Here is a 130225-nt window from a genome sequence, read left to right as displayed (position 1 = left end):
GAAGAGAGAAGAGAGAGAGAGAGAGAGAGAGAGAGAGAGAGAGAGAGACAGAGACAGAAAGTGTGTGTGAGAGAGAGAAAGTACAGAGTAAGGAGGGGACAAAAACAATTTTCTCTTCCTTTCTAAAAAAAAAAGAAAAAAAAAAATGAAATAAAACTTTTAAAATTTCAAAAGTTCTGGGAGATCAGAGGAGGATTTGGGGGGGGGAGGAGAAGGGAGGGATGTAAAAGAATTGTTGTATGTTCGGGACTTGGGGAAGAGAGACATCAGGGAAGTACGAAGTACAAGGGTGCTGTGCTCTTCGAACCCGGGTTTGTAGAACCACAACCCAATGATTTGAAGAAGTCTATTCAAAGGTGCAACTGCAATAATTGCTGGTTCGATTCTTGAACGGACAGACAATTTTCTTTCTCTGAACGGCTGACGTCCTCCTATCCTGTGTTCTCTCCTTGCTTTTAGGGCAATAAGACTTTACAGTTCCATCTATCGAACCTCTTTTCTTCTTCTTATGGGCCTTGTCCTGTCCATTACTGTGCCCTAAATCACCAAAGTATGGGAAAGTATTTACAATTCCATATTTCGATATGATTCGTCCAAATTCAAAATTCTGCTTTTCCAGGAGCCACAACTCAATGATTACTCTGAAGAAGTCTATTCAAAGGTGCACTGCAATAATTGCTGGTTTGATTCTTGAACGGACAGACAATTTTCTTTCTCTGAACGGCTGACGTCCTCCTATCCTGTGTTCTCTCCTTGCTTTTGAGGCAATAAGACTTTATAGTTCCATCTATCGAACCTCTTTTCTTCTTCTTATGGGCCTTGTCCATTACTGGACGTTGACGATCTAATTGGCCAAATCACCATTATCCACTTCTCTCTCCCTCCCTCTCTCTCTCTCTCCTCCAAGTTCAACTCATTTATTTACTCATCAAAATATTCGAAATGTCCAAAAGAAATCCGCGAAAGTATTCTCACACACGGGTCTCCAGAGCACGGAACCCGCACAGCTCAGACGGTATAGGTTAAGTGTGTATCATTGAGATGTGTCAAGAGCTTAATGGAGTTGTGAGTGTTTGTAATTACAGGGAGAGAGAATAAAAAAGTGAACTCCAAGGGGGAAGGAAGAAGGGGATGTCATACACGGTGAGCTTTCAGGCGAGGGTTCAGAAAGTCGTCGAAAGCGACCTTTGTAGTCCGGAGTGAATTTGAGCTTATTAGACTCATGTGGTCTGTGTCGTAGCATGCCCATCCCGTAGTATGCCTCACATCAGATGGACGAGAAGAGACCTTCGTTGTCCGGAGTGAATTTGAGCTTGGACGCCGGAGATTCCGGGTTCAATTTTCCTCAAAGTCCAAGTTTTTCAGATTATGGTTTAAGATTTTTGGATGCAATTATACTTACCTAGGCGGTTGGAGGTAGGCAGTCTGGTCGGCACGGGATTCACGTATCCCTAATACGCCATCGGAGTGACTGAATGTGTGAATTATTGACCTATCTTACACTTTCTTTTGGGTGAAGGGTTTTCTTTGAAAATTTTGATTTTCGAAAGTTCAAGTAAGATTTCAATAGAAAGTCGATGTAGCCAATTTTCCCCTTTCCTTTGGTTGAACGTACGTAACTACCTATGGTAGTGTCAAACGTCATCGGTTTCATGGAATTCAGTTTGAAAAACGGGTTCGAATTCAGTAGAAATAAAATCATCAAATTAATGTGTCAGAAAGTATGATCCTCTGCCATCATGTGAGATTTTGAGGACCATAAAACAGAAAGCTTAAAGCCACTCCTGGCTGTTCTTATATTAAAAACGTTTAAACGATTGTATATTTCTTACTTTATGATATGAGAGAGGGAGATGCTGTCCCGAGACTTGCCATCCCTCCCTGTGTCTTAACAACACTCGTAATTCTCCTGATGTGATTATTGATTCCAAACATTATGTCTTGCTATAATAAATATGAAGTTATTTCATAACATTGCTTCGAATTATGTGGATATATTGAGTTAGAATGCCCAGGAGAAAATGCGAATTGATAAAAAAACAGTAAGAATAAAAACCCAAATCTGTCTGTCTTCTAAAAGTTTTTGAAAGGTAAATTTGACGGGAAAGCAGGAATATTAAGACTGTGGATATATTGAGTTAGAATGCCCAGGAGAAAATGCGAATTGATAAAAAACAGTAAGAATAAAAACCCAAATCTGTCTGTCTTCTAAAAGTTTTTGAAAGGTAAATTTGACGGGAAAGCAGGAATATTAAGATATTATTGTTATGAATGTCATTAGTCTGATTGCATGATATCACCTACATAAATATTTGTTCTTTACCTTACATATCTTAAGAAGTCTATGACAACAAAGAAAATTCCAAATCGAAGAACATCAAACGCAATTTGAATTTGATTAATCCGTTCTCATTTAGTCAAGAGGTAATTCTAAATTGCGCAATTAAGGGTCAAAATTCACACGGCTTGTCCAAGCAAGAAATGCCTACACACCTCTGAATAACTCGGGAAAAAATTTCAGTTTCACATGAAATGAAAAAGTTTATTGTACCTATAGTAAAACTATGTAAATTTTTCTAGAAAATAAAAGTGGGCGGTTTCCTTCCATGTACTTATCATTGGCAGTAAACAATAGTTTTTCAGAAGTCTATGACAACAAAGAAAATTCCAAATCGAAGAACATCAATTTGAATTTGATTAGTCCGTTCTCATTTAGTCAAGAGGTAATTCTAAATTGCGCAATCAAGGGTCAAAATTCACACGGCTTGTCCAAGCAAGAAATGCCTACACACCTCTGAATAACTCGTGAAAAAATTTCAGTTTCACATGAAATGAAAAAGTTTATTGTATAGTAAAACTATGTAAATTTTTCTAGAAAATAAAAGTGGGCGGTTTCCTTCCATGTACTTATCATTGGCAGTAAACAATAGTTTTTTCAGGAAATAAACAATACCAGTCATCTATTGAAATCCTATGGTAAATAAATAGAGAAGTAATGCTGTAAGTAGAGAGAAAGCCGGCGCAAAATCATTGAAAAAATCGTTACAACCGGATATGGACCTGAAATCTGAGAGAAGGGGAGAACTTTTGAACAAAAAGTAGACGCGAAAAGATAAGAAGGAAAAATACAGAAGTTCTATACGAAACCAAGAGGGGACTTTTTGACGTTCAGAAAATCAGAAGAGCCGGAAGTAATTTTCCAGTGTTTGAAATGCCTCTAATAATACGGTTGCCGGTGACACGTCAAACAATTGCTATCTACGAGTCACTTTCAGCTACCGTGGTCTTGGTGAACATTGGGTTAGGTGACTTTCTCACAGTCACTCTTTCAAATGTCTGGATTAATATAAGGACTTTTAAACTTTTCACTCGCTTGTGATTTGATAGTGTATAATTATGTACTTATCAGGATTTCCCTTCATGATCAACATTTTCGAGATTTCTCACACATCCAGATAATTTCGAGTTTTGTAATCAAAGCTCTGGATAGGAAGGGGGAACAGCCTTACGTAGAGTGGGTTGGCCCAGGAATTGACATACAAACTAATATTTACAAGTAGGTACCCAAACCTATCAAATTTGTGTTTGCAACACATCAAATGATATAAGATAGATATAAGTAATAGCAAATCTTATCTCTAGCTAATCGGCGAAGGAAACATAATAGAATTTGATCATTGTATTTATCTCCTCAGAAGTTTGATTAAACAAAACATGGAGGTTGGAAAAGCCTACGAAGAGAAAAGAGCTCCAAAATTTTTCAATTATTTTCAAATTCAATATTTCAACACAAAAGTTAAATAATTAATTGCGAAGCACGTGAATTTGTTTGCTTTGCGGAAAACCAATGCATTGATGTTCAAAAAATACACGAAATTAGTAACCCCACGGCTATTCAAAGTTTTCACAACAATTTTCAGTGGTGTTTTCTCCTGATCTCATTAAGTATGCAGAAACAATATTGGCAGCGCAAACTTTTCATATTTTTGTGATAAACGTGTTTCAGTCCTTGGTTTTTTCGTGATTCAAAAATGGATTATATTGGAGACCTATACTCTACGTGGTTTGATGCAGTATATCATGCTTTAGTTTAAGTTTCTTCTGGTGTCAGCAAAATAAAATATAGTTGTGCTCTATGTCCGGTGTGATCCATAAATGGATCACATTGGAAATTACCCAAATTGGGCCTCCGTACCTAGCGCTAATTCGCGTTTTTATGCTTCGTACACAATGTGTTAAACATAGCCACCTCCTCAACTGCAGTCAACTAGAACTGGATGAGCCTTGCACACAGGAGGACCTCATGAAGGCAAACCCAAAAGCGTTGGAATAGGATTGATGACATTCCAAGTGATGTTGAAGATGTGGACTATGATGGAGTTGAAGATGAAGGTTATCAATGTAGAGCATCAAGTGCCATCAGTCCATCTCCTGAGTTGGAATAGGATTGATGACATTCTGAGTGATGTTGAAGCTATGGACTTTGCAATGTCCATTTGGGAGCTTTCAGTTGATTAAATTTAATTGATTGAGACAAGGCTCTCGTTCTTTGCTATCCTTTCAAATTCATATCCATGACCCATACCTAGTAGGTACCTCTTGAGTTATTTGCCCGGACATTTTTTTTGCTTTCGTTATTTTTTCTAGCCTGATGTCAAAATCCTGAAAAACCTCCTAGCTGGCTTATAAGCTTTCCTTCTCTCTCTCTCTCTCTCTCTCTCTCTCTCTCTCTCTCTCTCTCATTGTGGCTCTTGTATTTTCCAACCGAAGAAGAATTAAAATTATTGCGTGCATAAGCAAACTTTACTTTTTTTTTCCTTTTTACAAGACTTCTCTTTTTCTCTTTCGCATCAAATCTTTTACCATATAGGTACTTACAGACTTCTGAGAATTTCCCTCTCTCTCTTTTCTGTATGAACTCTTCGCTTTCATCTGCTATACTTGCTTGCTTATATTTTTTTTTTCCATCTCTCCCTCCTTCTCCCGTTCCCTTCTCTCTCATTTTGATAGAAATAACAAGTTCAAAGAATTCCGTATTTCAATTTACGACATCAAAAAAGTACACTCAGTAAAAAAAAAGTCATGTCAGTCTTTTTTACTTTCTACTTTTTTATTTATTCCGTTTTCGATCTTCTGTTTTTTTTTTTTTTTTTCCGATCTTTTTCATTGGTATTCTCAAGTCTGATTTTTTGCTCTCTATTCCCCATTTTTCTCCTTTCAGAGGAAGCTTTCTTTTCTCTCTCTCTAATCGTTCATCTCGTCTCTCTTCATGATGATTTAATGGAATTCTGTATCCAGCATTTCAGTCTTCAAAGTAGACATCTTCAGATACAAATCCACTCAACTCTGAAATTCCGCTTTAATCCCCTATTTAGGCTAAAGCCAATTCGATATTTAAAAACAAGTACAGTTAGGTAGATGGATTTTCTTATTGAAATTTCAATCAAATCTCTTAACAGATGTAGGTATTTACTGGGCTAAGAAAGCTCCATCAGCCAAAACGATGACATATGATGACGCTTTGACGTTTAAAGACGGTCACTCATCCAGATACGCACCACGCTATACGTTGCTTAACCTCAGTGTTAAAACCCTCTTGCTCCCTCAAAAGTGTTGACTATCGATCGAGCAATCCTTCAGAGATTCCTGTAATGCTTGAGTTGGAGTAGCTATCTGCAGGCAACAAAAGACTTTGCCCTCAAAGATGTGTAACAAATGAAATATAGGTTGATGGAAAGAGAGCGAGAGAGAGAGAGAGAGAGAGAGAGAGAGAGAGAGAGAGAGAGAGAGAGAGAGAGAGAGAGAGAGAGATGGACACAGCTTTAGATGCTCAATAACGTGGTAACATTTTTTTGTTATCTCACGTTTTAGATGTCTAGAAAAAACATCATTAAAATTAAATCGTATTTAATTCAAACAAGATAGATAACAAGATTAATAATAATAGACTCTTGAGTGGAAGGCAACCACTAGGCGAGGTTAGCGCCTTAGGCGTTCTCTACCACCAAGATTGGATATCTGCATCTGCAATGCTATAGGATGAAAATCACACAAGAACCAAGTAATTACACAAGTTTAAGTGCATAAGTGCTACTTAAGAATATACAAATGTACAATAATACTTAAATGTAAGTAGATAGATAGGTTTTAATACTAAGATTACTAGCCCAAGTATGTAATCATTGCGATGTAACCTACATAATATGTAGGTATTAATATTATTAACATCCATTGTATATCTGCGTAACCCAAAAACAGCAGGAGTTTTTTAACCCCGATTTTTTTTTTTTTTTTTTTTTTAATCACTCCTCGTCACTGTTTTGTGAACATCCGAATAAAATAATTCAAAGCCTCGTTCTTCCCCTCTCTGAATTAATCTCTTCTTTGAAAAAATTAGGTCTTCACAACTTGAATAATTCTTAACTCTTTTACCTTATTTCTCAATTTAGGAAAAAGAGAAAAAAAAAAATATTTTACACATAATTCGCCAACCCTTTTCCTTGCAAAAATTGAGATTTTTATTCTTTTTCTCCTGAGGAACTATTGTTGGAATTCAGATTCCTGTAAACCCTTTCTTGATTGAATCGATTCGATACACAGGTACACAACCCTTTCCGCAGTGACAAATCAATTGTAATTGAATTAAGATTTATCTTTTTACGATTCTCCAAGTGTGTTTGAGATCTTTACTCTCGAGTTGATTAACATCTTTATAATTTTCCTTCCCTATTGAAAACAGCTTAACTCTTTACAAGCACGTTATCATTTTAATGAACTGCTGGGGACTGGGGATATAACCTCGTGAAACCCTTTATTTTTCGAGAGAAAAATTTCACCGTTTTTCGGAAAAAGTAAGAAGTTCTCACGAAACCGCAAATCTAATCAAAGTGATCGCAATGTCTGCATTGATTGTTGTAAGAACAAATAGACAGTTGATTCGATTTTAACTGAAATTCACAAACGGTAAATTAAAATCACTTCCAGGGCGTTGGCCTACTTTACCAACTGCTCTAATAAATCTCTTCAGCCTGAGTGGGGCCGGGAAAGGCCAACATCACGTCGTGAGAGTAGGTCCCAGACGGTCACCCGTCCAATTGCTAACCACACTCGACGTTGCTTAACTTTCATGGACCAAAATAAGTACTAAGATTTTTTGAATTTCGCGGTCCGCGGTCGTTTTGAGTGATTTAGTATAATTTTTTAAATTTTAGTATAATTTTAGCACGAATCTAGTATAATTTCACTGAAGCCATCTGACAACACTGCACACGGGTCTCGAGAGCACGGAACCCGCACAGCTCAGACGGTATAGGTTAAGTGTGTATCATTGAGATGTGTCAAGAGCTTAATGGAGTTGTGAGTGTTTGTAATTACAGGGAGAGAGAATAAAAAAGTGAACTCCAAGGGGGAAGGAAGAAGGGGATGTCATACACGGTGAGCTTTCAGGCGAGGGTTCAGAAAGTCGTCGAAAGCGACCTTTGAAGTCCGGAGCGAATTTGAGCTTGGACGCAGGAAATAATAAAAAAAAAGATGAGGGTTTCACCGCCGTTTTAATTTCGTAGGGATGAAACAACGGTTACATTAGACTCATGTGGTCTGTGTCGTAGCATGCCCATCCCGTAGTATGCCTCACATCAGATGGGCGAGAAGAGACCTTCGTTGTGCGGAGTGAATTTGAGCTTGGACGTCGGAGATTCCGGGTTCAATTTTCCTCAAAGTCCAAGTTTTTCGGATTATGGTTTAAGATTTATGCAATTATACTTACCTAGGCGGTTGGAGGCAGGCAGTCTGGTCGGCACGGGATTCACGTATCCCTAGTACGCCATCGGAGTGACTGAATGTGTGAATTATTGACCCTTACACTTTCTTTTGGGTGAAGGGTTTTCTTTGAAAATTTTGATTTTCGAAAGTCCAAATAAGATTTCAATAGAAAGTTGATGTAACCAATTTTCCCCTTTCCTTTGGTTGAACATACGTACCTAAATATGGTAGTGTCGAACGTCATCGGTTTCATGGAATTCAGTTTGAAAAAAGGGTTCGAATCCAGTAGATCTTAAAATCATTACATCCATTGTGCCAGAAAGTATGATCCTCTGCCATCATGTGAGATTTTGAGGACCATAAAACAGAAAGCTTAAAGCCACTCCTGGCTGTTCTTATATTAACTCAATATTGTTTCCATTAAATTCCATTTTTATACAAAATCAATTTCAATATTTCATGTTAAAGTTTCTTCTAATCTCCCCTGAGATTCGTTCTGTCACACTGGTAACTTCTTAACTCTCAGTAATTTCTTTACTGTCTTGCTTTTGGTTGTTCACTGAAGACAAAAATCCAAACATGTTATTATTGATGTAATTATGATTCCTATAGAAGCAAGGGCTGGAAATAATATTGTTTTAACTTCCGAACAAGGGAAGATTTCAAAGTGTGGGCTTGACAATTGACATTGTTTTCAATTTACATAATAATATTCTGTATGTGTGTAACATTTTACTGTAATAGTGATTGTTGTTTAGAATTTTCGTTTAACTACCTTTATTCTCGTATTTCCGAGACAGAGGCTGAAGAAGAAAATAATAATTAGTAGTTAACACGCATTTGAGGTTGCTATCTTCTACAACCCTTTCACATTAATTAATGAACAAAAATCTGGTGTGAACATCACACGACTTTCCTTATCCTATTGAATGATGCTTATTTTTATGTTCTATTGTAACTTTTACAATATCTATTGGTTTTTTTTTCATCAATCCTGTCATACACAGATAAGGAGGTTTAGGAGGTGCTATTATTGGTATGTCGTTTATGGTACTCCACACACCTTGCGGTTTTCTTCGGAGAGGGGTGGGTCCTATGCCACGAAAGACTCTGCACCTTGGTTTTTTCATCAATGCTGTCATACACAGATAAGGAGGTTTAGGAGGTGGTATTATTGGTATGTCGTTTATGGTACTCCACACACCTTGCGGTTTTCTTCGGAGAGGGGTGGGTCCTATGCCACGAAAGACTCTGCACTCCCAACTCCTCACCTATTATTTCAAGCACAGGAAAAACGTGGAAAAGTTTATCGATATTTTTGCACGTGAATTGAAAAGTGAGGATCCGTGTAGTTTCAAGCTGTGTCCACACATAGTCGACGGCCGACGGCCATCGCGTCGATTGATGTCAACTGAAACCATCCTCACTGCCTCGACTATGTGTGGACACAGCTTTAGATGCTCTTCAAGCACAGGAAAAACGTGGAAAAGTTTATCGATATTTTTGCACGTGAATTAAAAAGTGAGGATCCGTGTAGTTTCAAGCTGTGTCCACACATTGTCGACGGCCGACGGCCATCGCGTCGATTGATGTCAACTGAAACCATCCTCACTGCCTCGACTATGTGTGGACACAGCTTTAGATGCTACATAGCCACCTCCTCAACTGCAGTCAACTAGAACTGGATGAGCCTTGCACACAGGAGGACCTCATGAAGGCAAACCCAAAAGCATTAGGTCTTCACAACTTGAATAATTCTTAACTCTTTTACCTTATTTCTCAATTTAGGAAAAAGAGAAAAAAAAAAATATTTTACACATAATTCGCCAACCCTTTTCCTTGCAAAAATTGAGATTTTTATTCTTTTTCTCCTGAGGAACTATTGTTGGAATTCAGATTCCTGTAAACCCTTTCTTGATTGAATCGTTAGGTCTTCACAACTTGAATAATTCTTAACTCTTTTACCTTATTTCTCAATTTAGGAAAAAGAGAAAAAAATTATTTTACACATAATTCGCCAACCCTTTTTCTTGCAAAAATTGAGATTTTTATTCTTTTTCTCCTGAGGAACTATTGTTGGAATTCAGATTCCTGTAAACCCTTTCTTGATTGAATCGATTCGATACACAGGTACACAACCCTTTCCGCAGTGACAAATCAATTGTAATTGAATTAAGATTTATCTTTTTACGATTCTCCAAGTGTGTTTGAGATCTTTACTCTCGAGTTGATTAACATCTTTATAATTTTCCTTCCCTATTGAAAACAGCTTAACTCTTTACAAGCACGTTATCATTTTAATGAACTGCTGGGGACTGGGGATATAACCTCGTGAAACCCTTTATTTTTCGAGAGAAAAATTTCACCGTTTTTCGGAAAAAGTAAGAAGTTCTCACGAAACCGCAAATCTAATCAAAGTGATGTTATCATTTTAATGAACTGTATGGGGATAGCCCCGTGAAACCCTTTATTTTTCGAGAGAAAAATTTCACCGTTTTTCGGAAAAAGTAAGAAGTTCTCACGAAACCGCAAATCTAATCAAAGTGATCGCAATGTCTGCATTGATTGTTGTAAGAACAAATAGACAGTTGATTCGATTTTAACTGAAATTCACAAACGGAGATGATACATAAATCCAAGTTTCCTTCAAACGGGTTATGCCTACTATTCAAACTAAGGCCAAGGGTTCTACGTTGCTTAACTTTCATGGACCAAAATAAGTACTAAGATTTTTTGAATTTCGCGGTCCGCGGTCGTTTTGAGTGATTTAGTATAATTTTTCAAATTTTAGTAAGGGTTCTTTTGATTTGAAAAGTAATAATGGGCCAGAAGCCAAAAGAGATAGGTGTTGGATGTATGGAAGAAAATTACAATTATAATTGATGACACAATAAGAAGATACGAATGTCTTGAGATTCTTGAGAAGTAGTTGTATGGCTGTAGTTCCGTTGGGAACTATTGTTATAAAATAGACATCGTTAGATTAAGAAAAGACACTTCTCACTTCATCATATTTTTCGCTGATGGGATTTTATGATGTTGAGTAAACTCCAAAACAGTCAGCAGTACTAAACGTGACAGGATCACATCCAAATACCAAGCATTCACAACGTTGTCTAACTTTAGTGATTCGTTCTGAACCGGTGCAGTATATTCAACGCCTCGCAATCCTCGCAGCTATTGAAAGTTCAAACCTACAGATAAGAAGCTAAGTGCCCGACAAATCCCAAAATATAAATTACATAAAATCTCTTCTTTGAATCGTTTATGGAAAACTTGAAGGCCATTACCAGAAAGAAGTCATTGGTCATTATGTCACGGGCCCGGAGGAATCATTTATTTTTGAGAAAAGAACAAGGGTTCTTCTGGTTTGAAAAGTAATGATGGGCCAGAAGCCAAAAGAGATAGTTGTTGGATGTATGGAAGAAAATTACAATAATAATTGATGACACAATAAGAAGATACGAATCTCTTGAGATTCTTGAGAAGTAGTTGTATGGCTCTAGTTCCGTTGGGAACTATTGTTATAAATAGACATCGTTAGATTAAAAGAAAAGACACTTCTCACTTCATCATATTTTTGGCTGATGGGATTTTATGATGTTGAGTAAACTTCAAAACAGTCAGCAGTACTAAATGTGACAGGATCACATCCAAATACCAAGCATTCACAACGTTGTCTAACTTTAGTGATTCGTTCTGAACCGGTGCAGTATATTCAACGCCTCGCAGCTATTGAAAGTTCAAACCTATACAGATAAGAAGCTAAGTGCCCGACAAATCCCAAAATATAAATTACATAAAATCTCTTTTTTGAATCGTATATGGAAAACTTGAAGGCCATTACCAGAAAGAAGTCATTGGTCATTATGTCACGGGCCCGGAGGAATCATTTATTTTTGAGAAAAGAAAATTCAATTTATGCGAAGTCGACACAAAAGAAATGGAATCCTTTTTGAATAGTAAACCCATTTTCTTGGCAATCGCACACATCAGGATAACACCATTGGTAAGTTGAATCGAAACATTACGAGCAGGACTTACAGGGTCAAAGGAGAAAAAAAAAAAAAAACAGACCGGGGAGCTTTTGCTTTTTGAATAAAAATTGTTTTATTTCGTTTATTTCAAGAGAAGCCTGTTTGTTAAACTTAAATTGCTAAAGCTTTTGTTACCTGTTAAAGTTCAACCTCAAAGCGACTTTGAATATTAGTGGAGATGCCAAAACTACCATTCCTCTAAAACACCTCTAAGGGACCAAAAATTACGCATATTTTTAACATACAGTGATGTTCGTAATTAAAGGTATCGGTAGTTTCGTCATTTCTAGTGTGAAATATTAGTGGAGATGTCAAAACTACTGGACACTGGTTACATGCGTCTCAGCTAGCAAAAGAATCTGAGTGAGGTCTCCAATTCATAGAACTATCAACTAGTATACGTATTGGGTAGTGAACCCTTTTTATCGGTAGTTCTGTCATCTCCACTAACATCAACAGTAGTTTTGGCATCTCCATACATATTAAGCTTATTAAATTTGTGTTGACTGTTAGACTAACACTGTTAGTGTTAGTCTAACAACCCTACTGTTAGTGGAGATGCCAAAACTACCAGTCTCTTCAAATCTTAATGAGCGCATTGAAAGTGGTTACAGGGCAAGTAGGTGTCAGGTTTAGGCAATTTGGTCAACTAGAAAACTCCTGACCCTGTAACTTTCCTCATGGATTTTCTCTGTTAGCTCTCTCTTTCTGTGTAACAATAGAAAAAGAAAAACTGTTAAGATAAGATTTTCTTCTCTCTCCTCTCTTTCCAAATGTTCTTTTCTTCTTTAGTATTAACCTCTCTTTTTGAATTTCAATTCTCCATCTTCCTCTTTCTTTCAGTTAGCCTTTGTAGAGGGAGTGAGAGGTAAATATATTTTATGTAGGTAGTTGAGAACAGACCAAAGTAGGACGTGAGGTGGGGAGGGAGAGTATCTCCTACATCTCCTGTTGTGTTATAAAGTTTACATTACTTTTACTCTATGGCTTAGAGCTTAGGTTCTGATAGTTCTCTGTTTTCATGTTCTGGATTTCTCATGTATTTTATTTGTCCGCCTTTTGTTTGCTCTTGAAATGGAGATAAGAATTCCATTTTTTTCTTTTTCCAAAGTGTTTTCTTCTCCTTTTCTCGAGTTTCAATTGACACTTTTGAGTAATATCACAGTTGGGGTTTTGTCTTTGTCCAAACTGACTTCTGTGAAGATGAAAAACGTGGTTGAACCCTGGGATTGAGTGTCCTGAGCCAGAAAATCCTCACTTGTTCGAATCCTCGGTAGACAAGAATCAGGGTGTGGGGAGAAATCTGAAAAGTCCAAATCATGAAACTCAAAAAGCTGGAAAACATCTACTCTGCCGGGCATTGAACCCGGAATCCACAGCGTGGCGCGACGTACAGACCTCAATGTACAGAGTGATACATATTAAACAGTGGAATATTAACACATTGTGTACGATGTGATCCATTTTTGTATCACAGTCACTATGCTGGTGGTACGGTGTGATCCACTTTTGTATCACGAGAGCAACTGCGTCGGTTGATGAAAGCACAATGTTTCCTCTAGATTTTTTCAGTTTTCCTTTAGATTTTCCAGTGAAGTTTTGGACTTTCGTTTTCAGTGGCCTTCTAAAAAGTGTTTTCAAAGCACCAGTAAAATTGAACAAAAAATACTTTGATATACAAATCAGTTCCACAATACTAAAAGTCCTACAAGAGAATATTGGCTTGCAAAATCGGCCGCCAAACACAACAACTTTCTAACGTTAAAAAATCACATCTGATTCACAAACACAATTGATATTGTAGAAGGTACAGCAAGTCTTGTTCAATTAAAAGGGAAGATCAAGATTATGAAAAAGAAAACAGCTAACAAAGAGAACTATTGAGAATGAATTGTAAATGATGAAAGTATAGTCAAAATAATCAAAAAACTCACGAAGAAAATGAAAAAATCTCAAAGAAAGAAGTAAAATTTTGATTAAAATTGACACACTGAACAAAAGCTATTTAGAATTAATCAGAGAAATTAGTAACTTCAGAAGTCTGACAAAAAGTAACTTTAGTTTCACAAAGACTAGTTGAGCGTATTTAGCTACCGAAAACCGTCTCACCCCTAAATTCGTTAGGTAAACAAACAAAATTCACTTTCCTTTTCCTTATAAATAAATTAGAAACAGTTAGTTACAAAGTTAGTTAAAACAGAAAATTGTACAATGGATTTGTACTTTTTTAGCGAAAAAAATTAGGTAATTTTGAGTTAAATGTCAATGATAAGTACACAATTATGCCGGGACTCCCGGAACGTCAAAAGAACGCGAAAATGCAATAGAAAGTGAAATTTTGTAAACAAAAAATCGTAACACACGTAAACAATTCGTAAACAAGGATCTACAAAAAAAAAAAAAAAGTTCGGGAATAAGAATATTTCTTATTGGATTTTAAAAAATAATAATTTGTAGGATCATTGGATAGATAATAGAGATGACGGACGACTAAGGCGAAAAAAAGGAAAAGAAATTCACATTTGCTGATCCACGGAGCGCCATTGTCGAATGCTGATCGTGATGTTCTCAGTGATAAAGATGCTGCTGATATCACAGATGTCAAGATAACAGAGAACTGTTGCGCGCTGGTTTCATCTCTAGCAGAGCAGAGGGGACCCCCCTGAGTGCGATGTCTAAGCACCACCCATTTCTCTTATCCTCAGCGCTCCGCCTCACAAGGTTCTCTGCTCCCTATAGGAAAGTGTTATATCTTCTCTGACCTCGCTAAGGTTTTGCAGTATCTTCAGTGTTGAACGATATTTTTCTGTCAAAAGGTCATCCTTTATTAATTACTTGGTTCTTTTTTTATTGGATTTGTGTGCGTGACCGCATTTCAGGTGAACGGTGTGACTTTTCGTGTCGTGTGAATTACAGCTTCAATTTTCTTTGAAATAAAGATTTTTTCTCACATATTTATTATTTTATGTAGTTTTCATTTGATTAATTTGTTCCAATTAACATTATTTTTTCTGTAATTATTATTTTTCTCTATTAGTAAATTATTTATTGATAGATAAAATTATCCAAGTTAGTAGGTAAGATGACAACCTGAGTGACCGCGAAAGAGAGTGTGTTTTTAGCTTTTTTCTTCATAATTTCGAATTTTCAAGTTTTTAATAGATCTTGTGTTATCTGTGATTTTAATTTTAATACAAATAGTTTTGAAGTGATAGCGCGATCGAAATGATGGTGTTCAAATTTTGTTAATGTCCCCGATTGAGTGATCTTAATCACATCATCCAAATTTTTTATGGACTTAATAACTCGTCAAGACTTTTGAATGACTGGAGCATTTTATTCTGGCAATATGCAAGGTAAGCCTTTGATGAACTTTACATAATTTTATTAATACAGTAAACAAAGGGAAAACCATTCCGAACCAAAGTTGTGACTTTGTTGAATAATGACCAATACAATTTTTACTGAATGATAAAAGCAAAACATGTTCACCTAAAAAAAGCCTAGAACACAAGTCCATGTTTTAAAAACAAACAAATTAAGATTAGTGGAGATGTCAGATCCACACAATGAATAATTTGGTCACTATTAGTGGAGATGCCAAAATACAACTTGCATCAAAAGTCACAACTTACATTAAAAAAAAAAAAAAAAAAAAAAAAAAAAAAAAAATTTCTCTACCACCAAGATTGGATATCTGCATCTGCAATGCTATAGGATGAAAATCACACAAGAACCAAGTAATCACACAAGTTAAAGTGCATAAGTGCTACTTAAAAATATACAAATGTACAATAATACTTAAATGTAAGTAGATAGATAGGTTTTAATACTAAGATTACTAGCCCAAGTACGTAATCATTGCGATGTAACCTATACATAATATGTAGGTATTAATATTATTAACATCCATTGTATATCTGCGTAACCCAAAAACAGCGGGAGTTTTTTAACCCCGATTTTTTTTTTTTTTTTTTTTTCCATCACTCCTCGACTCGATATTGAGAGTTGATTTTTAGCAGTCTTTCCAACCCTGAAAATCCTGAAATATAAGTTAGAAAAAAAACTCTCTTGAAAGTGTGAGAGTCACATCAAAAACTTCTTCCTTCACTGTTTTATCAGCTTTTGGTATAGCGTGAACCGATAAGCTTATCCAAAATGACCTACTCTCTGTAAGCTACTAAAAATCGCCCAGATCTTCGAGCTCAGTTTGGAATCAGCTTTAGTTGTAGGGACCAACAGGCCTAAAAGTTGGGTTAAGCTTATACGAATCTACCAACTCTTGGAGAAATATTTCCCAACTCTTTTAAAGGGTGGAAAACTTTGCCCATATTCTCTTAGCAACAGAGTACGTACGAGCACATATACCCTGAGAGGGGTGAATGAACTCTGGTATTGAAAAGGAGGTCATGAAACTGCTATGCTATCTGGGGGTGGCGATGTGGAAATGTGGGTGAGGGGATTTGGAGGTGTGAGTATCTGGAGAATCTGAAGTTTCCGGAGATCATTTTGCAGTTTCTAGTGTCAATAAACCCTTGGGGATGCTAGAACTGCACGTAGGAAAAGTGAGACAGGCGGTGCCTAGATTGCCTAGTTTTATTTTGGCAACACACATATTATTTGCAGATTGTGGCGTTTAAAAACAGGACGGAAACGTCTGGCTACTAGAGTTTGGCAAATCTTATCCACCAGAAATTCAACTCAGCAACAAATCACAAACAAGTGAGCACAATTTACAAAAAGCGACCTAAAATGGTCCCTTTTGCACCATCCACCCAAAAAAAAAAACCAAAAAAAAAACCCACTTGCTCCCATAGAAAGCCCAAAATTTTCATGCCGTCAGAGAGATGAAACTGTTAAAACACAGAAAAGTAAGGTGGCTGAATACACAGAGGGGTGAATGAACTCCCTGGAAAATGGAGGTCACAAATGCGTGGGTGGAATTGGAAAAATGTGGTTGGGGGAATTTGGGGAAACAAGAGGAAAGAGTATAGAGTTTGAAAAAGGGAAAGAACTGCCGAAATTGAGGGAAAAAGGGAAATTTTCAGCAAGTGGGATGGAAAACAGGTGAGAGAATGATAAAATGTGATCATTAATTTACTAGCGGTTCATTAAAATGTAGAAAGTAGGAACCGCTCTGAAAAGGGTCCAAATGGGAAAGGCCAAATTGAGCCTAAAATCCAAAGAAAATGATTTTGTATACCTTGGATATTTTCGCCAATTTTGATCAAAATTGGACAAACCGAAATCTTCAAGGAGAAATCTACCAAAGGCCAAACTTCACGTTATCACATTGTAGTACAAAAATTGCAAAGAATCGTCTAAAGCTCTTCAAATTCCTCAGCATCCATCGGGGGAAAATCCCTCTTGCTAAAAGTCTCAGCAAAGTTCTAAGTCCCTCTACAGAGGGGTGAATGAACTCTGGTATTGAAATCGAGGTCACGATTGCGAGGGTGGAATTGGAAAAAATGCGGTTGGGGGAGATCTGGTACGAAAAAGGGGAAGATTTGGGACGAGGGCGAAAGAGGAGATTGGTGGTTAGGGGAGAAGGAGCTGAAAAAGTCCCCGGTGGTTAGGTATTGTCTTTCCAAAAAAGAGGAGGTGATGGGAGTTTCCCCTGTTGAGAAGTTTCTGGAAGAATCTTCCAGAAATTCTCTCTCTCTCTCTCTCTCTCTCTCTCTCTCTCTCTCTCTCTCTCTCTCTCTCTCTCCCATGTTTTCATGTACCTACTTAATGTATTAGTGGAGATGCCAAAACTACAATTAGGTTAGTCTGCGGAGCTCATTGTGTTAGGGGATCTCCAGAATATGTCTATAAATCAAATTATAAACAATACATGTAGGTACCTATCATATTCAAATAAGACGATTTTGTCAAAATAATCCAACATTTACAATATAAATTGGAAAGGACATTATTCTTAATTAGCTATAGCTATCAGTGGTTATCACTAAGAACAAGGAAAGGAAAACAAAGAAATGAAATATTGGATGAGGAAACCAAAGGAAGGAAATGGGGTTTCAATAAGGGTAACACTCTCCGATCATTCAGATAACTAAGATAACCAAATAAGTATCTTGTTGACAAATGAGGATCAACGGGATCTAAAAGAAAACTGGACATTTCAAATCCTCCCAAAGTCCCATAATATGTCATCACTTGTGGGAGCTCCAATTCATCACCTATCAAATCCCGATAAGAAGTATTTTCATCACTTTTTCATCACCCAGAGGCACGTAACATTAATTTCACTTTTTCATCACCTATTCGAGAACTATATTTCATCATTTGACATCATTAGAGATAAACTCATCAACTAAACACAGCATTTCATCAAGCTGAATTTCCTTTCTGTGTCGCAATGAACCTTATAGAAAACTTTATCTCCACCCCATTGGACATCCCAGCAATCTTTTGAATGGTATACTGGGTGACTAAAGAAATATTCCATGGACTTATAATTGAACACTTTGAGGTAAAGAAATATCAGTTGGGTTCAAAGCATTTTGCCAGAAATGGTATATCTCTAAACCCTGAAGAAATGCACTGTAGTACCGGGGTGGGCTTTTCAGACGAATTTTCTGTAAAAATAAATAAATAAATAAAGGTATATCTCTAAAGGAAACTGGACATTTCAGATCCTTCCAAGTATTATGCCTAATCTTGTATCAAAAATCAACTCATTTCCAAAATAAATCAACTGATTTGCTGCTGAACTTTTTAATTTTATTCCAAGTAGTAAAAACATTGGTAATTGAGAAGCCTAATTCCTAGGTTGCTATATTATTTCACTTTTAAAAGCATTAAAGAACTGTCTCATATACTCATATTTATTGTTCGTTTGTCAACATATATATTATCTGGTGTTCCACTCACTCCTCCGATACCCATCACTTCTCCTGCAGTTTCGGAGAAGAAATGATAACTTCCTTCTTTTCATCCACCCCATATCTTCGACATGTAGAGCAATCCAGTATAGAATGACTTTCCAAAGTGACTTCCCATGGCGTAGACCCCTGGCTGTGGGTTTTTACTGACAGCAAAATCTATTATAATGTCCTCCAGGGTATTCATGATCTGGTATTGTATTGAGCAAGTCTATCGCAAGAAAAACATGGTTCATATTGTTCTTTTTCTGTCAGTTATAATTGCTCATTGAAATCCGCGTTGTTTCGTGTATGGGCATTTTTCTAATCTTTGCAATGATTCTGATTCTTATGATTACGATTTGAAGTCTTTTAAGATTATTGATTTTTACCGATAGGACTCTCTTTTAATACCCTTTTCTCTTTCTTCTTCTTTTTTTCTCTTCTTTATCATCTTCTAATACAGGGTTGTCCAACCTTAGGGCACCCGAGGGCCGCAAGAGACCAAGGTAGAGAGTTGGCGAGCCGCAAAAACTCAACTCACGGGGGGGGGGATGGCCTGGTGTAATGTAATTATAATATAATTTTATTTTATTATGAAAACTAACTATGAAATTTGTAAGGTAAACTGGGATACATAACGTACCTTGGAACATTAAATTTATCTAGTATATGGTGCCCTCTAGAACGAAAAATATAAAAGTAGTATGCGTATAGAAGACCAGAGAGCGCCCATATGAAATCATAGGCTTCGATCAGTTATGTTTACAAAATAAACTCGTTTTGAATTTTTTTTATCTAAAAAGTAACTTTTTTCGTGATTTGAAAATTGCTCACAATTTTTTTCTCTTTCTTCTATAAATTTAAAACCTAAAACAGAAGAATACTGTGATGTTTGGTAAGTGTATTTCACTCATTAGCTTTTAAATTACACTTGGTTTTCATACATTTTTCTGTGAAAGTTTCAAAATAGACCACCTAACGTACCTTGGAACACATAACCTTATGTACCTTGGTACTGATTTGAAGTGTATAGTGATAAGGAAACAAAAAGAGAAAAAAACTTGTAGATGGTGAGGATGACAGTGGTGATTTTGTTTGTCCGGACTGCAAATCAATAATCAAAATTCAATGGCTACAGTGATCTTGGTGAGGACAATGTGATTGCATGCATAGAATGCAAGAAGAAATGTCACAGACAGTGCATTCCTAAGGAATACGAGTTTCTAGATGGTGAGGATGACAGTGGTGATTTTGTTTGTCCGGACTGCAAATCAATAATCAAAATTCAATGGCTACAGTGATCTTGGTGAGGTGAAGATGATGACATGTATGGCCTAAATGAGTTAATAGTAGGATTGGCCAACAACTGAGCATAAAAAGCCTTAGTGATATTAGCCTCAAGATGGACTTTTTTTTTCGAAAACCTTACTACCTACCTACAGACCTACTATACATATTATAATCAGGATTACCTATTTGAAAAAATGTTTCATTCAGTTTAAAACTATCTTTTTCATATATTTTATCAAAATTTTCCAGAGTGTTCCAAGGTACATTAGGTCATGTTCCAAGGTACGTTATGATCATGTACCTTGGAACAAAAAAATAGTTTAAGGAAAATTATTTTCCTAGAAAAACTATATAAATATTTCACATGAAAGTACAATAAACGGTTTGTAATTATAATATAATTTTATTTTATTATGAAAACTAACTATGAAATTTGTAAGGTAAACTGGGATAATTGTTATAAATTTGAAAATTTTCATGCATTAATTATTTTATTTAGTATATTTACTGTTATTTCTCATTTTCGTTCATTTTTTTAGGCGGGCCTTCGCGGGCCGCAAAAATGAGCTCGCGGGCGCATGCGGCCCGCGTTCTAATACAATGTTGAAAAGGAAAATGATGCAACTTTCATTGTCAGCCTTTATTGATGAACACTTTTCACTGTTCATGTTCATAATTATGTCATGTCTTTAGCAGATTTTTTAGTCAAATTTATTTTATTCATTTTCACTCTCTTTTACCTTACGAATTTTTAAAGAAGAGAGAGAGAGAGAGAGAGAGAGAGAGAGAGAGAGAGAGAGAGAGAGAGAGAGAGAGAGAGAGAGAGAGAGCCTCAAGTACCATTAGATAGTGCACGAACAGAAAACATATACCTATGTGTCTAATCTTTGTGAATTGTGACAATGTTCGATGGAAATTGGTGGAGATTTCCCATTGCTGTTGGCTTTTTCCACTTGAAATAAAGAGGTATAGGGATCTTAGAGCATTAAATGTAAGTGCAAACCTTTTGGAGGTCATTATCCCTAAACAATTCTTTTTGAAAACCAAGTATTGCTCACATAAAAAGCAAATTTGTGCTATCAAAATTATTAGATAGTGCACGAACAGAAAACATGTAGCTAGTAGGTGTCTAATCTTTGTGAATTGTGACAATGTTCGATGGAAATTGGTGGAGATTTCCCATTGCTGTTGGCTTTTTCGACTTGAAATAAAGAGGTATAGGGATCTTAGAGCATTAAACGTAAGTTCAAACCTTTTGGAGGTCATTATCCCTAAACAATTCTTTTTGAAAACCAAGTATTGCTCACATAAAAAGCAAATTTGTGCTATCAAAATTCGAAATTTCCCCCTTTTAGAGGAGGAGAAAAGAAAGGATACAATTTGTGTGTGAGAAAAAAACGAGACATCATTAGAATATACTCTGTGAGCGATAAATAAAAAATAATAAAGAGAGGAAGAAGTTAAAAAAAAAAAACAGAGAGGAAAATCTCAAAGGTTTCGAGAGAAACGTGATAAAACCGAAACGGAGTTAATAAAAACCACTCGAGGTGTGACCATCTCTCCTAAAAACCAAAAGCCACACATGGTCTTTTAAAGGAGGAGAAAAGAAAGGATACAATTTGTGTGTGAGAAAAAAAAACGAGACATCATTAGAATATACTCTGTGAGCAATAAAAAAAAAAAAATAAAAAAAAAAACAAAGAGGAAAATCTCAAAGGTTTTGAGAGAAACGTGATAAAACCGAAACGGAGTTAATAAAAACCACTCGAGGTGTGACCATCTCTCCTAAAAACCAAAAGCCACACATGGTATCTCAGACACAGAAGTACCAGGCGGTCTCTGTGAGTAATTTGAAGCTCAAACCTAATCAAACTATCAAAGGAAAGTCCTGAGCACCCTCGCAAACACACACTCAGAATGGAGATGTCATTAAATTTACGATTATAACCAACGTTCAACTGCTTTGATCTCTCCCAGAAACTCACATGTGACACTTTTGTGACAAATACTAAACTAAACGAAGTAAATGAGCTATTTCATAGACTTGTTAACATTAACAAGGAATGGTTAGGACACCAGTGACACACCGATTTGTCAGGAGTTGCGTTGGGAAAGATTGCGCTCATTTAATTCAGTTAACGAAATGTCAACCGTCCCTCTAATATATTTGGGGAAAAAATTAGTTTTTACAACGTACACTTACTGGGATTCAATTACAGTATTACCGATATTGATTTCTACTTCCTTCATTATCTATATCTTCATTGAGTAACTATCCTATTGCTAAATGTGGGTAATGTCTGGATAGGCTGGATTACATCAGACTCCACCGAGGCGATGGCGTCTAGTAACAGTCCCAGTCAAGTTGGACAAATTGCCCTTTTGTAGATAGATATCTACAGTTACAAAGACAATAGACAATCCCAATTGCCAATGATCTTCTTCTATGGTGCATTAAGATACCTAAGTAGGTAAGTCATACATACAATCTTAAAGTAATACAAGAAAATACGTACCCATCTAAGAATAAACCAATGGATGAATGGGATGATAATAAAATACATTTGACGATAAGTTGACCATTTAATCATAAAGCCACTGTCTAAACATACATAAAATAATAGATAAAACAACACATGAAAGAAGTTAATACTTAACTAACTTAACATAAGGGTAAGGGGTAAGGGCTGTGTGTAAACACAAGGGGGAAATGTGATACAAAGAAAAAATTATTGTCAAGCCATGCCTAATCCCAAACCTAGGAGACTTTGTCCTCAGCTTTTGTGGTTATAGCTTTCGCTTATCTCTCTAGAACACTAAGCATTCCTCACTCAAATTTTACGACTTGAACGACTTCTTAGCAGAAATTACAAAACAATCGTCGAATAGACTAATCGTATTGAAAAAAAAGATGTTCATATACCTACGAGTAAACCAGATGAGAAAAACAATACGTAGGCGTAAGCACAATAAAGTACATGGAATTGAAATCGCGCTGGACAAAATGTGTCATACGATTATGACTGTGTTCTTGGAACCAATTTGTTTATCACTTGGCGAGATTTGATATTACCGTGTCGTCACAAGGAACTCTGCCGGACAAAAGATTCGAACAGATAGTGACCTCATCAAGTGAAGCGATTCTCATTAACAAGAACAATCAAGCTGTGTGCATTTCAGCTAATCAATTTACTTCTGACTAAACTGAATGTGAAAAAACTGAAGCATTGTCTAATTCTGTTGATGCTAGGCCAAAGCAAAGAGAATCGACTATACCTACACTGGTAGCTATTAGAATCGTACAGGAGGCATTAGTCAGTGTGTTTTGTTTTCTATCTATTGTCATAGAATCATAGGAACATCCATCAATGAGAAATCATTTCAAAGATTTACCAGAAAACCCCCTTGATTAGTAAATTTGAAAACGGGTTTTTCAGAGTAAGATTCTAAATTTTCCCTCGGCAGATGGATATTTTTAGTACAATTTTTCAGCAACGCATTACCTACATCAAAAGGATAAAGCCCCTCAAAACATAGGTATGTGTATTGTATCCCTAATTTAATATCTTGATATCTAAAATCTCATATCTTTGGTATACCCATCCTCTCCGAGAAAAATAAGAATCTGTATTGCGAATTTTAAATTCTAACAAAATGACATCACAGTTCTGGCATCAGCACTTCAGCATGTACGAGACAACTTGTCTGTGCTGATTGTTTATTTGCTGCTTGACATTGGATACCTTCGGTTCTTGTTAGAATAATGATCAGCAATGTGAAGGAAGCGCGGGCTCCTAACTCAGGGTTTGGTGGTTCAGTGCCACAGTGTGGGAGCTTGGGACCATATCAGAATTCTTGTTTTATCCTTAAATATTGGTATCTTTTATCAGTATATTCAGTTGCTAAAAAACGCTTACAGAGTGACATAATAACACGATTAAATTTCCTCAATAGCAGACAGCAGAGGATGTCGAAACATGCTGAGACGTCGATTTTAACGCTATGTTCTGACTGTGTCTGACATTTCTTGTCAGTGTTTTGAATAGACTTCTTCTCAAGTCAATTCGAGTATTCTTCCTGACATCATCAAATAAATCCATTTCTTTCCCCTTCACCCTGGGAGAAACCATTATTATTTGGATCATCAGAATTATTACAAGTGTTCTGATCTCACATCCGTTGCCACAGACGTTATCAGTGATTTACTTTTCTATCCTAAATTGCTGAATGATATGATTTGAATTGGATTTCCAATTTTCTACATCATAAACAAGTGTAGAGATAAGAGATTCTTGAGAAAACGAAATTGATAGTAATGAACATAAAACATTCATTATGTACATTTTTTTTCTTGTAGTAATGAGAACTAAGCTGATCTTAAGATTATAAAAAAGTAGGCAACTGCGGAGCTAAAAAAGAATCGAAGCAATGGGGAAATTTTTACATGGTAAAAACAAATTTTGTCACTCACATTTTGTCCATTTGTACGGAATTCGGCATAACAAATTTCAGAGAGTTTTTTCATCTCTAACTAGGAAAAACAATCGTCATTTTCATTTTGACTGGATGTCATCAGTTGATCACTGACACAATCATCTGAATCATTAGCGTAATATTTCGCCGGATTACAACATTGGATACCTTATCCTCTGATGAGAGCAGATAATACCCGGACAATAATATCATCACCAGTGACATTTGATGCTTGGCATATTTTTTAACATCATCCTGGTGATAGCAGATATTTGATCTGAATCGGATTAAGCGAGCACAAAATATTGTTCACTGTCCTCACATTCGGTTTATTGTATTGTATAAAAGTGTAATATTAGGGTATTTATTTGTTTGTGTCAAAAGCCTTATCGCAATCAATAGCTCGGAAAGATACGGAACCGAGATCTTTGCTTGCATTCTTGGGCTAGGTTAGTGTTTTACAAGCATCTTCCTTCATAAACAAAGATATCTTCTATTTGTAAAAGATTAGCTGAGTCTTTCACAGAGATATTTTTCTGTTGGGAATTCTTGGAAATGTGTTACATCTTGTGGTTGTAACAGATAAGGGTGTCTCATATCAAACCTTTAGCTTAAGTCCTAGGGATTAGGAGGATATGTATAGAGAAATATGATGCAAGGAAACGGAGGCCGATGCAATCATTTATTATTCGCTTGACCTTAAAGAACATTTTGACATGTCATCGTGCAGATAATTATCCTGTTGGAGAATAATCTTTCCAAGATGTTCGGGCCATGTTTTTTGTCGTATTGATATTAATCATCTCCCAAAATTTTCAAATGTTTGATCTTCTTTGAAAACATCGTATCTGCAATCTTCTTTTGATATAAGAAGCAAGTTTTCCAAGGAAACAAACATCAAGGTAATAACCTCTGTATATGCACTAAAATGTACAATTATTACATTATTAATAAAATTATTAGGCATGTTCAATTTAACTCCCATACCAAAAGGTGATCACAATTCTTCAAGATTTCAAGAATATCTGATTCAGGTTCACAGGAATCATATAGGTTCAGAATTTCAGATGTAAATATAAACTCTCTCGCTCCATGCTGTACATTGTGTCAAGACCAAGTAGGTGGGTTGACAATGTTGACATCACTTTCTGCAACTGATAAAAGCTTGTAGGGAAAATGTAGGCGATATAATGCTGACTGCTGACCCAGGATCTCAGAATCTGAACCAAGATAATTATACAGGGACTCCCATGTAGTACAATGTTGTTGTTGCTGCTGTCGTTGTTGTTGTTGTTGTTGTTGTTGTTGTTGTTGTTGTTGTTGGTGTTGTTGTTGAGGGACAAGGGATACTTATAAAATAGAGAGGGCCATGCTGTTCTCAGGTCTGGTATTAAGGATAGTTATGTCCAACGGGATAGGTATTCTTCCTGAGGAGATAATTGAGCTAGGAGGAGTTAAAGGTGGAATAGCCGGAAATATGAAAGAGGCAACAAACCAGTCAATAAATTTAACGATTTACTGAAACCATTAACAAGAAATAAGATTAAAACTATAGATTATCCGGGCAATCTGATGTTACTGGCTTTTGCCGGTCCCACTCAGGCTAGGTGAGGTTAATATGGCGGGGCGGGCAGCTTATCAGAAATGACAAAAAAGCTATGAGGCAAAGATGACATTCGGAGAAAAACAGCACCAAACATACTGCTGAGGTCAATCATCAGTGATGACCAGTCCTATATCATTTGCCAATGCGTTATCTTCTCTGTAGGGATCTAGATTTCCAATGAATGCCTACATAGTATGTTACTTTTTTGCTGAGCATTCAGAATTTAAAAATTCAAGATGGTGGAATGATGGAAATACGAATACTATTAAGTGACGCAGTTTGAGGTAGGATGAAGCTGAACAGTGAGGTAGGTAATGGAAGTAGTCTTATCTTATCATTCATCATACTACTATGTACATGAACCTACTATAAAATACTTCTATCCTATGCTTCATTAAAACATTGGTTTCATAGTCAGAAAGTCAGATAATTTGTGAACAACAATGAATGAAAACTGAATTGTTGAATGACAAATGAGAGGAGAAAAAGTAAAAAGTGGATGTGTCCACTCTACGAAACTCTTCCTTTCTAGCAACTCTTATGGTGATTATTTTCACACATTTGCTATCCAGCAAATCAAATGAAAAGATTTTGGACCAAGAAATGGGGGAGTTGGAAGGAAAAAGTATAACATTAATTACTACTGTTAATAGACAAATTCTCGAATGTTCCGCATAGCAGACATAGCACGTCTTTCCACCCAGGCGACGCGCCTGATAAGGCAATGTCTCGCGGGATACATTGTAGTAATTTGCCAGATCAAATCAGCACGTACCCTTGTAATTGAGTCCTTTTAATCTGATTTGACAAGTAGAGCTCTGGCGAATTCAGCACAGATTGCGAATTCCATGATCAGCAAAATTGGAAATATTGGGATTATCGGGTATCATGAATGTTGTCTGAAATCTCCAATTTGGTCTTACAAGAGGAGGGGTAAAGTGTTCCTGTTGGAGCAACGAGCAACGATACGAGTTTACTACTAGATTCATCTCGTACTACTATAGGCCCGTTGTGAGTTTCATCCGATTTTTTCCCCGAATGTCCTGTAGGCAATGTACTTAATTTAAATGAGAGCGTTCCCACTTACGCACGACACGATTTTTTTTTTTCCGAATGGCAAGTCTGAATGGGCCTTAAGTTGACAGTCTAACCAATTTAAAAACCACATATAATAACTTTTCCTTTCACGTCCACCTCCAAATGTTGTTGCAGGTAGCAGCGAGGATGGAGATGTGGGTCGCAGTGACAACGATGTGGAGGAGGAGTATGGAGATGAAAACGGAGACACCTCCCGCGACAACACCAAACAACTGGACTCCTATTTCATCTCCAACAACAATCACCATCTCCTCCAGTTTCGGTCGGACCTCCTCGAGTTTAGTTTTCCTCCAGAGATCGACATCCGCAGTTCTGGAGGCGTGTGGAGCAAGGCTGTCATTCCCAAGGGCATCCGATGGCCGTTCTTCGGCAAATGGCTGGGCCGACCCATAGATCCGAAATACTCCTGGGAGGTAAGTCATCCTTGGGTTTCTTTTTTCTCATGCATGATTTCTATGTTTGGATAGAACAGCATCAGTGTAAGTAGTGGTAGTGCTTTATGTTGAGGAGATTCCAGTTCAAGTCAAAATAATAAGTTTTAGTCATATTTATCAGTTTTAGCTCAATAATAATATATTTGTGTCAACATTTCAAACAATTGGACGTGGAAGGTGTTTATCCATACTGTAATTGAATCCCAGTAAGTGTACGTTGTAAAAACTAATTTTTTCCCCAAATATTAGAGGCATATTTATCAGTTTTAGCTCAATAATAATATATTTGTGTCAACATTTCAAACAATTAAAAAGTTTTTTCACGATAATTGGGTGGAAGGTTGGACGTGGAAGGTGTTTATCCATACTGTAATTGAATCCCAGTAAGTGTACGTTGTAAAAACTAATTTTTTCCCCAAATATATTAGAGGGACGGTTGACATTTCGTTAACTGAATTAAATGAGCGCAATCTTTCCCAACGCAACTCCTGACAAATCGGTGTGTCACTGGTGTCCTAACCATTCCTTGTTAATGTTACCCTCATTTAAAAAGATGATGGTTGATTTTTTAAATATAATAATTTATTTCATTCTACTTGTTTCTCTCCTTTTTCCAATAATTTCATTTAGAAATGAAAATATTTTTTCTAATGTGTTTCCTGTATTGAACCACAATCTTTTTAATTAAAAATCACAATAGACTTCTGAATTTGAAGCAATGTTGGGCATGAAGTATCTGGACGGGTAAACGGAGTGCACTCAGGCAGCCACAAAAAAAAAGTAAACTCAAATCTTATCACTAAATTCATAATTATATAACGTGTGTAGAGAGATAATAAATGTAATTCTTTAATTAGTTATGTATGTGTCAAAAATAACTATTAATTTTAATATTATCTATCTCACAGATAAATTTCTAATGATGTTAACTGATTTATTGTTTCAAATAAGAAGAAAATGAATATATAATTAATGATATATCATCATAGATTAAAGTAGACATGAATGTTGAAAGAAGTACCTACGGCAAGGATTTGGAAAACAGATGGGGCATTTTATCATTTCCTCGAGCAATGTTCGTCAATTCTGACAACGAAATCAAATTTTCAAAACAGTCACAATTTCGCTCCTGTCCCAATGTCGAAACTACCTACTTACTCCCTATTCAACCTCTTCATCACAATCCTTTCTCTTCTTCAAACTTTCCCTCCCTTGAACAACATCTCATAAAAAGAGTTGCAACATTTATTAATAGGAAGGGTAACACATGCTCTGGAAGACAATGCTGATGAAAGCCTCCACCTTGAAATTTCCAGTTCCCATCAAAGTGGGTGCCACCAACAGTTATCAAGGATGAATAATAAGACTTAATTAGAGCCTACCAAAACTTAATTGTTATTCTGTCTGAGATATTCATATAGAGTTTTGATTGACATGTCACAGGTAACAAGGTCGTCAGACCTCCCCTGGCATGGCATCTTATTATCCAGGTGATAGGTGTAAAATATGCAAGGATCTGTTTTGAACAGGAGCAAATTAAAAAGATATAAAATTTAGAAGGAGATTGCAGCAGAATCAAGGAGCATCGCACATAATTCCCTTGTAAAAAAAACAATTTTATTACGTTTGTTTCTGTAAAACTATTTTATTTTCATCATACTTAGGTGTACATACTTATTTTATCCTTATTTTAGGCCTCTTTTTAGAAAGGATCTGTTTTGAACAGGAGCAAATTAAAAAGATATAAAATTTAGAAGGAGATTGTAGCAGAATCAAGGAGCATCGCACATAATTCCCTTGTAAAAAACAATTTCATTACGTTTGTTTCTGTAAAACTATTTTATTTTCATCATACTTAGGTGTACATACTTATTTTATCCTTATTTTAGGCCTCTTTTTAGAGACAACAGACTGCTAAAAGCTACTCAGGTGTCTACCTACTTTGGAGCTCTTTACGTTTCGGATGTGAGAATTTTGAAATGACATCTCGAATATGAATTTTTTGAGAAATGAGGAAGCAATTTTGTTAACAATAAATGTTTTAATGAAATAAAGACACAACTTATCAGAGCCTTTGCCACCCCAAGAGTCAAGGAAAACTCAGAACTAGTTGATTTGAATATGAGTAAGACTGGTAAAAGCTACTCAGGTGTCTACCTACTTTGGAGCTCTCTAATACGTTTCGGATGTGAGAAAATTTAAAATGACATCTCGAATATGAATTTTTTGAGAAATGAGGAAGCAATTTTGTTAACAATAAATATTTTAATGAAATAAAGACACAACTTATCAGAGCCTTTGCCACCCCAAGAGTCAAGGAAAACTCAGAACTAGTTGATTTGAATATGAGTTGACACGAGAAAGTCCTGGTTGACAATTGAAATGTCTGCTTCTTCCCACAATTGTTGTTCATTATAAATAGACATCAGATATGTTTGTGGTGTAGGGAAGACAATCAAGAAAATGATAAATCAAGGTTCATGTTCGTTACAATTTGTGAAGAGCAAAGCACGTGGATTTAGTCCTAGAAGGACAAATAAATTTACTACCAGAAAAAAAAGGACATTTTCTTAAAAAAGAATCAAAACCTAACAAGAATCAAAATTATTAAAGCTACAATTTCAAGTTCTTTCAAATTCTCTTAAACATTTTTGATGTTCTCTCCAGTTAGCTATACATAATTATGAAATAGATATTTTTCATAACCTAGATAAATTTACTACCAGAAAAAAAAACTCATCCTTAACAAGAATCAAAATTAAAGCTACAATGTCAAGTTCTTTCAAATTCTCTTAAACATTTTTGATGTTCTCTCCAGTTAGCTATACATAATTATGAAATAGATATTTTTCATAACCTACATAGCTACACCTACTCAAAATTTCTCTAATATCCTGATGTAATGTACCTAGGTATATTCTCAAAACGTCTCACGAAAGAAAATTTTCCAAGTCTAGTAAAAACTGTCGGGAGTTTTTCATGACATTCCTGTCAAGATAGCATAAATATATTCTATGAGGTGAATGACATTTAGAATCAAAATTTCTCTAATATCCTGATGTAATGTACCTAGGTATATTCTCAAAACGTCTCACGAAAGAAAATTTTTCAAGTCTAGTAAAAACTGTCGGGAGTTTTTCATGACATTCCTGTCAAGATAGCATAAATATATTCTATGAGGTGAATGACATTTAGAACAGTGCACCATAAAATACACTTCGTTATAGGACGAAAAAATCTGTTAGTGGATACAATCTATCTACAAAACCCACCACAATAACATCATCATGAAAGAAATATATATAGTAATAGAAAAAAAAGCAACTGTAAGTCATATATGTACATGGAATCGTAAATTTCATTTCATTTCCCTCAAAATTTCAATTCAAATGGGATGCAGATTATGAGACTGTGGAAGACGAAAGGTACAGGTAAAGACTTCTGTTGATGAAGATCCAGATTTCTTTGCCACCTTGTCACTCACAAAATTCGTCAACCGAGAAACATCCTTCATGGACAATAGATCATAGGTTCGAAGCTGACCCTGCCATTTTATTTTCATATTCACTTTTTTTTAGTTATCATATTTGATTTTGATTCCATATATGAATATTTTTTGTGTTCTTTTGCATTTTCTAAAGAGAATTTTTTGAAGTCAAGCCATCATGAAAAGTAACGAATTCTCCTGTGGTCTGAAAATTGTCCGCAAAAAATAGTTGTGAAAACTGTTTGTTCTCTTTCTAGGATGGATGAAAATGAATACTCCTGAGAATGCAATACCAACATGCTTCAAATTATTTACATATTTTTCGGAATTGTACAAAATCGTAGTTGTAGAATTGGCCCAATTTTGATGAGCAACGAGCCAACTTAAAAACTTCCTAATGAGCAGTGATGTAGGTACAAACAATCATAGATTTCTTGTGTAAGCACAATAATTATATAATATGATATATGGGAAAATATTAGGTAGGTAAGTACTTGAAAAGCTAGGTCACTTTTTTCAATTCTCAGGTCATAAATTAATTCTGTACGAGTAATTTTATTACAAGCATCGAGAGGATGTTTTTCCTATTGTTCTGAAAGTGTCTACTAGAACTAGATGTAGAACATGATGGTGGTAATAGCAAAAACCTGGTTGGTTTTTTGATATCGTATACCTTACCTAATACATGAATCATGATATATGAAGGTTAGAACATACATTATGTTGAACTTTACTATTATCTGTATTAACTATCGTCATTTGCTATCACACAATGGTGGATTTCACCAATGCCTTAATGAGATATGTATTAACTAATGGGAGAATTTTTAATGATCTAAAAGGGAGCTTTTATGATCCAAATAGGAGTTTTTAAAAACTTCTCTTTTTGGATCACAAAAACTCCTTTTTGGATTCTAAATTCTCCCATTACTTAAATCTCTCATTAAGTCATTGGTGAAATCCACCATTATTATTGCTGGTCCACGCAGTCGTGTTGCGTGTTGAAGCCTTCCGTCAAGGCAGACGAATCCCAAGTCCCAAGATTCTCAATTAGGTATTTAGCCTCCCAAAGTCAAAAAAGATATTCTGTACCTACTCCACTTTTGTCATAATATGCATCTCTTTGAAGAATTCCAATTTTCAAATCTTTGTTTGCTCATCGAGATTTTTATGTGGCGTATAATATCGCTAGTATAGAGCGATTAAACTTTGAAGTATGGTAGGTACCTATCTGCTTGCTAACATCTATGGAGGATGCAAAAACACAGATCTACTCACTACTGTGCACTGCACGCTGCACGTATACAGTGCTGCAGTGCCCTCAGCTCATTTGTTTCAAGACAAAAATGTCTCCGCAATTCAGCGTCAACATGTTTTTACGTGAAATTCAAATCCACAAATTTGTGCGGACTCACAATAAATCCTCTCTTCTTGCTGACGTAATAATTCATCCATGCTGACTTCACTTGTTAAATGAGTGTAATTAACTTTCATAGGGATAGGCCTGGACATTTGGACAAGGGATAGGAACATTTGAAGGGAAGATGACCAATTGACCACCCATTATTCTTCTCGGCGTAACGCTACACAGATGGTGATGATAGGATCACGTTTATCATGAACATGTAAAATTTTGTCATCCCCACCCTGCCGCGCTGTCTGAAATGTCCCCCAGTGTTGCATGGATGTTGTGGACAAAGATCCACAGCTAGTTATGAATATTCTGCACAGCAATTTGTCAGAAATGAACGAACTTCATTCACAGGTCAGAAAGTCATTTTAAAATTCGTCAACTCTTTGGTGACGAAAAGGGCATTAAAAGTATGTCTTTCCCAGACTCATAAGTCAATTGAAATGTTTGCAACCAATTTGAACCACTTCAGACTAGGTACATAGTCAAAAGAATACCAGTATCTCTCAATGTGAGACTCATATGCCTCCATGAAACATTCTGATCACCCTCGATATCATCATTGTGATCATTTTGAATGTAGATTATAGAGATGACACAAATTCATTGAGTCCCAACATTGCTCCTGTAGCGGAGAAGATGTTAGGATTTGGCATCCGGTGTGGTGAATTGATTTCACCGGTAGGGGGTCAAAGGTTTATCACCTGGTCGGGAGATGATCCAAATTTGAATAGAATGACAATGACTTTGTCAATGACTCCCTGATTTTGTATATTTGTGTTGACTGAAAAAAAGAAAATCAAGCCTACCAATAGCTTGCCTAATGCCTACCTTAAAAGCGATAGGTCATGGGTTCGATTTTCGCCTGGAACGAACTTTATCCTATAGACAGATTATAGTTTTGATCTTGAAACGGCTGTATTTCTCCTATCATTTGCAAATGATAATAATTTTTATCATGAATAAAAATAAAATAAAACAATCTTCTCTTATATCCCGATCATCTATCAGAGAAGCAAAACAAATGAGATAATTCAAATGAGGCTGTGACGGGTATCAATATTGCTGGATCCTGAGATGGCATATTGGAAAAAAACAAGGCACATAATAGCTGCAGAAGTCACTGATGAATACGTCACGTCAAATATGAAGAGAAAAATACTCCTACTGCAAATAAAAATGAACTGATAGAAAAAAAAGAGCACCCGTGATCCAAATTTGAATAGAATGACAATGACTTTGTCAATGACTCCCTGATTTTGTATATTTGTGTTGACTGAAAAAAAGAAAATCAAGATGTTTACATACAGGGTTGACGTGTTTTGTAACCCAATTTCGAGATCTCCCGTTGATTCTGAAAGTGTTGGACGATCTTTTTAGGTCACCCCATATTCACAAAGGTCACATTTTGTTCGATGTTGTTCTCACTTTGGGGAGGAGTTGGAAATATTTGGAGATAATTTAATTGATTTATATGTATTGGTAGATGTTTGGAAAGCATTTGGCATTTTGAAAGGCTTCCTTTTTTTTCGTCCTGCTGTCGAGAGTTTGAGTTGTTGAAAATTACAAAGGATATATTTATGAACTAGGTTTTCAAATGTGCACGATAGAAGACGCGACGTCTCAAGACTAGAAATATATGAAAAAAGTAGAAATTTATTCTGGTCTGCTCTACCTGCAGCGTCACATTGGAAGAAAAGTCAAATCCACCTCAAGTCTCAGCAGGTTATTAATATTTTCGTCATTGAAGCGCAAGAAACATGGAACCATACGCCCGTCTCCAATGATACGAAAACATTTTGTGGAAGACAAGAAAATCAGTGTCGAGAAATTTATGATAAATCACGAGGACTATTCAATTATGAAGCCCCAGATGTGGTTGCTCTATCAAATGGCTTGGAAATACCTCAAGATGAAAAAACAAGGTTATAAGGAAGGGGGATACAACATTTCCAACAAGGGAAAGTTTGAAGCTCTTGAACAAGAGCTTTTATGTTGGAATTATACGAGGGGAAACATTTTGAATCGAGAGAACAACAAATTATCTACCAATTATGCTTTTGATATTTTATTTGCCACTCCATTTTCAATATGGGGGCTGCTCAGAATCACGCAAGCTTTTGAAAAATACTTGAGTAAATACTTGAGTAAACCTCTGTAATTAGGTAAATGTTCTTAAAAATATTAGGGACTACGATGCTTCCTCTTAGGAAACATTTTATCATGTACAGGTCTCCATGATGATGGTTCCAAATATTATTAAATAAAAAATGTGTATTTCAAGCCAATATGAAAAACGAAAATTTCATTTTACTCTCTGAACTTAAAGCCAGATTCATTGATAAAAACTCACACAATTATGTCCAAATTCTAGTAATGCATTACAAAAATAAGTCATACACTCTCGATGGCAAGCCATGGGGCAATCAATCAAGAATCTCTAGATAATGTTATCAAAAAATTGTCCCGGGGTGTCAGACCTGGCCGGATGATTAATCTGGACCAGGCTGATATTGTTATCATGATTCGTGCAGCCCGTGATATCTTCATGGCTCAACCCATGTTCCTATACCTTACAACACCCCTGAAAATTTGTGGTGACATTCACGGCCAATACAATGATCTCCTCGGACTATTTTCCTATGGCAAACCTCCACCCACCTCCACCTATTTGTTCCTTGGGGATTATGTGGACCGTGGCAAACATTCCATCGAAACGATCTGTCTGCTGTTTGCCTACAAGATCAGATATCCGGATAATATCTATCTATTGCGAGGGAATCATGAGAGTGCCAATATTAATAAAATCTACGGATTTTATGAAGAGTGCAAGCGGCGTTATGACATTAAACTGTGGAAGAAGTTCACTGATTGTTTCAACTGCATGCCCGTAGCGGCTGTGGTGGATCACAAGATCTTCTGCTGCCATGGAGGTCTTAGTCCTCAGTTAACATCCTTCAGTCAGATAACCAATCTACCAAGGCCTACAGAGGTTCCCGAGGAAGGACTCCTGGTAGATTTGTTATGGTCAGACCCTGAGGAAAACATCTCGGGATGGGGTCACAACGATAGAGGCGTTTCTTATACATTTGGTGCAGATATGGTTCACGAATTTCTCAAGAAATTTAACATTGATCTGGTTTGTAGAGCACATCAAGTTGTTGAAGAGGGTTATGAGTTTTTCGCTGATAAAAAGTTGGTGACGTTGTTCTCTGCTCCTAACTATTGTGGAGAGTTTGACAACGCAGGGGCTATGATGATTGTGGATGAAAATTTGACCTGTTCCTTTCATATTATGAAACCAAAGAAGAAAATATTGGAGTTTCTATCGAGTGTCATGTCAGGTGAAGGAAGTTCTTCTAGTATTAAGAAGAACAAGAACTATTAACAATGCCTTATATGTACAAGTTAATACAAAAATTATACATATAAACGACCAGAGTATTTTTCAACATGCTTTCTACCTTGATAATAAGCTTTCGAGTTTCTCTAGGTAGGTATACTAAAAATTTGACACTGGAAGAGTAGAAATCTGACTAGAGTAGATTAGAAGTGAACCCGCAATCATACCTACTCAACAAGAACTATATTCTAGAATCTAGACTATTCTTATGTTCTTTCTTCGATGTTCTTTTCTCGTAACTTAACTTACTCTTCACGCAAAATGTTCACCTGTTTGAAAATATTGTACATTGTTGTATGAGAAGGAAGAGATGATTAAATTTGAACATCAAAACTTGTGGGGGGCCAAGCTTTCCCCCCTGCTGAATGCCAGTGGAATATTCAGCTTCTGCGCCGTACTGGCAGAGAAAGGATAAGTGGATGAATAATGAATAGAGTCATATCAACAAGGGATGAGATTGTTGGAGGCTATTTGCTTTCCACAACCTCATCCTCCAGAGTAGCTTCGTCCCATAGCTCATTTCTCTTTGCTTTAGCATGTTTGTTTTATTGTTTTTGTACCGTCGACGTTTATAATTTGATTTTAGTTGAAAATTTCATTTTATTCTCTATGCTGTGTAGTATTTTTTTCCTCTGGTGCTTGTTGATTTTAGACAATACAAGCTAATATTTACCTTGACAGAGGTATAACTCCACCGCCATCCTATTTTGTTGCATGTTTTGTTGGGAATTCGTCGTACGGGAACTTTAAATATCCCGAAGCTTTATTCTGACATTTCTGACCAAACTCTCGACCACTGTACCCGTAGTAGAGGTATAGGTGACTACAAAAATTAGTTATGTTATTATGAATTGTACATAACTACTGACGTACTGAGTTGTTTTTCCTGGCACTTGTGCTGTTCCATGTCCGGATAATGTGTCACATGAGTGTCCTGAAACAGGATAAGTTTCATCAATATTAAGTCTTCCAATTATCCTGAAATGATCAATTTTGGTTGCTCATTACACCTAGGCAACCTGCAAGGAAATATGTACTTATCACTAAATCACCACAGGAAACGTATGCAATATTATCTTACAGACTTACACCGACTCTGATTGTGAACACCTATAGATCGAACTATTCATGTCTCAAGAATGTTGATTAGTGTGTTAATAATCGGGCCTTGGCCGACTCTGATTGTGAACACCTATAGATCGAACTATTCATGTCTCAAGAATGTTGATTAGTGTGTTAATAATCGGGCCTTGGATTAACCAATCACCGTGAGGTGTGTACATGATAAGTACAAGTACTTAGATACCTATTATAGCTTGACAAGTAGTCTAAATAACAGTTTAATATTGCACCGCTCTATAGTCGTTTGGAGTATAGGATGATCAAAACTACCAAGGATACTCCTCTCTAAGTCTCAATCAAAAAACGGAGATCTTGTAAAGAGGTGACAACAGCCCTAGAGTCACGTAAGGGGTAGACTAAAACATTTTTTTGGACTTGTTGACCGTCTGATGAGAACTAACAAGTCCGAAAGAGCTGTCCTACTCTACCCCCGAGGCGACTGTCGCCAGAGGCCGAAATCTGGACCTGGAGTATATACACTTCAATAACAACAATACAATTCATACCTACATACCTATTAGGTATGAGGCTATTTTTTGATGATATTGGAGTGTCACTGTAAAGTCCCTTTACCCAATATGATTTACATGCCACCCAGTACAGAACATTCTGACAGCTAATAGCTTTATGAGAACAAAATGACAGCCTAGACATAACCAGAGCTCTGAGGCCAGTATGAACATGATTATTACGAGTCGTCAAGAACTTGGAATTCTTTTTCAAAGACTTCATTCACAGGTCAGAAAGTCATTTTAAAATTCGTCAACTCTTTGGTGACGAAAAGGTCATTAAAAGTATGTCTTTCACAGACTCATAACTCATAAGTCAATTGAAATGTTTGCAACCAATTTGAACCACTTCAGACTACATAGTCAAAAGAATACCAGTATCTCTCAATGTGAGACTCATATGCCTCCATGAAACATTCTGATCACCCTCGATATCATCATTGTGGCAGAACTTGGATGTCCAATGTCTAACCGTGTCGAAGTAATTAACAACCATCGTGCGTGCCAACTAGAAGATATGCCATCCTACCAATATGATGGTGAATGTAGAAACAATGCTCTTGAAGAATGGAATTCCAATAGATGTCTTTGAAGCTTGGTTAGCTAGGTTGTTGAATAAGACGTTTTTCGCCAGCCTAGTTGGCTTGGTAGGTATAAGCTTGCCTAATGCCCACCTTAAAAGCGATAGGTTATGGGTTCGATTTTCGCCTGGAACGAACTTTATCCTATAGACAGATTATAGTTTTGATCTTGAAACGGCTGTATTTCTCCTATTATTTGCAAATGATAATAATTTTTATCATGAATAAAAATAAAATGAAACAATCTTCTCTTATATCCCGATCATCTACCAGAGAAGCAAAACAAATGAGATAATTTAAATGACGCTGTGACGGGTATCAATATTGCTGGATCCTGAGATGGCATATTGGAAAAAACAAGGCATCCAACAGCTGCACAAGTCACTGATGAATACGTCACGTCAAATATGAAGAGAAAAATACTCCTACTGCAAATAAAAATGAACTGATAGAAAAAAAAGAGCACACTCTCACATGCGAGATGAAATTGGGACGTCGAAAAGTCGACAAAATAATAAAGATTGATCGGTCTTCTACACATTCTTCTCTTATGATATTGTTGTTGATATGCGTACTTGTATTTTTTATATGTTGTTCACTTATTGATCATCTTCCTCTACAATGTTGATGGGATGCACAGGAGACATTTCTGTTCGGGTTGGAGTGGATTGTTACAACTCCGCTTTCGTGTCTAATACGAGAGTCAATTCTGCAGTACTTACTTACTTTCCGTGTCCGCAAATGTCACCAACTTTAGATTTGAAATCTTTAGTGATTCGCCACATGAATTGCTTTCTTGTTTGCAAGTGCCAGGGCATCCGGAGTGCATGTTTGCTCTAGTACTCGGAGATTGCAGATCAGGAGATGGTCATGAGTCTGCAGTACTAAAGGATTGGGATTGCTCAGACTCCAGCCTGTATTGGTGACTGGGAAAGGCCCCAAATCAACTATTAGATGTTGGATGAGCTGGAATGTTGGATTAGATGTTAGGCATCAGATTATACTCTTGCAAGCCTAGATAGCTTAGTTGGTAGTGCGTCTGCCTTGTAAGCGCTAGGCCGCGGGTTCGATTCCCGCCCGGGGCGGATTTTGTCCTGATTTCAATGGAGATGGGGAGGAGTTGGAAATATTTGGAGATAATTTAATTGATTTATATGTATTGATAGGTAGATGTTTGGAAAGCATTTGGCATTTTGAAAGGCTTCTTTTTTTTCGTCCTGCTGTCGAGAGTTTGAGTTGTTGAAAATTACAAAGGATATATGAACTAGGTTTTCAAATGTGCACGATAGACGACGCGACGTCTCAAGACTAGAAATATATGAAAAAAGTAGAAATTTATTCTGGTCTGTTCTACCTGCAGCGTCACAATGGAAGAAAAGTCAAATCCACCTCAAGTCTCAGCAGGTTATTAATATTTTCGTCATTGAAGTGCAAGAACCATGGAACCATACGCCCGTCTCCAATGATACGAAAACATTTTGTGGAAGACAAGAAAATCAGTGTCGAGAAATTTATGATAAATCACGAGGACTATTCAATTATGAAGACCCAGATGTGGTTGCTCTATCAAATGGCTTGGAAATACCTCAAGATGAAAAAACAAGGTTATAAAGAAGGGGGATACAACATTTCCAACAAGGGAAAGTTTGAAGCTCTTGAACAAGAGCTTTTATGTCGGAATTATACGAGGGGAAACATTTTGAATCGAGAGAACAACAAATTATCTACCAATTATGCTTTTGATATTTTATTTGCCACTCCATTTTCAATATGGGGGCTGCTCAGAATCACGCATGCTTTTGAAAAATACTTGAGTAAATACTTTTCTAAACCTCTGTAATTAGGTAAATGTTCTTAAAAATATTAGGGATTACGATGCTTCCTCTTAGGAAACATTTTATCAAGTACAGGTCTCCATGATGATGGTTCCAAATATTAGTAAATATAAAAAAATGTGTATTCCAAGCCAATATGAAAAACGAAAATTTCATTTTACTCTCTGAACTTAAAGCCAGATTCATTGATAAAAACTCACACAATAATGTCCAAATTCTAGTAATGCATTACAAAAACAAGTCATACACTCTCGATGGCAAGCCATGGGGCAATCAATCAAGAATCTCTAGATAATGTTATCAAAAAATTGTCCCGGGGTGTCAGATTAATATATATAATCCTAAAGCTTAAAATACAGATACTTAATTACGTATTTGTATAGGTATCACCTTCACTTAGTACGTAGTGCTTGCAATACATAAATTGTTTATGTAAAGATTGTAAAGTACCTAGGTACAATTTTTTGGAATTAAAAAAAAAAAACATATATTTTCATATGCAGATAAAAGATATACCTTCATTTCCCAACACAAACCTAATCTTCAAGTTTTGAATGAATTCCGATCAATACCCACAAGATCCCTTCAATTTTTATGAAATTGGAACGAAATATTTGATCAGAAAAATGGAAATGATGATTATTAATATCAAAAATACAGATATTTGGAACAATTTCCACTCCACTTGAGCTTGTGTTGGAAAATTTCACAGCAAGTTTCGAGATTTTATAGATTTAGAGATAATAACAATTTTCACACAAAGCCTCAGCGTGTGGGTTTGTTTCCTAATGCGAAAAATCCCTTTGCTTTGAATGAACTTTGGATAATTGGGTTTTCATTCATACTGTGGAAGATTACATCAAGGTACTTGCAGACTAGAACATTTTTTTTTTGGACTTGTTGACCATCTGATGAGAACTAACAAGTCCGAAAGAGCTGTCCTACTCTACCCCCGAGGCGACTGTCGCCAGAGGCCGAAATCTGGACCTGGATTAGGTACATACACTTCAATAACAACAATACAATTCATACCTACCTATTAGGTATGAGGCTATTTTTTGATGATATTGGAGTGTCACTGTAAAGTCCCTTTACGCAATATGATTTACATGCCACCCAGTACAGAACATTCTGACAGCTAATAGCTTTATGAGAACGAAATGACAGCCTAGACATAACCAGAGCTCTGAGGCCAGTATGAACATGATTATTACGAGTCGTCAAGAACTTGGAATTCTTTTTCAAAATGGCTGACGTCAAGATCTCTTAAGTGGTTTACCTGTCTGGGCATTACGCGTGAAGATAAATCATAATGGTGTGGTGGGCAGAACTTGGATGTCCAATGTCTAACCGTGTCGAAGTAATTAACAACCATCGTGCGTGCCAACTAGAAGATATGCCATCCTTTTATATAAAAAAAAACCAGTCAAGGAATATTGAAACTTGATCAAGTCAAAATTACGTCAATCTCAGATCACGAGGAAATCGCACTAAAAGTATTAATATTTCCAAACATAATTATCACCATCATCAATTCATCATAGACCTGAATGCCTGAACCTGAAATGTAGGTCACAATTTTTAGGTAAGTTCTGAGGTACCTTATAACAACATTACCAACAACAGCACCCTGTATCTACCACCAGTTCAGAATATTCATTGATATCATCTTTTATTTCTATATCTGCTGTCAATACCACTGTCACAAATATAGAAAGTCTTTATTTATTTATATTTTTTCGATTTTTTCATCGCTTCGGCAAGGGATGCTTTTTGTAGAAGGATTTGTCGAAATCCCTGCGATTTTTGTTGTCTAGTTTGAGTTGGACGTGTCAATTTTTTCCCATTCTTCAATCAAACGAATTGGTGTTGTGCATTTTTTTCTGTAGATTTTTTTAATTGAATTTTTGACACGTTTGGCATTGATAATAACGGTCAAAATATCAAACAAATAAGAGGACTTGCACTGGTTCTCAATATTTTATGCTATGACCTTTGTCCCAATTGGACCGGATCATTACAAATGGTTGAAGTTTGTTACAGAAACAGTTTTGAAGCAGCCCAATATAATCCTAAAGCTTAAAATACAGATACTTAATTACGTATTTGTATAGGTATCACCTTCACTTAGTACGTAGTGTTTGCAATACATAAATTGTTTGTGTAAAGTACCTAGGTACAATTTTTTGGAATTAAAAAAAAAAAAATAATAATAATAATAAAAACATATATTTTCATATGCAGATAAAGGATATATCTTCATTTTCCAACACAAACCTAATCTTCAAGTTTCGAATGAATTCCGATCAATACCCACATGATCCCTTCAATTTTTATGAAATTGAAACGAAATATTTGATCAGAAAAATGGAAATGATGATTATTAATATCAAAAATACAGATATTTGGAACAATTTCCACTCCACTTGAGTTTGTGTTGGAAAATTTCACAGCAAGTTTCGAGATTTTATAGATTTAGAGATAATAACAATTTTATTTTCACACAAAGCCTCAGCGTGTGGGTTTGTATCCTAATGCGAAAAATCCCTTTGCTTTGAATGAACTTTGGATAATTGGGTTTTCATTCATACTGTGGAAGATTACATCAAGGTACTTGAAATCCTCTCCGAATTGTTGTATGGACATGGACACAACAGATGTGTCATAAGTCCTACCATTCAATGGGTGAATGGGATAACGACCACTTCAAATGCGACCAGATTTATTTTGAAATTTGGGAACATTGGGTGCAAGGGTGATTTTTTGGGTAATCATTTTACGATTATGTTTGACCTTTTACATTCCTCTCTGAATTGTTGTATGGACACAACAGATGTGTCATAAGTCCTACCATTCAATGGGATAACGACCACTTCAAACGCGACCAGATTTATTTTGAAATTTGGGAACATTGGGTGCAAGGGTGATTTTTTGGGTAATCATTTTACGATTATGTTTGACCTTTTACTATGTTCCATTCAGACATTTCATTCATATCTTGTGTTCCGATTCTTCAATTCATTCATGCGTTAATTTAGACACACACACGGACCAATGGCTGAAACTTACGATGTAGGCTCTAGGGACCTCAAAACGTGTTTTGGCATCAAAAACTGACCATCGAAAATTTGACCCGATTACAATACATTACTTTCCTTCCTATAGGATAAGGAAAGTAAAAAATGGTGTTTTGGATTATTATTCTGAAATCCAATTTTAAATTCATTCATGCGTTAATTTATTCATTCATTCAAATTTTCTACTCACCTTGACTTAGGTATCTCTTCAGGTATAGGCATTACTAGAGTACCTACCTACTTCATAACAATGAATGTAAAAATTTTGTAATGCTTTAAACTGGATTGGAACATTGTATGGTACTCAAAAATAAGTAGCTATGTACGTGGCAAAACATATAACATGAATGATCATTTTATTACATTTATGAAGGGTTTCAAATGTTTATATACCTAACTCTATATCCTGATAAAAATCATAGGCGGTTCTTGCCTAAATTTTTGGGGGGGCTTGATTTTGAAGGTACACCTTCAAAATTTTGATTTAGCTTTATGTAAAAAGGTAACTAAATCGTTTTCAATGTGAACACAGTAGCGACCTTTGTATACAGGGTAGACTGCCTTTGAAAAAGTTATTATTTCTTCAAGGATAAGCGCGACTAGTTTGATTGCCGCCCGGGACGGATTTTAATCCTGAACAGATATGAGATAAGGTTAATTTTTGGAACGGCCCTCATGAACGGCTGTGTCTTTCTCCTATCCTGTTATTAATGTCCTCCTCATCTCTTAGACTTCTGGACTAAAAGAGCTTAGTAGTTACCGTTCCCTCTATCAAACCTCTTAAAATAAATAAATAATAATTGGCATGATTCCGGACCTCAAAAAAAGTTGGTTAGTGCTTGTTCCCATTGGTGTACTCCTGCAGCCAACTGATTGTTATTTTGCCTACAACAACGATCAGATGTATCACATACTTTTTTATATGTACTTTGGAAAAATGAACTTTTTTGATCCTACCCTGTATATTCTAAGTAGGTCTAGGTTTACCTTATTCTTGATTATTATTTCTTTTTGATGAAAATGCAAGAAGTTTTTACTATCTCCCATCCCTTCATTCATTTTGTGGCATATTCATCATCTTCGTCTGTTATTGATTTAGGTATTTGTGTGTACCCAAATAGGAATCAATGTTCAAAGGGAGGTGGGTGACTTATTTTACAACAACTGGATATTTCATGAAACAAGACGTGAAGGTTCGTTTTTAGATGTATTTTCAAGGTCCTAATGGTTTGGTGAAAATTTCAGTTTTCCCGTTTACCTTTAAAATATTTAAATATAAGTCTTTTACCTTTTTCCTTTAGGCCGATTCTCTTACTTCTTACCCAGCGCCTATATGATCTGAATCCGTACAAAACCTTGTGGTAGGTTTCCTTATAGGTACCCTCTGTCGACAATTTAACCTCAGTTCTTAAAGTAAAACTCTTCTGAAAGAGGCCTACACTAGATATTTTGTCCCACAATCAAAGGCTGCACTGGTCTGAGAATGATTCAGCAATTGTCTTACTAACACATAAAATAAGCCTATGATGGGACACTGAAACATCATAATAAGTCTCTAGGATACCCAGCACTATCTCACAATCTGGTATTTAACACAGATCACGATTTTCATTTGATGTGTTTTTTCTTCAATCCGAGTGTTGAAAGCTGATAGGCAGAAGTGTTCAGTCATTAAGGGATTGTTGTGTTGTTGCGCTAATCTTTTCCTATTGTATTGGAAATACAGAAACTCCAGCTGAAACCCATTGTATTATTTGTTCTTCGGCAGACAGTTGGAAAATGAAAATGTTCATCATTTAAAAAAGTATAAATCACTCCCATCATAAAATTATGAAAGAGTGTGACAAAGAAAAGTGTGCCCGGATGACACCCCAAACAATAAGAGTGATGAACAGGGGGGTTCATATTGACTCAGTAGATTAATAATAATTATTAAAAACGCTAATTTCCTTAACGAAAAATAATTTATGAATGCATTTAGATCTGGGTAAGTTACACAATGTGTGCACGCTGTAAATCCTAATGGTTCAACTTTCTAGCCCATCCTGTAAGCGATAAACTGTTTATTTTAGTTGAATGTTTGATTTCCTAATTTACTTTTATCGATATTTCCAATTATCAAAACAACCTTGAATTTTTAGTTTATTTTCAATAGTCAAAACCATTTTGTAGTTCAGTAATTTTATTTCAATACGAAAAAGAATCTGGGTGGATTAGACATCTCCATTATTTTCAATGTTCAAAATAATCTGATAGTTGAGACATCTCCACTGCTTTCAAAATGAAAAAGAATCTGGTAGTTCAGGCATCTCCACTATTTTCAACAATCGAAACCATTTGGTAGTTTAGACATCTCCACTAATTTCAATATGATAATGAATCTGGTAGTTAAGACATCTCCACTAATATTAATGTGAAAAGAATCTGGGTGGTTTAGACATCTCTACTATTTTCAATATTCAAATCCATTCGGTAGTTCAGACATCTCCACTAAACCATTTGGTAAGACATGGTCTTCTACAATGGTATTTCTCTTGCTTTCCTCATTTACATTTGGTAATTTAGCTCTAACTTATCGAGTTATAAACGTAAAAGAGATAGTATTTTGAATGCATCAACAAATATTATCAAATATTTTAATACAATACTAGGTAGGTATATCCTTTTCATAAATCCTCGTGGTGTTTGTATTAGTAAAAACTGGTTTCATAATTTGAATTTGGAGGGAGTGATTTTTTTTCGTAAATTTTATTTATTAGGATTTTGAATAATGTTGTATTTCCGTAATGTGTTAGATAATAATATTAATGTCTTCATTACGGTTTTGTGTTCTCTTGTCAATGGTTGAATATGATGCTCTTTTTATACAGATAACATAGGTAGGTATTCTTTTGGGGAGGAAACAAAAAGGCTTTCTTTTCACTAATTAATCTGCAATATTTTTTCGTGATGAGATGTTTTCTTAGAAGATCAGTTTACTTTTTGGTACTCTATTCAGTCTATTCAGTACACAGGTATGGGTTACTTAATTGAGAGCTAGATTATCAAGTTTCTTTCATCAAAGGATATGAAGCGACTAGGTTTTGAGGAGCAAGTTAAAAAACTAATTTAAAATTGGTCACGTTAAGAATGGTGTGCATTCGATAAAAGAGAAAATCTCTTTCGTTTTTATAAAATTCCATTTCCAATTTCGTCTTTAAAAAATCTGTAAAATCGAACATGAAAAACTACCTATCAATAACTACTTTAAAAAAAAGGGAAGGGGGTTTGATTCTTCACTCCTTTTCATGATTTTTATAAAATAATATTTCATACCTCTAATTGTCCTCAATTTGTGTGGATCGCACTTCACCCCCAACCTACGCGATTATTTACGTAGACCCTCTGGTAATTTACTGACTTCTGGAAGTTCTGGTATAGATTTTTACCATCTGTGTCTGGGAATAGGATCTGCTGGTACTTCCTGACTTCCTATTGAATCCTAAGTGTCTTGTACTTCCGTATTGAGTTTTTCCGTAGAGTTCTTTGCATCTGTTGGGAGAGCTTCGCATGTTTTGTATGCTAGTCCATCTACCTATGTCTTTTTGAGGTAACTTTGAGCTTTTGACTTTCTTATAAACTCTAGAAGACCAGCTGCTTTAAATCTGTATCCGTGAAAGGTTACTTCTGATTTTTTTAATCAACCAAAAAATTGACCAAGAGAAATGAGGAAGTATGAGTGACCAAGACATGGCTTTTTTAAAGTAGAAGGATTCTTTCTCAATTTCTCAATTATTGAGATCTTCCACCCAACCGGTTGTACATTTGTTCTACAATATTCTCATGGGGATTGCTTCGCCCACTTTGGATAAATCATTGTCTATGCTTTCAATGTTGCATTGTTTATTTTCAAAGCTTTTCCTTCATGAAAATACTGCTTTACACACATCACCAGGTACTTATCAAAATAATGACCGCCTGTCCACTTGAACGTAAATCTAGGAGGTCATTAGTATTGATAATCTAAACCACCTGGCCCGTGGCCCCTTCATTTTATCAGCGCGAAAAGTCTCACAAAAGTCAAAAAAGTCTCCTTTTTAATTAAAAGTAATTAAACAGCGTTGATTTGCTAACACGTGCTTTCTATTTCAACTACTTGCAGAGAGAGTTGCTTTCTATCCGAGAAATCCAGAACAATGATTCCCAAGTTGACGCGCTTTCATCTCTACGAGAGCATTTTTGATATTTTGTTTAGGACTTGGACCATCATTGGTATTGGTATAAGTAGGGCCATCGGCTATAATAAACGCCCAATGTCACTGCGATCTGGTTCAGATCTTTTGTGACTTTAAGTTGGGCCATCATTGTCTTGGTAGTTTTCAATTTGTTGTTGTTCATTTAGAAACTCTATTTGTTGCATCTCTAAAATTTCCTTGGTCATTGATCAATATTGCCATTTCTTAAGAATTCCCTATTATGGTCGATTTTTCTTCAAATGCAGCATCTACTCGAATTTCAGTGTCTTGCTATTTGTTGCATCTCTAAAATTTCCTTGGTCATTGATCAATATTGCCATTTCTTAAGAATTCCCTATTATGGTCGATTTTTCTTCAAAATGATGTGTCGATTTTTCTTCTCAGTTTGTCTACAACGTTTAACAGGATTTCTGGATTTAATTTTTTTGTTTTATAATTTAGTCAATCTGTTTGCGCGAATTAATTTTAATTATTAGCATCAAAAAAAATTCTTTATATTTGTGAGACTTTTCTTCTTGTGGGAGGGAAAACGGTGATTGAACTAATGTGCAGTCTTATGGTTTGTGTTCTTGCTACTTGGTGTTGTTTTTGTGGTCTCTTGTTCAGTAAGTCTTAGAAGGCCTGCCCCAACCAAGATAAAAATTCAATTTTGAAGCCAAACCCCAAACCTTGTTAGTCTTGGGTAGGGGCCGAACTTTTTTCGGTTCCCTTTGGTTATGCTGTTATTTCTTGTTTTCACTACAATTTTAGAAAATTTCCAGGGTTAACTAAAGTGAACCAATATTTACCAGAAACAAGTATTTGGTGAGGTCAAAACAAAAATCGATTCATCCTTTTGTAATACCCTAGTTCGTACTTTATTGACTTTCAGTTTGAGGACATCTGATAATGTTGAAATCATTTTTCAAAGAGTCCTTACCCTTTGACAACAGTTTCAGTTTGTTATTATTATGACACAAAGACATTTTTATAAGAAAGCCATTTGCAGCACCTTCTCTTTATTGGCTTTTACAGGACCATTCGTAAAAGTTGGATTTTTACGATAGTTTTTCGAAGGACAAAATTAAATCCGAAACTATTTTAACCTCGCCTCGGATACATGTGTTTCCAACTGTCCTTACCGGCATAAAATCAAGTAATATTTTTCATTCTCTCCCGAAATCCCTCCTCCCAATATTGGGACAATAGAAGAACAAGCAATAGGGTGTTGATTTCGCTATCATAATTTTTATGAACATGTGCAAAATATCACACTAGGGTATATACAAGGCTAATACAAGGGTCAAAGTAATATTGCCATTTCTTAAGAATTCCCTATTATGGTCGATTTTTCTTCAAAATGATGTGTCGATTTTTCTTCTCAGTTTGTCTACAACGTTTAACAGGATTTCTGGATTTTATTTTTTTGTTTTATAATTTAGTCAATCTGTTTGCGCGAATTAATTTTAATTATTAGCATCAAAAAAAATTCTTTATATTTGTGAGACTTATTTTCTTCTTGTTTAAAATGTTTAGTGCATTATGTAAATTTAGTATCTCATTTTATGTTTATGGACTCGCGAATGGGGTTTTTCGCTCTTTTCTCTAATTACTTGAAATGCTGTAAGTTATTGTCTTTCATTTCATAGGGCATTAAGCTACTAAGAGCAAAAGCAGTTTCCCTTGTTTATGATTATTTTGCTTTCGAAGTTCGTACCTATGCTATGCTGTTGAGCTTATTTGACTTCCTCTTCTATAGGTAATTCGACAGTCTCTACATTAGCACTATACCTACTATGCTTTGCTTTATAAATTGTTTGTATATGCATACTGAAGAGAATAGCTGTTGTTTGAAACCAATATAAACAGGTAAAAACTATACAAAGTTAGGAACTTACCATTTATTGAAATGCCCGAAGAAGACAAAAGTGTACCTTTGGGGGTAGTAGAACCTAATCTGCTAAACGTTCATGGAAGTTCAAAATTCAAAACACCTTTTTCTCATTTGACTTCGATAACCCACAATTTTGTTGGGATGCAGGTGTCACAACATCTATTAATCTCTAATGAAATGACAAAAAGACCTGTGTGAACATTACAGTATCAAAATTCAAAAACAATCTCACGGTGCTTTTGCTCTAACTTCGAAGTTCGTACCTATGCTATGCTGTTGAGCTTATTTGACTTCCTCTTCTATAGGTGCCTAATTCGATAGTCTCTACATTAGCACTATACATACTATGCTTTGCTATATAAATTGTTTGTAAGCATACTGAAGAGAATAGCTGTTGTTTGAAACTAATATAAACAGGTAAAAACTATACAAAGTTAGGAACTTACCATTTATTGAAATGCCTGAAAGACAAAAGTGTACCTTTGGGGGTAGTAGAACCTAATCTGCTAAACGTTCATGGAAGTTCAAAATTCAGAACACCTTTTTCTCATTTGACTTCCATAACCCACAATTTTGTTGGGATGCAGGTGTCACAACATCTATATTAATCTCTAATGAAATGACAAAAAGACCTGTGTGAACATTACAGTATCAAAATTCAAAAACAATCTCACGGTGCTTTTGCTCTAATTTCCTGTCAAACAAAAGTTCCAAGGAAACGGGAAAGATGGAGTGAGGGATGAAATAGTTTGAATCTAAAAAGCCCTAGTGATGACAAAAGTCCTGATGATAAAAGTCCAAGTGGAAGGATACATTGAGGTGCAGGATGGAAAACAACTATTCACATCCCACAATAATGCTGTCAAAAGCTGCGATCACATCCATAATAACATTTTAATTGAGAAATGTGTAAGTTTTCTCGCGTGTCCCTTTCCGTCAGAGAGTCAGAATAGGTTGATAATTATCTTTGATATTTGGTCCATAATGATTTAATGTTTACACAGTCTTCAAAATCCTATTTGGACAGACACCTTTGTTGATCTGCCAAGTCCCTTTATTCTCTTCCTCGCTGTTGACAACTACCAAGCTTTTCCGAAATTTGTGGACTGTTGGGTATTTCTATTTGGCAGGTATTTCTCTAGTCTCATGCATTATTCCTTTGTACGTTTCAATATCATGCTGCATGATCCCTTCTACACCTCAGTTTTCAAAGGTGTCAGAATATGGTTTGTCATCAGAGAGTGAAAGGCCGACTAATAGCATCTATCATAAAATAATATTTTATTGGGTGTGAACTATTATTATTTCTAATGAATAGGAAACTTCAATTCCATTTGCGCTGAGGGGTGAAATGTGGTGCATAATTTTCCGTATACAGTTTCTATCTTGGGAAGATAAACACATTGACGGGATCATAATCTATGAATTCTATGATAGGATCATAATCGAACTATACGACATCTATCTTCGGTGAAGCGTGAATTCATTGAAACAAGTGAAAATAACAAGCTGGGCCCGTCCCTCCGGGAATTATTTAGCCCGTAGTTTATTCGATCAGTAGGTACCTATGTATATTGTATACCTACCTAATTTGTTTAATATTCAGTTTATTATTATTCTTGATTTATCTATGATAGGATCATAATCGAACTATATATCTATCTTCGGTGAAGCGTGAATTCATTGAAACAAGTGAAAATAAAAATCCATAGATCAGTGTTTTGAGAGTCCTCGTAATCAGGAAAGACAACTCGGAAAAGTACACCAACATTTCAAATCCATTTGATGAAGTCCGCTCTTTTCCGATGTATTCCGAAATTTTCGAAAAAGCTGCAGAAATGGCCACAAGCGAACCTGTAGCACAAACATCAGCAATTGATCTAATGTGTGCCAAACTTCATAAAGTCTTGAACAAACACTTTCGTTTACCTATAATTTTATGGAACACAAAAGTAACAGATTTCTCTCCAAATCCATCTGACAGCCGTCTATCTGACAAAACGCACTTTTCTACATTAGTATTATCCGTCAATCTTTTTTACTTTCTATTACAATAATTTTCCAACTTTTTTCTGTAAAGTCATCAAAGTGTGACTCTTTGGGACGTCTTGTGTTTCCAACTGTCCTTACCGGCATAAAATCAAGTAATATCTTTCATTCTCTCCCGAAATCCCTCCCTCCAATATTGGGACAATAGAAGAACAAGAAATAGGGTGTTGATTTCGCTATCATAATTTTTATGAACATGTGCAAAATATCACACTAGGGTATATACAAGGCTAATACAAGGGTCAAAGTAATGGAAATTTTATGCCACTAATAATGATGATAATAATTATCGAGGAAAAACATTGATATTTAATTTATATAATTTTTTCTCCAAACTTCGTGTCATTTTCTCATTTTGTGGGGTTGTTAGAATGTGTTGTACTTCTACTTTTTCAGCAATTATCTCAAAGGAAAAGGACTTGTTTTTAATAGCAAATTTGATATCGATAGTGCAAATTTGGCGTCTCCACTAATACATCTTATTTTAGGTTATGTTTTATAGCTAGTTAGCTAAATTTAGAGAAAGAGAGAGAGAGAGAAAGGAAATAGATTTTTTTTTTTTAAAAAACGACTATTTTGAAAGCTCCCATAACAAGCAATGCAAGCATACGAGTACCTACTTTCCAGTACATCTGTTTACCTAACTTCCGGCCATGGAAACCTCTGCCCTAATATATGGAGAGCTGTAGATGTCGTGACCTGATGGTCGTTATAGAATCTGACTGTACAACTTGTGATTCTCCATCTGAAGGGGGTGAGAGGGGGCACCTCCCCCCTCCAGGTTAAAACTGAACTGAAGTCAAATGAACGGGTAAAAGTCAACATGCATTTAGGTACAGATATAGATAAGGCTTATAGATACACAGGTAGGTGCCTATAATTATTGGATATTTATTCTTCATGTATATAATAATATTATCTATCTTGATTCTATGCTTAAGGCCCACAAAAATATTGCCACTATGTTTGTGCCAGTAAGGTTTATCAATAAAGATCCAGTCTATTACAAGCTACTAAATTGGTGACGAGGACAGCCTTTCCTTTTAGCTTTAAGGAGTCGGGCCCTGAGTCCCTCCAAGGTACATCATTCGACATAGTGTAATAATTTAGTAATGTTAGTACTCTTTTGATGAGCATAAGCATGTGAACAACAACCAGACTCTGAATGAGTGCATCTCCCATTCAAGATCACTTCACACTCTTCACAGGTCACAACCCGGGTCATAGACCATAGGACCACAGGAAGATACTCACACTCACCCCTAGCACAGCCTCTCGAAACAATCAACATCAGGTGAATTTTCTCACAGAATCAGCTATTCACCCCCGCAAACCGGAACCGCAAGATGTTGCGTCCGCGAGAAGTTAATTATTCCGTCTTCATCTGTTCTTCTCTCAATGTGCAACTTTGGATTTAGGCTCTAGGGACCTCAAAACGTGTTTGGGCATCAAAAACTGACCATCGAAAATTTGACCCGATTACATTACTTTCCTTCCTACAATGTGCAACAAACCATAGCCTCTGGACCATCTGATAATACCATTCTAGGTGCTATAGGGATATTGGGAAGCAGAGGAGCCCCTATTGTAGGGGTGGACGTGGTTTATAGTTCTTATATGAGGGGAAAGAGGGCACTTTAACGCCTAAAAGGTGGAGAGGGCTTTCAACTTCATCGATGGAGGGGGATGACTTTTACCCTCATATAGACGTTCTCTTTACAGGTACACTTCAGGCAGTGATATAGTTCACGGAAATGGAACCCCCTCCTACCTCCCACCGCCGCGGGAAATATTAGTGAACTTTTAATGTTTTTGTGTGTTTCATTTTCAATATTTTGTTTCCCCTCTTGTCGGATTGTTTCTCACCTGAGATGTAATTTTCTTCGCCAGTTATTGTTTCGACTTCTGGGAAAGCTATTCGTTCCAGCACTATTCAGGCGTTTTGGAGTGTCTTTTGAAGTCTTCCGTTTGCCGATTGTTTGGCGAATCGTTTTCGTAACGCGAAGTTTTTTGATTTTTTTCGTGTGACTTTGTTAGTTTGGCCTTTTTTTGAAAGTGATTGTTTTCAGTGAGAGTTTTTCTGTAAATTCTAGACATTGTTGATCTTTCGTAATTTCTAACTGTGCAAACGGATATATCGGATAATGAAAAATGTCATGAGATTTCCGAAAACACTTTTGATGTAATTCCCGGTTGTCACATCTCTTACTTTTATTACGCTCTTTTCGCCTAGTACAAAAAATCACCTTTTTCTACATCATTCGTGATGGCCCCTCATTGGAGAGTTCCCCCCTGTCTTCCGCATAATGAAAAACTAAGGAGCTCCGCGCCAATCTCCATAATTTAAATCCAAAGTGTCGTGTGACCACATCATTCGTGATGGCCCCAATGGAGAGTTCCCCCCTGTCTTCCGCATAATGAAAAACTAAGGAGCTCCGCGCCAATCTCCATAATTTAAATCCAAAGTGTCGTGTGACTTATGACTGTATAAATCGTGCGATGTATAAAGCTACGACGCTTATCGCTTAATCCTTATCTTCAATCTGCTCATAATCCCCAGACACATGACATATTATAACCGCAATCATATTTCATGTAACACCCGTTTCATGATAATTTTATTATATTATTTATAATTAAAAAAATGTATTCCAAGCTCAGAGCCCCGAGGAAATGGGACATGCCTTTTCCACATCGTGATTAGAAAAACTGCGGAAAAGAGGCGATACACGGAATGCCCGTCGCGGCTTTACTGGTGGCTTATAGGCACTGCTTATTACCTACCTATTGTGTAAAAGATTAAAATAGGGACGTTATAATTAAAGTGGAAAAGTTTAAAGACAAGTTAGGTTTAGGTAGATGAAGTAGAGACATTTCGCATTTCCCCATAATTGCCCCATAAGTAGGCATTGTGACTGTGACAGTCATAATGGGTAGGTGGTACATAGGTACTCAAATTTTCGAGTTCCTAGTCAGTCATAACTAGCTGACAATTAAGATCCCTTGACTCCCTATGAGCAATGAAAAAATAAACAAGTTTTTTTCGCTAGATAGAGTCAGGATTTGTCATCCTAAAACCTGAACAAAGGTTCATATGAATTTCATTATGCTTACCGGCCCGTGATAATGCTAATTAACTTTAGAAGGCCTGCATGTGCGATTCACACTCAATCATGAAATCAGTTTTCATTTTAATGTGACTGGAAATATAAAAGAAACACTTTGTGAAACCTAGTCAAACAGAATAATCCGGGACGTATGTTTTTTGTGGGCATTGAAAAAATCTAATACCGTCTTAACTGAAAGAAAAAGGGTTACTGTGGCTTTTGCGGAATAATTGGAAGCTCATGAAAGGGTCATAATTTATTCATAACCGATGATTTTATTTGATAACAGAACCATTATTGTCATTAAATCTCATAGACCACGCGACTAAAGTTAAATCTTTCAACAATAGATCCGCAACTATTTGACAATCAGAGGATTATGTTGAATATACAATCCTAGACAAAGACATTTATTATAATCTAAATACATTGAATATTTTTTTCCGCTTCGCGATTTACAACAATTAAAAACGAAAAATAAACAGATAAATAAAAATGAAAGAAGTAGATAGGCATATGAAATAAAACAAACAAAAACTAAGTTCATTTTTTATGCACGGCTAATCTTAGCTCAAGTTGGAAATAAAAGTGACTGCAAATTGCAAATTTCTGAGCCCCAAAGCCCATCAGCAAGTAGGATTTTTCCACCAACAAGAAGATATAATTACATTATCCCTACTCCCCAACCATCCCATTTCCCTCTTATAAACAAATAGAGAATCTTCCCATTATATCCTCCCACGCCCGCCCAAACACAAGAAGATGGGACATGAAGATTGCATCAGGAGAAGATAAATTCATCCCCCGGTATTCTCACAATACATTTACGTATCTGGAGGGAAAAAACCACATTTATCTGAAAAACAAGTTAACTTTGAGAAGGGATGGGTAAGCCCATTGTCTTGGGGCAAGTGATGCGTAGACATATCCGGGACGTGGCTTGTAGGCACTGCTTATTACCTACCTATTGTGTAAGAGATTAAAATATGGACGTTATAATTAAAGTGGAAAAGTATAAAGACAAGTTAGGTAGATGAAGTAGAGACATTTCGCATTTCTTCATAATTGCCCCATAAGTAGGCATTGTGACTATGACACTCATAAAGGTAGGTGGTACACAGGTACTCAAATTTTCGAGTTCCTAGTCAGTCATAACTAGCTGACATTGAAGATCCCTTGACTCCCTATGAGCAATGAAAAAACAAACGAGTTTTTTTCGCTAGATAGAGTCAGGATTCGTCATCCTAAAACCTAAGCAAAGGTTCAAATGAATTTCATTATGCTTACCGGCCCGTGATAATGCTAATTAACTTTAGAAGGCCTGCATGTGCGATTCACACTCAATCATGAAATCAGTTTTCATTTTAATGTGACTGGAAATATAAAAGAAACACTTTGTGAAACCTAGTCAAACAGAATAATCCGAGACGTATGTTTTTTTGTGGGCATTAAAAAAATCTAATACCGTCTTAACTGAAAGAAAAAGGGTTACTGTGGCTTTTGCGGAATAATTGGAAGCTCATGAAAGGGTCATAATTTATTCATAACCGATGATTTTATTTGATAACAGAACCATTATTGTCATTAAATCTCATAGACCACGCGACTAAAGTTAAATCTTTCAACAATAGATCCGCAACTATTTGACAATCAGAGGAGGTTTCCATATCATCCCGCAACTCAAGGACAAAACAAGGATCTGTGTTGGAAGTTCAAGATCAGACTCTGATGCATTATGACCGATATGCTCATAAATCGACCTTCCAGTCCATTAACTCCCTCCCATTCGATCTGACACTTCGGGTGCAATTTGTCGTTTGACTTTATTAGCTCCCAGCATACCCAAGCGCCATTAGTAGTAATTAGAACGTGCTGTTTTCCCCAGTCGGAACCAGTACCGTTTGTTTGATAAACGATTCATTTATACGTTCATTAAAATCTCTTTTTCTACAAGTATATTTTACAATAAAGTCCGGCTCCGTTTGTGTGCCCACAGAGAGGTGAATGCAGAAAAGCAGCCCGCGTGTGTTTAGCGATTAAGAGCACGCAAGGAGTTTGTGAAATTCAAAACTCTAATGTAACGCCGCTGCTAATCGTAACCTATTTATGACGGAGGTTAAAGCAACATAATTCTTGTTAATTCTGAATTATAGGTAAGACTGGTGGTTAGCGTAGTTACTACCTATATTATAAAATGTCCAGGTGTATTAGTTTTATATAGATGAACATCAGTGACCGTGTGGATTTAGCTACGGGATGGACATAAGTTTTCCGCTAGGAAATACTGACTGGTGAAGAGTGATGTGGTCTTTATTTCTTACTCGCAGTTTTATGAAGAAATGTAGGTATCTCAATTTCACCTGGCCTGGTACTCGTAACTCGTAATACTCACACAATCTTCCATCCTTTGATGATCATCATTTCTCCCCATTTGATATAGGTAGGGTCATAAAAGATCCTGTTAGAATCAGAATCCCACCCCTTGAAGATCCAAATAGCATCTACATGAAAGTTTTGGTCCCTTAATAAAATATCATAGATAACTTCATCAGACAAAAACATGGTAAATAATGATACCAGGCCAAGTCTAAAGAGCTTAACTCACAGAGTGACCGGTGACCGTATCTTCCTTTTGGATTCACCCTGTAGTTCTGGAAGCAGAAACAAGGACTTGTAATTAATATGTGATTATGCTTTGAAATGATATTCCAACACTGAACCTTTTTCTTATGTTAAATAGTTTCGCTGTTACTTGTAATTACCTACGCTTTATGAGTAAATATGGGAAGCAGAATATTAAGAACCTGGCAATTTATTACACTTGCATTTCTCTCTAATGCTTGAGTTTTTTTCCCCACGACAGTTTTGGGCATATTTCTTTATGGATAAAATCACATCAAAGCGATACTCCTACTCAGACCATAATAGCCGAGATGAATTACCTGTTTTTAATCAACCTTCTCTCATTAAACTTCCAAGACCGTCTTATAAAAACGAAGCAAAACTCTTTTTCTATGTGCAATATCTGAGAATGTTCTTGGTACCTCAATGGCGCAACGCAAGAGCTTTGTGCATCAAACATTTTGAAGGATCAAAGGTCATCTTTAGAGTCTTTTGACAACAAAATACATAGGTAATGCTGATAGTAATAAAGAAGATAATCCTGATGCCCTGTGACTCATCAATGACTCAATTTTGACCCCAAGACTTATTGATTTCTAATCGCTTTGCCATCATGTCAATTATGTGGGATGATTGGAAAACTTTCAAAAAAACTGTGTTTCCAACTGTCCTTACCGGCATAAAATCAAGTAATATTTTTCATTCTCTCCCGAAATCCCTCCTCCCAATATTGGGACAATAGAAGAACAAGCAATAGGGTGTTGATTTCGCTATCATAATTTTTATGAACATGTGCAAAATATCACACTAGGGTATATACAAGGCTAATACAAGGGTCAATACATACCAAATTTCAAGTCCAAGTTTCTAGCTCATACCGTTCCCGAGATATTGTTAAACTAGACCGAAAACCGCCAAAAAGCGGTAGAAAGTTTATGCCACTAATAATGATAATAATTATCGATGAAAAACATTGATGTTTAATTTATGTCATTTTTTCTCCAAACTTCGTGTCATTTTCTCATTTTGTTAGAATGTGTTGTCCTTCTACTTTTTCAGCAATTGTCTCAAAGGAAAAGGACTTGTTTTTAATAGCAAATTTGGTACCATGGATTTCAAACATCAAATTTTAACGATATGTTCTAAATGGGAATATCGATAGTGCGAATTTGGCGTCTCCACTAATACATCTACATTTTAGGTTATGTTTTATAGCTAGTTAGCTAAAATTTAGAGAGAGAGCGAGAGAGAGAGAGAGAGAGAGAGAGAGAGAGAGAGAGAGAGAGGGAGAAAGGAAACAGATTTGAAAAAAAAACGGCTATTTTGAAAGCTCCCATAACAAGCAATGCAAGCATACGAGTAGGTACCTACTTTCCAGTACATCTGTTTACCTAACTTCCGGCCATGGAAACCTCTGCCCTGATATATGGAGAGCTGTAGATGTCGTGACCTGATGGTCGTTATAGAATCTGACTGTACTACTTGTGATTCTCCATCTGAAGGGGGTGAAAGGGGGCACCTCCCCCCTCCAGGTTAAAACTGAAGTCAAATGAACGGGTAAAAGTCAACATGCATATATATAGGTAAGGCCCATAGATACATAGATAGATAGGTGCCTATAATTATTGAATATTTATTATTCATGTTTACAATATTATCTATCTTGATTCTATGCTTAAGGCCCACAAAAATATTGCCACTATGTTTGTGCCAGTAAGGTTTATCAATAAAGATCCAGTCTATTACAAGCTACTAAATTGGTGACGAGGACAGCCTTTCCTTTTAGCTTTAAGGAGTCGGGCCCTGAGTCCCTCCAAGGCACATCATTCGTGATGGCCCCAATGGAGAGTTCCCCCCTGTCTTCCGCATAATGAAAAACTAAGGAGCTCCGCGCCAATCTCCATAATTTAAATCCAAAGTGTCGTGTGACTTATGACTGTATAAATCGTGCGATGTATAAAGCTACGACGCTTATCGCTTAATCCTTATCTTCAATCTGCTCATAATCCCCAGACACATGACATATTATAACCGCAATCATATTTCATGTAACACCCGTTTCATGATAATTTTATTATATTATTTATAATTAAAAAAATGTATTCCAAGCTCAGAGCCCCGAGGAAATGGGACATGCCTTTTCCACATCGTGATTAGAAAAACTGCGGAAAAGAGGCGATACACTTTCCCTCTAAAACTACCTGAAAACGGCTACTTTCTCTGTGGCATATGTATACTATCTCTAGAAGCACTGTCAAATGTTCTTAAAATCCACCAATCAAATTGCTTAATCCAGGACCATAATAACAGCTCAAATTGAGTTAAAATTTTGACTATGATCTTGCCCATAATAATCATGAGTGAATTTTATAGGGCCTTGCCAATAGAACATTATTTAATAGAATGAAGAGGGGGGGAAGAAAAGAAAGGAAAGGGGTTTTTCACTACTTATCAGCCAAAACTTTTCCTCCCCAATAAAAAAAAAATAAAAATAAAATAAAAATGTCGTCGCTATCAAGATGTCTTCCTAATGATAAGTCTTCTGTACGACATCACCAACGTGTGACTTTGAATGAATGATCCTAAATATATACAGCCCCTTGTGTAACTGACTCACTCATACTAATTCTAACCCACTTCTAGATGAGCTAGGAAACTTTCAAAAAAACTGTCTCCAACACAAGACTCCCATGCTCCAGAAGGAAAATTATGCTCTTTGAGCACGAAAGAAATACTGACAGCTTTGTAGAAAAAATCTCTCAAGTAATTGGCACCCTCATCGAAAGACATAGTGTGAAATCTTTCAACCAAAATGAATCTCCAAATCTACCCCAAGCTTCGGCACTGGACATATAACAATCACAGATACGAGTATTTCGATAGGAACCAATCGGTGAAATATTATTTGTGTTATCAAGTAAGGGTCCTCTCTAGGTGACAGAAGGCTCAATGTGTATCAATGCGCATGAAGATGTAACCGGCTTATGTTCCATCTTTTGCTTTTGAAGAAGCCGTCAAAGCTTCATCGTTTCTTCGTCTTCTTCAAAGACTTGCCTATTAGGCAGGTATGTAGCAATATAGGCAGTTCCTATATTTTATCCGATGTCTTCTTAGAATCATAGATAGATCTACGTAGGTATGAATATTCGAAGATACTTCAAACCTCAAAAGGGAGATACCCGATACTTCAAATCTCACCTTCTTCAACATTGGATACCGCATCAGTCGCGTGATGTTTTGCTTTTGAAGAAGCCGTCAAAGCTTCATAGTTTCTCCGTCTTCTTCAAAGACTTGCCTATTAGGCAGGTATGTAGCAATATAGGCAGTTCCTATATTTTATCCGATGTTTTCTTAGAATCATAGATAGATCTACGTAGGTATGAAGATTCGAAGATACTTCAAACCTCAAAAGGGAGATACCCGATACTTCAAATCTCACCTTCTTCAACATTGGATACCGCATCAGTCGCGTGTTACACACCGATTTGGAAAAACTCTTTTCGAAATATTGAAGTTCGTAAACTACTTCATCACAAAAAGAAACAAAGTTGTGATTTCGTGTCCATGATGGTGTGAACCGAGCCAGGTGACTTCAAGACTTTAAAGTTTATTAAAGCTCTCCTTTCCATTAGAACCTATTGAGTGGCACCTGGAGATACTACTATCATGCAAACAGACTATCATTTTAAACAAACTATAATTTAAAACAATCTATCATTCTAAAGAAACTCTTTTTTTTACAAACTAGGTATCATTCTGTTTTTGTTCTTAGCAGATGAACTACTGACATTCAATTCATAATTTATACATATCAGTGAGTTAACTTGAATTTTTACCTACTTCCCCTTTTACTCCGTCTTTTCCCTCTCAATCAGGGTTGACGTAGTGTTAATTTATTCATGCATTCATTCATTCATTCATTCATTCATTCATTCAAATTTCATTTCTACTCATCTTGACTTATCTCTTCAGGTATAGGCATTATTAGAGTACCCACCTACTTCACAACAATGAACGTAAAATTTTGTAGTGCTTTAAACTGGATTGGAACATTGTATGGTACTCAAAAATAAGTAGCTATGTACGTAGCAAAACATATAACATGAATGATCATTTTATTAAGTTTATGAAGGGTTTCAAATGTTTTTTTTTTTTTATTTTTTATTTTTATTTTTTTTTTTTTTTTAAGAGGTTTGACAGAGGGGGTATCAGACTTTGTTTTTAAAAGTACTTACACCTAATATGATTTCAGAATAAATTACTTAGTTCCTACTTAGTTCATTGTCTCAGGTGTGGGTAGGTAGCAGACACTGTTTTTAGAAGGAGATAGACCTGCTCAAGTGTGATTGTAGATTTTCAGTGTCTTAAAATTGTCATTCCAGGTTTACTACGAAACCACATGCACGATCTACTCAGGACAGGAACTGATCATGGCTCCCAAGACTCCACTGAGTATGGATATGTTCAATGAAAATGGAGGCCCCATCTCGGAAGATAGAAGCGACAAGGATTCTTCAGGTAAGTCTGATTAGACCCAATATTTGACGCTTCATAATGAGTTTTTCTTTTTCATGTAGACCGAAAATTTGATATCCCCAAGAGAACCCTCTTGGTCCGTAACAAAAGATCCTGAAGCCAGCCTACAACGTAACCTTGCTATAGTTAGCTATTAATTAAGGAGCGTGGTAGCGCTCCGCCCCGCCAAGTCAAGAAAGTTTGACCGCTTCAGAAGTACGTCGCGGATTCGATTCCATCAGGACTGGATTTTATTCTAAACAGATAATGTTAGTTCTCGGAACGCAGCTGGCTTTCTTCTCTCTTCGCTTTCGGACCTTCGCAGTTCCCTCTATCAAACTCCTAAAAAAAGTTCTGAGATTTGTCCACAATTTTCAAATACCATCATACTGTTCAAAAATTTCACAGAGAGATGGCTCTTGTCTCAAATTTTTATTCTGGCCACTATAATTTCCTATCAATGGGCTTATGGCATATTTCTATGCGCATCATCACTGCCATCTGCCATTCCCTGGATTTCATTTGATCGAGTTTGCAGAATGTTTCAAGTTTTTGTCCGGAAAGTGCGATTTCCGGATTATCAGATTTTCCCAGAGTTACTTAAAGTGATTTTGATAGCGGGTTAGATGTCGTGTTTCGTGATTTGAGTGATTTCCTATCAAAAGATTAAAATTACATGTTCAGGTAAGATGAAAGATCCTAAGTCCCAACATTAGGGGAGGTATGTCCAATTTTATGGAATTGCAGGAATGACAGGATATATTTTAGTAAGATTTGAATGAATTGAATGGTTATTATCTATACGTTACTTTAGAAATTTGACCACCTTCTGTCCTACATCTACCTACCAATCGTACGAGGAGATAGCTTTAAGTACACCTAATATCTAAGTACAAATTTTTTACAAAGTTCATTTAAATGCGTACAAAGTATCTACACATAGGTATTCTCGTACAAATTTTAATTCAGTCATTCCATTATAGTGTTTTCGACCAAAGTTGTGAAATGATCGTGCTTTGCAGAGATAACAGCGCTGTTAATGATAATGTCTTGAAATTATTTTACCATCACGAAATCATCGTTACCTCAATCAAGTTTTAATTAAACCTCTTCAAATAGAGGTTATACATGTTAAATATTTGTTAATCGTTATTTGAACAAAGGAGAACAGGGGGTCGTGCTTATTTATTGTCTTGAATAAAATAGAAAATTGGGAAACAAGAAAGATAACTATCGGAATTGGTAAATTAGGAAATTAATTCATATAAAAAAAATCTTTACTTGCTATAATGTACCTACATTAACCGATTGAATACTAGGTAGGTATCTCCTTGAACTTTGATGTTGAATATTTTGCTAGGTAACTATAATTTGGGTCAGCGTCCTTTTTACCTAACGTAAAACTCACCAAAGGATTTTTCTAACTTCCCAGACAACATTTTCATCCTAAAAATCAAGTTGTTTGCAAGATTAGTGAAGTGCAAAACTCATTTATTAGACTTTATATGTTTTTTATTTGTCTTTTGATATAGGCAGGTATCAGACTTTGTTTTTAAAAGGACTTACACCTAATATGATTTTAGAATAAATATTACCTACTTAGTTCCTACTTAGTTCATTTTCTCAGGCTGTGTGGGTAGGAAGCAGACACTGTTTTTAGAAGGAGATAGACCTGCTCAAGTATGATTGTAGATTTTCAGTGTCTTAAAATTGTCATTCCAGGTTTACTACGAAACCACATGCACGATCTACTCAGGACAGGAACTGATCAGTGACAGACAGACAGACCGACACCGAAGCGAATACAATAGTCCGTCCCTTATACCTTTTATTATTAGTAATAATAAAGGAAGGACGGACTAAAAATCCATAGATCAGTGTTTTGAGAGTCCTCGTAATCAGGAAAGACAACTCAGAAAAGTACACCAACATTTCAAATCCATTTGATGAAGTCCGCTCTTTTCCGATGTATTCCGAAATTTTCGAAAAAGCTGCAGAAATGGCCACAAGCGAACCTGTAGCACAAACATCAGCAATGGATCTAATGTGTACTAAACTTCATAAAGTCTTGAACAAACACTTTCGTTTACCTATAATTTTATGGAACACAAAATTAACAGATTTCTCTCCAAATCCATCTGACAGCCGTCTATCTGACAAAACGCACTTTTCTACATTAGCATTATCCGTCAATCTTTTTTACTTTCTATTACAATAATTTTCCAACTTTTTTCTGTAAAGTCATCAAAGTGTGACTCTTTGGGACGTCAGCTGTAGAGGACAGACCACACGAACGCTATGAGAAAGTTCGTTACACAGGTGAGACTAAGCTCGGATGGGTGATATACTTCTTCAAGTCCCCCACAAAGGGTGAACTGTGATCTTGAAGCGTAACATATATTTTACTGCAGAAGGTAATTTTGTGAGGTTTTGGATATATTTCGCCAGACGTAACTCGATAGAGGTAATTTATTCAAGGATGCGTGTAACCACTTTGATGTGAGGGGAGATTTACTTCACCCCCAACCTACGCGATTATTTACGTAGACCCTCTGGTAATTTACTGACTTCTGGAAGTTCTGGTATAGATTTTTACCATCTGTGTCTGGGAATAGGATCTGCTGGTACTTCCTGACTTCCTATTGAATCCTAAGTGTCTTGTACTTCCGTATTGAGTTTTTCCGTAGAGTTCTTTGCATCTGTTGGGAGAGCTTCGCATGTTTTGTATGCTAGTCCATCTACCTATGTCTTTTTGAGGTAACTTTGAGCTTTTGACTTTCTTATAAACTCTAGAAGACCAGCTGCTTTAAATCTGTATCCGTGAAAGGTTACTTCTGATTTTTTTAATCAACCAAAAAATTGACCAAGAGAAATGAGGAAGTATGAGTGACCAAGACATGGCTTTTTTAAAGTAGAAGGATTCTTTCTCAATTTCTCAATTATTGAGATCTTCCACCCAACCGGTTGTACATTTGTTCTACAATATTCTCATGGGGATTGCTTCGCCCACTTTGGATAAATCATTGTCTATGCTTTCAATGTTGCATTGTTTATTTTCAAAGCTTTTCCTTCTGAGGAGCAAGTTAAAAAACTAATTTAAAATTGGTCACGTTAAGAATGGTGTGCATTCGATAAAAGAGAAAATCTCTTTCGTTTTTATAAAATTCCATTTCCAATTTCGTCTTTAAAAAATCTGTAAAATCGAACATGAAAAACTACCTATCAATAACTACTTTAAAAAAAAAAGGAAGGGGGTTTGATTCTTCACTCCTTTTCATGATTTTTATAAAATAATATTTCATACCTCTAATTGTCCTCAATTTGTGTGGATCGCATACCCCTTTATAAACCCCTTTCGACCCTTGCGTTCGCTTTCAGTGAACAAAACTGCAGAAGGACATTATTGTGTTCTTTGCCCTAAAATTAGACCATATCACATTGGGATTATTTCACGCAGAAACTTCAAGTTCTTCAAAAAATCAAATAAAAACATATAAATAAATTTAACAAAGATGAATTTACTTTTTTTATATCCCCTACTCGTATTACAATAGGAATGGTTTCGGAATTGATCAATGATTCGTTTTGTACTTGTTCTGAAGAGATGGATGGTTGATTGATATTACTTGCATTTTCTAATTTTTCTGAGTGTGAATTTGAGAGATTTTAATGTTGAACAGTTGAACATAAAGCCTTCTTACTAAACTCAATATTGGAATTAGCACAGACGTTAACTTACCTCTGTCTGTACTCTGTAGTTATCTACCTACTTATCGTCTTTATTGAAGAGGGACCATTAACCTTGGCTATAACGCAGTCTACAGGAGTAAAGGGCACTTTAAAAGAACGATCTATTGGAGACAAAAACTCATCAATTTTCACTTTTTGTTTAACGCAGTCTACAGGAGTAAAGGGCACTTTAAAAGAACGATCTATTGGAGACAAAAACTCATCAATTTTCACTTTTTGTTTAACGCATTCTTCTTGTTTAAAATGTTTAGTGCATTATGTAAATTTAGTATCTCATTTTATGTTTATGGACATAGGCGGTTCTTGACTAAATTTTTGGGGGGGCTTGATTTTGAAGGTACACCTTCAAAATTTTGATTTAGCTTAATGTAAAAAAATCTGGTGTGAACATCACACGACTTTCCTTATCCTATTGAATGATGCTTATTTGAGTATTATTTTACCCTAACTTTTACACACACGGACCAATGGCTGAAACTTTCGATGTAGGCTCTAGGGACCTCAAAACGTGTTTTGGCATCAAAAACTGACCATCGAAAATTTGACCCGATATCAAAACCATTTTGTAGTTCAGTAATTTCAATACGAAAAAGAATCTGGTACTTAAGACATCTCCACTAATTTCAATGGGAAAAAGAATCTGGGTGGATTAGACATCTCCACTATTTTCAATGCTCAAAATAATCTGGTAGTTGAGACATCTCCACTGATTTCCAAATGAAAAAGAATCTGGTAGTTCAGGCATCTCCACTATTTTCAACAATGAAACCATCTCCACTAATTTCAACATGATAATGAATCTGGTAGTTAAAACATCTCCACTAATATTAATGTGAAAAGAATCTGGGTGGTTTAGACATCTCTACTATTTTCAATATTCAAATTCATTCGGTAGTTCAGACATCTCCACTAAACCATTTAATAAAACATGGTCTTCTACAATTGGTGATTCTCATGATTTTTTTTTATTATCTCAGAAAAAACTATAAAAATTAAAAAAAATATTGAGACTAAAACGAAGAAAATGCGTTCACTAGATCGTGAGATACAGCTCTCGGAACATGAGAGTCTCAAGCACGCCGATATCATACCTAGCGACAACACTGTACTCCCGTGATGACGTCATCTACCAATATCGCACGACGCGCTGTGAGCTTATTACCATAGGGATTTGGGTTAGGGGCTCAAAGAGATCGAATAGGTACCTATCTACGCATTTTGTTATCACTATTTTTCAATAGGTATCAGCTTAGGTACTTATACCTATTTTCAAATTTAGATATTTTCATTCCATTTTTACTTTCTATTACCTTTACGTATAGGGAACCTATACAAGGTAATGAGAAAGTATTGCAATCGGTCCAAATTTTCAAAATCGGGAAATGGGTGGAAATATCCGTTTCGGGGTGCCCTGATTCCAAAAAAGTGGTTTTCAGCCCATGGTCTGTACGTATGTATGTATGTACGTACGTATGTATGTACGTACGTGTGTACTACAGGTTTAAATGGGAAAAGGTGGTATACAAAATATCTCAAGAACGGTTAGTCATAAAGCGATGAAATTTGGTATGATATACCGGTATGGTCCAAGGACGCGACTGTAACAATTTGGTAAAAATCGGACAGTCACTCATCCAGATATCAACCAAAGTCAATGTTGCTTCAAACTTCGGACTTAGAAAAATTTTCAAAAAAAAAAAAAAACGGTAGGTATTTATTTTTTTTTTTTTTAAATTTTTTTTTTTTTTTTTTTTTTTTTTTTTTTTTTTACAAAATTTTACGGGACAACGTCCCATTTATTACAATAAAAAAAAAAACTGAATGCTAACAATACAAAAGAAAAAAAAAACATACAAAAATGAAAAATAAAAAATTAAATAAAAATAAAATAGAAATCAAATTACAAGTTTACCTATACGCTAATGAAATGAGTATTTTTATTGAGGATACAATTCCATACCTCGGCTGGGATTGAACCCACGCCTTCCTGTTAACCAGTCGAGCGCCTTGACCACTACACCACCACAGGATACTTAGAAAAACAGTCAAATTAGCAGATACAAAACGCAAAAACCAAAGAAAACGATGTGATCAGATTAGCAAGAGCCAGAAGAATTTCTTTTTTCATGGTTGGTTACGTCCCACGCAATGTTGCCAAGCGTCCCTACGCTTTAAAAATTTGAATCTCATTATTTTTCCCGCGCACACTTTGGGGACGAATTTCTTAGAGAAGAAATACTTTTTTTTAAAAAAATCTTTTCGGATTATTTATTATTTTTGACGATCTTTACGAAAAAAATACATTTGGACAGTTATATTTTTCATGAGAATCATCAATTGTATTTCTCTTGCTTTCCTCATTTACATTATTTTGGTAATTATCTCTAAATTATCGGGTTATAAATGTAAAAGAGATAGTATTTTGAATGCATCAACAAATATTATCAAATATTTTAATACAATACTAGGTAGGTAGGTATATCCTTTTCATACATCTTTTTTTTATACATCCTCGTGGTGTTTGTATTAGTAAAAACTGGTTTCATAATTTGAATTTGGAGGGAGTGATTTTTTTTCGTAAATTTTATTTATTAGGATTTTGAATAATGTTGTATTTCCGTAATGTGTTAGATAATAATATTAATGTCTTCATTACGGTTTTGTGTTCTCTTGTCAATGGTTGAATACGATGCTCTTTTTATACAGATAACATAATCTTTTGGGGAGGAAACAGAAAGGCTTTCTTTTCACTAATTAATCTGCAATATTTTTTTCGTGATGAGATGTTTTCTTAGAAGATCAGTTTACTTTTTGGTACTCTATTCAGTACACAGGTATGGGTTACTTAATTGAGAGCTAGATTATCAAGTTTCTTTCATCAAAGGGTATGAAGCGACTTGGTTTTGAGGAGCAAGTTAAAAAACTGATTTAAAATTGGCCTTCGATAAAAGAGAAAATCTCTTTCATTTTTATAAAATTCCATTTCCAATTTTGTCTTTAAAAAATCTGTAAAATCGAACATGAAAAACTACCTATCAATAACTACTTTAAAAAAAAAAGGAAGGGGGTTTGATTCTTCACTCCTTTTCATGATTTTTATAAAATAATATTTCATACCTCTAATTGTCCTCAATTTGTGTGGATCGCATACCCCTTTATAAACCCCTTTCGACCCTTGCGTTCGCTTTCAGTGAACAAAACTGCAGAAGGACATTATTGTGTTCTTTGCCCTAAAATTAGACCATATCACATTGGGATTATTTCACGCAGAAACTTCAAGTTCTTCAAAAAATCAAATAAAAACATATAAATAAATTTAACAAAGATGAATTTACTTTTTTTATATCCCCTACTCGTATTACAATAGGAATGGTTTCGGAATTGATCAATGATTCGTTTTGTACTTGTTCTGAAGAGATGGATGGTTGATTGATATTACTTACATTTTCTAATTTTTCTGAGTGTGAATTTGAGAGATTTTAATGTTGAACAAATGAACATAAAGCCTTCTTACTAAACTCAATATTGGAATTAGCACAGACGTTAACTTACCTCTGTCTGTAGTTATCTACCTACTTATCGTCTTTATTGAAGAGGGACCGTTAACCTTAGCTATAACGCAGTCTACAGGACTAAAAGGCACTTAAAAGAACGATCTATTGGAGACAAAAACTCATCAATTTTCACTTTTTGTTTCAGATTCATTTCTCAGGCAACCGTGGTTACCTGGATGGCAGTCTCAACTTCAACAACTGGCTGAAATTCATTCGATCTTCAAATCAAATAGAAAAACAGAATATTAAGACGTTTCTATTGGCTGGTCAGGTAAAAAATATCACTTTATTTTTACCTAAAGATGTTTTTTTTTTTTTTTTAATGCTTTGAGAGTAGGTACGACGAGATTAATCTCCTACATATCTTGCGCCTTGTAATTTTGAAACCGGTTCTATAGCTCAGCGGAAATACACTCTTTATTGCTGAGCACATTGCATACACAATAATATTCAAGGCGTATTCAAGAATATGAAAATTTCTTATCACGGCTCCGTGTTTCGTGATGCTGGAACTATTGAGCTGGATCCTCACGAAAATACTTCATTTCCTCAAAGGCACTATGTCTAGGGTTTCTAGGAAAAAATAAAATAAAAAGTATCACTGCTCCATGTTTCGTGATGGTGGAACTATTGAGCTGGATCCTCACGAAAATACTTCATTTCCTCAAAGGCACTATGTCTAGGGTTTCTAGGAAAAAATAAAATAACTCCACAAAACCCCCATAACAGATCAGAGCGCCGTGATGACAGCTTGATAAAATCATAACCCCCTTCTAGACATGAAATACGAAATAGAATAAATATAGATAATTTGGCTTTCTTCTCTCTTCGCTTTCGGGACCTTCGCAGTTCCCTCTATCAAACCCCTAAAAAAAGTTCTGAGATTTGTCCACAATTTTCAAATACCATCTCACTGTTCAAAAAGTTCACAGTGAGATGGCTCTTGTCTCAAATTTTTATTCTGGCCACTATAATTTCCTATCAATGGGCTTATGGCATATTTCTATGCGCATCATCACTGCCATCTGCCATTCCCTGGATTTCATTTGATCGAGTTTGCAGAATGTTTCAAGTTTTTGTCCGGAAAGTGCGATTTCCCGATTATCAGATTTTCCCAGAGTTACTGAAAGTGATTTTGATAGCGGGTTAGGTGTCGTGTATCGTGATTTGAGTGATTTCCTATCAAAAGATTAAAATTACATGTTCAGGTAAGATGAAAGATCCTAAGTCCCAACACTACGGTATGTCCAATTTAATGGAATTGCAGGAATGACAGGATATACATATTTTAGTAAGATTTGAATGAATTGAATGGTTATTATCTACGTTACTTTAGAAATTTGACCACCTTCTGTCCTAGGTACACCTAATATCTAAGTACAATTTTTTTTACAAAGTTCATTTAAATGCGTACAAAGTATCTACACATAGGTATTCTCGTACAAATTTTAATTCAGTCATTCCATTATAGTGATAATGAAGTCATTCCATTATTTTCACTCGACAATCTCGCCTGTCATTCTCATAATTGTTGAGGATAAGAAGGAAGATTGTCGCATTAGTCTTTCCATTGTGCGAGGAAAACGTTTTCTTTGGAACGAAAATTTCGAGCGAAATAAAGGAAAATTTTGTAATAATATTTTTGAAGAAAGGAAAGCAATTTATTCGCGAGCAACGAAGAGAGAGGGCGAAGGAGGATTAAAAGAAGAGAGGAAAAAAAAAGACGAAAAAAACAATTAAAAAGAAAATTTTCATATAATATCGCTCCGAATCATAAAATGAGACATGTTTATTATCAGCGCGAAAAGTCTCACAAAAGTCAAAAAAGTCTCCTTTTTAATTAAAAGTAATTAAACAGCGTTGATTTGCTAACACGTGCTTTCTATTTCAACTACTTGCAGAGAGAGTTGCTTTCTATCCGAGAAATCCAGAACAATGATTCCCAAGTTGACGCGCTTTCATCTCTACGAGAGCATTTTTGATATTTTGTTTAGGACTTGGACCATCATTGGTATTGGTATAAGTAGGGCCATCGGCTATAATAAACGCCCAATGTCACTGCGATCTGGTTCAGATCTTTTGTGACTTTAAGTTGGGCCATCATTGTCTTGGTAGTTTTCAATTTGTTGTTGTTCATTTAGAAACTATGCAGCATCTACTCGAATTTCAGTGTCTTGCTATTTGTTGCATCTCTAAAATTTCCTTGGTCATTGATCAATATTGCCATTTCTTAAGAATTCCCTATTATGGTCGATTTTTCTTCAAAATGATGTGTCGATTTTTCTTCTCAGTTTGTCTACAACGTTTAACAGGATTTCTGGATTTAATTTTTTTGTTTTATAATTTAGTCAATCTGTTTGCGCGAATTAATTTTAATTATTAGCATCAAAAAAAATTCTTTATATTTGTGAGACTTTTCTTCTTGTTTAAAATGTTTAGTGCATTATGTAAATTTAGTATCTCATTTTATGTTTATGGACATAGGCGGTTCTTGACTAAATTTTTGGGGGGGCTTGATTTTGAAGGTACACCTTCAAAATTTTGATTTAGCTTAATGTAAAAAAATCTGGTGTGAAAATAAATCACTTACGGATAGGTATAAAAAAAAGCTCTCCACAAAAACCCCACAACAGATCAGAGCGCCGTGATGACAGCTTGATAAAATCATAACCCCCTTCTAGACATGAAATACGAAATAGAATAAATATAGATAATTGATTTAGATACAACTTTATATTGTTATCATGAACTTCCCAACACTTGAAGTGAAAAATCAAATGGAAAAGTCAGTGGTCTCACCTACCTAAAGGTGGTGGTGGTGGTTGTTGTGGTGTTCGGGATATTTTCGTGGGAAATCGCGTGTGCTGTATTGCTCTCTATTATCCTGCCGAAACCATCACCTCTTTGGACATTTGGTCCTGTTTGAGGATCTCTGCTTTGTTTTTATCACTATTAATTTAATGAGGCATTTGAGGCACCTAACGAACCCTTCACATACAGGCTTAAGTCATTTAACAATCTTTGTAACCCAAACCGTTGGTCTGTTTCTGTCCAAAATCCCATCACATTTCCTCGGTCTATTTCTGAAGAGACTCTTAGCTTCACGATCACAAATAATTTTTAAATTTCAAATAGAGGTTTTCCTCTTATAAACCCCTGTTTAATGAGTCCAGTAACATCTAGGTCTACGCTCTAGTCGTATTGCACTATTGTACTCACATTATGGAGATTTCGGCAGTGGTCAATTTAGGTGTAGCAACTGTAGCATTTCCAGACACGAGGCACGAAGAGGTCAAGAGAACTTTTCAGGTAGGAGGTTCCTATCTCTACTGAACTTTTTCTTTTCGAATCTAAAAAGCCCTACTGACAAAAGTCCTGATGATAAAAGTCCAAGTGGAAGGATACATTGAGGTGCAGGATGGAAAACAACCATTCATATCCCACAATAATTCTGTCAAAAGCTGGGATCACATCCATAATAACATTTTAATTGAGAAATGTGTAAGTTTTCTCGCGTGTCCCTTTCGTTCAAAGAGTGTAAGAAGAATAGGTTGATCTGTTTGATATTTGGTCCATAGATGATTTAATGTTTACATACATAGGTTCTACTCGTAGATAATTTTCGTTGTCATCACAGTCTTCAAAATCCTATTTGGACAGACACCTTTGTTGATCTGCCAAGTCCCTTTATTCTCCTCCTTGCTGTTGACAACTACCAAGCTTTTCCGAAATTTGTGGACTGTTGGGTATTTCTACTTGGCAGGTATTTCTCCAATTCCATTCATTATTCCTTTGTACGTTTCAATATCATGCTGCATGATCCCTTCTACACCTCAGTTTTCAAAGGTGTCAGAATATGGTTTGTCATCAAAAAATTCAAATGGAAAAGTCAGTGGTCTCACCTACCTAAAGGTGGTGGTGGTGGTGGTGGTGGTGGTGGTGGTGGTTGTGGTGTGGGATATTTTCGTGGGAAATCGCGTGTGCTGTATTGCTCTCTATTATCCTGCCGAAACCATCACCTCTTTGGATGTTTGGTCCTGTTTGAGGATCTCTGCTTTGTTTTTATCACTATTAATTTAATGAGGCATTTGAGGCACCTAACGAACCCTTCATACCAGGCTTTAGTCATTTAACAATCTTCGTAATCCAAACCGTTGCACTGTTTCTGTCCAAAATCCCATCACATTTCCTCGGTCTATTTCTGAAGAGGCTCTTACACCCATATTTATGAACAAAATGTTGGCTCTTAAGTTCGTGCTAAGCATAGTCTCAAGGCATTTAAGTTCGTGCTAAGCATAGTCTCAAGGCATTTGATTGATCAATTTTGACTTGAGACTGATCTGAGAACTATCATTCTTGTTCATAAATACGAGTGTAGTTTCACGATCACAAATAATTTTTAAATTTCAAAAAGAGGGTTTCCTCTTATAAACCCTTGTTTACTGAGTCCAGTAATATCTAGGTCTACGCTCTAGTCGTATTGCACTATTGTACTCACATTATGGAGATTTCGACAGTGGTCAATTTAGGTGTAGGTAGTAACTGTAGCATTTCCAGACACGAGGCACGAAGAGGTCAAGAGAACTTTTCAGGTAGGAGGTTCCTATCTCTACTGAACTTTTTCCCTTTCGACCAAAGTTGTGAAATGATCGTGCTTCGTAGAGATAACAGCGCTGTTAATGATAATGTCTTGAAATTATTTTACCATCACGAAATCATCGTTACCTCAATCAAGTTTTAATTAAACCGTAAAAGGGGAAGTAGGTAAAAATTCAAGTTAACTCACTGATATGTATAAATTATGTATTGAATGTTCAGTAGTTCATCTGCTAAGAACAAAAACAGAATGATACCTCTAGTTTGTAAAAAAAAGAGTTTCTTTAAAATGATAGATTGTTTGTTTAAAATGATGGATTGTTTGTTTAAAATGATAGTCTGTTTGCATGATAGTAGTATCTCCAGGTGCCACTCAATAGGTTCTAATGGAAAGGAGAGCTTTAATAACTTCAAGTGGAAAGCATCAGGTGGGAGAAAGCTTACGATACTGGCGTGAGAACACCACAGGGAGCATCACTCGGCCCCCATCCCTTTGTAGTCAACAGGTCCCGGATATGTCTACGCATCACTTGCCCCAAGACAATGGGCTTACCCATCCCTTCTCAAAGTTAACTTGTTTTTCAGATAAATGTGGGTTTTTCCCTCCAGATACGTAAATGTATTGTGAGAATACCGGGGGATGAATTTATCTTCTCCCGACGCAATCTTCATGTCCCATCTTCTTGTGTTTGGGCGGGCGTGGGAGGATATAATGGGAAGATTATCTATTTGTTTATAAGAGGGAAATGGGATGGTTGGGGAGTAGGGATAATGTAAATATCTTCTTGTTGGTGGAAAAATCCTACTTGCTGATGGGTTTTGGGGCCCAGAGATTTGCAATTTGCAGTCACTTTTATTTCCAACTTGAGCTAAGATTAGCCGTGCATAAAAAATGAGCTTAGTTTTTGTTTGTTTTATTTCATATGCCTACCTACCTCTTTTATTTTTATTATTTTTATTTATCTGTTTATTTTTCGTTTTTAATTGTTGTAAATCGCGAAGCGGAAAAAAATATTCAATGTATTCAGATTATAATAAATGTCTTTGTCTAGGATTGTATATTGATATATTCAACATATTCCTCTGATTGTCAAATATTGGAGGAATCAACGGGGAGGGAGCTTTCCATTTGTGAAGATAGTGAGGGAATAGATAAGAGGAGATGGGGGAAGGAGTGATGGAAATGTATTGTTATTGTATCAATTAGGTACTTTATCTACCTCTATAGGATGTTTTCTGATCATTGGAGTTCAATCAGGTATTTTCCTTGTCTTTTGTCTTCTAATATTTATCTCTTGTTGAAAAGATTTACCTGCCGCGTCGCACGCCTAATTCTAATGGTTTCAGAACTTTTTCTCGATGTTACATATGTGTTAGAATTCTGCTTGGTAAGTAAGTGCCGGCCGGTTTAGAGAGCTTAACTTGTATAATTTCCCGGTTTCTAGGGTTTCCATATCATCCCGCAAGGATCTAATGTGTACTAAACTTCATAAAGTCTTGAACAAACACTTTCGTTTACCTATAATTTTATGGAACACAAAATTAACAGATTTCTCTCCAAATCCATCTGACAGCCGTCTATCTGACAAAACGCACTTTTCTACATTAGCATTATCCGTCAATCTTTTTTACTTTCTATTACAATAATTTTCCAACTTTTTTCTGTAAAGTCATCAAAGTGTGACTCTTTGGGACGTCAGCTGTAGAGGACAGACCACACGAACGCTATGAGAAAGTTCGTTACACAGGTGAGACTAAGCTCGGATGGGTGATATACTTCTTCAAGTCCCCCACAAAGGGTGAACTGTGATCTTGAAGCGTAACATATATTTTACTGCAGAAGGTAATTTTGTGAGGTTTTGGATATATTTCGCCAGACGTAACTCGATAGAGGTAATTTATTCAAGGATGCGTGTAACCACTTTGATGTGAGGGGAGATTTTCTTCACCCCCAACCTACGGGATTATTTACGTAGACCCTCTGGTAATTTACTGACTTCTGGCAGTTCTGGTATAGATTTTTACCATCTGTGTCTGGGAATAGGATCTGCTGGTACTTCCTGACTTCCTATTGAATCCTAGTGTCTTCTACTTCCGTATTGAGTGTTTCCGTAGAGTTCTTTGCATCTGTTGGGAGAGCTTCGCATGTTTTGTATGCTAGTCCATCTAACCTATGTCTTTTTGAGGGGCTAACTTTGAGCTTTTGACTTTCTTATAAACTCTAGAAGACCAGCTACTTCAAATCTGTATCCGTGAAAGATTACTTCTGATTTTTTTAATCAACCAAAAAATTGACCAAGAGAAATGAGGAAGTATGAGTGACCAAGACATGGCTTTTTTTAAAGTAGAAGGATTCTTTCTCAATTTCTCACTTATTGAGATCTTCCACCCAACCGGTTGTACATTTTTTCTACAATATTCTCATGGGGAGAAGCGAACCACTTTGGACAAATCATTGTCTATGCTTTCAATGTTGCATTGTTTATTTTCAAAGCTTTTCCTTCGTGAAAGCAAATAATGACCGCCTGTCCACTTGAACGTAAATCTAGGAGGTCATTAGTATTGATAATCTAAACCACCTGGCCCGTGGCCCCTTCATTATACATTTGACTTTCCGGCCAGTTTCATCCCTTCTGACTTAAACTTTATGAATTATGAATGCGACTTTTCAGACCGGAAGCTTGCAACCGCTCGCGCTATCTTCTATAGCGAGGGTAAACGGTGATTGAACTAATGTGCAGTCTTATGGTTTGTGTTCTTGCTACTTGGTATTGTTTTTGTGGTCCCTTGTTCAGTAAGTCTTAGAAGGCCCGCCCCAACCAAGATAAAAATTCAATTTTGAAGCCAAACCCCAAACCTCGTTAGTTTTGGGTAGGGGCCGAACTTTTTTCGGTTCCCTTTGGTTATACTGTTATTTCTTGTTTTCACTATAATTTTAGAAATTTTCCAGGGTTAACTAAGGTGAACCAATATTTACCAGAAACAAGTATTTGGTGAGATTCATCCTTTTGTAATACCCTAGTCCGTACTTTATCGACTTTCAGTTTGAGGACATCTGAATCATCTGATAGTGTTGAAATCATTTTTCAAAGATTCCTTACCCTTTGACAAGAGTTATGATTATGACACAAAGACATTATTATAAGAAAGCCATTTGCATCACCTTCTCTTTATTGGCTTTTACAGGACCATTCGTAAAAGTTGGATTTTTACGATAGTTTTTCGAAGGACAAAATTAAATCCGAAACATTACATATGTGTTAGGATTCTGCTTGGTAAGTAAGTGCCGGCCGGTTTAGAGAGCTTAACTTGTATAATTTCCCGGTTTCTAGGGTTTCCATATCATCCCGCAACTCAAGGACAAAACAAGGATCTGTGTTGGAAGTTCAAGATCAGACTCTGATGCATTATGACCGATATGCTCATAAATCGACCTTCCAGTCCATTAACTCCCTCCCATTCGATCTGACACTTCGGGTGCAATTTGTCGTTTGACTTTATTAGCTCCCAGCATACCCAAGCGCCATTAGTAGTAATTAGAACGTGCTGTTTTCCCCAGTCGGAACCAGAACCGTTTGTTTGATAAACGATTCATTTATACGTTCATTAAAATCTCTTATTCTACAAGTATATTTTACAATAAAGTCCGGCTCCGTTTGTGTACCCACAGAGAGGTGAATGCAGAAAAGCAGCCCGCGTGTGTTTAGCGATTAAGAGCACGCAAGGAGTTTGTGAAATTCAAAACTCTAATGTAACGCCGCTGCTAATCGCAACCTATTTATGACGGAGGTTAAAGCAACATAATTCTTGTTAATTCTGAATTATAGGTAGGACTGGTGGTTAGCGTAGTTACTACCTATATTATAAAATGTCCAGGTGTATTAGTTTTATATAGATGAACATCAGCGACCGTGTGGATTTAGCTACGGGATGGACATGAGTTTTCCGCCAGGAAATACTGACTGGTGAAGAGTGATGTGGTCTTTATTTCTTACTCGCAGTTTTATGAAGAAATGTAGGTACATATCTCAATTTCACCTGGCCTGGTACTCGTAACTCGTAATACTCACACAATCTTCCATCCTTTGATGATGATCATTTCTCCCCATTTGATATAGGTATGGTCATAAAAGATCCTGTTAGAATCAGAATCCCACCCCTTGAAGATCCAAATAGAATCTACATGAAAGTTTTGGTCCCTTAATAAAATATCATAGATAACTTCATCAGACAAAAACATGGTAAATAATGATACCAGGCCAAGTCTAAAGAGCTCAACTCACAGAGTGACCGGTGACCGCATCTTCCTTTTGGATTCACCCTGTAGTTCTGGAAGCAGAAACAAGGACTTGTAATTAATATGTGATTATGCTTTGAAATGATATTCCAACACTGAACCTTTTTCTCATGTTAAATAGTTTCGCTGTTACTTGTAATTACCTACGCTGTATGAGTAAATATGGGAAGCAGAATATTAAGAACCTGGCAATTTATTACACTTGCATTTCTCTCTAATGCTTGAGTTTTTTCCCCACGACAGTTTTGGGCATATTTCTTTATGGATAAAATCACATCAAAGCGATACTCCTACTCAGACCATAATAGCCGAGATGAATTACCTGTTTTTAATCAACCTTCTCTCATTAAAGTTCCAAGACCGTCTTATAAAAACGAAGCAAAACTCTTGTTCTATGTGTAATATCTGAGAATGTTCTTGGTACCCCAATGGCGCAAGAGCTTTGTGCATCAAACATTTTGAAGGATCAAAGGTCCTCTTTAGAGTCAGAAGTGCTCTTTTGGCAACAAAATACATCATATGTAGGTAATGCTGATAGTAATAAAGAAGATACGTATAATCCTGATGCCCTGTGACTCATCAATGATTCAATTTTGACCCCAAGACTTATTGATTTCTAATCGCTTTGCCATCATGTCAATTATGTGGGATGATTGGAAAACTTTCAAAGAACTGTCTCTAACACAAGACTCCCATGCTCCAGAAGGAAAGTTATGCTCTTTGAGCACGAAAGAAATACTGACAGCTTTGTAGAAAAAATCTCTCAAGTAATTGGCACCCTCATCGAAAGACATAGTGTAATAATTTAGTAATGTTAGTACTCTTTTGATGAGCATAAGCATGTGAACAACTACCAGACTCTGGATGAGTGCATCTCCCATTCAAGATCACTTCACACTCTTCACAGGTCACATCCTCTGAGTCTCTTTTCCCGGGTCATAGACCATAGGAAGATACACTCAACCCTAGCACAGCCTCTCGAAACAATCAACATCAGGTGAATTTTCTCACAGAATCAGCTATTCACCCCCGCAAACCGGAACCGCAAGATGTTGCGTCCGCGAGAAGTTAATTATTCCGTCTTCATCTGTTCTTCTCTCAATGTGCAACAAACCATAGCCTCTGGACCATCTGATAATACCATTCTAGGTGCTATAGGGATCTTGGGAAGCAGAGGAGCCCCTATTGTAGGGGTGGACGTGGTTTACTTACAGTTCTTATATGAGGGGAAAGAGGGTACTTTAACGCCTAAAAGGTGGAGAGGGCTTTCAACATCGATGGAGGGGGATGACTTTTACCCTCATATAGACGTTCTCTTTATACAGGTACACTTTAGGCAGTGATATAGTTCACGGAAATGGAACCCCCTCCTACCCCCCCACCGCCGCGGGAAATATTAGTGAACTTTTAATGTTTTTGTGTATTTCGTTTTCCCTCTTGTCGGATTGTTTCTCACCTGAGATGTAATTTTCTTCGCCAGTTATTGTTTCGACTTCTGGGAAAGCTATTCGTTCCAGCACTATTCAGGCGTTTTGGAGTGTCTTTTGAAGTCTTCCGTTTGCCGATCGTTTGGCGAATCGTTTTCGTTACGCGAAGTTTTTTGATTTTTTTTCGTGTGACTTTGTTAGTTTGGCCTTTTTTGAAAGTGATTGTCTTCAGTGAGAGTTTTTCTGTAAATTTCTAGACATTGTGTCCACTAAAAGGTAGGTTAATGTTGATCTTTCATATTTTCTAACTGTGTAAACGGATATATCGGATAATGAAAAATGTCATGAGATTCCCGAAAACACTTTTGATGTAATTCCCGGTTGTCACATCTCTTACTTTTATTACGCTCTTTTCGCCTAGTACAAAAAATCACCTTTTTCTACCAGACTCTGGATGAGTGCATCTCCCATTCAAGATCACTTCACACTCTTCACAGGTCACATCCTCTGAGTCTCTTTTCCCGGGTCATAGACCATAGGAAGATACACTCAACCCTAGCACAGCCTCTCGAAACAATCAACATCAGGTGAATTTTCTCACAGAATCAGCTATTCACCCCCGCAAACCGGAACCGCAAGATGTTGCGTCCGCGAGAAGTTAATTATTCCGTCTTCATCTGTTCTTCTCTTGATGTGCAACAAACCATAGCCTCTGGACCATCTGATAATACCATTCTAGGTGCTATAGGGATCTTGGGAAGCAGAGGAGCCCCTATTGTAGGGGTGGACGTGGTTTATAGTTCTTATATGAGGGGAAAGAGGGCACTTTAACGCCTAAAAGGTGGAGAGGGCTTTCAACTTCATCGATGGAGGGGGATGACTTTTACCCTCATATAGACGTTCTCTTTACAGGTACACTTCAGGCAGTGATATAGTTCACGGAAATGGAACCCCCTCCTACCTCCCACCGCCGCGGGAAATATTAGTGAACTTTTAATGTTTTTGTGTGTTTCATTTGGGAGCCCCCACCGCCAGCCGATGCCTACCCCCCCGAACCCCCGGGAGCGCGCAGCGCGACCGCATGCCCAACCCCGCGAAGCCCCCGGGAGCGCGCAGCGCGACCGTAAACAAGGGAGCGCGAAGCGCGACCCCATGAACAACAACGCGAAGCCCCGGGAGCGCGCAGCGCGACCGTAAACAAGGGAGCGCGAAGCGCGACCCCATGAACAACAACGCGAAGCCCCGGGAGCGCGCAGCGCGACCGTAAACAAGGGAGCGCGAAGTGCGACCCCATGCACAACCCCGCGAAGCCCCCGGGAGCGCGCAGCGCGACCGTATACGCAACCCCGCGTAGCGAACACGCGAAGCTCCCGGGGGGTGGAGGGGGGCGAAGCCCCCCTCCCGAGCACGAAGTGCGAGTTTTCCCTCTAAAACCACCTGAAAACGGCTTCTTTCTCTGTGGCATATGACAGTGCTACTATCTCTAGTAGCACTGTCAGATGTTCTTAAAATCCACCCATCAAATTGCTTAATCCAGGACCATAATAACAGCTCAAATTGAGTTAAAATTTTGACTATGGTCCTGCCCATAATAATCATGAGTGAATTTTATAGGGCCTTGCCAATAGAACATTATCTAATAGAATGAAGAGGGGGGAAAAAGAAAAGAAAGGAAAAGGGGTTTTTCACTTGTCAGCCAAAACTTTTCCTCCCCAAAAAAAAAAAAAATAAAATAAAATAAAAATAAAAATGTCGTCGCTATCAAGATGTCTTCCTAATGATAAGTCTTCTGTACGACATCACCAACGTGTGACTTTGAATGAATGATATTGTAAAAAAAAAGATAAGCACGCGGTTAGTGCATGATGGGGCTCGGAAATCATTGAATCGTTTCACACAACACGGTAATGCACTTAGCACTGTCTACCCCTTGTTCCCCATTTTCCTTCCCCGTCCCCATAATCTCCGTCTCCCCCCTACTCGAGGCATAAAAGTAGGAAAGATAAATTTTTATTTTCTTTCCACTTAAATGATAGGAATTTCTCCTCCTCCTCCTCCTCCTCCTCCTCCTCCTTCTCCTTCTTCTTCCCCTCCTTCTCCTTCTTCTTCTTCTTTTTCTTCGTCCTCCTCCTCTTTCTGCTACTTTTCGTCCTCCTTCTATGTCTCCTCCTTCTCCTTTCTTTTTCTTCGTCCTCCTCCTCTTTCTGCTACTTTTCGTCCTCCTTCTATGTCTCCTCCTTCTCCTTTTCTTCATCCTCTTCCTCCTTATAATTTCTCGTGTTTTTCTTTCGGTTTTTATATCGAGGCTTTTAACCATTCGAATGTTTTTAACTACCAAGGTATACATTTAATGTGAATGTTCCAAATTGGTCTTCAAATCTCTTAATAGTAACTTCATTTTTTGAAGCTTATGTTTTGCTACTCAAGTAAGTACATTCTTAGCTGTTAATATATGTTGGACAGGGTAAATTATGAAACCTCATAACCTATACGAATACGAATAACATACTTGTACCTACCTAATATGACTACCTATTAGAGTATACCTACTCATACGGAATGACCCACCATCAGAGACGCTGAAATTGATGGTAGGTAAGTACTAAGTATCTACTTATACAATGTTTCTTTCAATTTTAGGAATCAGTTTTTGCTTGTACCTCTTTATTGATACGTCTTGTTAAAATGATTGTAATTAAATTTCAAAGTTAAATTTTCCTAGGTAATCTTGTCAAATTTTTCCTAATATTTTCGGAAAAGGTGTTTTTTTTTATATTTACCGATAGAAATATGATGATCACTCTTGAAATCCCTTACACATACATGGTACTAGAAACACTAGATCGGCTACATTTCCTTTGAAGTACCTACAGTTACATGGGTACTTCTTGCAAAAATCAAAGTCGGTACCAAAATGTTTGTCAAAGATGTGTTAACAATACACATACATATCATATATGATTGTATGGACAGTTTGGCTTATTCTCTCAATTGAGTATAATATCCCAAATTGGTCATGAGGTACGCATACCTACTTAATGTTCATGTTAGGTTTTCTTGTTTACTTCAGTTGTTATTAAATATTCATGTGATCCTAGTATTTAATTTACTTAATCTCTTATTTATTTTGTTTTACATTACATAGGGTACTCATGCCTTTATTCTAAGTTAATAGGTTAATACCTAGGCTGGTTAATGTACATAGATCAGGCAATATTAGTGTATTCTTTTTAGACACTTATCCAATATAAGCACTTACGTAGTTTTCTAAACATTATAGCATCCTCTTTTTGTATAAAATTATTTCTAATATTTACGAGTATATGTTACTTACATTATTTTTTGTTTGCTGTAGATCTAAAACTTTCAATTCAATACCTTTGTTAAAAAATGATTCCCGTAATACTTGGGTACATATTCACAATGTTTCTTTCAATTTCCAATTTTAGGAATCAGTTTTTGCTTGTACCTCTTTATTGATACGTCTTGTTAAAATGATTGTAATTAAATGTCAAAGTTAAATTTTCCTAGGTAATCTTGTCAAATTTTTCCTAATATTTTCGGAAAAGGTGTTTTTTTTATATTTACCGATAGAAATATGATGATCACTTTTGAAATCCCTTACACATACATGGTACTAGAAACACTAGATCGGCTACATTTCCTTTGAAGTACCTACAGTTACATGGGTACTTCTTGTGATGTGCCTTAATATCGTCATTATTACTATTAGTACTAAATAAGTATAAAAAATCTCCAGGTCTCCTATCTGTAAAAATCAAGCCGACCGTATCGAGTAAATCTGTAGCTTCATGCTGGACATGAATCCTACCGTACCGCCAGATCTAAGTTATATTTCTCCTACCATAATGGCGGAACCATGATTTCATGTGACACATGAATCTGTCCGCAAAAGGTTAACTACTTTACGTGATGGAAATGATGGATTGTTCTCAAGATCTTCAAGAATATTAAATAGTATTAACAATAACTACATATTTGGAATAGGTAAGTATTTAGCTCCAGGAATAAATATTTCCATTCTGGATGCTCTATCCAGCAATGCAATGAATTCTAAGATCTCCTTTTGTACGTTCAACATTCAGATGTATTTCTTTACCTATTAGTAGATTTGCTCAACCATCAGGTAAATCAAAGATTGGGGTAATGAAAATACACCTTCACAATTGCATATTTTGACTAAGGTTACTCTACGTTAATTGTAATTTAAGTATTTATTATTTAGTCTAGTAAGCCAAAGTTTTCTCAATCTTATACCTAAACATACAAAAATAAAGTTTAATATTATCTTTTCAATTCAGATTAAAAGGAAGGTGTTCTTTTCATTATATCTAGGTGCCTTCATTTTGTTTATTGAATTTAAAGTGACAAACCTCAAGTAACTGTCACACCGTTCTCTCGCATATCCTCTATGACACGATTTTTTTTTTACCCGTGTAGCTATATTTTACTCAAATTTCTTTCTATCTTCCCCCCAGATTGGAGGACCATCTAATCACCGGCCATCGCTACCCACCCGATCAGTACCGCTGTGAGTCTTGCTCTCAAACTTTCTGCTGGAGACCCCATCTCAACTTCCATCAAGCTCAGGTCCACGGACGAAAGTTCCCCTGTGAGAATTGCACCAAGGTGAGTTGACATTTCATTTCCGTGAAATAAAAAGGAATTTATCTTCATCTTCCTCGGTTATTTCATGTTGCTGCTGGGATTCGAACCGCAATCCTCTCGGTTATCAATACTATAATACGTTTACCTAACTGCCGGAACCCAATAATTAATTTGTTAGCTAAATTAACTGAATTCTACGTTTTAAATTCGACAAATTTATTTTCGAGTTTGTTCGTCTATTTCACGAGGGATGGTCCGGTATTTGGTAAAAATGTTCAAAGTATAACAACTGTAGCTTTGGGATTCTCGAAGGATAACATGGATTCGGTCATCTTTCACTTTGTAAAACATTCATCATGAAAATTGAAACCCCTAAAACCATCCTGTTCTCTTCTCTTCCAGGTATTCTCTGACCCCAGCAATTTGCAACGACATATCCGCACCCACCACGTCGGGGCGCGACAGCATGCTTGTCAGGAGTGCGGCAAAACCTTCGCCACATCGTCCGGTCTGAAGCAGCACACTCACATTCACTGCAGGTATTCTCTGATCCCAGCAATTTGCAACGACATATCCGCACCCATCACGTCGGGGCGCGACAGCATGCTTGTCAGGAGTGCGGCAAAACCTTCGCCACATCGTCCGGTCTGAAGCAGCACACTCACATTCACTCGAGCGTCAAACCGTTCCGCTGTGAAGTCTGCCACAAGGTGAGTCCAGTGTGGGGGTGGGCCGTTCTGGACGTTGAAAGAGGATGTGATAAAATTGTGGAAGGGAATGGAATATTATTTGACTAAAGAGCTACAAAAGACACAGAATGATTGATGCTGACACAAAAATCCAGCAAAGAGAAATAGGAAGAAACTTACCAAAATAGCAAATTTATTCAGCAATGAGAAATATCCAGCTAAATTAAGTAGAGCAAATCTTAATTTATACCGTTTCTTTACTTTTCATTTCAGGCCTACACCCAGTTCTCAAATTTGTGTCGTCATAAACGAATGCATGCAAACTGTCGGATGCAGATCAAATGCGTCAAGTGTGACCAATCCTTCAGTACGGTAACATCGCTTTCCAAACATAAGAGATTCTGTGACTCGACCACACCAGGCACTACGCCATCAGGGCAGAACTCTCTATCAGCAATGTCTCACCAAACCCCTGGCATTCCTAATCCTTACCTGATGTACCCTCGGCCCGGTGGTACTTTACCATTCTACCCACCATCCCTGATGCCACCTTACCCAGGATTGTTTCAACCAAACCAGACACCAACACCTCATCATCCATTTCTTTCAAATCCATTATTGTTCAACCAATCCATGAAATCCAATGAAGAACTGGACAGAGCGAAGATAAATATCAACCTCAGTGTTGAAGCATATTATAGGTTTCAACTGCAGAAGAATGTTCAACAGTCTGAGGAAAAAAGGAAAAATTCTCCTTCTCCTCGTAAATCAGATGTACCGAAAACGTCTGGTGGAAAGTTATTCGAGTTTTCCGAAAGTAAAGATTCGCCACCCACAGCAGAAGAAGCAAACTCAAATCAGAGACCATCACCTGCCCGGCCTACCATCAGTGCAAGCAATGCTGTCACTTATCCTGATCCGAGGGAGCAACTGGAAGTTGTCACCACAGATGTCAAGAGTGATGTTAATCAGAAACCACGAGATAAACTTACCAACTTCTCCATAGATAAACTTAGTGGGAAAATGGATTCACAAAAAGATGAAGATGCCAGTGAGGAAAGTAAACCCAAAAAGGCAAAATACTGTGATCAACCTTTAGACTTGAGCATAGCATCAAAATCGGTTCGAGTTTTCTGAAAGTAAAGATTCGCCACCCACTGCAGAAGAAGCAAACTCAAATCAGAGACCATCACCTGCCCGGCCCACCATCAGTGCAAGCAATGCTGTCACTTATCCTGATCCGAGAGAGCAACTGGAAGTTGTCACCACAGAAGTCAAGAGTGATGTTAATCAAAAACCACGAGATAAACTTACCAATTTCTCCATAGATAAACTTAGTGGGAAAATGGATTCACCAAAAGATGAAGATGCCAGTGAGGAAAGTAAACCCAAAAAGGCAAAATACTGTGATCAACCTTTAGACTTGAGCATAGCATCAAAATCGTCTATTGATTCAGACAAGCAAGACGCAAATGAAACTTTTGTAAAGACACCGGCTACATCCCCGGAAATAGGTAAAGATGAATCTGTGATAAATAAATCTTCTCCTACTCCTCCAGACGATCCTGTGGAGGAATCCAAACGGTCACCTACTCCACAAATTGTCTCTCGATCTCCAAGTCCCATTAAAAATCGTTCACCAAGTCCCCCAGTATCAAAAGCCAATACCACTCCGATGGCATATCCAAAACCTATTCACCCTATGAGCTTAGAAGCTTTTTTTCCATTGAAAAATTTTGGTTCAAGAAGTTACCCTCCTTTTCCTCCTCCTCACCCTACAGACCCCCATGACAGACTTTGTCCGCCCTCACTACCAGGTTTCAATCCACAGAGATCTTTCCCTTTTTTAGGACTTATGAACGGTATCAACAATAGTTTAGGTGTAAACAGAACTCCTTATGAACATCTTTTGCGTTCACAGATATCTCCTTATGCAAACAAGCCATTTCAAGAAATCCTAACCTCTCAAAATAACGCAGTAAATGGAAGTTCTAGTAAAACGACAAAAGACAGATATGCATGTAAATACTGCGGTAAAGTGTTCCCACGTTCTGCAAATCTTACTCGGCATTTGCGGACACATACAGGGGAGCAACCCTACAAGTGCAAGTATTGCGAAAGATCTTTCAGTATCTCATCCAACTTGCAACGGCATGTGAGGAATATCCACAACAAAGAGAAACCGTTCAAGTGTCCTTTGTGTGATCGATGTTTCGGTCAGCAAACGAATTTGGATCGACATCTGAAGAAGCATGAAGCGGATGATGGCAGTGGTCTTGTATCCATGGCAGATAGTCCTGAGAGTAGCAATGAGAATGAAAGAGAAGATGCTTACTTTGATGAAATCAGGAGTTTCATGGGAAAAGTCACATACTCAGGGGATGTGGCTTACAACCAGGAGAATTTGTATACGGGTACTAACCCTCCCTCTCCTCTCATTGATGTCAAGGATGATGATGATAATGAGTCTGAATTTCTCTCTGATGAAACTGAAGACACATTTATACCTCAGGATTTCAGGAAATCTCCATCAGAGATAGAGAATGGATCTCCTATTTCATATAGTCTGAAAACCAAAGGAGATCAGGAAATTATCAACAACAATACCTCAAGTGCTGCTGATGCCATTACATTACACGCATAAGTTCAAGGTTCTCAGTCCACACTCTCGCTAGCTAAAAATCAAAGTCGGTACCAAAATGTTTGTCAAAGATGTGTTAACAATACACATACATATCATATGATTGTATGGACAGTTTGGCTTATTCTCTCAATTGAGTATAATATCCCAAATTGGTCATGAGGTACGCATACCTACTTAATGTTTTGTCACACCGTTCTCTCGCATATCCTCTATGACACGATTTTTTTTTACCTGTGTAGCTATATTTTACCTAAATTTCTTTCTATCTTCCCCCAGATTGGAGGACCATCTAATCACCGGCCATCGCTACCCACCCGATCAGTACCGCTGTGAGTCTTGCTCTCAAACTTTCTGCTGATAACCCTCCCTCTCCTCTCATTGATGTGAAGGATGATGATGATAATGAGTCTGAATTTCTCTCTGATGAAACTGAAGACACATTTATACCTCAGGATTTCAGGAAATCTCCATCAGTTACGAGTATTAGTGTGTTGTAAACTTGTAAATTGGAGTATACTAAAGCTGAACGTACCTACTTGTCGCAGTAATCATAACACTTCCCTTCTGATTAGTCTTCAGTTACCAACTTAGACTGTCGCATCATTTGGGGATTTGCGTTCAGGAAATCGTCATCCAAATGGAACTCGATTTCAAACCCGAGCGCTGTGAATTGGTCTGATTGGAACGTTTCCAATCTTCCAATCTCATGAATCAATCGACACAATGCAAGTTGCATGCAAGTGGAGTTTCAAAGCTTCTCCATCTTATCATGTCAGAATTCACTAAAAGCCAAACTCCGTCTATTTTTCTTCACAAATGAGACATTGTGAACTATGATCACCTTGCTCCTCAAGTAAATACATTCTTAGCTGTTAATATGTTGGACAGGGTAAATTATGAAACCTCATTACCTATACGAATAACATACTTGTACCTACCTAATATGACTATACCTATTAGAGTATACCTACTCATACGGAATGACCCACCATCAGAGACGCTGAAATTGATGGTAGGTAAGTACTAAGTATCTACTTACCATAATGAATTTATGATGCCGCCTAGATCTCCTATTAGGCTCGCTCTAGTCTATCTGCCCTGGAAGTCGTTCTGACTATTTATGAAGATCTGGTCGGGCTCATTAGTTGACTAGTGGAAACAATGTTTCTCAAAATGATTGAATAAGATGCAACCGATCAATAGACTGAGAGAGGCATGCCTCTAGAGAGTTTGATGTTTGATGGACACATGTCGAGTACGATGGACACATGGACAAACATGATAGATATTCTTGACTCACAACTCTCGTGTCCTTTTTTGGCTTTTATTTTTGCGTTCGGGTTCATTTAAGTTGTGTTTGAAATCCTCTTTTTGCTGATTTTGATCCATTAGGCACTCTTTTATATTCCCATTTAATTTCTACGTTACCTGTGTATCATATGTTGTTGAATATCGTCTTTTAATAGTGTGTTCCTACCTGTCCATACTTACCTCGGCACTTAAATCAGAAAGTATCTCACAAACGTTTGACCTGAACCATCAAAGCAAGAAGAACAATCCAGAGTGATGTTCCGTACATAAGAAGAATACCTAATAGTTTTCCTCTTTTAGTACAATCGCTTCTATTTTAACGAGAGAGCTCAAACAGAGTCCAAGTTTAGGTCAGGATAATGCTTCATGTATATTTGAACATGTATTGGTACAGCGTGATAGAATAAGAAAGTGACAAAAGATACACAGATTGAACACCGAAATCTTGCCGGCATTGGCGGAACCTTTTCGGTCACAAAGTTGGTTTTCAGCGGGACTATAAATATCGGCGCTTGATGTCATATGAGAACTTTTACCTCAGAATTCTCTCAAATACTTATGGACATTATTAGGCTCTCTGGTTTGATGAATTAATCTCGGAGCTGTGACCAAACAAGCAGCTCTGTATGACACAATGCGACAAGCGACTGCCAACACACAGTCAGCTGATGTATTTATGAGATCAGTGTCCAATGCTAGGATGTATTGTTGACTATTGAGTCTGATCAACGTATTAGTTACCAGTCAATCAGTTCAACAGAAAGCACGGATCAACTTTGTATGGAAAGGGGTGTGCTTATCTCATCAAATTGTTGTAATAGAAAGAACAAGAACACGTTTATACCTCTGATAAATTTTGTTGAAAACTTACCTGAACTTGATTTGAAGATGGATAGAGAATTGATGTTTGATATTGTCTGAAGAAAATCTCCTGACAAGATCAATCTTACATAGGTTTCTTGTAGTGTCTAGAATTAGATTGTAGATATGAAAAGATTCTTGATGAAATTAATAGCATGTTTTTCACCACTATTTTGACATTGCCTGATAAATCAATAGTTGGCAACGGATATTTCTATTATTGATTAGTCTTACGTACGCTATGTCAAGCCAATGATGCAATGCGTACTCCTCCATAACTATCTCGCAATCAATAGAGATACAACCAGTTCGTTTCAATAAACGACCACTGAGCGTTCACTAAATCAGTTAAAAAATCATAAAATAAGACTTACTTGTTACATGATGCAATGCGTACTCCTCCATAACTATCTCGCAATCAATATAGAGATACAACCAGTTCGTTTCAATAAACGACCACTGAGCGTTCACTAAATCAGTTAAAAAATCATAAAATAAGACTTACTTGTTACTAGAATTGAAATAACGTAAGTTGTGTTGCTTTTTTTTCTTCTATCAATGACGCGATGTCTTGTAGGAGTATTACAATCAAGACTAATAGATTTTCCTCAGCTTAGCCACAATCCCAAGCTACGGCCCTCATTAAATAGGCTTGTTGCACTCTAAATTATGGGGTAAAGCCTAGGCACCATTATTCTGTTTCTTCTATCAATGACGCGATGTCTTGTAGGAGTATTACAATCAAGACTAATAGATTTTCCTCGGCTTAGCCACAATCCCAAGCTACGGCCCTCATTAAATAGGCTTGTTGCACTCTAAATTATGGGGTAAAGCCTAGGCACCATTATTCTGAATTTATTTGTTATTGGTCACTTGAAGCTACCCATAATTTCATAAATACTTAATATAATTGATAACTATTTATTGTAAAAGTATTAAAAAGCCAAGCCTTACTTGTTTTCTCGTGAGTGTGAGAGCCGAGAGCTTGGAGCAGAGTACTCATTTTGGTGACACCCCCATATTGCTGTCTGTGTGAATAATCATTGAGTTGGTACAAATAAACCTGATGATAATAGAAACTAAAAAATTCAAATTGTTCATTTCCTCTTTTACAACAGTATCTACCAATGTTTCTTACCATTCAAGTCGACTGAAAGTCTGCCTCTATTTCCTGGCAGTGAACCAGGAAGATTACGAAAATTATCTTGTTTTCTCGTGAGTGTGAGAGCCGAGAGCTTGGAGCAGAGTACCTACTCATTTTGGTGACACCCCCATATTGCTGTCTGTGTGAATAATCATTGAATTGGTACAAATAAACCTGATGATAATAGAAACTAAAAAATTCAAATTGTTCATTTCCTCTTTTACAACAGTATCAGTATCTACCAATGTTTCTTACCATTCAAGTCGACTGAAAGTCTGCCTCTATTTCCTGGCAGTGAACCAGGAAGATTACGAAAATTATCGCCCGTAACTGCTCACATGATATTTTGACATTTTCTTTGAAAGATCTGCTTCAACGTGCTGAAATGTTGAAAATGAAACAATGCCACCCCCGCAAGCATCAAATGTTTCCTCTGAAGCAATGTGCCATCCCTGAGTCACTCAGTGTTATAGGCAGAAGTCCTTGGCTAGGACTCAAAAGAAATAATTCGCAATCAACAGGATGTGCTCCATATTCTCGCAAATTATTTGCAAAACTAAACTCCCGTACCATTAATAATATTTCTCTGTAGTTTAATTTCCAATGAGACGACTCAGGCGAACCATTATGGTAAGTGGTAAGTACCGTATATAAACCCTATCGTTGACGTAACCACTTAGACCGGTGTGAATTAGCAATTCACGGGATCGCTTCTGTATTTGACCATTTCATAATTGGTAAATAGGGCAATTATTTTTATTATAATTAATTTTTATAGTCACCACTTGAGGCTTAACTCATTTTACTTGTAACAGTTTAGTCGTCTAGTCGGCCTAGTGGTACAGTTCTTGGTTGCCTTGATTTCATAATTATTATGTCTCAGGGAAGAGGGATTTCTGGAAACTTTCTTGAATCACTGTTGCCATGTTACTAATACCAATGTTCAATATTTATGATATCTTTTAACACTATTGCTACTCCTATAATACTTACGAGTATTAGTGTGTTGTAAACTTGTAAATTGGAGTATACTAAAGCTGAACGTACTTGTCGCAGTAATCCTAACACTTCCCTTCTGATTAGTCTCCAGTTACCAACTTAGATTGTCGCATCATTTGGGGATTTGCGTTCAGGAAATCGTCATCCAAATGGAACTCGATTTCAAAACCGAGCGCTGTGAATTGGTCTGATTGGAACGTTTCCAATCTTCCAATCTCATGAATCAATCGACACAATGCAAGTCGCATGCAAGTGGAGTTTCAAACCATCTTATCATGTCAGAATTCACTAAAAGCCAAACTCCGTCTATTTTTCTTCACAAATGAGACATTGTGAACTATGATCACCTTGCTAAATAGTACCCAGTCTTCTTATTTATTGATCAGTAAAAGCTTGGGAATTTGTCACGATTTATGTTAATTAATTTATAATGGTAGTCTGCAGTTTAATCTGTAATGGATTAGAGGTGCTGGAAGCTTCATGCAGAAATAACCTGGGAGTTCAACAAGGTGAGGGTTCTGGACCATGCAACTCTATCCAATAATCCAACTTTAACTACTTTTCGTGATGGAAATGATGGATTGTTCTCAAGATCTTCAAGAATATTAAATAGTATTAACAATAACTACATATTTGGAATAGGTAAGTATTCATAATTTATGTTCATTCTGTAGAAATGAGGGGGAAAACACATCTGTCTTCAATGTTGTGATCAACTCCATAATAGCTAGATACCTACCTAATTTTTAACCTCTGTGGTATCTAAGACACTTTTCCTCCGCCATTGACTAAATATGTTTCTATACTAAACCCAAATATGTGTATGAATATGTATTTGGTCCCCACAAAAGTGCCTTGATCTGAACAAGTTCATTTTTTGTGGAATCACCTCTTGCGTAAGTACCTTGTTCGTGTGCTTGCTTGCAGCACATGTTTGCATAAAATAATTAATAATTACTTTATCTTCCAAATTTAATTTATTCAGAGCAAAGTAGAGAGAAAAAATAAATTAGAATGATTGTATACAAAGATTTAGCAGAGAAACATCTAAATGTAGAAATACAGAAAATACTATTAATCCACTTAATCCTTATGTCTCCAATCATGAAGAAAGCTACAAGTTTGAATCTTAAATCCACCCGAAGTTTGAAAGGACCTTGGTTGAACTTTGAAGGATAAAGAGACTGTCTTTTCGTCTATCCGGAGAAGGAAAGTTGTGTTACTGAAGACAATATTACCTCTAAAAAGTTTCAAGGCTCCCAATTTTGTAAATGGAAATTAGGATTCTTATCATTTTAAGATACTTTTTTTTTTTGAAAAATCAACTCTACTCTTTGCCAAGAAATCTGTTTGAGATTTTACAAAAATTAAGAAATAATGCCCAGTTTTGTAGCTTATTGCTTGTAATGCTTTTACTTACTCGGATTGCATTATCAATTGCCCATGTTGAATCCTCAGTAGTAATTCCTCTATGTTCTTGAAAAATTAAGAAATAATGCCCAGTTTTGTGGCTTATTGCTTGTAATGCTTTTACTTACTCGGATTGCATTATCAATTGCCCATGTTGAATCCTCAGTAAGGGAGTTCAACAAGGTGAGGGTTCTGGACCATGCAACTCTATCCAATAATCCAACTTTAACCTTTTGCGTACAGAATCAATTTCACCAGATTCGCTCTTACGGTAGGATTCATGTCCTACATGAACCTCAAGCGTTGTTGTTACAGTCAGACGTAAACAAAACATTTCTTTCAAATACGGTAGGATTCATGTGAGACATGAAACCTCCGAAAAGCGACTTGTGGTAGGCTTCATGTCACACATGAAATTGTTCCCTCGCTTTTAATTTATTTTCTTTTTTTTCCTAGTTGAGATAGAAACATCTGGTTTTTTTTGTCTTCTTCGGAAATCTTCGGACTATAATTCCGAATGCTTTGGAATCATAATAAACAAACACCGGCTTTTCAGTCTGCATTTGAAAGGAGCAAAAGATACACAAGTTCCTAGGCACGTCCTACCGTAACGCCTCCTATCTGTAAAAATCAAGCCGACCGTAGCGAGTAAATCTGTAGCTTCATGCTGGACATGAATCCTACCGTATCACCAGATTTAAGTTATATTTCTCCTACCATAATGGCGGAACCATGATTTCATGTGACACATGAATCTGTCCGCAAAAGGTTAAAATGTACAAACCTCTGTTGATGTTGTACATCTTTAAGCCCTTTCTTTTGATGAAATTGGATCTTGAAAAATTTCGTCCAGTTCAGACTTATGTGGCGTATGGTACAGGTGGGCCAATAAATGGTACAGAAATGAGGAGGGAAAACACATCTAGTCTCCAATGTTGTGATCAACTCCATAATAGGTAGGTAGATACCTAATTTTTAACCTCTGTGGTATCTAAGACACTTTTCCTCCACCATTGACTAAATATGTTTCTATACTAAACCCAAATTTGTGTATAAATATGTACCTATTTGGTCCCCACAAAAGTGCCTTGATCTGAACAAGTTCATTTTTTGTGGAATCACCTCTTGCGTAAGTACCTTGTTCGTGTGCTTGCTTGCAGCACATGTTTGCATAAAATAATTACTTTATCTTCCAAATTTAATTTATTCAGAGCAAAGTAGAGAGAAAAAAATAAATTAGAATGATTGTGTACAAAGATTTAGCAGAGAAACATCTAAATGTAGAAGTACAGAAAATACTATTAATCCACTTAATCCTTATGTCTCCAATCATGAAGAAAGCTACAAGTACCTAGTTTGAATCTTAAATCCACCCGAAGTTTGAAAGGACCTTGGTTGAACTTTGAAGGATAAAGAGACTGTCTTTTCGTCCATCCGGAGAAGGAAAGTTGTGTTACTGAAGACAATATTACCTCTAAAAAGTTTCAAGGCTCCCAATTTTGTAAATGGAAATTAGGATTTCCGATTCTTTGCAGCACTGCCATTATAGAGAATTTTCTACTATTCAACACCAACTTCTTCAAATAGGTACCTATCTAGGTTAGCCACTCTTTTGGTTTCATCAGATTATGGTAATAGGTAGGTGTTTTCCCACCAAAACAGAAATCTCACGGTCGTAATAATTTCCACAAACGAGAAAAAAACAACAAACCTACAGCCGTGGTCCAATCCAAAACCAGAATTGCACAACTTGTGGCTTGCATCGTCATAATTCATTTGGATATTGCGAGATGCAACAAAAATGTAACAGGTTTCATCAGAGGTAATAGGTAGGTGTTTTCCCACCAAAACAGAAATCTCGCGGTCGTAATAATTTCCACAAACGAGAAAATAACAACAAACCTACAGCCGCGGTCCAATCCAAAACCAGAATTGCACAACTTGTGGCTTGCATCGTCATAATTCATTTGGATATTGCGAGATGCAACAAAAATGTAACAATACGAAATATTAGTAGAAATATCCAAAGTACGTGGATTAGCAGAAGATAATCAGATCTCTACCTACTGTGTAAGAGCAGCGGGTAGCCCAGCGATCGTCTTTGGCGGTCTCTTTACAGTGAAATATTAATTGCTTGTTAATGAACAAGGCAGCATCTGTTTCAATAAATTGCATGATACCATTCATTTGCAATTTTAAAATTTTCAAATGGCAATACTTTGTATGAAAAGGGGTGTGCTTATCTCATCAAATTGTTGTAATAGAAAGAACAAGAACACGTTAATACCTCTGATAAATTTTGTTGAAAACTTACCTGAACTTGATTTGAAGATGGATAGAGAATTGATGTTTGATATTGTCTGAAGAAAATCAAATGGCAATCCAACAAGCGCAGCATTGCTGTAGGTCGGAATAAATCTTTGATATGAAACAAAAATGATTTGCTCTATCTAAATACTATGTTCCTTGCTCTTAGGTTCTGGTTTGATTAATTTGTAACCAAGAATTTTCATAGGCTTAGGCACCACCAAGATACGACTATAATGAAATTACATAATATTTTAATTGATTTGCTCACCCATCAAGTGTAGAGGTACACAGATAGTATCTTGGGTATTTTTTCATTTGAATTCTAAGCATAATAACAATTTTGTGACATCTCTCCTAACTTCCAAAATGTATACAAATACTTAATAGGTATACTTCAAGGTCTGTCAACATACTGTCAAATCAGAATACTACCCTCTTGTTTAGAAAAATAGGCATTTACATAGGTACCTAATTAATTAGGTAGGTAGGTACTCTGTTAATGAAAATTCTTTCAATTTTGATAACAAAAGGGGATCGAATTTATACTTTTTGCTTAGCGTATTGCATACACAATATTAGTAGCGAGGCGCATTGAGTAGTATTCAATTTAAATAGAAGTTAGTCTTGGATTTCTCGGTGAAATGTAACAGAAAATCTGCAAACACGGTCCAAGACTTTCAAGAGGAATTAACATCATAGGCCAAAGAAAACTTACTTTTGGGGAAACTTGTCACCTCTAAATGTGTTTTTACACTGAACATTCCTATGGTAAACATAACTTTCTTTTTCATAGGAAAAGGAAAGAAAAGTCGTCCAAAAAATTTCAACTTGACATGATGTATCTTTATTTCAATAGAGTACGTACGCTATGAAGTACCTAGGTAAAATTTTCCACATTCTTCAGATTCAGAAGTTCTGGCTTTTTCACGAAAATTAATCTACTACCTCACTTTGAACTGCCAGCTGAATTGGAAATTGAAATCTTGTTAACGCAAGAGCAAACAGGAGGCAAATCTTCATGAGGTACCTACCTACTAGGTAATATACCCACCTATGGACCATACACACTACCCATGGGAAGAAAACATTGTAAACCAGCATGATACCTAAAAGCAGTACTCTCGCCCGGAAGTTCTCGATACAATCTTTGCCGCAAAACGAAACAATAACGCAAATGAATTTATTTGTTTTGGTTCGATATTTATTTCCTTGCGTTCTCCCTGCGTCCTGGAGATTAATTTGTGTTACCCAGCGGGCATTTCATTTATCAAGTTTGCAAAACAAGAGGTTTTTACAAGACTAGGTAACATAACCACCTATGGACCATACCTACTACCCATGGGAAGAAAACATTGTAAACCAGCATGATACCTAAAAAGAGTACTCTCGCCCGGAAGTTCTCGATACAATCTTTCCCGCAAAACGAAACAATAACGCAAATGAATTTATTTGTTTTGGTTCGATATTTATTTGCTTGCGTTCTCCCTGCGTCCTGGAGATTAATTTGTGTTACCCAGCGGGCATTTCATTTATCAAGTTTGCAAAACAAGAGGTTTTTACACACCCAAAAATATTTATAACCATCTTCGTGTTTTCCGCCCACCCCGATGGACTCGGAATTCTGTAACGATAAGATAATGGTATAGCGTATGTTTTTCGTGTAAACTGCTTTATCGTGACAAGTGACTTTTTAGAACCTGATAACACAAAGAAACATGAGAATTAGATGTTTATTTTGTTTGAAAGTTGAGCCAATTTGTACAGGTTTTTACACACCCAAAAATATTTATAACCATCTTCGTGTTTTCCGCCCACCCCGATGGACTCGGAATTCTGTAACGATAAGATAGTGGTATGGCGTATGCTTTTCGTGTAAACTGCATTATTGTGACAAGTGACTTTTTAGAACCTGATAACACAAAGAAACATGAGAATTAGATGTTTATTTTGTTTGAAAGTTGAGCCAATTTGTACAATTTACATCCACACGTGAAAATCACGTTCATGCAGGGATTAGAAAGGAAAAAGATGATGGTTTTTGTAGACAACGAGGATGTCATTTTCAGATTATCTGATATTTCCCAGTTCTCTGATAATACCTACCCAAGTATAAATCCTCAACAGTCGAGTCTCACTGGATTCAAATCGCAAACCACGCGTCCGCAATCCACAAACCGATCTGAACATAATGATGTAGGTATTTAAACACATATTATCACACTTAAACCTTAAATTGTCACCAAAAGGTTTGTAGGTAGTTCACATCAAATACATACACAAGTCTTACAAACTTTCTGAACCCTAAACACAACAGACATTCTGACAATCGCATGAAATGAGGAAGATGAGACTTCCACAGTCCAAATGTCATTCTCCAAAACCTGTAACGTCCCAGAATTCTGCGTGAGTCGAAACCATCCAAATTTACGATTCTAGCAAAGTTCATCATGTGGGGGTGATGTGTACAGAAAGTCGAGTCTCACTGGATTCAAATCGCAAACCACGCGTCCGAAATCCACAAACCGATCTGAACATAATGATGTATTTAAACAAACATTATCATACTTACATCACCTTAAATTGTTTCCAAAAGGTTTGTAGGTAGTTCACATCAAATATCTACACAAGTCTTACAAACTTTCTGAACCCTAAACACAACAGACATTCTGACAATCGCATGAAATGAGGAAGATGAGACTTCCACAGTCCAAATGTCATCCTCTAAACTCTAAAACATGTAACGTCCCAGAATTCTGCGTGAGTCGAAACCATCCAAATTTACGATTCTAGCAAAGTTCATCATGTGGGGGTGATGTATACAGAAAGTCTGGCAGTCTAATAATTCCTCGGAGTTTGCAGAGTCTTCTGTCAAATTCCAAGATTTCAAGATACACCTACGATAGCAGCTTGCATGCAACTGCTCGTGGTTGGGTTTCGCAGTGTCAAAATAAATTCGTCTGGCGCTCGGTGCACAAATTTATTTCTCGTTCGGAATAATTTACTAGATATCGGGTATAAAATCTGCGAGACCATGGCGTCTTCAAGTGCTTAATTTATTCACTGTCAAATGAATCTAGTTCTCTGGATTTTAATACTCCTAGGTTACTTTGGATTTTTTTTTCCCCTTCGTCTATTTCACCAAAGTGATCGCCGAGAACAGCGGGAGGATTTCTTCTGATAAAATTATATACGATAAATACAAAGATATAATACGATAAATACAAAGATAAAATAGGTATAAGCTTGGCTGCAATTGAATAAAACAAACATGCACACGATCGTATTTCAAGTGATTAAAAAATAAACGCTCGTTTCACACATTAATCCGTATAAGATCAAGCCAAATCACTAACTCTTTTTTTATGTTGGGTGGATAAAACTAAGATCTGTTACTCTACAATATATGTTGGGTGGATAAAACTAAGATAGTGCAAAATCTGTTACTCTACATAGAAATCAAATCCCTTACATCTATACCTAGGTATAGTAGACCCACTTACCTACCCGTATATCAGGATCTATGATTCAAGATGAATTTTTCATTTTGATTTACGGGCTCGAAACATGAGCTCAATTTTGATCTTCTTCACATTTTGCAATCGGATAAATTCTATCTCCTTTTCTCTGATTGGAATTCTTATTTTTAGATTTTGGCTGCAAGTTTCAGTAAATAAAATTATAACTTTTGCCTGTGGTATCCTATGGATTTTCAATGACTTATCTTAGCAAATCACTCAAATGGACTCAACAGCCAATCTTTTCCAATCGCTGTCCATCATGGATTATGGCACAGGATCCTGTCTACTCCAAAGTTTTGTACTTGGCTCGGACGCACTACTTGGCGTGTTTGCACGTAGATTATTTCATTTTGTCACCTTTAATCTTACTGTTCTGCTCACTTAATACAGTTCAGTAGGCATAATCCGAGTATTTATTTTACTTTTTTTTCAGTAAATGAATACTCACTATTAAAGTATTGGGTAAGTAATGCAAGTATCAGTTCTTTCTTCTTTCAATTCCCAATATTATACTCGTCTGCCCTGATATTAAAATAAATGCAGATAGCCAGCCTAGGTAGCTGCTAGCTGGGAAGTTAGCGAGTTTACTTTGTAAGCGCTTAGGTCGCGGTCCGCGAAATCTATCCTAATCCTAAACAGATGCTGTTCATTCCCTAAACGGCTGGTTTTCTCCCATCCTGTCCTCCTTCTTACTTCGAAGTCGAAGACCTCCTTGTTATAGTTCCCATTATGACATCTGCCCTGAAATTTAGTCAACAGTCCACCCCTGCGTTCAGATCTTTATATTGACCAGTGCGATGCCTTGGCTATTCTAACTTCTCTCTGCTCTATCTCAAACAAATAGGTATAAGCTTGGCTGCAATTGAATAAAACAAACATGCACACGATCGTATTTCAAGTGATTAAAAAATAAACGCTCGTTTCACACATTAATCCGTATAAGATCAAGCCAAATCACTAACTCTTTTTTTATGTTGGGTGGATAAAACTAAGATCTGTTACTCTACAATACTCTACATAGAAATCGAATCCCTTACATCTAGGTATCTATAGTAAAGTATATCCGTATATCTGGATCTATGATTCAAGATGAATTTTTCATTTTGATTTACGGGCTCGAAACATGAGAGTTCGAGCTACTTTTCGATCTTCTTCATATTTTTCAATCTCCTTAAATTCCATAATGTTTTGTCTGATGGTCACTGGTCAGGACTTCATTTTTCTAGAAATTGGATGCGAATTTCAGTAAGTTCTATGGGTTTTCGGCGAGAAAGTTTATAATTCGTATAGGAAATCATTCAAATGGACTCGACAACTATTAAGCTTTTCAAGTTGCTCTTCAAAAACTAGTATTCTACTGTACTAGTGTACTCCAGGGTATCTTTGAGTATCATTCTATCATTGATCATGGATCATCGTACAGAAGCCTCTCTTCTCCAAAGTTTTGTACTTGGCTCGGACGCACCACTTGGCGTGTATGCACGTAGATTATTTCATTTTGTCACCTTTAATCTTACTGTTCTGCTCACTTAATACAGTTCAGTAGGCATAATCCGAGTATTTATTCTGAGGGGGCGTCAATACCCATGGGGTGTGTTGTAACTTTAGGTTTTTTTCTAGTTTTGAGTTATGGATGAAATAACATTACTAACCTACCTAGTAGTTGGGAGTACCTGGGTAACTATACTATACGACAGGGTACCTAGAAATATCAGGGGCGGTCAGATGGTCTATGGATCTCGGATGTTTTCAAGATGATTTAGGGGGCTTTTGGTGAACCAATTACAGGCTTAGTTTAGTTTTAAGTGTGATTTGTCATCTTTTGGGTCTAAATCCTGATCCAAGTAATAGCAAAATCAGAGAGGTATGTACATATTTACGTATTTACTTTTTTCCAGTAAATGAATACTCACTATTAAAGTATTGGGTAAGTAATGTAAGTATCAGTTCTTTCTTCTTTCAAATCCCAATATTATACTCGTCTGCCCTGATATTAAAATAAATGCAGATAGCCAGTCTAGGTAGCTGCTAGCTGGGAAGTTAGCGAGTTTACCTTGTAAGCGCTAGGTTGCGGTCCGCGAAATCTATCCTAATCCTAAACAGATGCTGTTCATTCCCTAAACCGCTGGCTTTCTCCCATCCTGTCCTCCTTCTTACTTCGAAGTCGAAGACCTTGTTATAGTTCCCATTATAACAACTGCCCTGAAATTCAGTCAACAGTCCACCCCTGCGTTCAGATCTTTATATTGACCAGTGCGATGCCTTGGCTATTCTAACTTCTCTCTGCTCTATCTCAAACTCTAGTTTTGAGTTATGGATGAAATAACATTACTAACCTACCTAGTAGTTGGGAGTACCTGGGTAACTATACGACCAGGGTACCTAGAAATATCAGGGGCGGTCAGATGGTCTGTGAAGTGTGGATCTTGGATAATGTTTTTCAAGAAGGCTTAGACTTTTTGGTGAACCAATTATCAGGCTTTGTTTAGTGGTAACCTATGAGATTTCATCTTTTGTGTCTAAATCCTCTGATCCAAGTAATAGCAAAATCAGAGAGGTATGTACATATTTACGTAGGGTAAGTGTACCTACCATTTATTCGCCCACCTAAAAAACGTACCATTTATTGGCCCACCTGCCCACATTTATTTTTCTAATTTTAATTGCTTGTTAATGAACAAGGCAGCATCTGTTTCAATAAATTGCATGATACCATTCATTTGCAATTTTAAAATTTTCAAATGGCAATCCAACAAGCGCAGCATTGCTGTAGGTCGGAATAAATCTTTGATATGAAACAAAAATGATTTGCTCTATCTAAATACTACGTAGGTACCTAGCTCTTAGGTTCTGGTTTGATTAATTTGTAACCAAGAATTTTCATAGGCTTAGGTACTACCAAGATATAATCAAATTACATATTATTTTAATTGATTTGCTTACCCATTGAGTGTAAAAGTAGATATTATAGGTAGTTTTTCATTTGAATTTTAAGCATAACAATTTTGTGTCATCTCTCTTCTAACTCCCAAAAATTGACCAAAAACCTACGTAACTATGTACCTACCTATCTTCTTAGATGTCAAGGCCTGTTAACATACTATCAAATTAGACCAATACCCTCTTGTATATTATGAATTATTAAAATAAGCTTTTAGATTTAAATAATAAATTATTCTGTTAATGAAAATTCTTCCAATTTTGATAACAAAAGGTTGGCACATTGCATACACAATATCAATAGTGAGGCGCATTGAGCAGTATTCAATTTCATTAGAAGTCATTCTTGGTAATGTAATGTATCAGAAAATCTGCAAAACCCGAGGAACCAGGGACCTCAGTGAAAAAATAATTCTAAACATTTCTTTTTTATAGGAAAAGGAAAGAATAGAAGCCCAAAAAATAATGGCTAGAACAAAAAGCTTGCCAATCTTGTCATGATGTAGGTTTGTTTTTTTATAAAATCGGTAGTAGGTACGCGATAAGGTAACATTTTCACTTTTCTGAGATCGAAATTTTACGAACATCAGTCTACTACCTCACTTTGAACTGCCAGCTGAATTGGAAATTGAAATCTTGTTAACGCAAGAGCAAACAGGAGGCAAATCTTCATGAGGTCTTGTTTTCCAATTTTGAGCAGTTTATGTCAAAAATCCATCATTCATGTTTGGTAGGTACCCTAGCCTAGAATACATCATTAGGACAGGAAGAATAGCTTTTAAACTACAAACGAAAACTTCGGAGTATCATTATTCAGCACATCAATATCTATCAAACGTACTCTGCAATTTTGGGAAGAATTCAAAAATTAATAGGTAATAGGCAATTTATAGAAGACTTCTACCATTATAATAATACAATTATAATGCTCTTCAACTTTATTAGAACCATTTATAATTTTAATATCTAATAGCACTCTGAACATATGCATAGCATAGATATGCTCGTGGGGACGTTTATTGGAATTCTCCAATAGGTAAGTAATGATGATTGATTTAAGAGTTTGGCAGGTTCTCTTTTCCCCATCAACACAAGAACAGTTGGCAAGGAACGTGGTGGAAAACATGGAAAAACGTGTAACTTGGTGTTATCTAAATTACAAGAAACCTAACGTCGTGTATTTACATCGATAAAGCGGTGTCATTCAAAACTGTTGAAATAATGGATCTAAATGTCCTGATCCTGATGCAATGACAATCTAAATAAAGTGGATATTTTACTTACTATACTATACTGTAGCGGATATCATTGAGAAATCCAATAATATGACTAATGACTTTTAAAACAACAGGTTGAATCCAATCAAAAAACTGGAAAAAAGAAACAGCCGGTGGTGACATGACATGTCGATAGTGACGGCAGAATTTCGTGAAGTTCGAAGCAATACCTGGTAGCAATATTGTTGTGGAATTTGATTTCGTGATGAAGTTCTCCTCGATTTGGTTCGAACAATGAAGAATGGCTAACCGTACACCCGGTCAATATTAATTTTAATAACTTTTAGCGATTTTGTTTATGGTAGGTAGGTTTATAGTCACTGTCAGCTGAAATCAGGTAGTCCCATATTCTTGTAGAGTTAATAACTTTTCAAATCTCCTTCACCCACTGGTTTTTAACGAGGTTCCTAAATTAACTACATTAAAAACTTCTGTTTAGCAGGTAGTTCGCCAGTCAGTACTACCTAGATACTATCCGAAACGGTTATCTCAAACAAAGCAGTTCTGAGTACATTTACACTGCATGTTAGATAACTCGTATTTGTATTTGCATGAATGCATTTTGATTTATTCGATACTCGCGTTCTTATAGGTCTCTCGTACGAAACACAAGATAATGCAAAATTAATTTCTGCGCCACACTCTTAAACAAAAAGAACAAATGCCAATAAGTCAGAACTCACCAAAACCAGTTGCTGCTCGGGGCACACTGGATTCAGTGGAAAGATAGTCCGATGTGTAATTAGAAGGGACATTTTTATTTCAAATTTTTTAATAACTTTTAGCGATTTTGTTTATGGTAGGTAGGTTTATAGTCACTGTCAGCTGAAATCAGGTAGTCCCATACACTTGTAGAGTTAATAACTTTTCAAATCTCCTTCACCCACTGGTTTTAAACGAGGTTCCTAAATTAACTACATTAAAAACTTCTGTTTAGCAGGTAGTTCGCCAGTCAGTACTACCTAGATACTATCCGAAACGGTTGATAAACTTAGACTGTTGCGTGATTTTCCTTGGTCCATCTTCGAAATGAACTACATATTGAATCCTGAAATTTGAGTGTCTGACGCTCTGTTTATTGACACTTGACTTGACTATTGAATCCTGCGATTTGAGTGTCTGACGCTCTGTTTATTGACGCTTGAACTAGCATCTTATGTAAGAACTAAACGCTATGCCTACAGTTGAATCCTGAGATTTGAGTGTCTGACGCTCTGTTTATTGACGCTTGACTTGATTATTGAATCCTGCGATTTGAGTGTCTGACGCTCTGTTTATTGACGCTTGAACTAGCATCTTATGTAAGAACTAAACGCTATGCCTACATGTATTAGATGTACGCACAGCTAAAATACTACCGTAAATTGGTCCAATAATAAATAAATAGGTGTACACAATAACTATTAACGACTCTTTCAGTGCCGATGCTACTCGGGGGTCCTTGGGTTTAGATTTGTTCTCCCATTCGCTTATTTCTCTAAGTAACTAGTTACCTATATTGTTGTGCACAAATTGTTTTGTTTTGGCGAATGTTTCAAGTTCCGAAAATAGAGCAACAGAACTGATATTGGGGCATGCTAAAATACTACCGTAAATTGGTCCAATAATAAATAGGTGTACAATAACTATTAACGACTCTTTCAGTGCCGATGCTACTCGGGGGTCCTTGGGTTTGGATATGTTCTCCCATTCGCTTATTTCTCTAAGTTACCTATATTGTTGTGCACAAATTGTTTTGTTTTGGCGAATGTTTCAAGTTCCGAAAATAGAGCAACAGAACTGATATTGGGGCAAAGGCCAAGGATGCCTAGAAGAATGTGTCGGAGTGGAAGAATGCTCAATACAGAATTGAGAATCGTTACGATATTGTTACGAACGAGATCAGGATTGTATTTGAGAGAATATCTTGTACTGGTTTTGTTACCTGGAGTTTGGTGTCAATACGTTTGAACACAATACTTGTGTGTAAATCGGGAGGTTGCTAGGATAGTGGTTAGTCAGTGCTAGCGGTATGGATAGAATAATGTTCTAGTTTAAATTGGTTTTGTTGAATTATGGAATATACATAGGTCGATTGCCAAATACGCTAAAAAGATAAGTCACCACCAATTATGTCCCTCAAACCCATATTGCATGTCCAGCGGACTAGGCTAAATTAAATGCAATACGAAACATTTCTTTAAATATAGGTCGATTGCCAAATACGCTAAAAGGATAAGTCACCACCAATTATGTCCCTCAAACCCATATTGCATGTCCAGCGGACTAGGCTAAATTAAATGCAATACGAAACATTTCTTTGGGAACTTTAATGAAAGAGCTTGTCATTGTATCGAGCGATTGCGTGGATTGAGAAAATGTCAAAATTATGATTTGTAGAGCATTTTGTAGTCCGAATAGCATGGCGAAAACACTGAATTACCCAATCCCTTCGTATGACCATTATCCACAAAGATTCAACCACCACTTAAAAAAACCACTTAAAAAAAAAAAAAAAAAAAAAAAAACTTGAAGAAAAAATCGAGCGATTGCGTGGATTGAGAAAATGTCAAAATTATGATTTGTGGAGCACTTTGTAATCCGAATAGCATGGCGAAAACACTGAATTGTCCAATCCCTTCGTAGGACTACTATCCACAAAGATTCAACCATCAAACCACTCAAAAAATATCCACAATAGGTAGGTACTTAATTATTGTATATCTCATATCAGGCTAATCTGCCTAATCTAAATCTTGTTTTCCAATTTTGAGCAGTTTATGTCAAAAATTCCATCATTCATGTTTGGTAGGTACCCTAGAATACATCATTAGGACAGGAAGAATAGCTATTAAACTATAAACGAAAACTTCGGAGTATCATTATTCAGCACATCAATATCTATCAAACGTACTCTGCAATTTTGGGAAGAATTCAAAAATTAATAGATAATAGGCAATTTATAGAAGACTTCTACCATTCTAATAATACAATTATAATGCTCTTCAACTTTATTAGAACCATTTATAATTTTAATATCTAATAGCACTCTGAACATATTATGCATAGCATAGATAATAAAATTATGCTCGTGGGGACGTTTATTGGAATTCTCCAATATAGGTAAGTAATGATGATTGATTTAAGAGTTTGGCAGGTTCTCTTTTCCCCATCAACACAAGAACAGTTGGCAAGGAATGTGGTGGAAAACATGGAAAAACGTGTAACTTGGTGTTATCTAAATTACAAGAAACCTAACGTCGTGTATTTACATCGATAAAGCGGTGTCATTCAAAACTGTTGAAATAATGGATCTAAATGTCCTGATCCTGATGCATTGACAATCTAAATAAAGTGGATATTTTACCTACTATACTACACTGTAGCAGATATCATTGAGAAATCCAATAATATGACTAATGACTTTTCAAACAACAGGTTGAATCCAATCAAAAAACTGGAAAAAAGAAACAGCCGGTGGTGACATGACATGTCGATAGTGACGGCAGAATTTCGTTTTGAAATGTTGTTAATGAGAAAGAAATGTACACACCAGGAATGTACACAGGACTTCTAATGTATGTAAATCTGCACATGCCATTCCTGTGTTCGATCTCCACACATCCTTATACATGGATGACTTTGGTGACACTTCTGATTAATATTAATTCACTTTCGTGTTCTAACTCATATCACAAGCCGTTAGTTGCGAACGGTGCCCACTCGAAATATTATAATTTCCTTCATCCAAACATGTAAATCTACTGCGTCCTAACCAGGCAAAAAGTGTTGGTCTGGTCGGATGTCGCATGCTAATCTGGTTGAAGTTAACGTTATAGATAATAGACGTTCGACATATTGACACGAGCGATGTCTTGGCTAGTCTGATTAGCATAGGACAATGATTATGGAAAACATATACGGGAATAGCTGCAGCCTACGGTGAAATGGGCTTGGAAGAGCGGATCGTCCGATTTTTTCAAGTGAATCGGTTGTTCTTTACTTTGGGCATAAATAAATCTACCTACTCACAGGTGGTTCAATTTTATATGTGGCCAACTCATTACCAAGAAAGTCTTCTCTCCTATGTGAATAGTAAGTTTATGCATAACCACCCAAAGTTAAGAACATTTGACTGAAGATAATGTTAGGTCACATCTGAAAAAGACACAAAATAGGTAATAGTTTTTGTAGAAAATGATATTTTGCAATTCTTCAAAAGAATCTGTCTACCATGCCCTCCAAGTGAACTCATCGATCTAATGGCACTTTATTCAAAATGGTTTTAATTGTTTCCTATATCGACTGAAGATAATGTTAGGTCACATTTGAAAAAGACACAAAATAGGTGACAGTTTTTGTAGAAAATGATATTTCGCAATTTTTCAAAAGAATCTGTCTACCATGCCCTCCAAGTGAACTCATCGATCTAATGGCACTTTATTCAAAATGGTTTTAATTGTTTCCTAGGTATATTCTGGATTGAGATCTTATTCCTAAACATTCGGTTCAGATATGTTTGCAAGATCTGATGGATAGTGACCCTTCCATATCTTCTAGCACTCAGCCTCATGCCACATGTCGTGGGTAAGTAGTATCTATTGAAGTTGAGATGTCTATCCAGGTGCTCCATGCGACCTTGTTTCTGTCTGCTAATTCAAATGTTTCTGCCGAGAGTAATTCAATTCCATCAATTCTAATGTATTCACTTTGTCATAGAATCGTTGCAGCAGCAGCTTGATCCTAGCTTTCATACATCCCATATCTCGATATGTCTCATTAATTGAGTTCCATATCCATGTTGTGTTGGCGAGTAGCAATCATGACTAATGTATGGCATTTTGATTAGGCTGAGCCTGATCCTCTGGTAAACATAATTAAAATCCATCCATCCATAATTAGGCAAGGAGGAGGTCAAAAGAATATTCGTCTGATTTGCCAACGTATCGATCAATGAGAAGTTGGTAGTAATGAGCGTTAACATAATTAGGCAAGGAGGAGGTCAAAAGAATATTCGTCTGATTTGCCAACGTATCGATCAATGAGAAGTTGGTAGTAATGAGCGTTAAGTTGATTCAAGATTCTTAGAGTGCTCTTATTTATTCACTTAATAAGATAACAGATTAAAGTAACATAAATAATAATACTAAGGAGGTATCATGAGACATTTTATAGGCACATACTGGTCTCAGGAACGGATCGTCATCAAAAGATGATGTCGTAGCTGTAAATTGGGTTTAATCATCTAGCTATGTTATTCTGTATATCCAAGAAGAGTTTGCAACATATCTGTAGTAAAATTTCAGCAGAGGAGACGTGGCAGGTGATGGTAACAAAGACTTTTCACTTTACAGGAAAATTCGTGATCTTGAATTGAAAAGGATTTATCCGAAAAATTCAAACATCTTGTAAAATCTGCCTTGAAACCACCTTACTTTTTTGGCATGACCTTTATACTGAATTTATTGGAGAGTAACAAAAGCTTGATGAAGATGAGAATAAGGTGTATTGATTCTCACGGAGCAGAGCCCTAGTACTTGATTTATTAGCCAAAAGTTTAGACGGACGATACACCATGTCCCGTCGAATTATAGTATAAAAGGTCAGAATACCAGTGGCACTAAGAATGTAGTTTCTGGAGCTCGTGTTGGAGCTAAATACCAAAACATTGCAGTCCAAATCAGGTGCCGCGTATTCGGGCTTGACCTTACGGGATAGCACTTTGGGTTCTGCGATGAAGGACCCGGTTTTCTAGAAAATTTCTTTACTTTGAGTTGCCATCATTTGACACTCACCTTTGGGCTTCGCATTTCGCTAGCAGTAACCTTTCAAATGCCTTCTATCACTTGCTAATGTAATTCTGGTCCTCCAACTTCAAATTACCGTCACTACCGTGTGACATGTGCTCTGAGATATCTAAGGTGATCTGCTTGAAGTACAATTTATTTGGTTGATCCTGGCAACCGTATGGTCTGTGACAAATTTATTTGGATTTCACATTGAACAGGAGCAAAGGGATCCAACTATGCAAAAATGGGGATTCCTCACCATTTTGCATAGTTCGAGACCTTCTGCATGGACCATCGACAAAAATTTGTACTCGTTTTTCGATTGCAAATATTTCAACGGGTTACTTTCTGGTGTTCTCGTGTTCACCCAGCACCTAAATGGGGAGTATTGTGCCTCTTCTCGCCCATCTGATGAGAGGCATACTACAGGATGGGCATGCTACGACACAGACCACATGCGTCCAATGTAGCAGTTGTTTCATTGCTACGAAATAAAAACGGCGGTGAAACACTCATCTTTAAAAATCAACTAATTGAATTCAGAATCGCGCTATATTTTGCCATCAACTTTGACTTTGCGTAGAGTTACTCGTACTCATCACCTCATCAGTCTAATGGAAATTTTAATCACAACGTTTTAGTGGCAAAGGTTGGGAAATCAACCAACTTTTGAGAACGGCTCAGCCAGACCGTGAGCTTTTGATCTTTGGCAAATGAATCATGCCCGTGTTGTTGCAAATGTGTGAGATTACCCATTTGAACTTATCGGATGCTTAAGTCTATTGTTATAAACCAAGTACTCGAGTACCGACCTCAGTTCATAGAATACGTGCTTCTACCTCATTACATCTCGCTATTTAGGAATGCGCTCACTTATAACTTTGCCATAGCTGCTGCAGTAATCCAGATCGGAACGATATTGAACATTGTACATATGTAGGTAATAGAACAAGGGGAATTGGGATAGAGACAAAAGAGGGCACCAAACAACCAAATCTAGCTGAAGCTGCTTTCTTATGGTTTTACGGCTGGATAACACAGGGACAGTAAGCAGTCTAGCTACTGGTCTCGTGTAAACACCTTTGGTGTCAAGTAAAATTCCAGTCCATTTATACAAAATGCACTTCTGTACAGCTACAAATCCAATTGAAAACTTGGAAACTTTGTGTACGATCAATGTAAGTGTAGAGTGTACCATGGCTGTTTACGTGATACGTACTTTGAGCTCAAATGTTGCCAACATGCCATTTTTAACATCAAACTTTTTTGTTCAATACGAGTAGGTATAGGTACTCGCTCTATACATAAATTCGGGTGGATATTTGAACAAATAAAGTTGTTGAGGGCTGTGATAAGTAATAACATGCAATTATCAAAGATTGGTTCCTAATTATTATATTGAAAACACAAGGATAATAATTACCTTTTAACTATATCGTGATTAGGTACTTAATTGCTCTTTCAAATTGGTGTACTCTTGGGGGGAAAAGAGAGGACTACCTACCTACTTCTTTTTTCGGCGTTAAATCTTTGATTTTTTTTTTTTTTTTTTTTTTTTTTTTTTTGTTTTTTACAAGTATTCGTTGATGTGCTTGCGTCTATTGTTTGTTTCTTATTGATTTTTTCTTGCCCCACTCGCTTGCTCTCATTTTTTTTTTTCAAAGTGCTCACTAATGTGCTCGCCCCTATTGACAATTCTTTCTGGATTTGTTTTTTTTTTTTTTTTTTTTTAGTTGATTCAAGATTCTTAGAGTGCTCTTATTTATTCACTTAATAAGATAACAGATTAAAGTAACATAAATAATAATACTAAGGAGGTATCATGAGACATTTTATAGGCACATACTGGTCTCAGGAACGGATCGTCATCAAAAGTTGATGTTGTAGCTGTAAATTGGGTTTAATCATCTAGCTATGCTATTCTGTATATCCAAGAAGAGTTTGCAACGTATCTGTAGTAAAATTTCAACAGAGGAGACGTGGCAGGTGATGGTAACAAAGACTTTTCACTTTACAGGAAAATTCGTGATCTTGAATTGAAAAGGATTTACCCGAAAAATTCACACATCTTGTGAATTCTGCCTTGAAACCACCTTACTTTTTTGACATGTCCTTTATACTGAATTTATTGGAGAGTAAGAAAAGCCTGATGAAGATGACAATAAGGTGTATTGATTCTCACGGAGCAGAGCCCTAGTACTTGATTTATTAGCCAAAAGTTTAGACGGACGATACACCATGTCCCGTCCTGGATCAAACGGTCAGTTTGAGTGTAATTAATTTGAGCCGAGATCAAACGCATACACTTAACATGATGTTGTCTGATCTCAGAGCATTGTGGCTGCTAGCATGGTTTCTCTCATCAATATTCTTTCAATAGTTTACTTCAAGTTGGAAAAAATATAAAGAAGATGAAGTCTTTTCGATCCCGATACCTCCTCCTGTTAATTACACAGTTATCATAATGATTAATAATAAAATATAGATAGTAAATGTAGTAATTAAGTAGAGGTAGCAATAAATTAACTGCCCGGTGTTTGAAGAATGTTATTAATTAACTTTTCATATATAAAGAAGATGAAGTCTTTTCGATCCCGATACCTCCTCCTGTTAATTACACAGTTATCATAATTATTAATAATATAATATAGATAGTAAATGTAGTAATTAAGTAGAGGTAGCAATAAATTAACTGCCCGGTGTTTGAAGAATGTTATTAATTAACTTTTCATCTATCCTGTCTTCTATTTTCATTTTCAAAGGAGGGAACTATGATTTCTTACGTGTTACGTGTGTTGGTAATTATTAGTTATAAATGGACAAGTGGTACTGTAATGGTGAGTAATTATGGGAAGGCATAGATACCATAAATTTATTTCTGTCTGGCAAAGGTTCGAGCTTATGTGGGCATAAAATGTCGTCTTGGTCGGAAAATTGCTTTTCTGGTATTTCAAACGGAGATGAGAATGTGAAGGAGTAAATGAAGTACCCCACGGTCTACCTGGATGCATGCTATGCTTCTAGATTAATTTATATCACAGCTATTCGAGTAATTATGGGAAGGCATAGATACCATAAATTTATTTCTGTCTGGCAAAGGTTCGAGTTTATGTGGGCATAAAATGTCGTCTTGGTCGGAAAATTGCTTTTCTGGTATTTTTCAAACGAAGATGAGAATGTGAAGGAGTAAATGAAGTACCCCACGGTCTACCTGGATGCATGCTATGCTTCTAGATTAATTTATATCACAGCTATTCAAATGTCAACCAGCTACTAGATCCATTTAATCAGTAGTAATGTTTTTCTTATTAGTTCTCTTGTCCAAGTCTTCTTGTAGAGAGGTATTAATGTCTTACTTAGCATCACTGCTGCTAATGCAAATCCCTCCGGCCATGCTAAAGTGTCTGCTAAACGAGCCCTACTTTTCCCGATATTTTGCTGCTAGCAATCCTTTTCGGGGTGGAGATTCAACATATAGTAAACAAATCAATATAATCATTGAATATCTGCCACTCTTTCAAGTCAGTTGTCCACCTCACTTGGAAGTAAGGTACATAGGTATCTATGTATAATATTTATTTTGGATGTTCTACTGATCCATCATTAGATATGATTTGATTCCTAACCATATTACCACCATGCACCACACAAGCTCGTCGTTTATATCGAGGAATATCCTCAACATCTTCTCTGATCGCTGTGGTAAAATCTCGACGTACTCAGATCCATTTAATCAGTAGTAATGTTTTTCTTATTAGTTCTCTTGTCCAAGTCTTCTTGCAGAGAGGTATTAATGTCTTACTTAGCATCACTGCTGCTAATGCAAATCCCTCCGGCCATGCTAAAGTGTCTGCTAAACGAGCCCTACTTTTCCCGATATTTTGCTGCTAGCAATCCTTTTCGGGGTGGAGATTCAACATATAGTAAACAAATCAATAGAATCATTGAATGTCTGCCACTCTTTCAAGTCAGTTGTCAACCTCACTTGGAAGTAAGGTACATAGGTATAGGTATCTATAATATTTATTTTGAATGTTCTACTGATCCATCATTAGATCTCTCGAGATGATCTGATTCCTAACCACCATGCACCACACAAGCTCGTCGTTTATATCGAGGAATATCCTCAACATCTTCTCTGATCGCTGTGGTAAAATCTCAACGTACTCCATAATTCTGTGGCAAATATGATCGCTCCGATGCCGATAATTATGGTTTTTAAATTAGGTAATTAGGCTCGTCTTGTATGCACATATAAATAAAATAACTAGGTTCATTTTATATACTTTTTCATGTTTACATCTAATACGGGATGTCTTGTAAGAAGGACGGGCGTGCGCAGTTTTTTCATAAAACGAACAGAAGACTCTCATGAGGGTTTGTTGAGATGTTTTAGAAAATTGGTTTTACGAGTATTTACTCGTTAATCCATAGACTGTAGATTACTGTAGATCATCTGCTTGATCGAATCGCCATAAAGCTGAGTCCACAGTCCACACATAGTCGACGCCGTCGATCGATTGTCGACTGAAACCGTACACTGCCTTGGCAAAATAAATTCAAAGATACACCTCGTCCATCGACGGCGTCGACCATGTGTGGACACCGCTTTAGATTGAAGGAAATACAAATTTTTAATTATAGTATAAAAGGTCAGAATACCAGTGGCAGTAAGAATGTAGTTTCTGGAGCTCGTGTTGGAGCTAAATACCAAAACAATGCAGTCCAAATCAGGTGCCGCGTATTCGGCCTTGACCTTACGGGATAGCACTTTGGGTTCTGCGATGAAGGACCCGGTTTTCTAGAAAATTTCTTTACTTTGAGTTGCCATCATTTGAAAGAAATTCCATGTTTTCACTGCTAAATGTCCATAAAATACCTATATCCAGCTAAAAGATAAAGTCCAGATAAAATACCTCACTCGGAAGCCAAACACGTTCCGATGCTCTGAGCGTGAGACGCCGGCAATAGAGAAGCAGCCCTTCAACGTATCTTTTGGTAAAGGAGCTTTGAGGATTAACATATTGTGCGGGATGAAAATAGGTTTATTCCATAGCAAAAACTAGGATAACTAGGATTATTCTAATTTCTATAATAGGTACGTAGAATTCACGTATAGGTAGCTCTTCACCGATCTCTATAAACCAGTAGTGTGGTCTAGCAATGATAATTTCTTCCTTGTCATGAACCACCCAACTTGATTTATCGATAGGTTCCTCGCTCTAATGGTTTCTGTCGTATTAATCAACACACATTTCATCAGGCTGTTCTAGAAGATAATGACTGGCTCTAACAGGTAATTTGTAAAACAAACATTGGGCAAAAAGAGCTTTTAGTTTTTATTGAATCAATTATGAAAATAACTAGGTGCTTGGTAATGTGCGCGAGACTTTGATGATTGTGCCACTTGGAAACTTGTACGACAGATCGATGTTGACAATGTTTAGACACCTTGATAATAGGAGTTCATTGTCAAGCATTCAATTAGGTATTTATCAACAGTTCTTGCAGGGATTTTAAGAATGCTTTAACAAAGCTTCAATAGGGGCCTCTTAATTGTGTACCTGTTGCTGAGTAAACCTCGATAACTGGAAATTCTGAAGCATACATGCAAGATTTATTCATCTAAGTCCAGAATTTCAGATACGAAATGTACACAAAGGTCATCCTTGGCTCTAAAAAAGCTGGTTGCATAAAAAGCGGGTTGCTCTAAAAAAGCTCTATAACCTGCTCCCGGCATTTCTGCTCTCTAGCGGCAAGAATAACCACTATGTTTGCACCGAAACCTTGGGCAAATTGTCTAGACACACACCTCAGTCAGTGTTGGTCAAATCCAGTGATACCTATGCTACAACCACAACAAGGCCTTGCAGCTTTTACCAATATGAAGACACTGAAGCATACATGCAAGATTTATTCCTAAAGAAACTTCTGGAATCGGAGCTCGGAGGCGGAAAGGTCTAATCTGAGGGATATGTGGTGTCTCTTATCAATATTCACAATCCCTATCTAGTTTTGGACAAGGAAAATCCTATGTAAATTCCAGATTCTGCAGCCACACAGTATGTTCGAGCAAGATTGTAGGTTGTGCAGGTTTAGCCAAATCCAAATCTCATCTCCGTGTTTCTTCGCAATGATGAGCTACTGATGAGCTACTGATGAGCTTTCTAAATAACGGTACGAGCCCGGCTTTCCTCATTAATACAGTAATGATCTAGGTATCGAGTTATCAGATAAGATACTGGTATTCTACGTGATTTGTATGTGATTGCTCTAGTTATTTGTGCTGATAAGTTGGTAATGTGCGCGAGACTTTGATGATCGTGCCACTTGGAAACTTGTACGACAGATCGATGTTGACAATGTTTAGACACCTTGATAATAGGAGTTCATTGTCAAGTATTCAATTAGGTATTTATCAACAGTTCTTGCAGGGATTTTAAGAATGCTTTAACAAAGCTTCAATAAGGGCCTCTTAATTGTGTAGGTACCTGTTTCTGAGTAAACCTCGTTAACTGGAAATTCTTGGAGACCTCAGGAGGTTCAAACATCTAAGTCCAGAATTTCAGATACGAAATGTACACAAAGGTCATCCCTGGCTCTAAAAAAGCTGGTTGCATAAAATACTCTATAACCTTCTCCCGACATTTCTGCTCTCTAGCGGCAAGAATAACCACTATGTTTGCACCGAAACCTGGGGCAAATTGTCTAGACACACACCTCAGTCAGTGTTGGTCAAATCCAGTGATATGCTACAACCACAACAAGGCCTTGCAGCTTTTACCAATATGAAGACACTGAAGCATACATGCAAGATTTATTCCTAAAGAAACTTCACGATTCAGATAGCCTGCCAGGATGAGAGAAGACCCTTTCCCCATAGGAACTTATGAGTACGTCTACCTACTTAACGTCCAGAATACACAGATTCGCTCCTAGATTATGTTGTAAATAACATCAATTCTAAATTGTAACGGACTTGGAGATAAATTTCTTCACAGTGGCTCCGCGCTCGTAAAAATAATCTTCACCTTCGAGAAAAGCATAAACAGAATGGTCGGGACTTGGACGCTTCGGGTTCTTATCTTGGAAATAATTTACTACCCAAGTTGGCTCCTGTTCTGAACTTCCAAACACTTTAGGTAACCACCGGTGGCGTTTCTCAACTTCTCCGACTCACCTTTGGGCTTCGCATTTCGCTAGCAGTAGCCTTTCAAATGCCTTCTATCACTTGCTAATGTAATTCTGGTCCTCCAACTTCAAATTACCGTCACTACCATGTGACATGTGGTCTGAGGTATCTAAGGTGATCTGCTTGAAGTACAATTTATTTGGTTGATCCTGGCAACCGTATGGTCTGGGGCAAATTTATTTGGATTTCACATTGAACAGGAGCAAAGGGATACAACTATGCAAAAATGGGGATTCCTCACCATTTTGCATGGTTAGCAAATACATCCTCTTATTGAATTCAGAATCGCGCTATATTTTGCCATCAACTTTGACTTTGCGTAGAGTTACTCGTACTCATCACCTCATCAGTCTAATGGAAATTTTAATCACAACGTTTTAATGGCAATTTGGCAAAGGTTGGGAAATCAACCAACTTTTGAGAACGGCTCAGCCAGACCGTGAGCTTTTGATCTTTGGCAAATGAATCATGCCCGTGTTGTTGCAAATGTGTGAGATTACCCATTTGAACTTATCGGATGCTTAAGTCTATTGTTATAAACCAAGTACTCGAGTACCGACCTCAGTTCATAGAATACGTGCTTCTACCTCATTACATCTCGCTATTTAGGAATGCGCTCACTTATAACTTTGCCATAGCTGCTGCAGTAATCCAGATCGGAACGATATTGAACATTGTACATATGTAGGTAATAGAACAAGGGGAATTGGGATAGAGACAAAAGAGGGCACCAAACAACCAAATCTAGCTGAAGCTGCTTTCTTATGGTTTTACGGCTGGATAACACAGGGACAGTAAGCAGTCTAGCTACTGGTCTCGTGTAAACACCTTTGGTGTCAAGTAAAATTCCAGTCCATTTATACAAAATGCACTTCTGTACAGCTACAAATCCAATTGAAAACTTGGAAACTTTGTGTACGATCAATGTAAGTGTAGAGTGTACCATGGCTGTTTACGTGATACGTACTTTGAGCTCAAATGTTGCCAACATGCCATTTTTAACATCAAACTTTTTTGTTCAATACGAGTAGGTATAGGTACTCGCTCTATACATAAATTCGGGTGGATATTTGAACAAATAAAGTTGTTGAGGGCTGTGATAAGTAATAACATGCAATTATCAAAGATTGGTTCCTAATTATTATATTGAAAACACAAGGATAATAATTACCTTTTAACTATATCGTGATTAGGTACTTAATTGCTCTTTCAAATTGGTGTACTCTTGGGGGGAAAAGAGAGGACTACCTACCTACTTCTTTTTTCGGCGTTAAATCTTTGATTTTTTTTTTTTTTTTTTTTTTTTTTTTTTTGTTTTTTTAAAAGGGAATTGGGATAGAGACAAAAGAGGGCACCAAACAACCAAATCTAGCTGAAGCTGCTTTCTTATGGTTTTGCGGCTGGATAACACAAGGACAGTAAGCAGTCTAGCTACTGGTCTCGTGTAAACACCTTTGGTGTCAAGTAAAATTCCAGTCCAGTTATACAAAATGCACTTCTGTAAGCTACAAATCCAATTGAAAACTTGGAAACTTTGTGTACGATCAATGTAAGTGTAGACTGTAGAGTGTACTATGGCTGTTTAGTGTTTACGTGACGTTACGTGCTTTGAGCTCAAATGTTGCCAACATGCCATTTAAAACATCAAACTTTTTTGCTCAATAAGAGTAGCTAGGTACTCGCTCTGTTACATATTTTCGGCGAAAATTCGGGTGGATATTTGAACAAATAAAGTTGTTGAGGGCTGTGATAGGTAATAACATGCAATTATCAAAGATTGGTTCCTAATTATTATATTGAAAACACAAGGATAATAATTACCTCTTAACTATATCGTGATTAGGTACTTAATTGCTCTTTCAAATTGGTGTACTCTTGGGGGAAAAAGAGAGGACTACCTACCTACTTCTTTTTTCGGCGTTAAATCTTTGATTTTTTTTTTGTGCGTCTTAAGACATAGATTTTTGTACAGGCAGTTACGACGATTCTTTCTTGGCTGTAAAGTAGGTAAGTTAATCATTTTGACCTACACCTATAAATATGTGCGTGATCAGATTAAATTTCGTGTAGGTACTATACCTACGACTGTTGGGAGAATTGTCACATCCACCAATTTCATATTTTTTCTATTCTCCCTTTACATTGCGTTTCGATGCTAGCAACAAAGATACTGGGAATACTGACACATCCACTAATTTCATAAAGTTCTGGTATTCTCCCTTTACAATGATTGTATAGGATTTATGGTAGGTGCTACCAGAAATACCAGAATAGAAGATTGAGAATCTGGCGCATCAGTACACCCTGTAGACCTGTACTCAGGAAAGTCCTTCCTGTAATCCTATAGTCAACACTTGACACTGACTTTTCCCATCCAATCTTCCCCCCTATACCTACGACTGTTGGGAGAATTGTCACATCCACCAATTTCATATTTTTTCTATTCTCCCTTTACAATGCGTTTCGATGCTAGCAACAAAGATACTGGGAATACTGACACATCCACTAATTTCATAAAGTTCTAGTATTCTCCCTTTACAATGATTGTATAGGGTTTATGGTAGGTGCTACCAGAAATACCAGAATAGAAGATTGGGAATCTGGCGCATCAGGACACCCTGTAGACCTGTACTCAGGAAAGTCCTTCCTGTAATCCTATAGTCAACACTTGACACTGACTTTTCCCATCCAATCTCCCCCCTCCCAGTTAGAGATAGACTACCAGAACTACCACTGCTCACTGTAATTATAATTTATCTACTCTTAAATGTTACACTCCATTATGAATAATTATAGTTCAATACTGTGAAAAATATTTGATTTAATGTTAATCTCTGAAACTAGAACTAATAATCATCTCTAAGTTTTCCCATCGATTTTCCCACGAAAATGTACAAATCAGGTTACTTTTTCATTGCACAAAAATGAAATGTCATTTCACAGAGATATCTGCATAGAGTCTTCTCTAGAATAAAGAGATACCTAGGTACCTACTGTTTTGTTGTAAATTAGGAAGAATCACAAATCACAATAGCTTCTTTATAATCTTCTCCTAATTCCCACAGTACTGATTTCGTCTTGGTTCCCAGATTTCTTGATCCATATTGTTTGTGTCGATAAGTTCTCAATAGTGGATCAAGTAATGATTGAGCAGAATGACAATCTACAGTTAATCTCGAGTCTATATACTCTATATATATGACCCTTTATACTTTCTGGTGGGTTTGTTTTTCCTATTTAGAAAGTTTAGACGAGCAGCATCAAGAAGATCTGCAAATGAATATTGAAGAAACAGCCAGCCTAATGGCCGATAGAGGGTTGTGGAGACGAATTGTGATGGAGGCCAAAGCCCAGACAGGGCTGTAGCGCCAGATGATGATGATTATAGAAGGTTTGGGCTCATATCACCCCTTCCTAGGTAATTCTTGCCCACCCTACCATTTAACCTGGAACCTTTTCCAGTTAGGCAGTTTTCACTGCTAAATGTCCATAAAATACCTATGTCCAGCTAAAAGATAAAGTCCAGATAAAATACCTCACTCGGAAGCCAAACACGATCCGATGCTCTGAGCGTGAGACGCCGGCAATAGAGAAGCAGCCCTTCAACGTATCTTCTGGTAAAGCAGCTTTGAGGATTAACATATTGTGCGGGATGAAATTAGGTTTATTCCATAGCAAAAACTAGGATAACTAGGATTATTCTAATTTCTATAATAGGTAAGTAGAATTTACGTATAGGTAGCTCTTCACCGATCTCTATAAACCAGTAGTGTGGTCTAGCAAAATGATAATTTCTTCCTTGTCATGAACCTCCCAACTTGATCTATCGATAGGTTCCTCGCTCTAATGGTTTCTGTCGTATTAATCAACACACATTTCATCAGGCTGTTCTAGAAGATAATAACTGGCTCTAACAGGTAATTTGTAAAACAAACATTGGGCAAAAAGAGCTTTTAGTTTTTATTGAATCAATTATGAAAATAACTAGGTGCACACCACGTCAAGGCCTGTAGGCTACGAGTAATTACTGGGAATTCGATTTGGTACCCTGAAAATTATATCAACGATGCGATAACTTGATCTGGTTTTTGAGCTATTCATTCGTAAGGACTAGTCAAGAGCCCAATGTCTAATGTTCCATATGAGAGATACCACAAAATGAAAGTCGTAAATAAATAATATTAGTATCTATAACTAAATATTGGGAATTTGAATCTCTTAACTGGTAATGGAAGAAATTATTGTACCATTTTTCGACTTTTATCATAATATTATCCAAGAAAGAAATTTATTTCAAGCGTTGATTGTTCTTTCCAAATCTATTTGCTCAGAACGCTCCATGTGTTTTTTCAGTCGTTTGTTTTCTGTAACATATTTACTGATGAGGTTATTCAATTCAGTTTCTTCGATAAATCCATATTTTCTTTCGTAATAATTTTCTGAAAGTGGTAGTGTGACTTTGCATATATCTTTAATTCCGACAATAGTGTACAAGTTCTTGAACTCCTTCTCGATTTCTTTCACTTGTTCATTCAGTTTGCTTTTCATTTGTTCAATTTCCCCGTTCACTTTGTTTGGGTTTTTATCAACATTAGGAAATATGTTGATAGCTTCGCCTAAGCATCTGAGTAACAAATCACCTTGCTTGTAGTGCTCTGTTAATAAAAAGAGTGATTTAAAATAAGATTTACTTTTGACCTGTTGTTTAAAAAATAATTCAGTATTCGACGTTATCTGAGGAAGGGGTACTTGTTTTACTTTAGAAATTTTGTCGAATAAATTATCATATCGGGATTCGTTTGGTTCACCAAATTGAATTAAACATGGAGTTTTCTTATACTTTGTTTCTGGACCGATCACTATTTTTGGTGGCTCCCAAAAAGAATCTTCAATTTCTTCTGAGGATTTCCCCTCTTCGACAGTTTTTTCCAATATCTTCATTTGATCTTTAAATTGTTTGTGAACTTTTTGTTCACTGTACTTTCCAATCAAACGTTCATGATCACTCACATGTTGGTCTGATTTGCTCAACAGACTTGCCGTGTCCGCTGATGCTGTATCAACATCTTGTTTAGGAATAAAAGTTGAACTATAATGAAAATCGAACAGGATTTGTAGTTCTTTCATTTTCATCATTAGAACTTTGCGCAAGGCTTGATCCATTTCTTCAAGATTCGCTTTCGCATCGAAGATTTCCTCATCTGTTTCAAATTTCTTGTCATTTTCAATTACTTTAATTGTTTTTTCAATGACCGCCTGAAATGTAACAAGCAGGGTCCGTCCCTCCGGGAATTTTTCAGTCCGTATTGATTAGAGAAAATCAGTACCTATGTACCTACCTAATTTGTTTAATATGTAATACTTTAACGTTCCATCCATCACAAATACCTATTCAGGTACCTACTTCAAAATAACCATTAAAAAATGGCTATGATATATATTTAACTAGTAAATTCGTAAGGCATGGCCGTTCATGTCACTCATCCATTTAGTGGTCTTGCTCGGCGTGGCTTAACAAGACGATCCGGAAAATAGCCTATAACCTTCACGGGAGAGCAAGCAATAAGTTCACAAAGTTTCATAGCAATCGGATGAGCGGTTTGGCCAGGCATAGAGTTCGAACAAACAAACAAACACAAACAAACAAATATTCATTTTTATATAATTAGATGTAAAAGTCAGTAGTGTAAGACATTGCTGAGTTGATTGAAAACTCAATTGTCTCCTAATCTTCAATCCTCTACCACTAATTGAAACAATACACACATTCCAAAGTGTTTTACCTGTCTTATTTCATCAATATCTACCATCTCATCTCTGTACTTTTTCAAATCATTTCGTATGTACGGAGGCAAAAGATTTTCCATGGCCATTTTCGTTTTATCTTGAGCCTGTTTCATACAAAGGACATATTTGGTGTAATAGTCTTCGTTCACATTGTCCACGGTATCAAAATTTTCCTCGGCGTTGTTCATTTTGTCTAATATTTCTACGCTCCTATTTAGGTAAGAATTTCCACGTTCTAATTTTGAATCCACCAACTTTTAGGTATGAGTTTTGAAATTGAAAAAGCCATTTTCGTTTTATCTTGAGCTTGTTTCATACAAAGGACATATTTGGTGTAATAGTCTTCGTTCACATTGTCCACGGTATCAAAATTTTCCTCGGCGATGTTCATTTTGTCCAATATTTCTACGCTCCTATTTAGGTAAGAATTTCCACGTTCTAATTTTGAATCCACCAACTTTTAGGTATGAGTTTTGAAATTGAAAATTTGAGGTTCCAGCTCAAACGTTTTTTTATATTTTTTTTTATGGCTATTTTTTGCTACTCTATCCTAGGCATTTGTACTTTCTTTATCCTAATATAATAAGGAAAGTACGGGTAATACAATTCGATCAAATTTCCATTGGTCCGTTTTTTGTGCCAAAACACGTTAAGAGGTCCCTAGATCCTAAATCTAAAGCTTTTTGGCATTTTTCAGCTGTACTGACTATAAACGGTTCTACAAGAAAACCTCCAAATTCCAAAATTCTACAAGAAAACCTCCAAATTCAGGAAAGTATAAATCTCCAAAATTCTACAAGAAAATCTCCAAATTCAGGAAAGTATAAGTCTCCAAAATTCTACAAGAAAATCTCCAAATTCAAGAAAGTATGAATCTCCAAAATTCTAGAAGAAGACCTCCAAATTCAAGAAAGTATGAATCTCCAAAATGCTACAAGAAAACCTCCAAATTCAACAAAGTATGAATCTCCAAAATTCTACAGGAAAATCTCCAAACTCAAGATAGTATGAAGCTCCGAAATTCTACAAGAAAATCTTCTAATTCAAGAAGTTCAGGTTCACAAAATTCCAGGAGGTATTTAAGAGATATCCTCAAAATTTCAGAAGGTAGGTATTTAAAAGAAATCTACAAAATTCAGAAGGTATGAAGATTCAAAAATTAAAAGAAATCCTCAAAATTGCAAACACGAAGATTAGCTTCAAATGAGCCCTCGAAGTCCAAACGAGAAAATACAAGAAGAAACTGCAGGAAATAAAACAAAATTCAATCAATCTGGTTTTCATTTCTGTGTTCCATACCTAGATAGGATACCCACCACGATAGTAGGGACTAGCGAGAATTCTATCCAATCCATACCTGTAAAAACGACTCCAAGTTTTAGCAAGTCTAACAGTCACTCGTATTTTAGTATCTTCAATACTGTATCTCTTCTTGTTCACTTTATACTCAGGTTCTTATTGCTTTGAGTGTACTTGAGTTTTGCGGCAAAAGCGTCCGTTGATGTAAAATGAAAGCTACATCAGGGAAACCAATGCATTGTTCTGAGCTGAGAATACATTCCACCAAAAGCATAAGAAAATTTCTTCCCTCGACACACATATAAGTACCAGGTCTTGTAAAATAACACTGGACTACAGAAGCTTGTTGGAATCTAGAACACTAAACTTATTAAATAAAACTAAGCAAAACAAAGAAGATTATATCGATTATGCAAATCTGCAAACCCATAATTAATCCTTTTGCAAAAGTCAAATCGAACAATATCGATTATAACTGCTGACCTAAAAGCGTTCAGAAGCAACATAAAGCAAGAGTTTATTGTTGCTGCTGTTGCATTCAAAATTAAAACTTCTATAACAAATCCGAAACGACTTTCACCTTGTAGCCTTTAGGTTCAAATTGAACATTGAAAACAAACATGAGGGTACCCAACTATTCATACTTAATTCCTACCTTAACTTAGAGCTGAACCGTCAAAATCATTTAACTTTGGCAGTCCTGATAAAATTTGGTTTATGATAGGTACCTAAAAAATTTATAAGATTTTAATCGAACCCTATAATTATTGTAATAAAAATGAAATTTCTAATTAATTTAAAGTAGATAGTCATCCTAAAAAATTTATAAGATTTTAATCGAACCCTATAATTATTGTAATAAAAATGAAATTTCTAATTAATTTAAAGTAGATAGTCATGCCCCGGTACCAATCTGCCTGCATAACTTATTCCTGAGGAAGCTACAGTGCAATCTTCTTTGGGAGATAGGTATTTGATATTTGAATATTGCCGCCAGCTCTTCTGATTTTCAAGTTCCAAAATCGTTCTGGTCCTGCCTTGAGATATCTGCCGTTTGTTGTGCCATTAAGATTTCAAATAAGAGTGCTTTCTGTTTTAGAGCCAATGAATCAGCCTTCTATACATACTTATACATATTTAGGTATGTAGATTAATAGCTCCTGTGTCCTTGTTTTCACCGAGGATAATATGAAATTTTGATCGGTTTTAATTTATTTAAAGTCATATCATAACGAAAAGGGGAAAGATACGAAAGTCTCCTATTTGTTAATTAGGTACATCCTTCTGAAATTAATTATATCACACGAAATTAGATAATCGAACAGAATAGACATCAATACTAGAATAGAGAAGAGACAATAAAATTGTTACCTATCCAATCTGAGGAACCCCCAAATTTATAAGGGTAGGAAATATTACGTTGATAGTGTAAAATCCTAAAATCTAACGGGTTTTTAGGCAGATAGGTCTACTGAATCTTGACCACGTTACTGAATCACTTAATCTATGTATGTCCCAAATATTTTTATTATTTTTTTTTATTTATTTTTTCAGTTAGCTACCTCCGTAAAAAAAAAGAAAAAGCCAATGAATCAGCCTTCTATACATTTACATATTTAGGTATGTAGATTAATAGCTCCCGTGTCCTAGTTTTCACCGAGGATAATCAGTTTTAATTCTATGAAATTCATATCACAACGAAAAGGGAAAACACACAAAACTATAATTTTGAAATAATTTTTAAAGAAATTTTAATGGAACGGAAAGAAATTCTTAATAGAATGGTCAGGAATGCCAATGACGGCGATTTTAATTTTAATTAAATTTAAGCACCTACTCTTTATTACTCTTTACTTTCCTTTTATATTTCATTTTTTTTCTACTGTATTTGATTGTTGTTTGTGTTTGTTTAGTTTTAGTGTATTTTTTTTCAAATGTCATTTTTGTATAAAGGGTTAGTCCCGTAAATAAATAAATTAGAACGGTTTAGACAATTTGTCCTATCCAATCTGGGGAACCTCCGACTACATAAGGGTAGGAAATAATATATTACGTAATCTAAAATCCGTTTGTTTAGTTCTCTACGAAATATTGACCACGTTACGTCCACAGGTGGCTTAATCTATGTATGTCCCAAATATTTGGCTAATGGAGAGACTCATTCACGAGAAACTTTTCCAGTTAGCTACCTCCGTAAAAAAAAGGAACTGGTTTGACAGCGGGCTCAATGTGCTTTGATAAGATAAGTCATTCAATCTACACTGAAATTTACACTAAATTTCATTGATTAATGGAAGGTTCCACTAGCAAAATTTAATTCATTCAGTAAATCAGTACCTGTAGCTTCCCACATAATTAATTATCAAGTCAGGCATTATTTTATTGACCACTCAGTTTTGAGCATTTTTTGATTCAATTTGAAACTAGTTTGTAAATATTACCTAGTTATACAAATTCGGAACATCCATTCATAATTGGAGCAATTCAAGCAATAAACCTTTCTTTACCAAAAAAGTCTTTACCAAACCAAAGTGACTAGGTACCTATGTATGTATTTGAAAAATAAGATCATTCGAAACAAACACTGATCTCTGATATATTGGAATGTAGAAATCCTCTTGTTAAGGAATCCTTAAAGACAGGATACAGGATACGTATGTCATCTTTGATGTGTCCTCTAGAAAGTCACTCTAAATATCTGATACTTCCTTCTGTTACTGTCTTTTATAATTATGTACCTACTTGGATCTAACCTGGTAAATAGTAATCAGGATCCAAGTATGATTATTACTTTATCAAATCATGTCAGGACCATTTCGTTATACCTATAGGTCAATGTTATAAATTTACTATCTAATATCATTCCAAAATCAGAAAATTACTTTAATTTAACTGTTTTATAACGAAAGATTTAGTTCAGGAAGATCACTGATAGCGGAAATCTCTTGAGAGGATTATGTCTATTATGATAACGTAAAACATAATGAATTAAAAAAAAAAAAGCAACTGGTTTGACACTTGGCTCAATGGGCTTTGATAAGATAAGTCATTCAATCTACGCTAAAATTTACATTAAATTTCATTGATTAATGGAAGGTTCCACTAGCGAATTTTAATACATATTTTTAATTCATTCAGTATAGCTTCCCACATAATTAATTATCAAGTCAGTCATTATTTTATTGACCACTCAGTTTTGAGCATTTTTCATTCAATTTGAAACTATGTAGTTTGTAAGTATTAGTTATAATCGGAGCATCCATGAATCCATTTATAATTGGAGCAATCAAAGTAACACTTCCTTTGACAAAAATTTGGCGATCAATATGAGAGATCAAGAAAAGAATACAATTAAACAACACAGGATGATAATTGATAAACTTATAAAACCAGAGGTTGGGTGGAAGAGCTAATTTAGGAGAATCCTGGGATGCAAGAAGAAATAAAGAGAACAGCACCAAATTGAATACATAAAGATATAAAATGCTATGAACATGCAATCTGACAATCAACATCATATTGTCACCTAAGAAAAGTAGTCCTATAGCTATAGCAGGACTCTTAGAAATTGTGGAGATGAGACGTTAAAGGGGTAATTCCAACTCAAATTGATTTGTCAACCAAGGTGACTATTTGAAAAAATAAGATCATTCGAAACAAACACTGATCTCTGATATTCGAATGTAGAAATCCTCTTGTTAAAGGAATCCTTAAAGACATCAGGATACAGGATACGTATGTCATCTTTGATGTGTCCTCTAGAAAGTCACTCTAAATATCTGATACTTCCTTCTGTTAGTGTCTTTTATAATTATGTACCTACTTGGATCTAACCTGGTAATAAGTAATCAGGATCCAAGTATGATTATTACTTTATCAAATCACGTCAGGACCATTTCGTTATACCTATAGGTCAATGTTATAAATTTACCATCTAATATCATTCCAAAATCAGAAAATCACTTTAGTTTAACTGTTTTATAACGAAAGATTTAGTTCAGGAAGATCACTGATAGCGGAAATCTCTTGAGAGGATTATGTCTATTATGATAACGTGACTTCTCCTCCCTAATTTTCCTAATTTCACTTCAGCTTTTACAGGGAAATCTCAATGTACCTATAGGTAACGTAAAATGTTTAATGGCTCCTTATTTTTTGGTGGGTTATACTAAAGGAGTTTTCTTTTGAAAGGATTTCTATGATAACGTGACTTCTCCTCCCTAATTTTCCTAATTTCACTTCAGCTTTTACAGGGAATGTACCTATAGGTAACGTAAAATGTTTAATGGCTCCTTATTTTTTGGTGGGTTATACTAAAGGAGTTTTCTTTTGAAAGGATTTCTCAGTTCACCAACCAGTATAGCACCGAATACAGGTTCAGACACTGTTTGCCTGGTATGTACTAAAATAACTTCATCACTATTTTGAATTTATGACGTAGGTGCATTAGGTACTAAAAGCATTAAAAATAGCACAATGTAGGTATAACACGCTTAGACCTACAAAGCAAGCAAATCGGTAAGTGCCTACTTAAAATTTATCTAATTGTCAATTACATTTACGTCCTTTATTTCAGCTGAGCGCAGTCAATAGTGGACTTTGTAGATTTATTTCGAATTTTTCTTTTCTATTATCTTTTCCCATTTGTGATATTTATGTCGTTTTATCATTAGTGAGTCGTTCGGTTGTTATATTTAGGAGAATGTCAAGGCGCGTTGGAGTTTTGATATATTTTTCGCTAACTACTTACTGATTGTTAACGGTTGCTCCAATACCAACAAGTATAGCACCAAATACAGGTTCAGACACTGTTTGCCTGGTATCTACTAAAATAACTTCATCACTATTTTGAATTTATGACGTAGGTGCATTAGGTACTGAAAGTGTTAAAAATAGCACACTGTAGGTACACTAACACGCTTAGACCTACAAAGCAAGCAAATAGGTAAGTGCCTACTTAAAATTTATCTAGTTGTCAATTACATTTACGTCCTTTATTTCAGCTGAGCGCAGTCAATAGTGGACTTTGTAGATTTATTTCCAATTTTTCTTTTCTATTATCTTTTCCAGTTGTGATATTTATGTTGTTTTATCATTAGTGAGTCGTTCAGTTGTTATATTTAGGAGAATGTCAAGGCGCGTTGGAGTTTTGATATATTTTTCGCTAACTACTTACTGATTGTTAACGGTTGCTCCAAGTGAAGCTGTCAATAAAACAATTACCATTATTGTAAATTATTTAATTTGCAAATATTTAACCCGCCAAGAGTATCTATGCTGCTGTTCTTCATCATCTGCATATTATTTTCTCATTATTTCTTTTTGCTAAACAAAGACCCTATTAAATTTACTAATGTAATAATGCCGAACATCAAAAGCAATTTATTAAATCCACCATCATGAACTCTACTTAGGTACAGGTTTTGTCTCCTGAAATTTCCCAGGACCCAAATCGGATAAAAATTCTTTTTTTCAATTCTCTGTTTGTTAACCGTACCTATGCAAAAATATGAATACATTGCTCCTCAACAAATCAACGGGTTAACTGGTAAGCTCAGTGCTGAACGAGCACACGTCAAGTTTTCAGATTTACTACCTGGTGAACTAAAACAAATATTTATGTAATTATTTTCTCCCTCTGAACAGAACTGATTAACACCTTCGCTCTCAAGGATGCAATAAGAGGTGTTGCCAAAACGCAAGCCTGGAAAGAGGTTAATTAGAAATTGCCGCCACCTGAACTTTAAGTCCAAGCCTCTTGAAATTGTATCACTTGTGTTTTATCTCTTCAAATTGCAATTGAAACATGCAATGGCCAGGCATTAGCTCGGTAAATCAATCTTGATATTCAGTGTTCGGTAGTAAGTTGTTCACTAGGAGAGTATCAATAAATATGTTGAGATAACTGTCAAGGGCAGGATCAAGTTTTCCACGTGTGTTCCTTGCTAGATCAGCAAAAGAAGTGGAAGAAATAAGCAAGGTTGTGTTTGCTAAGAAAAGTGCCAGAAATCATCCACAAAATGTCAAGAAATATCAGTTTTCAGCCATTTTTAGATTAATATAAGACTTGTTTTTTGTGCTTTTTCTGTCCCCAAAATGAGTCTGAGCCTGATACAAGCTCATCAAGTCATCATTGACACACCATAATTCTACAAGGTGTAGGAAGTGTTAATATCCCTGGGCTTCAAGACATTTGGTACATTACTTCCTACTCGAAAATGAGAAGTCAATATCTCTGAGTACATAGATTTAAATATTCCAAACATAAATAAAAGTACTCATAAAATGGAGAGAAAAAATAGTCATTTGGTATCAATGTCTGTCAATAATGGGGCACCAGAAGTAAGTTAATAGTTACCTCACCTGTCACATGGCAAGAGCATAAATAAAGTGTCATCTAAGACTCACTTGTTTATGTCGGAGCTGGCTATCATGTTTGCATTTCTGATCCAAATGTATGTTTTCTAGATCTAGCTTATTTAAATTACTAATTTGTTGCGACTTGGAGAGAAATACATGATCAAAACATGATTCTATAGTGTCAATTGAACATAGGATACACAGAGGGTGTACCTACGGACATAAAAGTTTACACAGAAAAGGACATTAGAGTCTACAGTCTACACAGAGCTCTCAATTTATTCAGTGACGATCTGACGAGCCACTAGGAGAGAAAGGCAAAGATCTAGAATCCGGGAAAACAGGTATTGGGGGAAAAGTTGCTACTGCAAGTTGTCATAACTGAGAGTCAAAGTGCCTGCAGCTCTAATTTCCGTTTGCGTCTTGTGTGCCAAAAGACCAGCGAATAATTTATCTCTTATAATAAAAGAAGCTATCCCTATGATTCAACACAAAGATGATGAAAAAGAAACAGATTGCAAGAAATATTTATGAAACTTTCAATATGTATTTTGAGTAGGTACACAGAACGCTATAATGACGTTTGTCTTGCAGGGGAGATGTGTCTGTGGAAAATACCTTTACCACCATCTTTACAAAACTATGAATTGGTGGAACTCATACATTAGCCCTTACTCTACAAAATAGTGATGGACATAGAAAATAAATCGAGAAAATTATTGTAGAAACTTTTAGTATCTTTACAGATGCGGAAAGGTACCTATGTACTTCATAAGGAAATCACTTTTCCAACGGTAAATATTATAAATTATAAGAATTCCATTTTATTTTCTAGCACTGGAATGAAAAACCTTTACAAAACTATGAATTGGTGGAACTCATACATTATAGCCCTTACTCTACAAAATACTGATAGACATAGAAAATAAATCGAGAAAATTATTGTAGAAACTTTCAGTGTCTTGAGAGATGCGGAAAGGTACCTAATGTACTTCATAAGGAAATCACTTTTCCAACGGTAAATATTATAAATTATAAGAATTCCATTTTATTTTCTAGCACTGGAATG

General features: G+C 36.3%; 3 protein-coding genes across 3 annotated transcripts; 2 read left to right on the top strand and 1 right to left on the bottom strand.

Moving 5' to 3' along the window:
* The first annotated feature begins 14542 nt into the window (after nt 1-14542).
* Nucleotides 14543-87153, top strand: LOC103512025 (transcription factor hamlet). The gene is given in 8 exon segments (XM_008476808.3): nt 14543-15154; nt 27249-27547; nt 68844-68969; nt 78605-78846; nt 83518-83668; nt 84187-84357; nt 84610-85458; nt 85460-87153. Coding segments are annotated over 8 exon segments (3366 nt in total). The 5' UTR covers nt 14543-15147; the 3' UTR covers nt 86981-87153.
* Nucleotides 34702-35861, top strand: LOC103509079 (serine/threonine-protein phosphatase PP1). The gene has a single exon (XM_008473704.3). The coding sequence runs from the start codon at nt 34874-34876 to the stop codon at nt 35852-35854; it is 981 nt and encodes a 326-aa protein (XP_008471926.1). The 5' UTR covers nt 34702-34873; the 3' UTR covers nt 35855-35861.
* Nucleotides 87154-119959: 32806 nt separating the features above from the next.
* On the bottom strand, nt 119960-122020 carry LOC103511934. The gene is made up of 3 exons (XM_008476714.2): nt 121977-122020; nt 121494-121779; nt 119960-120966 (listed from the first exon to the last, which is right to left on the bottom strand). The coding sequence occupies exons 2-3, from the start codon at nt 121683-121685 to the stop codon at nt 120004-120006; spliced, it is 1155 nt and encodes a 384-aa protein (XP_008474936.1). The 5' UTR covers nt 121686-121779; nt 121977-122020; the 3' UTR covers nt 119960-120003.
* Between the last annotated feature and the right edge of the window lie 8205 nt (nt 122021-130225).

The sequence above is a fragment of the Diaphorina citri genome, unplaced genomic scaffold (genome assembly GCF_000475195.1).
Source record: "Diaphorina citri unplaced genomic scaffold, Diaci psyllid genome assembly version 1.1 scaffold2, whole genome shotgun sequence".
Lineage (NCBI taxonomy): Eukaryota > Metazoa > Arthropoda > Insecta > Hemiptera > Psyllidae > Diaphorina > Diaphorina citri.
The sequence above is the reverse complement of the archived record's forward strand: the minus strand, read 5'-3'. Positions and strand labels throughout refer to the sequence as shown.

Coding starts and splice junctions, on each gene's coding strand:
- LOC103509079 (XM_008473704.3), top strand. CDS start 34,874: ATGGCAAGCCATGGGGCAATCAATCAAGAATCTCTAGATAATGTTATC.
- LOC103511934 (XM_008476714.2), bottom strand. CDS start 121,685: ATGAACAACGCCGAGGAAAATTTTGATACCGTGGACAATGTGAACGAA. Junction 120,967..121,493: donor ATATTGATGAAATAAGACAG/GTAAAACACTTT, acceptor GTTACATTTCAG/GCGGTCATTGAAAAAACAAT.